The following is a 144,179-nucleotide window of genomic DNA, read 5'->3' as shown; positions in this document are numbered from 1 at the left end:
ATCCGATGCTCCTGGAAGTTGGTTGCAGAATCAGACCCAAAGTTCTCAGTCTTCAGGACCTGTTTTTATAAGGATTTAGCCTCATACAAGTCTATAGGGTTTGATTCGTCATGCTGTTCTCACGTTTGAAGTGATAATTAATCACGGTTTTTACGTTTGAAGTATTAGTCAATCACGCAGATGGCACAGCAATGACGGCTTGTTGTTATTTTGTTCTTTGGCTCTTCGTCCCCTGTCCTTGGGGCGGATTCCGGTGTGCCCTCGGGGTTTTCAGACTATCTCACCCAGCGCATTCTGCAGCCAAATGGTCCTGGGTGGTTGGTTTTTTTATTTAAAGGCTGGCACTTCAGCCCTTTATTATTCATTAAACATCCATCCACAATCATTCTCTATTTTCCTTAACATGTTTTTTATTACATCTACATTTTATTACCTATTTATTTTTTAATATAACCATTCTAAAATCATTGGGACATGACAGACTTCAATAAGTCCATTCATACTATTTGTTACATATGAGAAGAAAACAAGCAAAATAAGATTAAGACAGTGGGGATTGTCTTCCTGAGTTCTGGAGAACGAAGTTGTAATAGTAGTTGTCGTAATGTTATCTTATCACTTTAGAGCAGACTCTTTGTCTCGGGATGTTTTCCTGCAAATAACACAGACCTTGCAAATTGACAATCCTGCTTCAATTAGCACAAACTCAGCAGGCTGAAAGAACAGGCTGGGGGACATATTTCTTTCTAAAAATACAAGCCAAATCCGGTGTCTGTAAATCCCTGGGCCATACTTTCCCCTCATTTTCCCAGTAACCACATAAAATATATTAATCATTATTTTCATTCAACAAGCTTACACATTTGGAAAGCCAAACAATGTTAATGATCCCCAGTCCCCCATGTGCCATGGCCAATGTTTTTAAACCCTGGTGCTTAAAGTTCCCCTAACTCTATGTTTAGGCACCTAAGTAAAAGTGGCCTGATTTTCAGAAGTGCTGAGCATCAGCAAACACCTGAAGCCTTTGAACTGCAGGTGCTTTGACAAACCAGCCCACTTTTATTTGGGTGCCTAAATATGAATTCAAGTGCCCAGGTTTGAAAATGTTGGCCTATTCATATTACTGGTAGTACTCATAGTTTGTACTTTTATACCAAATTTCAACCAAGGATTCCAATGCTAATAAGTGATGGTCACATGAACACCACCCTATACCAGAAACCTACTGACCGCTATACTTACCTACATGCCTCCAGCTTTCATCCAGACCACATCACATGATCCATTGTCTACAGCCAAGCTCTAAGATACAACTGCATTTGCTCCGATCCCTCAGACAGAGACATAGACCTACAGGATCTCTATCAAGCGTTCTTAAAACTACAATACCCACCTGGTGAAGTGAAGAAACAGATTGACAGAGCCAGAAGGGTACCCAGAAGTCACCTTCTACAAGACAGGCCCAACAAAGACAGTAACGGAACGCCACTAGCCGTCACCTACAGCCCCCAACTAAAACCTCTCCAGCGCATCATCAAGGATCTACAATCTTTCTTGAAGGATGATCCCTCACTCTCACAGACCTTTGGAGACAGGCCTGTCCTCGCTTACAGACAACCCCACAACCTGAAGCAAATACTCACCAGCAACTACACACCACACAACAAAAACACCAACCCAGGAACCAAACCCTGCAACAAACCCCAGTGCCAACTCTGTCCACATATCTATTTAAGGGACACCATCATAGGACCTAACCACATCAGCACACCATTAGGGGCTTGTTCACTTGTGTCAGAGTCTACCCTCACTTGAAACTGGGGGGTTTCAAAGTGAGGACCCGCATGTCTTCCCCCACCCCAAAATCCTAGGGTAGGTCTCCCCTTTACTGCCACCATGTCATAGGTCTCACCCCCACTTGGAACTGTTGGGCTCCAATGTGGGGACCTGACTTGGTTTCCCTCTAAACTAAAATTCTAGTTTAGATCTAGTAAGCTGCCACCACTCAATCAGGAAATGTGGATTGAGACACAGTCCTTCCCCAAATCCTAGGGGATTCCAAGAGCCCCAAATCCATGGAGTTTTTACACCCAGGAGAAATAAACCATTCCCCCTGCTTCCTCCCCACTCCCTTTTCCTAGGAGAGATACCGGGATCTAACTACAGAGGGATACCTCCCCCTTCCCTTTCCCTGAGAATCCACCCAAGGAAAGATCAAACAAGTCCTTAATAGAAAAGAATTTATTAAAGAATACAAAGAAAGTAACTTGTCTCTGTAATTCAAGATAGAACAATACAGGGTCTAAACTTATCAATCTCTGGAGAGAATCCCCCCTCCCTTCTTTCTCAGTAAAAGCAATATCAGCAAACAGGAATAAAGAATTTCCTTTAGCAAACACACAATTGCAAATATAGAAAGCAACTCAAAAGACTAATCCGCCTTTCTAATTTAATACTCACTATTAAATAGTAGAAACTACTCCAGGAGAACTTGGAGACATGACTGTTCTTTCTTAGATCCAAAGAGAGCTCTCTCAAAGAACACAGACAAAGGCTTCCCTCCACAGAGATTTGAAAAAATCTTGTCTCTGATTGGTCCTCTGGTCAGGTGGTCATCAGGTACTGCATGTTAACCCTTTACAGGTAAAAGAGACCTTAACCCTGATCTGTTTATTTATGACAACTTGCACATCTACCAATGTGATATATGCCATAATGTGCCAGCAATGCCCCTTTGCCATGTACATTGGCCAAACCAGACAGTCTCTACGCAAAAGAATAAATGGACACAAATCTGACATCAGGAATCATATCATTCAAAAACCAGTAGGAGAACACGTCAATCTCCCTGGTCACTCAATAACAGACCTAAAAGTAGCAATTCTTCAACAAAAAAATTCAAAAACAGACTCCAATGTGAAACTGCAGAACTGGAATTAATTTGCAAATCTAATTTCCTCTATACTAATTTTCCCCTACTGTTACTCACACCTTCTTGTCAACTGTTTGAAATGGACCACTCTCATTACCACTACATACGTTATTTTTCCTCCCTTGGTATCCTGCTGTTAATTGAATTGTCTCATTAGACTGACCTCACACTTGGTAAGGCAACTCCCTTCTTTTCATGTATTTATATCTGCTCCTGTATTTTCCACTCCATGCATCTGATGAAGTGGGTTCTAGCCCAGAAAAGCTTATGCCCAAATGAATTTGTTAGTCTCTAAGGTGCCACAAGGACTTCTCGTTGTTTTTGCTGATACAGACTAACACAGCTACCACTCTGAAAGTTATCATTGTATGAATGGATAAACTGAGACACAAAAACATTCAGTGATTTGCTCAAGGCCATCCAGCAAGTGACTCTGAAAAAGATTTGGGGGTACTGGTGGATAATCAGCTGAACCTGAGCTACCAGTGCAACACTGTGGCCAAAACTGCTAATGTGATCCTTGGATGCATAAGCTGGGGAATCTTGAGTAGGAGCAGAGAGGTGATTTTAACTCTATATTTGGCACTAGTGCAACTGTTGCTGGAAGCCTGTGTCCAGTTCTGATGCTCACAATTCAAGAAGGATATTGATAAATCAGAGAGAGTTCAGAGAAAAGCCATGAGAATGATTAAAGGATTGGAAAACCTATCTTATAGTGACAGACTCAAGGAGCTCCATCTACTCAGCTAACAAAGAGAAGGTTTAAGGATGACTTGATTACAGTCGATAAGTATCTACATGGGGAACAGATGTTTACTACTGGGCTCTTCAATCTAGCAGAGAAAGATCTAACACGAGCCAATGGCTGGAAGTTGAAGCTAGACATTCAGAGAGGAAAACAGTGAGACCAATTAGCCATTAGCACAGTTTACCCAGGGTGGTGGTAGATTCTCCATCATTAGCAACTTTTAAATGAAGATTGGATGTTTTTCTAAATGATCTGCTCTAGGAATTCCTGTGGGCAGTTCTATGGTTTGTGCTGTACAGGAGGTCAGGCTAGATGATCATAGTGGTTCCTTCTGGCCTTAGAATCTATGAATCTAAGTCAGTGGCAGAACCAGGTAAAACTAGATGTCAGTTATGTGTTCTGGCCAAGAGATTCCCTTCCATTCTGGTGTTGGAATTGGTGTTCAATAATATTAGAACACATTTGTCAATCATGACAGTGGGGAGACAGGTCTATCTGCCATATAAAAGAACTAAACTCCTGCCTGAATATGATTTGGAGAGCTTTGGGGGTGATAAAAGTAACTGCCCCTCTGCAGCAGCAGTAGGGATGAGGATGCTGAAGGAACAGGGAATCGTGGTCGCTATTTCTGTCACCTGTCTGCCAGAGGTGATCTGATTTTGAAGCATGCTCTAAAAAGTTGGATTAAGATGCGGTTAATTGTTCAGAAAAAAATCTGATGCATCTCTCATTTCAGCTTGGTCTATCTTGGGAAACTCACCGCAGAAATTTGATATTGCTTTCAGAAATAACAATAAGAAGTAACTGAGGTCAGTATTTATTTTGCTTAGCAGAGATTAGCACAGATTACTTTGAATATAATTTATTTTAGCTAGATTGAGGAGACTGAGAGCTTCTCTTCCTCTATAGGACAGGTTTCAGTCAGGTGGATTCTTCCCAGTGCACCTCAATCTGGGACTTGAAGTTACTATTAGAATGAGAAAAGAACTCAGAATTCAAGGCCTATTCGACGCTTACCCTTTCGGAGGCGCTTGCCAGCCAAGGGGTCAGTCTGCGTGCCTGTTCTGATGGTGGTCTTTATGCTGCAGACCGTTGTCAGAAATGGCGTGCTGGGCACTTACTTAGTATGCAAGTCATGGAAGTGTCACTGCGAAAGTTACAGAACAAGGAATCTGGGCCTCCCGAGTTTTGCCATACTCTTCTCACCTGCATTGCTCTCCTAGTACTTAGACCGGAACACCCAGTCGAAAAGGGAGCTGTAGTAAACACCGCTGGAACCTATCCCACATCCAAACTCCCTGCCGGAGCCTGCACCCCAGCTGCAACTCCTCAACCCCCTGCCTCAGCCCCAAGCCCCCTCCTGTACCCCAACCCCCTCCTCTGCAGCCCCACCCCAGAGCTCGCACCCCCGGCTGGAGCCCTCACCTCCTCCCACACTACGAACCCCAGAGTCCACACCCCCAGCCAGAGTCAACATCCTCCCCTGCATGCCGAACCCCTCAGTCCCATCCTGGAGCCTCTTTCTGCACCCCAACCCCTCATCCCAGCCCCACTCCAGAGCCTGCACCTCCAGCCAGAGTCCTCACCCCGCCTTGCACCCCAATGCCTGCCCCAGCCCAGAGCCCTCTTCTGCACACTGAACCCCTGATTTCTGGCCCCACCCAGAACCTGCACCCCCAGCTCAGAACCCATACCCCCCCTGCACCCCAACCCTCTGCCCCAGTCCGGAGCCCTTTCCTGCACCCCAAACTCCTCAACCCTGACTCCACTCCAGAGCTCGCACTCCCACCCAGAGCCCTCACCCCCCTCCACCACCCCAACCCCAACCCCAACCCCCTGCCCCAGCCCGGTGAAAGTGAGTGAGGGTGGGGGACAGCGAGCGACGGGGGGAGAGGGGCTTGAGCGAGCGGGAGTGGGGTCTTGGAGAAGGGGCAGGGCGGGGCAAGAGTGTTCAATTTTGTGCAATTAGAAAGTTGGCAACCTACTTGTACTCTGGTCTCTCCTGAAAGCATGTTTTAGTAGAAGGTGCTGGGCAAGAAGGTCCTTCCTGGAATATATGTGCCCCTTAGACTGTGCTGTATATTTCAGTTATGTAGACAGGGACATCAATGCTCATTGGCCTTTCTTTAAAGGTCTTTTCCATTTGAACCATGCCAGTGAGAACCCCATAGAGAAGAGCTGGGTTTTCATTCATTCATGCCCGTCACCCCAACCGGGGTATGGGCCGCCAACCACAGATCTCCATAGTCTTCTATCCTGGGCCATTCGCTCTAGCTGGTTCCAGGTATAGCCCATTTTTTTGCTATCAACCTGAAGGTCCAGGTATTTCTTGGGCGGCCTCTTTTCCGCTTGCCTTGGGGGTTCCACTGCAGTGCCTGTCTGGTGATGTTGGTTGGCTGCTTGCGTAGTGTATGTCCTATCCAGCCCCACCTTCTCCTTCTAATTTCTTCCTCTGCTGGGAGTTGACGGGTCCTCTCCAAGAGGTGGATGTTACTGATGGTGTCTGGCCAGCGGATCTGGAGAATCCTTCTGAGGCAGCTATTAATGAAGGTCTGGATCTTCCTGGTGGTTGTTTTGGTTGTCCTCCAGGTTTCAGCTCCATACAGTAAGACTGATTTCACGTTGGAGTTGAATAGTCGAATCTTTATTGCCAAAGACAGCTCTCTGGAGCTCCAGATGTTCTTGAGCTGTAAGAAGGCTGCTCTTGCCTTACCAATCCTTACTTTGATGTCTGCGTCTGTGCCACCCTGATGGTCGATGATGCTACCTAGGTAGGTGAAGGACTGCACTTCTTCCAGGGGGCTTCCATTCAGTGTGACTGGGTCGTTGCTGATGGAATTGATCCTAAGGATCTTGGTCTTGTCCTTGTGGATGTTGAGGCCAACCTGTGATGACGTGGCTGCCACTACGTTGGTCTTCTCTTGCATCTGCTGTTTACTGTGCGAAAGGAGTGCAAGGTCGTCGGCAAAGTCCAGGTCATCAAGCTGGGTCCACAATGACCATTGGATTCCATTCCTACGCTTGTAAGTGGATGTCTTCATAATCCAATCGATGACGAGAAGAAAGAGAAGTGGTGACAACAAGCATCCTTGTCTGACTCGTTCGCACCTGGAAGCTGTTTGTGAGCTGCCCTCCATGGATCACTCTACAGTGTATGCCGTCGTATGAATTCTTGATCAGGTTGACCACCTTTGCTGGGATGCCATAGTGCCGAAGGAGCTTCCAGAGGGTCTCTCGATCCACGCTATCGAATGCTTTCTCATAGTCAACAAAGTTGATGTACAACGAGGAGTTCCACTCCATAGACTGCTCGACTATGATGCGGAGCGTTGCTATCTGGTCCGTGCATGATCTGTTCTGCCGGAAACCTGCCTGTTCATCTCGTAGCTGTGGATCGACGGCATCCTTCATTCTCTCTAAGAGGACTCTGTTGAAGACCTTCCCTGGCACCGACAGGAGTGTGATTCCTCTATAGTTGGCACAGTTGCTGAGGTCTCCTTTCTTGGGGATTTTGATGAGATATCCCTCTTTCCAGTCGGCCGGAATCACTTCTTCTTCCCATATTTTCTCAAAGAGGGGGTACAGCATTTCCACTGAAGCATCCAGGTCTGCTTTCAGGGCCTCTGCTGGGATATCGTCAGGTCCAGCCGCCTTCCTGTTCTTCATCATGGTGATGGCTTTTCTGATCTCGTCTCTGGTTGGTTTATCGCAATTGATTGGGAGGTCCTCATTGGCTGGGTCGATGTCTGGTGGATTTGGTGGTGCTGGTCTGTTCAGGAGTTCCTCAAAGTGCTCCGCCCATCTGTTCATCTGTAGTTCTATTCCTGTTATAGACTTTCCCTGCTTGTCTTTAACGGGACGTTCTGGCTTGCTGAACTTTCCAGACAGTCGCCAGCTGTTTCATGTTACCGCTGTATGCTGCCTGCTCTGCTTCTGCTGCCAGTCCATCCACATAATCTCTCTTATCCTTCCTAATATTCCTCTTCACTGCTCTGTGGGCTTCAGCATACTCTTTTGAGCGTTGGCCTTGCTGCTCTAGTCCTGCTGTTGTTGACTGCTGCCTTCGTCTTCTTTCTGTCTTCTATCTTTGTCAAGGACTCTGCTGTGATCCACTCTTTCTGCTGGTATTTCTTAATTCCAAGCACTTCCTGGCATGCTGACCTAAGTGTGTCTCTCACTTTCTGCCATCTGTTGAGTACACTGTCTTCCTCTTCTTCAGACTGATCCTGTAGTACTGAAAACTTATTCTTCAGCGTCAATCCAAAATCTTCCTTGGTCTTATGGTCCTTCAGAAGGTTGACGTTGTACTTCGCTCTTCTGTCTGACGCGTCTATCCAGTTCTTCTTCAGCTTCAGCTTCAATCTGGCCACCACTAAGTGATGGTCGGACGCCACGTCTGCTCCTCTTCTAACTCTAACGTCCTGCAAGGATCTTCTGAACTTCTTGCTAATGCAGACATGGTCGATCTGGTTTTCTGTCATGCCTGCTGGCGATACCCAGGTACTCTTGTGGATCCGCTTGTGAGGAAAGATGCTGCCTCCTATGACCAGGTTGTTAAGTGCACACAGATCCACAAATCTCTCTCCATTCTCACTCATCTCTCCCAGAGCGTGGGTCCCCATGACTTGTTCGTATCCTGTGTTATCAGGTCCAATTTTGGCATTAAAGTCTCCCATAAGGATGGTAATGTCTTTGTCTGGGAGAGTCTCTAATATTTTCTGGAGTCTGTTGTAAAAGTAGTCTTTGTCCTCCTCTTCACTGTCATTGGTTGACTGAACAACATTCATCTTAATCCTCTTCATTTTAGTTCTGAAGGATGCTGTGATGATCCTGGGACCATGTGCCTCCCAACCAATCAGTGCTCTCTGTGCCTGCTTGGATAACATGAAGCCTACTCCCTGTGTGTGGTGTGCGTCGCTCTCTTCATGTCCTGAATACAGCAACAGCTCTCCTGTCAACAGTCGTCTCTGTCCAGCTTGCGTCCATCTTGTCTCGCTAATGCCTAGTAGGGTCAGGTTGTTGCTCCTCATCTCTGCTGCAACCTGCGCCGTCTTTCCTGACTCGTACATGGTCCTCACGTTCCATGTGCCGATGGTAATCCTCCTGGCTGCAAGAAGGGTGATTGGCTTAGTGGCTTCCTCGCGGCTTTCACCACCCAGCGTCATGCATCTTCGAGTTGAAGACCCTTCTTTTTCCAGGCTAAAAGTCTCTGTTAACTCTATTGTTGGCGTTTCTGTAGCAAGCTGATTTTTACAGGGTGGAGTTGCTAGCCCCACGCCCAACCCTCCTCCTTTACCCTGACTTGGGACAGGCAGATGGCCCCAAAGGACCTCTCTGGTGGAGTTAGCTGGGTTTTACTTTTTGCAAATCCTCATTGTAACCGGCCAGCTCTTAGCCCGGGCTTGGTCTTTGTCTCTTTAAGTCACTTGCCCCTGGGTTACCTCCTAAACCTGCACTCCTGGGAATGCTCACTGTTCCCTATGGGAGCTAAGCTCACTCCCGGGGGCCTTTCTGAGTCTAATTACCTGCGCCTCAGGCCAAGCTACAGGCACTGACAGAGCCGGGGATTAAATTCAGCTGTAGCAGTGCTCTGGTAAATATTTTCAAATGTTGACTCCAGCCTGATGCTGTTGCAGTTCTCAGCTGGGGGTCCGCAGTCCGCTGGGGGGGGGCCTGCAAGCCAATTTCAGGGGGCCCACTGGTCTGAAGACCCAAGCCACTGTGTGCCCCATGGAGAATCGGGGGTCGTGGTGGTGTAGTGGGCTCCAGGAAATTATGAGAATTTAAATCCTGCGGAGAGCAGACATCCAGGTCCCCTCTCAGGGCTGCAGAGTCTGTATGCCCTAAACAAGGTGGGGGGAGGCTAGTCACTGCCTTGAGCTGGGCTCCCAGCAGCCTCTCTTCTTGGGCGAACTTGCCCCCAGTCTGAGGCCAGCCTCACCTGTTTAAGGTCCCCTTCTCCAAGCAGAGCATGCCCTACAAGCGTGCCTAATTGGCTCTACCTGGGTGCGGGACGCTGGTTAGGCTTGCTAGCAGTGGGATGGGGCCATGTCCCATCATGCTCATCCCAAAGAGAAGCTTCTTTGTTTTGTATTTACTCTTTCTGGAGAAGCTCCAGAGCGGGGATCGGAGCCCCTGGAAGAAGAGCAGCATCCCAATTTGGAAAGCCCTGGAATAAAACCCAGAATGTAAACAATCACATCAGGCCAGATCCTGTGTTCAGCAGGAGCTTGGGGTTTGTCCATAACATAGGCTTGGGCCAAAACAATAAGCTTGTGTTTTAAATTACAAAGAAAAGTAAATTTAGGTTTGTCTATTTATTACTAACTAACTGCTCTGCACTGTCCCGCAGATCTGAGAGCAGCTGTAGTATGTTCCAGAGGGCCCACACTTCAATGAGAGTTGGGCCCAAGCTGGAAAGTTAATATCAGATCTGAAGAGACCCTGAATTTCCCACATCTAATTTTGAGGTTAACTTTGGGAACATTTTTGTTAGGAAAAAAACGCCTTCCCAAGCCAAATCATTTGAGGACATCCACCCTTCATTGGCTCCCTTGAATAGTGCACTAAAACACTGTGTCCACGAGCTCCTTTCTCATGGAAAAAGAGTCAGGGCCAGGAGCTGGCACCATTTTTCATCCTCTCCTTGAAAGTGCAGGTTGTTTGGGACTAGGCCTGACTCAGCCACCTCTCTAGTTGCTGTAATTAGCAGGTGAGGAGAGGAGGGATTGTGGGGCAGGACTATTGGGTCTGGTAAGGAGAAGGGCTAAGAGGACAGCTAGTAGCTCCATAGCAAATAAAGCTGGCATGAAGGAGGCCGGTCACAGACTCCTATACCCTGCCTTCGTCATTGAGAAAGAAGGGGCGAGTCAGTGACTTTACATGGCAATACAGGAGGCCAGTGTAAGGAGCAGGGGAGAGGTGTGATGTGCTCATGGTAGCCTGTGCGTCTAAGAGATGCGCTGCAGCATCCTAGACTAGTTCTCAGCTGAAGGCATCACGCCCAGGTCTATCACCCTGCTGTGTAACCCTTCCGCCAGTGGAGTCAGCAGCAACAAGGGCCTGGTTCAATATCAAGGGGTGCCTCTTAACACTACAAGGCAGAACTGGCTCAAGCTCCCACCCAGTAATCTGGGAAAACCAAACCATCACCTCGGGCACCTAGCAGAGGCAGTAATTCCCCATTTGCAAGCACTGAGTCTGTGTATAACAAAAGAAACCTTTTCTTAAAAGGGAAAGGGAATGCAGCATTCATTTGGAAAAACACAACCACACTCAAAAACATGTGACCATAAGCAAACCTGACCCCACAGTACATTGGGCAGCAGCCTTTGCCTCAGTTTCCCATCTTGCAGTGGGAAAAGTCTGACAAACAAAACTTCCTCCCCTGCACCACACTCAGAGTCGGTGGCCCACGGCTAGTGAAGATGCAGAGTTCAGCTGTGCATTCACTGGGTTCACCTCCCACCCTGGGGTGGAGGGCAATCAAACAATACCACTGCAAGTGGTTCACAGCAGCCGCTGTTTCTCTGCTACTGCTCTTCTGACACCACCAGCCGCTGCTGCTCTGCTGCCACTAACCACCACTGCTTGCTGCTTCACCAGCATCACATTCTGAGGTTGCCTCACTTAACCCAGCTCTTAGTGATTTCAGCAGGGAGTAGGGGACCTCACTACCAGTGCAATCTCTGTGTTTTCTTTCACAAGGTCTAAGACTTAGCTCCTAGATCTGCTCAGCATTAATGTCAACTCTACAAATCACCAGCCAGAAACAAGGACTCTCAATTTAATCATCTCTGCCATTAAATGCTGGAGAGGAGCAGCACAAATGATCTCTGTGACATTTTGGGCAAAGTCCTCACTACCCAACACAGCTACCCACTCATCTTTGCTAGGATTTGGCATCCCCACTCCATGCTTAGCAAGTTAGGTTCAGGTTAGGGTCACCCCTCGGTCAGGGCAGGCTAAGCACAGTTCTGCTGCCCTTTACTCATAAAATAAAGATAATTACATTTCATTACTCCTGCATTCGAATACTAGAGTAATTTAGATCATTTTGGCAAAGCAGCTCCATCCTGCTGTGCACCTAGGCAGGGTCGGCATGTCTATGCAAATGTGGTCTGCTCCTGAAATCTTTTCCCCTAGTTCATGCTGTCAGGGCAGAGCTCATTCAGACCCTGCTTACAGCTGTAGTTCTCACAACTGAGCCAGGGCCAACGGAGGAGGGGCAGGCAAAAAAAGTGCTTCAAAGATACCCACAAAGACAAAAGGAAGAAGTGCAATATTACCAAACGCATGGGGATCCCAAGCCCACAACTGACCAAAATGGAAAAGGACCTTGTGGCGAGGATCCCAGTATTTTGAGATCCAATGCAGATACTGGGAAATGGGAAACAGGGAAAGAATGCACCACAACCGACTGAACAATCCAGATTCGCCCCTCCCACCGGGAATGTTTGCCCCAACTGTGACAAGATCTGTGGGTCCTGGATCAGTCTCATTAACCACCTCTGGATCTACCAGTGATAACTGTTTATCATTTTATGGAAGACAATCATCCTTGAATTCTGAGGGATCGCAGCAGTAGTGCGGCTGAGAGGTGATGAAGGCAGACATAACCGAGGCCCGATCCTCATGTATTAACATAGAACTCAGCCTCCTAGCCAACCAGAGATGAGAGAGAGCTTAGTGTCAGAGAAGAAGCAAACAGTACAGAAGTCTGTATACAAGTTCCTGTGTTACTAACCAGGTAACTTTGTTTTTCATTCCTGTGGCTGTTTTCCAGTTCCGACCTTTGTGAATGCCACCCTGGCTTATTAGCAGGAAGATTAACATAAGAATTACAGTTCAGGTAAGCATTCTTACCAGAGCTGGGCTTGAACCAAATGCCCCACTACTAACCCCTAAACTTTGGGTATATCTGAAATCTGGATCCAGATCCAAATAGGCCTGTCTAGTGAGCAGAACCAAAACTGTGCATCTAGACCACCCCACACACCTGCTATCATTGTGATGTGTTTAAAATCCAGATCAGAGTCTGAATTTGGTGGTTAGGGCCTCTAATTCAGTTACTGAGCTTCCAACTCGTAAATACCAAACAGTCATATGAAAACATCAATAACATCTATACTTAATGGGCCAAATCCATACTTGGAGTAACTCCACTGAAGTCAATGACGCTAAACCAGAGATGAATCTGGCCCACTATGACTTGTTTGCCAGCTCAAAGAAGCAATACGTTAACAGATCAAAAATTCTTGACAGTGGAGTATAAAGTTCATAGCCCCATCCTTGCCCATCACTGAGTGGGCTTCTTTGCAGAAAGGTGCCGATCTGTTGACTGTTCTCAAACAGTTTCAGTTTCATTTGCACTGGTTCAGGGGCCCAGCACCTGGCTCTTTAGTGAAATACCATCAGTCATTTTGACAAAATGTCATTTTGCCTAAAAAAAAAATCAAACTTTCAAGTTAAACAGTATCAAAAGTTTTAATATAGGTGAATGTAAATATGTATACACCTAGTGACAAAGAACGTGGGGCCAAACTTACAGGATGGGAGACATTCCTGGGAAGCAGCGACTCGGGAAAAGATTTCAGGGTTACAGTGAATAATCAGCTGAAGATGAGCTCCCAGTGCAATGTGATGGCAAAAGAGCTAATGCAATCCTGGGATGAATAAACAGGAGAGACTTGAATAGGAGTAGAGATGATATTTTACCTCTGTATTTGGCACAGGGTGACTGCAGGGGCGGCTCTAGGTATTTTGCTGCCCCAAGTACGGCAGGCAGGCTGCCTTCGGCGGCTTGCCTGTGGGAGATCCCTGGTCCCGCGGATTTGGCGGCACGCCTGTGGGAGTTCCGCTGAAGCCGCGGGACCAGCGGACCCTCCACAGGCATGCCGCCGAAGGCAACCTGCCTGCCGCCCTCGCGGCGACCAGCAGAGCGCCCCCCACGGCTTGCCGCCTCAAGCACGCACTTGGCGTGCTCATGCCTGGAGCTGCCCCTGGGTGTCTCTTGCTGGAATCCTGTGTCCAGCTCTGGTGCCCACAATTCAAGAAAGATTTTAACTAATTGGCATTCAGAGAAGAGCCACGAAAATGTTTAAAGGCTTAGAAAACCTGCCTAATAGTTATAGACTCAAAGAGCTCTATCTAGGCTTAACAAAGCGACGGTGACTCAATCACAATCTTTATGTACTTGCATAAGGAACATAAAGTTGCAGATAGACTTTCAGATTAGAAATTCAGGCTAGAAATAATGTGCAAACTTTTATCAGTGAGGGTTATTAATCATTGGAATCACTTACCAAGGGCTGTGGTGCATTCTCCGTCACTGGAAATATTTGATTGTAAGATTGTATTGAAACTGAGACTCTTTGTGAACAGTGTAGGGGGTTGACGGGAACATCTGACCTGAAAAATGTTGGTAAAAATGTTTGGAGATTATTGAAGGTCTCATTTTGATACTGTTTAACTTGAAAGTGTGAATTTTGAGTCAAAAATGAAATGAAATGTTTGACTCCCACTTGAATTTTTTTAGAGTTTTGGTTTGTGCACTTTTAGACTTTTTGTCACAGTTTGGGAAGGGGGATTTTTTTTGAAATGTCAAAAATTCTTGCCGACTGGGAAAACTACTTCCTGCTAAGCCCTTGTTGTGTCCCAGGAGAAGGCAGGGTGGAAGAGCTGTATTTGAACTTTGTTACTAAACCAAGCCTCTGGAAGGGGAGGGTTATTATGAAAACACCCTAACAGGGGAAGAAAGGAAACTGAGGCAATAGGGTGTCTGAAGTCAGACTGGGTGAGCACTGCTACAACAATGAAGTAATACCACTTGTCCTATGTTACATGTTGTGATGCATTTCCATAAACAAAAGAAATCCAGACTTCAGACTTCAGATGTAAATAGGAAGAATGGCTCAGAGCATCCTTTCCAGTGCAAATACCAGCAGGGCAAGAAAACTCTCTGAGGATATCCTAGCACAGTTTCCCCAAAATCATTCTAAGGAGTGGGATGTTCCCCCTGCCCAATGAGTAGGGGCCTACCAAATTCACAGTCCATTCTGGTCAATTTCATGGCCATAGGATTTGAAAATTGGTTAATTTCATGTTTTCAGATGTTTAAACCTGAAATTTCATGGTGTTGTAACCGTGGCGGTCCCGACCCAAAAGGGATTTGTGGGGGTGGAAACCTGTTGTAGAGGGGTTATGGGGTTGCCACCCTCATTTCTGTGCTGCCTTCAGAGCTTCCTGTAGCTGCAGGAGGTTCCCAGAGGTGGAGGTAGGTCTGATCTCCCCTGTGTTGCTGGGAGCGCCCCAGCCAGGGACTCCTAGCTGCTAGTCCTGGCTGGGCTGGGGTGGGACAGGACTTGCTCTTCCCCTGCACAGCTGATCTTGTGGGGGTGGGGGGAATCATACCAACCTCCATGTACCTCCCCCTGCTGCAGGGAGCTCTGGGGCTCATTCCCCCACCTCCCAGAGCAGCCATGCAGGGGAAGGACAAGTCCTGTCCTTCCCCAGCCCAGCTGGGACTCAGATCTGGGAGCCCCTGGTTGGGGCACTCCCAGCAGCACAGGGGAGATAAGATTTCACGTGGAAGGGCTTTTTTCACAGTCTGTGACATGTTTTTCACAGCTGTGAAATTGGTAGGGCCCTAAGAATGAGGTACTATGGAATCCTGGGGGATCTGCAGGAGATGTCAGCACCATCCATGTGGAAGCTCTATGCCTTTGCACTGGTTCTGGGACCCTGTGCCTGGCTCTCTAGAAATATGCCTTCACAGTGAAAATACAGGGCCTCACCTGGGTCCATCTGCCCCAGGACTCAAAGAGGAACTCTATGGAAAGGGTAATAGTCTGCGGCTGGCAGGAATCTCCCCTGAACATCTGTGCTGGTGAGTTTTCTGCCACTGGAGTCTGAAATCTCACAGGCTGTTCTCATGAGACTTCTACATGGCCAACCCCTGAACTAACTGTCTACCTCTTTCCCTCAACGTGTCTTTGTTCCCTTTTGAACCCTAGCTAGGTCCAGCCATTGAACTCTAAACCCCCAGTCTGACTGTAATCCGGATCCATACTGGAACACCAATGCCTCTGCAAGAACAGGGAGAGAACAAGGGTGGGGGAGGGAAAACATGCTCATGCTGCAGTCACTTATGTTTGCACTGGAACCGTATAAGCAGACAGGGAAGGCTGGGTGACGCCAGTGAGCTGGAGGCCTGCAGCCAGGATGTGGGAAGGAAGTGTGGTAAGGGACTCTCCAAACCACTCTGTACTATGATGCTGCCTGGGGAGAGGTGGGCTGCACCAGGCAACAGGAAACCAAGCCCTCAGCATAATTATCAAGATTTGCAGCACTCCTTAGTCCCCCTAGCCAAAGGGCTGATACTCCCCACCAGGCTCAGTCCCTCAAGCCTGGTGTAGCTCAGAGAGAGGTGGGGGAAGGGGACAGTTCTGGCAAGTGTTGTGTCTTGCCTGATAAGAGAAAAGCAGTGGACACCTTCAGGCCAGCAATGGATGGGTCTGAACCTCATAGCCTGGAGAGGAAAATTTTCAAAAGCACCTAAGTCCTATTTTCAAAAGGAACTTAGGAGCTGAAAGTCAATGGGAGGTAGGCTCCTAAATCACTTCAGCACCTTTGAAAACTTTACCTTGAACCCAGATTTGAGCCCTTCCAAAGTTTGAGGTGTTCAGATCCAGGGCTTTGGGCTCCTCTTTACATCAAATGCTCACAGCTTAGGTTTGACAGAGAATGCAGCATTCAGTGTGCCCTAAGCCTGATCCAAAACCCACTGGAGTCAGTGGGAGTCTTTCATTTACCCTCTGAGCAACTCCATGAAAGCTCAAGAGTGAAGCTCAGTGTCACCAGAACCTTCCCCCCTCATTTTGGCTCAGTTTGATGAGACCTTTGAACCTATGGGGAGGGATAGCTCAGTGATTTGAGCATTCGTGTGCTAAACCCAGGGTTGTGAGTTCAATCCTTAAGGGAGCCATTTAGGGAACTGGGGTAAAAATCTGTCTGGGGATTTGTCCTGCTTTGAGCAGGGGGTTGGACTAGATGACCTTCTGAGGTCCTTTCCAACCCTATGATTCTATGTAATCTTTTACAAAGGAGAACACTTACATTTACAAATCTTAATTTTTGTTCCAAATGGTGTCCCTTTGATTGAACTAAAGCATAGTACAGTATGAAGTAATAATACAAGAACTGAAAGCAATATTCACAGAATATAATCCATAATTTCATTTGTTAATATATTTCTTTTCTTTTCATTCATGCATTAAAAGCTCAGGATTTCACTTCTATTTAACACCTGTTTAAACACCACTTAACCTCTTGGCACTGCCCAAATTCATCTCCATTAAGAAGAACTGATGCTATTTATGTAACAGTATTTGTCATTCTCTTTTATGTTAAATTGATTCCCTGCTGGGAGATGTCCCTATGGAACTGGTGATCCCAATTAAGCTGAGCATGCTGTATGTATATTATTAACTTCATATCATTTCAGGTGACAGCATTTTTCATAAGCTCTATTGCTATGCCCTCTCCAGGCCATCATCCACTGCACCATAAAACAAGAAGCAGGTTGAGGTAGACAACTTCATTCACAAAAAAAGATTGTGGAAATCCTTGAGAAGGATGGCTACCTTTGTTACTATGGTTGCAGGAATTTCACTGGTGGGGATACTATCATACAAGCCATATGCAAACCAATGAAGATCATCCCAGTTACTCTCGTACCAATCTACAAAGACCAAGCTTTCTTAAACTTTCTGATACGCTCATAACTCCAGATCAGTTGAAAAGAATTGTGCTGCATTTGTTTGATGCTACCCATGTCAAGCCAGTTCTGTTGCAATGTTGGTTTCTCAGTGGAAGTGAATGACCCACAATGTTTACTCAAAATAATCAAAAATATAGATCAGCATTTGAAGCCATTTCAGTGAACAGAAGGAAACAGATAGTTTTGGAGAATCTGACACAGGTGAGGTCATAGAACTTGGAATGTTTGACCGATCTGATTAGGTGTTTTAATTTACTATATTTAATTTTGTGCTGGTGAGATGTGCCCAAAGACAGCCGTGGAGACTGAGGTTCTCCAGTTACAGAAGGAGGGACACAGTTTGGGCAGTGTCCATGCAAATTTCCTCTGTGCACTAGCATGCCTTAGACTAGATATGGACGTAGGAAGGCAGTTCAGCCTCCATGCCCAGTCAACCCATATGTCCTCTGCTGCATCTTCTATGAAGGATGCCAGTTGTGATGGTGGGTTTTGTAATATGGATTTCTGACTTCTGGCAGCTGGATTGAGACTCACTGGTTCATTTCACACAGGTCTCTGGGTTCCTCTTTCACTTCCCTTACAGAGAAAGTATTTTAGAAATGTCTGAGAGTCCTGCAAAAATAGTCCCAGTGCATCTTTTTTAATTCTTCTGTCTGCGAAGCCTGGAGCCAGCTAGTGAGCTCGGACAATTTACAGCGGCTAAGGGTCTGCCTTCATGAGTCCTACAGTCCAAATCTCTGATGGGCAGAGAAAACATATATTACTACAACGTAAATCCCCTCTAAAAATTACCTAAAACAGTTTCTTTAGCTGGCACATACGAATCATGACTATAGAATTCACCATTGTCCCCTCCTTCTCTCTGGCCTTGTCAATTGCAGTCTTGCCTCACTGTATCCATTCAGAATGTTGCTGCAAAGACCATTCTCCTAGCCTGTCACTTTGACCACGTCACCCCCTTGTTGTATCCCTCCACTGGCTCCCCCTTCTCTTTTACATCAACCATAAACCGTGGTGGTTGTCTTCACTTTCGAGGCCTTCTACAACCTCTGCCCTCTCTTTCTATCCTCTCTCCTTTGCTATTGAACTATCAATGCTCACCGCCAATGGGCCCACGATGGCAGACTCCAACGCTCACTTGTTAAATTTCCAGACAAGTACCTTTGTCCTTTCCTCATGCTTGGGAAGTGCCCTCCACTAGGAACAGCCACAAAGCTACATTATCTTCCTTTAGATCTCTCCTTAAAGCCTATCATGCTGGTCAATATTGTTGCGTTGTTCCCTTTTACTCCCCTGGTGGTTGGTCTGTATCCATCTATTGTCTGTCATTTTATACTAAATTGTAAGCCCCATGGGGCAGGGACCATATTTTTGTTGTGTTTATACAGCACATAATATGGTGGAGTCCTGTGCTAGGCACTCCGTAATACAAACAATACATAAGCCCAGGAGAATTCTAAGAAACTTTCACAGCTGCCCAGAAGGACCTGCAAAGCTTGTTTTACCCTGAATCTCTCTTTGACAATGGTATAAAGCTCTCATCCAAGAGGCTATTACCTGTCACGGGTGCAGGAATGATCATGCAATTGTGGGGGTAGGGGTGTGTGCTAAGTTACCTCTTGGAAAATGCTAAGAGTTTGAGGATATTCGAATAAATCTTGGGAATTAATAGTATTTTACAGCACCCAGAAGTGTGCTAGCCACCTTACAGAATGGACCCTGCCCTGCAAAGAGCTTGCAAACTAAAGCTGAGATCCTGCAACTGTACCCATGTAGCTGCAGCTTGATGCACATGCAGCGCCACGCAGACTTCAGTACACACTCACCCTTGGTAAATCCCAAATATGCAGAGTACATGATACTAAACACTCCTTATTGTTCATTCTACAGCACGTTATCTTAGATCCCACGAAGGAGGGCTTCCTTTGATTTATTGTCAGAGGTATGCTGGTGAAGAGTTCAATAATCCTGACTTTCTGTTTTCTCTTTGCAGTCTACTTTATCCTCTGCTTTCAACACAGAGACTGTAAGTGCTTCCGATGTACTATATGGGTCCATCACGATATATACCCAGCACTTCAGAGTCTAGAGGTGAGCTTAGTGTCTCAAATCTGTACATCACATTTGTTTTACAACCCCTATCAGGAGCTCAGATAAATTGAGGACAGGAGGGAAGTGCCACAGTACCTTTTTCTCTAGCAGGAATGTACCTTGGCAACTGAAGTACACAGGGCGAGGGGGGGGGGGCAGGCTCAAACCAGAACTCCCCAGACTTTGGTGTCGCATCCAGATTTCACAGGTTTGAAACACAAAACACACCAAGATCCATGCTACAGTGTGACTATCATTTAGCAAATGGTGCCATTTTTACTGGTTTTGGATATCTTCACACCCTACATCTGCACTCCTGTTAGCCCCGTGGAGCCAATACAGCTACGGGAGCAGGAGCTGGACTGAATTCTAGCTCAGCATTAGAATGGTTCACTAATTTCAAACAGCCAGGTCTTTGCGCGGTGTTACAGCAAGAGGAGAAATAAACCAGTCGGGTTTTCAGGTCCCATGGTGAGCTGGCAGTGCTCTCTTGTGACCTGTTCAATGAACCAGCTGGATCGAGACATTACTGAGGTCCTAAACTCGTGAAGCATTTCTGCCCATACGTAACTGCAAGCCACTGTGAAGATGGCAGTGACCAGGCCAGACAGCCTGTCAGCTGGGGACTGACCATGACCATCAAGAAGAACATTCTGACTTCTCCAGTCTGCCTTTGGGCTTGGAAGGCTTTGAGCAGAGAGTGAGAATTCTCTTCCAAAATAACTAGTTCACATCTAACCTGGAGCAAATCTATTGTTGGATCCTGATGGCAACCTTCATTCACGTCTCCAGAACAAATGACATGAGGCTGAAGGCTCAGCTGAGGGCCCTGGACTTTACAAAGTACAAGGTCCTCTTGGAGGACAGAATTTATGAGCATCTGTACTTCCAGGCCTACCAGCCAATCACAACCTCAGTCTGCATTGCTGCCAAGAAACCCCAAACCTGGCCAGATTTCATGGAGACAGATCTGAAGCATCTGGAAAGGTTTCTTAGGACACTGGAGCAGAGAGAGTCCTGCAGTTCCACCCGATCCAGAAGCAGCTACTCAGAATACGCCGGGTGATCAGGCATACCTTTATTCTGGTTATTACTGAGAAGATGGGTAACAAACCAAGCAGCCAGCGACTGGTTTACTCTAGAGGTTCCACTTCCCCTGGGTTTGTTCATTAGAATTGATACACATTCAGCTTGAAAGTTTATTAATTTAATTATTTAGTCTACATATTTAATGAAAATAAATGAATAACCTGACAGTGCTGACATTGTTATACACAATACACTGTCACAGAGTAACACGTTATAATTTAGAATTTATTTTTCCATGGAGAAAGGAAGCAGACCGGGTTGAGTCAGTGGGGTATCAGGTTTGGTGGGGAAGGGAAGCAGACCGGGTTAGGTCAGTGGGGGTTTGGGTTTGGCTGGGGAGTGCAAGGGGAGCAGACCGGGTTCGGTCACTGGGAGGATCTGATTTGGCTGGGGAGGGGAAGGGAAGCAGACTGGGTTGAGTCAGTGGGGTATCGGGTTAGGTGGGGAAGGGAAGCAGGCCGGGTTTGGTCTCTGGGAGGACCAGGTTTGGCTGGGGAGGGAAGGGGAAGGGAAGCGGACCGGGTTTGGGTGTGGAGTGGGGCGGCAGGCGAGGTAGGATTTAAAGAGCCGTAAGGTGAAATGGGCACTATCCTCTCCAGTCCCTGGCATGTTGCACTTGCAACAGGGGAATGGGAGCGTGTGGCCTGCTTTGCCTTCACAAGTCTGTCCTGCTCTCGCTCCTGCAGGGGAGCGTCGGGGGCAGGCAGGATTGTGAAGGCAGAGAGTGCGTGGCCCTCACGCCACAGCAGGGTAGAAAGCTGGGGTGCAGGGAGGTGGGTTAAAGCGGCTTAGCCGCCTCTCCATGCAAGAGAGCCCGCAGAGCTGCCAGCTGCAGCCTCCCTCCCTTCTCGCCCCAGGGAGTAGAGCCTCTGCCCTGGAAATCCTGCAGCCCGCTCTCCGAGCATGCCATGTGCAAGCCATCCCCACTTGCACCACACTGACAGCACAGCTCAGCCCCAGTGAGGGGGGATCTTACACTTCCCCCCCCACAAGCTGCTCCACTCTCCTTCTGGCTGCTGCTGTGCAATATACAAGACAGAGGAGCTAGTACTATAATAATGTACCTACCAACACAGCAATCTGTACAATTATCGATTCACAATCAAAGGACTTCGCTGGCTTTCTAAATGGCAGGAGTCGGAGAGCAATTCATTGGGAGCGTGATTATTATCACCTCCCTATAGTCTGCAATTTAATCAAAGGACTTCCCTAATCACTGGCTGTCTAAATGGCAGGAGAGCAATTCATTGACTGTGTGGTTCTTATCTACATCCTCCCTACAGTCTGCGACCTGCAGCCTGCGTCTTGATTGCTATCTGGTCCTATTTTTAGGCACCGCTTTTCAGCACCCCCCAAATCTCAGCACCTTAGGCGCCGCCTAGTTTGCCTAGTGCTTGCACCGGCCCTGACGACTACACTTGGAGCTATGGGTGTGATTCACAGCTCACGTAGACACTCTCACGGTAGCGCTCATCGAGCTAGCATGCTAAAAATGGTGTAGCTGCAGTAACATGAGCAGCAGCGAGTGGTGGCACAGGCTAGCTCCCCCAAGTACATACCCACTGGGTACGGGTGGGTTTATGCATGGGCTTGCTACCCTGAGTAATGATCAGTCATGGCCATTAAGGCTGCCATGGCCCTTTTCTGCAAGGATATGGCTGTTAGTTCTGAAGACTTGGCCAGCATCATATCTGGATAGCTACATTCAGCCCGTTTAAACACTGCTGCAGTTTCAGTGGGATACCATCATCTAGGTTTACTTGTGCAGCTGGCTGGAACTGTTGACTTCTTGAGGTCCCTTCCAGCCCCGCATTTCTATAATTCTGTGATTCTTCACTGGAGTCTCAAATCATTGTATAATGTTGCTGTGCTCTGTTAAATAGTCACCGTGCCCTGACGTGGTGTCCAAAGTGGTTCCTGCAGTTTGTGAAACGCACTGGGATCCTTTGGGATGAAAGGAGCTATGTTAACACCAGAGCATTCTAGCTGAGAGGCAGCATGTCTGGGGCTTCTCCCAAGCCCAAGGAAATGGTGTGCAAGCGCTGGCACAAAAGGAAAGGAGCGTTTGGTGATGACCATCCTACATCAGTTCTTCCAAAAGCTGATCTACCACCTGCTAAGTGAGGCTAGGAGTCGCATGGCACCTCTGCTTTTCAGCGCCCATGGCACATGTATCGGTGTTATCCAGCTGGGAAACAAGTTGGTCCTGGATGATCCAAATTCATGGAGGCAGTTACAGGTCACGTCCCCAGATCTAACCATAGGACACATCTGCAGGCAAACTCCAAGAGCATGATCGTCTGGGGAAATGGCTCCTTCTGGTGACGTGCTGATCTACAAACCCGGACCGACATCCTGTAGGCTAGCCCTGCCAACAGGGACTGCGACAGCTTTCAAGAGGTAATCAACACAGTGGAGCTGTGTGAGCCTGCAGAAGTCCCACTGCTGTACAGGTCTCCCTTTTGCATGCTGGCAGATGGGAAACTGCTCTTGGCCTTCCTGCAGGAGAAGAAGAATCAGCTCACGCTGTCCAGTATGGTAGGAATCTTGAAAGGCATCGCTAGCACTGTCAGGACCAGCCACCACAAAAGGGTCCTGCTTTGTAATATCAGTCCAGCTGGCTTCACCGTGTTCACAGAAGTGGGAGGCGAGAACAGAACACTCCAAATCTGGACAAAGCTGTCAAACTTCCACACTGCTGGTTCCCCCAGAGGAGGACAGAGATTACAGAGCCAGTGATTGTCCACATGAACATATCAAGTCCTTACACCTCCCAGTTGCAGGCACCTAAGGTCAATATGCCCATGGTATAGTTGAGTTGGCAAGGGGATGGGAACCAGGAGACTTGAGTTTTACTCTTACCTCTGTCACTGTGTGATCCTTTTTCAAGTCACTTCCTCTCTTTGTGCCTCAGTTTCCTCACTTTACTTTCTGCAAAGTGCTTAGAAATCCATGGAAAAGTGCCATATAAGTGTGAAATACTATTATTGTGGCAGAAACAATTAACCAGACCATTAGGCTAACGTATGATGATGATAAATCCCCCAGAACACCAGCCATAGTGTTGATTTATAGGTGAACTCATATTAATTCATTAGAAATCTGTCCAGTTCTTTATCTCTGGTTGTTAATCTCTGTCTCAATCTTGCTGCACTTCTCACTACTGCTCCTTTACTCTGTATGTGGCTGGCTTCAGGTGTGGTTAATTAATGCTCAGTGCCAGCAAGCAAAGGAAACAGCTGCAGCCGATGCAAACCAAGAACTTCTCACAAGGAAGTGACTCATTAGAAATGACTGATAAACTGGCCATCACGTACAGCTCCCAGCTGAAACCTCTCCAGCACATCATCAATGATCTACAACCTATTCTGGAAAATGATGCCCCGCTCTCACAGGCCTCGGGAGACAGGCCAATCCTCGCTTACAGACATCACCCCAACCTGAAGCAAATACTCACCAGCAACTACACACCACACCACAGAAACACTAATCCAGGAACCAATCCCTGTAACAAACGCTGTTGCCTTCTCTGTCCCCGTATCTACTCTCGCAACACCATCATAGGACCGAGCCACACCAGCCACACCATCAGAGGCTCATTCACCTGCACATCTACCAATGTGATATATGCCATCATGTGCCAGCAATGCCCCTCTGCTATGTACATTGGCCAAACTGGACAGCCTCTACATAAAAGGATAAATGGACACAAATCAGAAATCAGGAATGATAACATACAAAAGCTAGTAGACATTCTCCCTGGACATTCAATAATAGATTGAAAAGTAGCCATTCTTCAATTTAAAAAAACCTTCAAAAACAGACTTCAAAGAGAAGCTGCAGAGCTCCAATTCATTTGCAAACTTAACACCATCAATTTGGGCTTGAATAGGGACTGGGAGTGGCTGACTCGCTACAAAAGCAGTTTTCCCTCTCTTGGTATTGACACCTCCTCATCAGCTATTGGGCGTGGACCAGATCCACCCTGACTGAATTGGCCTTCAACATTGATTCTCCATTTGTATGGTAACTCTCTTCTGTTCATGTGTCAATATATATTTATGCCTGTATCTGTAATTTTCACTCCATGCATCTGAAGAAGTGGGTTTTTTACCCACCAAAACTTATGTCCAAATAAATCTCTTAGTCTTTCAGGTGCCACTGGACTCCTCATTGCTTTTGTTTATACAGACTAACATGGCTACCCCTCTGATCTTTGTTTCTTGATTTCACTGGGAAGTTAGGCCGTGATTTTTGAAAATAGGAGTCTAAAGTTAGACACCTAATTAGGTAGCCTGGAATCTCATTGCAGATTCTGTTGAAGTCATGCATGTTTATGTGCCTATGTGCTGAAAAGCTTGAATTTAGGTTCCCGGTTTTTAAGCTCTTGTCTAAGCCTCTGTGACACTCATTCCCTTATGCTCAAGGACACAGGATAAAAAAGAGGTGTGATCTTCCCCCAGTTAGTGAGGGTTTATACACGCAGTGCTTTGCATCTCTGGACTGAGCAGGATCAAGTTCTTATTGGTCATCTCCAAACGCTGCAGGCAAAGTTAGCAGTGGTGCCAAAAGTGCAGATGTATCAGTGGTTGTGGGAGGATGATTAATGCCCTTGTTCTTCATTAATTTCTGTTTCAATATAGGGGATAGCGAGGGGCCCATCAGCGTATTTCAGTGCTCCTGAATCCCTGACACATCACGTCTTCTCCAGGTTCTCTGGTGCATGGATGGTAGCTGCTAAGTTTTAATGGGTTCTCCTAGATGGTGCACAGACATGCTTTGAGCTCAGCCGCCTGGCCATCTCCAGGTTCACAGGAGAGGCAAATGGCTTTAGAAGGATCAGAACACACAGTGCATCCTCCACCCAATGAAGAGCGAGTTCTTATAGCCAATGGGCGGCTTTCGAGGAACTCTGAACACACGTATGTAAAGTCAGGCCTCTAACATACTGAAAAGCTTAAACCTTGAGTGAGATGTAGATCTTCACACATGAGCACCTTAATAGAACCTCCAGATCTCATTCTGCGGCTGCTCCGAACAGCGTTTTGCCGCCTAAGTGGCCATCTGTCCTTCGCTGCCTGTTTGAACATCCCAACACAGGGGCTGGATGCACTAGGTTTGTAAAATGTGGCCAACGCTTGGAGAAGCTAAGGCTCCAGGGATGCTCAAGTAGGCATACGTACCCAGAGATGAGTGAGAGAGTCTCAGGGCAGGAGAGCTCTATGGGAACTAAGCAGCAAAAGGCAAATGCAGACAGTAGTCAAGTAGTGATTGAAAATCTCTGTCTGGGGAGCTAGTGGCAGAATCCGTGTTACTGGGGCACAAGTGAAAAGATTAGCCAATAACCCGACTATCACTATCTCAGTGAGAATAGTGTCAGAGACCCCTGTACTATCCAGCAGAATATCAGTGCTGTACTGGAAATGTGAACAGCAAGGTGAGGTATAAATGGGGTTTAAGTACAAGTAACAGGATGCAACTGAACATTTCAGTTTGCTGGGAAATATTCTGTGAAGTCTTTAGGTGAAAATGTTACCCTTTGAATAAATCACAGTAACACGTTCGTAGAGTCCTTTATATTTCTGCAGCTTTTCACCTCAAAGGATGCTAAAAGCACACCACATTACAACGTTTTAGTGCATATCTAGGAATTTCTCCCACCACCAGTTAGAGGTAGCAGCTATTTAATCACACCCAGAGATGCTAAGGAGAAAATATGCAGACTAAATTTACTGACACAGAATATCGCCTGGCCTTGCAGCTACAAGATGTCATTTGCAACTGAGCACAACAAACACCTGTCAAACATATTATTTTAAAATTCAACCACTTTTGAGTTACTTTGGAGCAAAAAAGCGTGGACTTAATCTGGCACTTTATTCACATGCAGATGTTGGAGAGTAGGGGAAGCTCTCTGGCCTGCATTATACAGGAGGTCAGACCAGATGATCCCAGTGGTCCCTTCTGGCCATGAAATCTATGAATCCATGCGTTAGCGGGAAGGAAGCGGGGAGTAACAACAACAAGATGTTTTAATACAGACTGTCTTAGAGTGTAGTTCTGGCCATGTTGGTCCCAGGATATTAGAGAGAAAATGTGGATGGTTTACTATGTTCCTTTGGACCAACTTCTGTTTGTGAGAGAGACAAGTTTTCAAGCCAAACAGAGCTTTTCTTCAGGTCTGGGAAAGATACTTGAATGGTCCAATACAATATGTGCTAGCAATTTACACCAAGCAATCTGTTCCACCTAGCATTTAACTATGACTCTCAGAGTACCTTTCCCAAGCCTGAGAAAGAGCTCTGTGTGGCTCAGAAGTTTGTCTCTCTCACCTACAGAACTTGGTCCAATAAAGGATATTACCTCACCCACCTTCTCTCTGTGAGCATGGTTCATACCTGCACTGAGTCAATCAGTTGTAGCAAATGCTGCAGGAACAGCTCACACCCTGCCTGTCATTATCAATTGACAGTTTACTGAAGTCTTTGAGAGAGAGGTGGGTTTTATGGAGGGACTTGAAGGAATCGTATGAAGATTGAGAGAGGATTCTGACCTTGCTCTTGCCAGTGCAACTCCTTGGGCATCAGTGGAGAGATATGTGGTTCTCACTGATGAAAGAGAGAGCAGGGTCAAGCCTGGAGCTCATGAGATAATAGCTGAGACGTGTACAAGCAAATGAAACAAGAGGTTCATGAATAGAGCAGGTCACAAAGTTTCCATTGGAATAGCTCTCCATCCAAAATGGAATCAAAACATTGCACGGAACCATGTTGCTTATGTCAGCACTTTGAATGGAAACCAGTCAGGTCCCTGTGCACAACTGCTCACCCGAGGTGCAGCTACAATGCCCAGTTCCCAGGCTTGCCACTCTCCAGGGTCCTCTTCCTGTGGGTTTCCCTAGACTGCCCCTCTCCTCATATACCCCCCAGGTTCCCCCCAAGTCTCTTTCTCTCAGGACCCAGAAAAGAAATGTTGGGTGGAATAGCCCATCCACTCATTATTTTGGCCACCAATTAGGCCTAATTTCTGATATACCAATTTTGGTCTATTAATTTCTGGTTCCACATCTTCTGTTTTTACCAAGCATGATTTCAACATAGTCCTTGAGTAATGGACCTCATTTAGTCTCTTTGTCTAGTTCTTTTGTACCTGTTTATAATATTTATTATTGAAAAAAGCTTGACCTATTTTGCGAACAAGTTTTATTATTCTAGCATTATTCTATAATGTTTCATATATTTTTTACATTAGAGATCACAATTAGAGCAAATTTGCAGGCCCAGTCATCAGAACATAATGGCAGGAAAAGGAATTTGGCTATGGGGGAGGTTTGGAGACCCTCCTTGCCTGACCCCTCTGCTGTTAAAAGTAGTGTGTGGTTGAGGGTTGCTTTACAGTGAGGCAGCCCTACCTTAGTTCACCCTATGAAGCAAATAACTGTTGCTTATAATACTTGAACCTCAACCCACTGCCGGCACAGCTAATCCCTGAAAGGGAGGTGGGGTCACCATATACACTTCCAGGAAACTGGTGGGAGGACCAGATCTCAGGTTTAAAGCCAACGTTTTTGGGTAACAAGTGTAAGAAGGGAGATGTGACAGCTCTTCCCCATAGGTTCTAAAGAGAGAAATTAGATGGGATGGTGGTCACATGACTCTGTATGGAATTTTGAAGGATTGACTTCCCCGGGCGCCCTTGCTGCAGCTGGGTGATCTCTGTCAAGCTTATCAGCCTGTGGACAGGTTCTTTTATTGTTTTTAATATGTTTTCTGTTCAAAGCTTTCACCTTAAAAATAAATGTCTTTGCCTAGAAAAGGTTGTGTGGTAACTTAAAGCTGCTGGCAATCATGCCGATTATAACCTTTGGAGGGAAAGCCAAAGAGAGACACTGGCCTTTAAGGTAGTCTGGCTTGCTAGGAATACCACTGCGCAGACAGGGAATTGTGCAGCAGGAAAACCACTCGTTAGGAAGAAGAGTGATGTGGATCTCTTCCCGAGAGAGGGGATGGCTGAGGAGCTGAGAGAGAGTGTCCTTGAGCAACCAAGGAAGAATACAAGCACATTTGCCCTGGTCTGTGACACACTTTTGTCAATAACCTTCCATCTCCACCCACAACCCCTTATTCTTGCAATACTGGACATTCCACGACTGCTTCTACTAAAGCAGGGTTTCTCAAACAGGGGTCGCCGCTTCTGTAGGGAAAGCTCCTGGCGGCTGGGCCGGTGTGTTTACCTGCCCCGTCCGCAGGTCCGGCCAATTGCGGCTCCTACTGGCCATGGATCGCTGCTCTGGGCCAATGGGAGCTGTACGTCCCTAGGCTTGCGCCACTTCCAGCAACTCCCGTTGTCCCGGAGCAGCGATCCATGGCCAGTGGGAGCCGCAATTGGCCAGACCTGCACTCCATGCACTTCCGTACTGTAAGTCAGATTGTTGCAGCAATGTCTGGCTATTTATTTCCATATCAATTAAGTTATATTTACAATTGCCAGACTTGCAATAGGTATTTCAAAAGTACTGACTTGGAGATATATCTGCAATTGTCAATGGGTTCCAAGCTAGCTGACTTTTGAAATGCTGAAATGCACAGCAAATTCTTTTAAATATTTTTTCTTCCCATTTGCCTTTGTTTTGTTTTGTTTTATTTTATTTTAAGGAAGAAAAAACGTGGGAATTCCCCAGTGACATGAAACTATTAAGAGAAATTAACATCACACAGTAGGTATGATATAACTTGGCTTGTCTATCTTGACTTGCTTCTGTTTGTCTAGATGGCGGCACTCACCTTCCACCCCAACTTGGCACCTCTTCAATAATAAGTATCATCTTTGATTTCTTATTTAAGTATCCCCCAGCAGCATAGATCATATCTGGAAGAAATAATGCAGGGAAATCACACTGGGGTGACTGAGTTCATCCTCCTAGGGTTCACAGGCAGTCCACAACTACAAACCATCCTCTTTGTGGTGTTTTTGGTTATCTACATTGTCACCCTGGTGGGGAATCTTGGGATGATCGCATTAATCACGGCTGAGTCCCAGCTATACACCCCCATGTACTTTTTCCTTCTCAACTTGTCCTTTATAGATACTGTTTACTCCTCTGTTATTGCCCCCCAGGCTCTGGTGAACTTCTTAGCAGAGTGTAAAGCCATTTCCTTTGCTGGGTGCGCCATGCAATTTTTCTTTCTCTCTCTCTGTGCAAATGCTGAGGTTTTGCTTCTGGCCGTGATGGCATATGATCAATTCATAGCTATATGCAAACCGCTGCTGTATATGATTATCATGTCAGGGAAAGTCTGCGTCCAGCTGGTAGCTGCATCATACTTCTACGCCTGTGCCAATGCCGTTGTGCACACAGGCTCTTTGTTCAGCCTGTCCTTCTGTGGTCCCAACATCATCGATTGCTTTTTCTGTGACATTCCCCCACTCCAGAAGCTCTCCTGCTCCAGCACTCACATGGATAGCAGAGTGCATTTCATCTTTGCTGCTGTAAATGCATTGATTACTGTCCTGATCATCTTCGTCTCCTACATTTATATTATCCTCAACATCTTGAGGATCCGGTCTACGGAAGGCAGGCACAAAGCCTTCTCCACCTGCACCTCCCACTTGATGTCCGTCAGCATATTGTATGGGACTCTGTTCTTTATGTATTTATGGCCCACATCCGGCAACTAATCCGATCAGAACAAAGTGTTGTCTGTGTTCTACACCCTTGTGATCCCCATGCTGAACCCCCTGATCTACAGCCTGAGGAACAAGGAGGTGAAACATGCCCTGAGAAAAGTGATTTACCGGACAATGAATGATTCTTTAGTGGTTGGATGATGATCATAGAATCATAGGACGGGCAGTGACCTCAAGAGGCCATCTAGTCCTGTCAAGGCAGGACTAATTATTATTATTAACATTAAATCCTATTAACATGTTGATTTAATCATCAATAAAGCTGGGGCAGGATCAAGTTTCTACTGCCATTGATGAAGTTTGTACCATTCCCTGTTTCTTTCCTGTGTAATCGACTGGCAAGTGTGTGCTGTCACTGCCATGTCCCTTTCTGCAAGAGGATCTGAGCTGTTACAGCCCCCAGCCATGGAGCTTTACCTCAAGATGTCGAAGCTCATGCTTCTGGTTCTTCAGTTCTCCAGTTCAGTCCCTTGGGAGTCATGCCAGGAGCTGTCACACATGGCAACAAGCCAACTAGAGGGTGGTATGCTCTGTTGTGCACTCAACGAGGGGGTCAGCACATCAAGCTGCTGTACGTGTTATGCGTAGGTAACAGCAGGAGGGTTCCAGGTGTTGGGCTACTCCATGGGCCTCATTTTCCTCTCACTTCCACCAGTTGAAATCAAGTTTTGCCTTTTTTCTGATTTTTTGTTTTGTTTACCAAAATCAATGGGGTTCTGCCCAACGAGGCCTTGGTAATTCCCTGCAAAGTTTGGAATTGATTGTCTGTGGGGCCAACCAATCACACCGTACAAGCTAAAGCTTAGGGGATCTCTTAAGGAACCAGCAGGATTGTCCTGATATGAAAGTGGGGAGAAGGGACAGTTGGGTCCTGCTGCCTTCATCCCCTTCCACTTCCACTCCTCTGTCCCAGACCTCCCCTACCCTTGCAGACTTCATGTTGCCCTATAGTCTGCCCACACAATGGGGAGCAGGGGGGACAAAGGGGCAGGGAGTTCAGGTGGAGGGGTAAAGAACTGGATGGGGGATTTAGGAGAGGGAGGAAGCCTAGTCAGTGGGGTCACTCCACTCTAGGCTTCTGCAGGTCTTGCTCTCTCGGTATAGGTTAGTGATATGCACACACCAACCCTTGAGCATCACCCTGGAGTGTCCAGCCCCTGAACCACCAGACATGCAGAGTTACTAGACCCGGTGTTCCCAAACTGCATCTTACCAATTATACCACACTACACAGCTCCATTTAGTACATCGCATGCACACTTCTTCACACAGAAAGCAAGTATGTTTATTTAACACAGGGATTCAAATGATAACAAGTAGAAATATTAGAAACAAAGTGTTACATATAAAATAAAATCATGACATGCATACTCGAGCCTAAACTTGATTAATAGGACATTGTCCTGTCATAAGAGCAAAAGCCCCAAATCCTTCCAGTCAGGTTTGGCTGTGATCTTCTATTCATGAGACAAGCACACGGTCCTCTTGTCTCCTCAGTGGGAAGATGCAGAGTTTGTCTATTTATCTGCAGTTATAGTCCAAAGCTCCATTGTGTGCACTTGTAGGATAACTCCCGCTGCTTGTCTTTTCCTGTCCAGGACACTCTGCAAGGACTTGATGAACATTTTGCTCAGACTGTAAATGGTGCCCATTGTGAACCATACAATACTCAGTGTACATGTAGATAGACCAATAAACACCTCTTGTCTGAAAGAAACCTGGTTTCACGTTTTCTCACCAGTTCCAAGTCACAGACCTTAAGAACATAATTTTCAGTCTATATACATAACCCCTTACACATTATCGGTACATACATTTTGCAATGATTAAGATGACCAGTGTGACACAGGCTTTCAGTAGAGGCCTGGCATGACACTCTTTGGTGAACTAGTATGTAGATACCAGGAAATCCTAATGCACCCCTGTGTCTTCTGCCAGTTGGCACCAAGAAGTCCCTGGGTCACTCCCCCGCATCTGTGTCCCAGTAACACTCATGCTACTGACTGAGGAGACCCCCAGAGTAGAAGAGACTGGGATAAAGGGGAGCAAGGCTCACGGTGGGGAGGACTGAGTCCCAACCCCCCAGGGTCTCCCATTTACTCTGTAGGGACAGCTCTGCACTGGTGCTGCAGGAGCCCAGGGTGAGAGCTGGGGTGTCCTCTATGGGGCCCATTCACTGCAGGGAGTCAGGGTGTCCACAAGGCACTAAGTGCTGTCCAGAGTATTTATTAACCATCCAGGAGAATGGGGCCAAGGGACATATGGGGATTTGCCAATGATTCTGTTTTTTGGGAGGGGGGCATTGTGGCGAGGCTCTAGGGAAAGATGATTACTGGGTAGTGCGATGGCAGGGGCTATTTGGTGCAGATGAGCATGAGGGGTAGCCCCTGGGGAAAGACACAGAAAAGAGAGTGACACTAAAATATCAGGGACAGAGCTAGCAATAGCCAGAGGGGATGGGAAGAGGGAGGGGTGTTGCCCTGGGGACACTAGAGGGAGCCACTTCCCCATCCAGCCACCATCTCAGGCCAGCAGTTGAGAAAGGACATGGGTAGCGAAAGAGCCATCCCTAGTCATTGTGGTGCCCTACGCAGCCCCCCTGCAGGAGGGGCCTTGCCCCAGGCCTCTGCGGGGTGGGGTATCCCCAGGCCTACCTGGGGGGGCTGCACCCAAGGTCTGTGGAGGCAGGAGCAGGTTTGAGGGGTTGGGGGGAAACCACCCCCCAGCATGAACCAGCAACACAGAGCAGGCTGGGGCCAGATCGTTCCAATTCCCGCTGCTGGGTGAATGCAGGGTAAGCCCAATCCCTGCTGCAGTCCCCTGGGATGTAGCTCAGGGGAAGGGGTGGAGTGGGGACAGGGCTGGGGCAGAGCAGGGGTGGGAACGGGCAGAGCAGGGGTGGGGCAGCTTTCCTGGATGGCTCAGCCAGCCGGGGTATCGGGCTGGCTGCTGGAGCAGCATGCAGCTGCGTTGGGCAGCAGGAAATTTGGAGCAATTTGGTACCCCAAATTTCCTGGTGCCCTACACAGCTGCATATTCTGCGTATGGGTAAGGCCCTGGGTAGGGAGAGCAGAAGGGGTCCTGGGCTGGGGTGACTGCAGAGAGTTTGGGCCAGAAATGCTATTATTGATTATTTTTATCTCTATACATTTCAATCAATGTTTCTATTTTTCTTTTATTTAATCCTCTTATTTCCTCTTTAACCATAGAAAATTTTCCTTCTGGTGCTAAGGTTTAGCTGCATCCCTTGGGGACTGTTCCAGCAACTCAAAAGAGACCTTCTATTAACTGTGATAACTATGGCCAACCCAACATTCCATAATAGATAAAAAGTATCATTTCCCCAATTTTTATCCCATTTCTCACATCCCATTCCCTTAACTTGCTATCAGTCTTTGACACACTCTAAGGGTATGTCTATACTACTCGCCGGATCGATGGGCAGCGATCAATCCAGCGGGGGGCGATTTATCGCGTCTAGTCTAGACACAATAAATCGACCCCCGAGCACTCTCCCATCGACTCCTGTACTCCACCGTCACGAGAGGTGCAGGCAGAGTCAACAGGGGAGCAGCAGCAGTCGACTCACGGCAGTGAAGACACTGCGGTGAGTAGGTCTAAGTACATGGACTTCAGCTACCTTATTCACATAGCTGAAGTTGCATAACTTAGATCAATTTCCCGCCCCCCACCCCGCCAGTGTAGACCAGGCCTGACATAGTAAGTGGCTGAACTTGGGGTCTGGGGAAGGTTTAACATGATCCTGGATGCATAGGCTCCAACTCCGTGGGAGTTGTGGCGGGAGCTTTGGGGAGGGGGTGGAATGGGGATGGGGCAGGGATTGGAAGAGGCAGGGCAGGCGTGGGACCTCGGGGAAGGGGTGGAGTGAGGGCGGGGGTGGGGACAAGCGGGGGGTTGAGCACACACCGGGCAGAGAGGAAGTCGGCGCCTATGCTGAGATGTATAGACAAAGAAGTATCAAGGAGGATTAGGGAGATATTACTTCTGTATATGCCAATGGTGAGATCATTACTGGGATATTGTGTCCGTAGTTTAAAAAAAAAGTGTGTTTGGAAAGTTGGAGAGGTTTCAGAGAAGATCTGCAAGAATGATTCAAGGTTTGAAAAAACCTGCTTTATACTGTGAGACTTGGAGCTCAATGCATTTACTTAACAAAGAGAAGGTTGATCATGATCTAGAACTACTAAGGAAAAAAATAACATATAGGAAAGGCCTCTTGAGTCTAGCAAACAAATGTAGAACAAGATCCAATGTTTGGAAATTTAAGTTGAATTTATTTTTAATTGAAAATAAAATTCAGCTTTTACAGACAGGGTAACTGACCTGGAACAGCTTCCGAAGTGAATTGGTAAATTCATCATTATTTGGGGGCTTTAAATTGCAATTGGATTTCCTTCTAAAATATCTGCTCTTCTTAGTTCAACCACAAATTACTTGGTTTGATAATGAGCTGCTTCTTACCAACTATGGATGAATAATTTCTTCCGCAGCAGGAATTATTGGACGGAATTCTCTGGCCAGGTGTTATGCTGAAAGCCAGACTAGTAGATGATTATTGTGGTTGCTGCTGGCCTTGAAATCTAATAATTTGTTAGGAAGAAACTTCTGTTGTCCCACAATTGTCCATTCGGGGTTCCTTGAACCTTCTTATGGAGTATCTGGTATTGGCCACTCTTGGAGACAGGATAGTAGACTAAATGGTCCTCTCTGCTCTGGTCAAGTGAGGCAGTTCTTATGTTCCTAGCAGTAATTGTACAGCAGCCAGACTGTAATTGTATCATACATTGTCATGTGACATGAAAAGTCAGAAACCTGTCAGTTCCACTTAGAAGTTGTGAAGTGAACATGAGGTTCTGAGACTTAAAAAAAATACAATACAGAATATTTTTAACATGCCATTTTTTAAAATTAAGGAAAGTTTTAAAACATTTCAATATATGTACATTCCATTTCAACAGGCTCTCACCATGTATTTATTTCATGTTAAAGGCTTCTTTTAGGCCCTCCAGTGCCTGTGTTTCAGTTATTTTCCCCCAGTTTCTTGGGAGATCTGCTGGGTTAGCATTATAACTTTTAGCTAACTGGTGATTGAACTTCTGAAAAAAAAAAATTCCAGTAATCAGAAGCCTCAATGCTGGGATCTGGCTGAATGCGCCAGTTGGGGGTAGCAAACGCGAAAATCTTTGTAGGGAAGAAATTTCTCTTTTGTGCCTGATTTTCAGCATGAGTTCTCAGAAACCACTTCAGATAAGCATATATCATAGATAAGTTTTTGTGTATAAAGATCCCTGAAATTGCATAATCCTTGTGGCCGATGCAGAGATGCAAAATGCTACTTGTGGTCACTGCTCCTGCTTCACAGGGGACTTTACATAATGGACACTGCCTCCCACAGCCAAACACTCGCTTAAAGATTACATCCTGGGGTTTTAATGACAGATTGGAGAGTTTGGTGTGAATATCCAAACCACCAAATTGGGATAAGATTTCTTGTTCCAGATCCAGAAGAAAGGTTTGAATATTAGCACAAAACTGGTCTGGTTTTGCTGTGTTTTTAAACTGTATCCCAAGTAAGTTGTTCTTGGAAATGACTAGGTCCTGCTGCAGCGCTTCACAAAAGTTGTTTAAAAATGCTAAGACTGTGGTATTTTTTTTCATTTTTGGAGCTTTCCAGAACTTCCCTCACCTTCTTTACTATTGAAGATAGAATCTTTTTCTCCAACTCTCCCAAACACGTAGTTTCCCTGTAATGATCCATCATATATCTCTGAATCCAGGTTTTGACAAATTCTTCATAGTTTTTAATATATTTCATATAGTTAACAAAGTTCATCTCCTCCAGAAGCTTTTTCTGTACAGTGAACTGGAAGAAGGTCCGGCTGCCGTATTCAGTGGACTCTGCCTTGTTGAGAATGTCATCTACTATCTCTATTCCTAGTCTTTTGTTGATATAAACCACCAAGGCAGGTTTGGGACATTGATCACAGAAATCCCTGGCCCTTGTTTGGTTCTCATCTTTTTTCCAAATACAGGTCAATAAATGTGGAGAAATACTGAGGCTTCAGCTTCTCTAGACGACACTGAGGATCATTTTGTTTGATAAAATCTTCATGCATCTTTTGAAATCTCCAAGCTGCCTCCCCCAAAATATGATGTTTCAGGTCAACTTCAAAGCAAGCAGTAGTGCCAAGTTTTTTAACATCCTCCTGTTACTCCTTGGTAGGTCTGAAACTTCAGAGTCAGGTTAAGATGCAATTAGTCAGAGGAGTGTCAGTGGGGAGCCTCAGCTCTGTAAGTATGCAGGAGATTTGTGGTCTGCAGTGGCAGAGAGTCCTTAATTGTATATCTCTGATGGCCACTCCAGCTACAGACAGTGGGGGGCTAAATCCACAAAGGGACTTAGGCGTTGCAACAATCAGCATTGCAACACAGAATTTTTAGGTGCCCTGCTGTCCACTGGACTCCTCAGCCCTGAGCTAGGTTCCCAGGCTCCCTTTATAATGCATGGGGAGAGTAGACAACTAGGAATGGGATTCACAGAAGCCAGCATGCTGAGCAGGGATCCAAAATGAAATGCTGTTGAAAAGAGTGGGGCCTAAGCCCTGCCCCTCAAAGGTAATTAGATACTTAACTCTGGGCCAGAGAGAGACACCTAGATCAGCTCAGGGTTCTCAGCTGTAAACCCTCTCCTGGAGTTAGGCCCCTAACTAGAACATCTGCTGAGAGCTCCACCCCATTATAGCCAATAGACTGCTGGAGAGTGGGAGATCCAAGTTCAAGTCCCTGCTCCAAATCAGCCAGATTGGGTTTTTGTAAACAGGCCTCCCACATCACAGGCGACTGCCCTAACTGAAAGGCTATTGGGTATTCTGGGATGCACATATTCCATCCAACTCAAAAGATTACCGATCTGGTTGCCCTGGGCTGTGTTTTGTGCAAGGCTTGAGCCGGCAGGCATGCTCTGAGAATGCTCCCGGATCAGGCCCCACAGGCTAGAAAGATGGGGCAATGTCAAACTGAGAATCCCCAGGCTTGGGGCTGCTGCCCCATCTGCAGCTCCTGCCAGGGCCCAGGGCACCTATTTTTAAAATTGTCCAGGGCCTCTGGGCATGGGCTCCATGTGCCCATGTGTTAATCTGCTACTGATTGTGACTTGCAGCTAGGAGCCCCCGGCTGGCGCGCTCCCAGCAGCACCGGAGAAATTGAACCCGCCCCCACTTCTGGGAGCCTCCTCCAGCTGCAACAGTTCTGTGATACTTCACCCCAGTGAGTCTTAGGCCTTGTCTACACTATCAAGTTTTGTCACCAAAAACTGCCTTTTGGCGACAAAACAGTGAGAGCGTACACACTGCAATGGGACTTTTGTCCGGGAAAACACCTGGTTTCAGCAAGAAAAAACTTCCACCCCAAGAGAGATTTTTTTTCTTTCCCCTCCCTTTATTGTTGACAAAGAGTCAGGGTTTGGCTACACTTGCAGGTGTGCAGCGCTGGGAGTTAAAGCTGTCTTTGTACAGCTGTGTAGGGAAAGCGCTGGAGTGTGGCCACACTGACAGCTACCAGCGCTGCAGTGTGGCCGCATTTGCAGCGGTGTTGGGAGTGGTGCATTATGGGCAGCTATTCCACAGAGCACCTCATCCCATTTTGGCACCATTTTGGCGCCATGGGTTGTGGGAAGGGGGCGGAGAGTAATTCTGCTTCCTGTCCCAACGCCCTGTGATGCATCGCTTCACATCCCAGCAATCCCTGTTTTTCCGTCCACGTTTGGCGCCATCTTGACTCTCTCAATGGTTACTGTGCAGCGCGATTTCTGTGGAAAATGGAGCCTGAACTGCTGAGGAGTATGCTGACGAGTCTCGCCAGCACATCACATTTGGCAGTTGAGCTATTCCTTAAGATACAAAGTGATGAGGAGTCTGACGATGATAGCGAGTCGCCTGATGCGTATGACACTAAATTGCTTCTGGCGTTCACGGAAATGCTCAGCACCATGGAACGCCACTTTTGGGCTCGGGAAACAAGCACTGAGTGGTGGGATCAAATTGTCATTGAAGTCTGGGATGACGAGCAGTGGCTGCAGAACTTTTGGATGAGAAAAGCCACTTTCATGGGACTGTGTGCTGAGCTTGCCCCCACTCTGCAGCACAAGGACACGAGATTGAGAGCTGCCCTGACAGTGGAGAAGTGGGTGGCTATTGCAATCTGGAAGCTGGCAACTCCAGACAGCTACTGATCGGTCGGGAACCAGTTTGGAGTGGGAAAGTCGACCGTTGGAATCGTGTTGATGCAAGTTTGCAGGGCCATTAATCGCATCCTGCTAAGAAGAACCGTGACTCTGGGGAATGTGCAGGACATTGTGGATGGCTTTGCACAAATGGGTTTTCCTAACTGTGGAGGGGCGATAGATGGGACGCATATTCCTGTTCTGGCACCACTCCACCTAGCATCTGAGTACGTTAATCGAAAGGGGTATTTCTCCATGGTTCTCCAGGAGCTTGTGGATCACTGTGGGCATTTCATTGACATTAACACAGGCTGGCCTGGAAAGGTGCATGATGCACGCATCTTTCGGAACACTGGCCTGTTCAGGAAGCTGCAGGCAGGGCCTTTTTTCCCAGACTGGAAGATCACAGTAGGGGACGTTGAAATGCCCATTGTGATCCTTGGAGACCCTGCTTACCCGTTAATGCCGTGGATCATGAAACCGTATACAGGTGTGAAAGTTACTGGTGGCCCCCCTTAATAGCTTACAAGCGGCCAGTAGGGGGAAGCAGAAGCCTCGCGTACACAGTAACCTGAACTTTTGAACTATCTTTTCTCTTCTGCCTCAAAGCAGAGAAATCTTGCTCCAAGCCAGTTTTCAATGACCAGATAATGGTTTCACGGGGTCTGGCAACCACCAATGAAGTGTTAACATGGCATGGTCTTTGTCTGAAAGTGTATAAAAAGTTTGTGAAACTTGTGTGCAGCAGAGTTCTTTGTACCTGAGTAAAAGGCTCTCCTTTTTTCTGCAGAATAAAGCAATCTTTCCTTATCCCTGTCAGGCTGTTATTGGCTCTCAGCTAGACGGACCCGATATTTCGGTAACACAGGAAAGCTTGACAGGAGCAAGGACCGGTTCAACTACAGGCTGAGCTGGTGCTGAATGACTGTGGAGTGTGCTTTTGGCCGTTTAAAGGGGCGCTGGCGATCTCTGTATGGGAAGCTAGACTTGGGGGAGAGCAGCATCCCTGCGGTTATATCCGCATGCTGTACCCTCCATAATATTTGTGAAGGGAAGGGTGAACGATTCAGTCAGGCATGGACCTCCGAGGTTCAACGCCTGGAGGCTGAATTTGCACAGCCACAGAGCAGGGCTACTAGAGAGGCCCAGCACAGGGCTGCAAGGATTAGGGATGACTTGAGGGAGGAATTTGAAGCTGAAAACCAACAGTAATGTTTGGTGCCTTGCACGGGAGTGAAGTGCTGTGGTTACAATGTTAGTAGGAATCTGTTTTTCCTAAGCTGATTTGCAGTGCCTGTTTCTTTCCTGGGCTAAGGTATCTTTGACTTTCTGCAATAATAAAGACTGTTTTCAAAGCCAAGAATTCATTTATTGAAAAGAAAATAACTTTATTGACAGACACACAACATTTTGGGAACCTAAAAGGGCAGGGGGGTGGGGTGGGGAACTGTGCAGTCACAGGCTTGAATACGTCCTGTCTGGAGTGCTGTGCAATGACTGCTGCACTTCAGGATGCCTATACTGCATGGTGATGGGGGTTGAGTGCAGAGGGTAAGGGTCGTAGTTCTCAGGGCTGGTTGGTGAACGTACAGGTGTTGGAGGCAGTTGGTGGAGGTAAGAACCTGGATGCTGGGGAAGGGGGTTTTGAGCAGACATTGGGGCACAAGGGAAAGAGCTTTGGGACGGGGGGCATGGTAGTGCTCTGTCTGCATGGCTACGAGCTCCTGGATAGAGTCCGCTTGGCGTGCCAGGATGCTTATCAGCTGCTTTGTGCTTTTCTTCCTGGCCGCTGCGTTTTTCTGTCGGATCCTGCTTTCCCTTTCCCTCCAGTCCTGCATTTTTTTATTCTCTCTGGCAGAGTGATCCATAACTACTTGCAGCAGGTCTTCTTTGCTTTTTTGCGGCTTCTTCTGGAGGTTTTGAAGTCTTTGAGCTGTTGATAACACGGGCAGCCGAGAACTCAAGGTTGCTTGTGGAAAGGCAAAAAAGGCAACACTTAACAGAGGCAGCATTGTTTATATCTCAGACAGTTATTCCCACACAGTGAAGGAGTAACATTCTTCACAATAGCATAATTTTCCCATACCAAAGAGAGCGCACATAACCCACAGGAGCCCCAAAATGGTGAGTAAGGGGGACTGATTGCTTCAGGGCTGTACTGAGGTTTCTGTGCATTGGGGAAAGCAAACAGCTGCAGGGGGCACCTACACTGAACACTCTCCCAACATTTTCTACAGGAGTTGATCCTGGAAGATATCTCGCTGCTGCGGGTCACCTGGGAAGAGCGGGAGGGTCTTCTACAGCAATGCGGATTCCGCCCTGGCCCCTATGCAGCTTGCCTGTGTGCAGCAACGGTCCTCCCACCCCTTGTGGCACAGTGGCGCGGACGCGTTAGCCTGACTGGGACAAGGACCACGGTGGCTCTCCCAATAAACTTGCACAAGCGCATTGCCCACGCTGTGACTGAAACTTTTGAAGAGATTACCGAGGCCGATTACCGTGACGTGATAGACCACATCAATGCGCTATTCCACATCTAGGCATGCATGCATGCAGAACTCTCCCTCCTCTCCCGAAAAATTTCCATCCTGAAAATAAAAAGCTGCTTACCGGGAACCCGCTCCTCTGTTTGTCCTCCACCAAGTACCGGCTGCTGCGACTGGCTACCTTCATAGAATCATAGAATCATAGAACTTAAGATCAGAAGGGACCATTATGATCATCTAGTCTGACCTCCCACAAGATGCAGGCCACAAAAGCTGACCCACCCACTCCTGAAATAATTCTCTCCCTTGACTCAGCTGTTGAAGTCCCCAAATCCTGATTTAAAGACTTCAAGTAGCAGATAATCCTCCAGCAAGCGACCCCTGCCCCATGCTGCGGAGGAAGGCGAAAAACCTCCAGGGCCACTGCCAATCTACCCTGGAGGAAAATTCCTTCCCGACCCCAAATATGGCAATCAGCTGAACCCCGAGCATGCGGGCAAGACTCTCCAGCCAGACACTCAGGAAAAAGACTTTCAATATCCCAACATTGACCCTTGGTACTAATTACCAGTGGTCGCACGTTATTGACCTATTGACTAAATCACGTTATCCTATCAAACCATTCTCTCCATAAACTTATCAAGCTTAATCTTAAAGCCAGAGAGGTACTTCGCCCCCACTGTTTCCCTCGGTAGGCTGTTCCAGAATTTCACTCCCCTGATGGTTAGAAACCTTCGTCTAATTTCAAGCCTAAACTTCCCGACTACCAATTTATATCCATTTGTTCTCGTGTCCCCATTAGTACTGAGCTGAAATAATTCCTCTCCCTCCCTGGTATTTATCCCTCTGATATATTTAAAGAGAGCAATCATATCTCCTCTCAACCTTCTTTTGGTTAAGGAAAACAAACCGAGCTCCTCAAGTCTCCTTTCATACGACAGGCTTTCCATTCCTCGGATCATTCTAGTGGCCCTTCTTTGTACCCATTCCAGTTTGAATTCATCCTTCTTAAACATGGGAGACCAAAACTGCACACAGTACTCCAAATGAGGTCTCACCAACGCCTTGTATAACGGGACTAGCACCTCCTTATCTCTACTAGAAATACCTCGCCTAATGCATCCCAAGACCGCATTAGCTTTTTTAACGGCCACATCACATTGCCGACTCATAGTCATCCTGCGATCAACCAGGACTCTGAGGTCCTTCTCCTCTTCCGTTACTTCCAACTGGTGCGACCCCAGCTTATAACTAAAATTCCTGTTAGTCATCCCTAAATGCGTAACCTTACACTTATTACTATTGAATTTCATCCTATTACTAATACTCCAGTTTACAAGGTCATCCAAATCTCCCTGGAGGATATCCCGATCCTTCTCTGAACTGGCAATACCTCCCAACTTCGTGTCATCCGCAAACTTTATCAGCCCACTCCTACTTTTGGTTCCGAGGTCAGTGATAAATAGACTGAATAAGATCGGACCCAAAACCGAACCTTGAGGAACTCCACTTGTAACCTCCCTCCCACCCGACAGATCACCTTTCAATACGACCCACTGCAGTCTCCCCTTTAACCAGTTCCTTATCCACCTCTGGATTTTCATTTCGATCCCTATCTTTTCCAATTTAACCAGTAATTCTTCATGCGGTACCGTATCAAACGCCTTACTGAAATCAAGATATATTAGATCCACCGCATTTCCCTTGTCTAAAAACTCTGTTACTTTCTCAAAGAAGGAGATCAGGTTGGTTTGGCACGATCTACCTTTCGTAAAACCATGTTGTAATTTGTCCCAATTGCCATTGACCTCAAGGTCCGTAACTACTCTCTCCTTTAATATTTTTTCCATGACTTTACATACTACAGATATTAAACTAACAGGCCTGTAGTTACCCGGGTCACTTTTTTCCCCCTTCTTGAAAATAGGAACTATATTAGCTAATCTCCAGTCAAACGGTACAACCCCCAAGTTTAGAGATTCGTTAAAAATTATCGCTAACGGGCTTGCAATTTCACTCGCCAATTCCTTTAATATTCTAGGATGAAGATTATCCGGGCTGCCGGATTTACTACCGTTAAGCTGTTCAAGTTTGGCTTCTACCTCGGATACTGTAATTTCCAACCCCGCACCTTCATTCCCATCAGCCACTCTGCCACTATTCCTAAGCCCTTCATTAGCCTCATTAAAGACCGAGGCAAAATATTCGTTTAGATATTGTGCCATGCCTAGCTTATCCTTAATCTCCACTCCGTTTACAGTTTTAAGCGGTCCCACTTCTTCTTTCTTGGTTTTCTTCCTATTTATATGGCTAAAAAACCTTTTACTATTGGTTTTAATTCCCTTACAAGGTCCATCTCTACCCAGCTTTTGGCCTTTCTCACTGCATCCCTACCTTCCTCCTGGCTTGAGAAGAGCTCCTGGCTGCATGCCTCCTGGGACTCTGGGGTGTCTCCCCCCACCCCAGTACCCTCACTCTTGGTTTCCTCCTCCCTCCCCTCCTCCTCCCCCCTCTGCTCTGAAGTGTCCATCGTGGTCCTCGGATTGGTGGTGGGGTCACCCCCAAGTATCGTGTCCAGCTCTTAGTAAAAACGGCAGGTCGTGGGGGCAGCGCCGGAGTGGCGGTTTCCCTCGCAGGCTTTGCAATAGGCACTCCGCAGCTCCTTCATTTTAACTCTGCACTGCAGCGCGTCCCGGTCATGGCCCCTTTCCAGCATGGCCCTTGATATCTGCCCATAGGTATCTTAATTCCTATGGCTGGAGCGCAGCTGGGACTGCACAGCTTCCTCCTCCCAAACACTGATGAGGTCCAGCAACTCGCCATTGCTCCATGCTGGGGCTCGTTTGGCGCGTGGAGGCATGGTCACCTGGAAAGATTCACTGATTGCACTCCACACCTGGCTGAGCAAACAGGAAGGGGATTTTTAAAATTCTCGGGGCATTTAAAGGGCAGGTCACCTGAGCAGAGTGGCTGAACAGGCATTCTGGGATACCTCCAAACACCTCTGGAGGCCAATAACAGCGTTTTTGGTGGCCACACTAGCGGAGCAGCGCTGCATCACCAACGCTGCAGTCGTTATTCCCCAGGCCGAGGTGGAGTACAGCTAGCGCTGTAGCCAGGGAGATACAGCGCTGTATGTGCCTTGCAAGTGTGGACGGTGAGTGAGTTGCAGCACTGTAAAGCCACCACCAGCGCTGCAACTCTCCAGTGTAGCCAAGCCCTCAGTGTGGACACTGCGGTTTGTTTTGCGGATAGAACTGGCTTCCGCCAGTATCCCACAATGCCTGTCCTGATGGCTTTGCTCAGTGTTTTGATCTCTGCTACCCTGCAGGCATGCACCCCTCCCCTTTCAAAGCTCCAGGAAGTATCTGACAGCTGAGTGTGCTGCTCCCTTTGAGGAACAAAGAGGAAATTGTTGGAATGCTCCTGTTCTGCCAGGCACTAGGAACACAGCAGCAGGCAGACTGCTGCCACTGGGCTGGGGGGGATGGCAGGACTGGATTTATAATGGTGCCAAAGGTGCCATGGTGCCAGACCCAGGCACAGCAGCAGGGGCAGCTCCAGGCCCCAGCACGCTAAGCGTGTGCTTCAGGCAGCAAGCCGCAGGGGGCGCTCTGCCGGAGCCGCGAGGGTGGCAGGCAGGCTGCCTTCCGCGGCTTGTCTGAGGAGGATCCGCTGGTCCCGCGGCTTCGGTGGACCTCCCGCAGACGTTCCTGAGGGAGGTCTGCCGAAGCCACGGGACCAGCGGACCCTCCGCAGGCAAACCGCCGGAGGCAGCCTGCCTGTCGTGCTTGGGGCGGCAAAATCCCTAGAGCTGCCCCTGCACAGCAGGGGCCCCCTCGGCCGGGCACTCCACTTCTGCTACAGCCCAGTGGCCGTAGTGCTGGCTCTCCTCTCCAGCCCCCTCCCCGGATGACCCGGCCCCTGGGCTTCTCCCCCTGCCCACTCCCACCCACTCGCTCCTCTTATCAGATGGCCGGCTAAGGGCTCCTTTCGTCTCCACCCCACATGGGCCGGTGACGGACGGTCTGCCGCTTTGGGCTCCCCTGGGCTCAGGAAGCCCGAAGCCAGGGACTGTTAACCTGCCGCCCGGAGTAAAGTGGAGCAGAGATGATGGAGTTCCTGCTTGCCGCTCAGCTGCTCTGCAGCAGAGGAAGGGTGAGGGGCTAGGACCAGGGAGAAGGTAGGTACTCACTCTATGTGGATAGGGGTGTGTGGAGGGGTCCTGTTTACCTCCTCCCCAGCTCTGCTGTGCTTTCAGTTTACCCACAGCCTCTCCCTTGCTCCCGGGACCAACCCTAGCTCCCGCCCACTGTGCTTTTGCCCCCTGGCCCCTGCCTTGCTCCAGCTGGGGACCAATCCTCCCCCCCCACCATGCCCTGCTGTGCCCTTGCCCCTTGCCCAGAGGTGGATTTACCTAAAACACAGGGACGGGACCCCCCAACGACAGGTGGCTCCAGGGCTGGGCAGCATCGGGGCAGAAGCTTGGTCCTGACAGCTCTTGGGGCTCCTGCTTCAGGCTCCACCCACCCCTAGTGGCAGCCGAGCTCCCCCTCCCCGAGTACGCCACGTCCCCGATCCTCCCCCACCCTCCCAGCACTTCCCCTGCCACCAAACTGCTGTTTGCCAGCGCTCAGGATGCTCTGGGAGGGAGGGGGAGGAGCGGGGCTGCAGCGCACTTGAGGGTGGGGACTTGGGGAAGGGGTGGGCTGGGGGCAGGGCACAGGTGGAGCAGGGGTGGGGAAGGGGTTTTGGGAAAGGGATGCAATCCGAGCAGGGTGGAGCAGAGGCGGGGCCCCCGCACTCACCCTACACATACCCTCCAGCCTCCCAACCCCAGCCCCGACTTCTGCACCCCCTTCACACACACCCATCCCCCTGCCCTCTCTGACTCCTGCACCCCCCCCACTCAGTCCTGATTCCTGCACCCCCTGATACAGCCCATGCCCTCCCTGACTCCTGCACCCTCTCACACACCCCCCAGACCTGACTCCTGCACCCCTGACACAGCCCCTGCCCTCCCTGACTCCTGCATCCCAACCTCCTGACCTCCCAGACTCCTGCACCCACCTCACACAACCCCAGCCCTGACTCCTGCACCTTCCCACATTCCCACCCCCTCCCTGAGCATGAAACAGGAGCTGCCCCACGTAACCGCTCCACACCCAACCCCCTTCCCCAGCTCTGAGCCCCATCCCACATCCTAACTCCTGGCCAGACCCTGCACTCCAACCCCCAGCCTGCTCCTGTACCCTAACTCCCTTCCAGACCCTGCACCCCCAGCCCTGAGCCCCATCCCACATCCTAACTCCTGGCCAGACCCCACACCCTGATGTTTTTTTACATTGTTTTTAATAAGCGCTCTTATCCAAAGCACTTTACAATAGTTATCTAACTTTACAAACAGTATCTGGAAAGATCATTACGTGATCAGGTGAGACCCTCACCAATTTTCAAGTGGTCTGTGGAAAAAATAAGTTAGACTACAAAAAAATCAAGGTACTTCAATTTATTTTCATTTTCTTCCTATTTCTTATAGGAGGACAATAAAGAACAAAAGAATGAACAACAGGGGCCAGGGGTTGGAGGGAGAGAGAGAGAAGAGAGAATGTTCTTTTTCTTGGCTGGGTCCCAAGGGGGGACCCAAAAATGAAGCTGCGCACAGGGCCCCACTAACTCTAAATCAGCCACTGTCCTACCATATGAAAAAGCTATAAAAGATGGGGAGTGACATCATAAGGGTTCTTCACTCCCCACCCAAGAAGAGTCCTGGAAACACCCAAGGACTGGGGGAAGTGCAGGACCCAGGCTAAAGGGATTTCTAGCCTGTGTATGAAACATCTGGGGGATTCCAAGCTGTAAAGCAAGTGCAGCTTGCCCCTTAAGGATCTGCAGCCTCCTTGTATCATCTCTCAGGGTGAGAATCTGCTAATGCATATCCAGTATATTTAGTATAATAAGTTTAGTTTGTGTGTTTAGTTTATTTGCTAGGTAATCAGCTTTGACCTGTTTGCTATCCCTTATAATCACTTAACATCTTTTGTGGTTAATAAACTTGTTTTTGCTTTATTTAAACGAGTGAGTTGCCAGAGTGAACTAATCTTAGCTCAGGGGCAAAAGGCTTTTGCGTATTCCTCTCCACATTGAGGGAAGGGGAGAATTTTATGAGCTTATGTTGTACAGTTCCCTGTGCAGTGCAAGGCAGTAAAATTTTGGGTTTATACTCCAGAGGGGGTGCATGCCTGAGGTGATGGGAGTTGTCCTAACTGTAGCCTTCCTATACAGGGGCTGGTCAGAGAGCCTGAATGGAACTGCAGCTGGATGTGTCCCTACCTGTAGGTATGCTGGGGAAAGTGCAGGCTGGAGGGCTTTGCAGCTGGTCACAGGAGTTCAGTGTGAGAGGAAGCCCAGTGTGGTGGGTCAGGGGGCTCAGTGGTACCCCAGTTCCAGGGGGCATCCTGGAAGAGGGAAGCTGTCACACTGGGTTGGGCCAGCATTATCTGGTACACAACTGTAGTAACATATTAAGGAGGAGATAGTACCTTCAGCATTTTCTTTTTCTGAGAACACAGTGCCTCCTAAATTCTTGGGTTCGTTCTCCATACTTGAAGATCCTAGAAAGGAAACCACATTAAAACCTTCTCAGATCCTTAAAGACTTTGTTGATGTTCCTGTATTCTTAATAGTTATATAATCTCCTTTCAAAATGATGAAGATGCCCCAAGAAGCTTTTTCTACAGTAAAAATAAAGCCAGTGACAATTCAAACACTGTGCAGAAAATGCTAACCACAGGGAACAGGAAGGCAAAATGCGGTTTGTTGTTATGTAGTGTAGATTGAATGTTCTAATTCTGTAGAGAGGTTCCAGAATTGTTCATTGGGTTTTCTTTCTGACCTGTGAGACCAGAAATTAACTTGATTTCTACCTTTTCTTTTGTGAAGGTGTCACACGGTATTACATTTTAATTGTGGATGTTGATGTTTTAATTTTGGTCTTTGCACTCATAGTTACTCTTTATTAGGCCTGGTAAGTTAAGTGCAGTTAGAAGAAAGTCTCAGATCTGTAACCATGCAAGGGATTTACATTCATGGCCAACTCAGACATAGGGTCCTTAATTGGATTTCTCTGAAGGCTGTTCCAACCATGAGCAGACTATATGAGGAGGGCGTGACTAGAGACCTGAGCATTCTGCAGCAGATATTACAGTTCTGTGTAATATCCCTAGCGAGTCTTACTCACTCCATTCTGCACTCTCTGAGCTAATCTCACTAATCAGAGGTGGAGGGCTTCAGTCAGATGAATCTGTAGATGGCCCAGGAAGTGCTTGTACTTGCCTTGAGAATAGCCATATGGAAAGCTCTACCAAAGGACAGAGTATGAGGGGAAACAAGCTACTCATGTCTTATTTCCACAGCCCATACTCTCATTCTGCCCCTTTTCCCCATCCATTGGTGAGTACTGCTGCTCTCTTTTCCCTCCACCATTCCCCTGGTGGTTCACCTTCTGTTCCCTCCTCCAGCTCTTCTCTGGTGTCTCCCTTAGAGCCCTGAGAAATAACTAGGAGAAACAGGATTAAATTTAAGGAAAGACAAGAGTAGGCGCAATATCAAGAAAAACTTCCTGACAGTGAGCCCTATGAGGCCGTGGAATCATCTTCCTAGGGGGAAGGTTGGGAGCCCCATCACCTGGGTTATAGAAAATTGGGACTGGATAAACACTTGGCGGACAGACAGTATGTAAACATCCTAGGCTTTTGCAAGTCTCCCTGCCAGAAAAATCCCCACCTGTTCCTGGCTGTTTTTGGTCTTTGTCATGGTTTCATTTTGTTTCTCTGTTTGAACTGTTGCTAGATGCTAACCTAATCTTTGTAACAAACGAATTGGCTGCTGGTTAAATCTTCCCTTGGGCCTTGTCTCTACTAGGAAAATTAAAACCGTAGATCAGCACCAATACAGGGCAACTGGTTTTAACAACAGCAAGGGATGTTTTTTCAGTTCGCAGTCTGGTAGCGAGCAGTGTGTTGTGACAGAAGCAGAGCCTTTGATGAAAGCTGAGCCCTGATTAGGGGGTGAAGCATCCCTTATTAGGGAGCCTAGAAAGGCAGCCATGCAACCAGCCAGTGGCACACGAGCAGCAACACAGAAGCCAGAAAACAGAGCTGACAACAGGGAAGTTTGAGAGGTAGTTTGCGGGAAGGTATGTGTGTGTTGTTGTTGTTTTGAAAGGTGCTTATAGAAGCAGCCATGGTAGTGACCCAAGGAATGGAAGAGACAATTAAGATGAGTGATGTGGAAGCTGCAGGATGTATATCATTCTGAAGAGGGTACCTGAAAGCTGCTTCCTTTTTATGCCTGCTAGATTTGATGGAAGAGCTGATCCGAGGTTTGTATATGCTGTTAGAAGCCATGGCTGAGTTTCAAAAAGGATTTGAGCAGATGATGGAAGGAAGGTGAGAGGAAACTGAAGAGAAAACTCAAGACTCGATGCAAGCTAAACTGAAGAACTGTGAGGGTAGGCTGCTGGATGAGGAGAGTGGCCAGTGGAAGCATGTGACTATGAAAACAAGGCAGAGGAAAAGACCGGCTAGTGAACAAGAAATAGAGCTGAGGAACAGGTTTGCTGAGCTGGATATAGGGGAGAGTCAGGCAGTAACAGAAGATGGGTGGGCAAGGAGAAAGAGAAGAGTAGGTAGGCACCCACAAGAAGAGGAGAAGAGTCAATGGAGGTAGCCAGAATTCAGAGCCCCAGGAGGAAAGAGGATGACTTGCCAAAGATTACAAGTGAGAACAAGGCAGGGAGACTTGCAGCCAGAGGGAACACAAGGGGGAAGGCTGGAGAATTGAACCAACACCAGGAAGAGGCAGGTCTACATGACTGAGAACTTCCTACTGTAACCCTTCTGCCGGGCCGAAACGATAGCAGCAAGGGCCGGGTTCAATACATAGGGGTCCCTTCCCCACAACATAATGCAAAACCAGCTCGAGCCCCCACCCAGTGACCTGGGAAAATCTTACACACACCCCGGGGCGCCTCGAGGAGGCAATATTTCCCTTCTCGCAAGCGCAGAGTCTTGGTGTAGCAGAAAAGGTTTAATACATGATAAACAACAAGCATTAAATTGGGAAAATACCTCAGCTAGAGTTCATAGGTCAAACCGTGAGCAAAGACCCACCCCAGCAAATTGGGCCATGTCCTTCTCTCGGGGCCCTTGAGTCCAGCAACCCCCAAATCACCCACAGTCCCAAAAGTCCCACAATCCAAAAGTCTCTGTCCTGGGTCAGTGCAGCCCCAGAGTTCAAGAGTCTCTCTGCAGAGGTCCCCCTCCCCAGCCTGGGTAGAAAGGGGCACCTTACGTGGTTTCGGGGCCAACTGCCCTGCCTCTTCGTGGGGTTCTGCTTCCACTAGTCGTCCCCGCAAACAGCTCAGCTCCGCTTGCTCTGTGGGCTGCTCCGCTCTGCCAGCTGCTCTGGTCCACCAGCTGTCCTGTGAGCCACTCCAGCCGTCCTCACGAGCTGCTTGGCTCCACTCACCCAGTGGCTGCACAAACTGCTCCACTCTGTTCTGCCAGCTGCTCTGCTCCACGGTATTGCTTCAGGCTCCCCCAGTCATTAGCACAGTACTCAGTGCTCTCAGCTCAGCAAGTCCAGCTCCTCAGTGATTTCAGCTCTTAGTGATTCCAGCTCATAGTAGGGGAGCCCCAGTGCCAGTGAGTTCAGCTCAGTAACCTCTATCTAGATTCTCAAGGGAATCAAAAATTAACTCTGACATTCCACAGTGGAGAGAAGCATAGGTGGAACTGGTGCTTCTGGCTCACTCAAGAAGCCTACACCACCCAGTACAGATATCTGTCCACAGTCTCTCTCTTTCAATGGGTTTTGGAACCCATGTGCCCCATCTAGCAAGCGCTATCCAGCTGACAATGAAACCCCCCATCACAAGACAATTTTGTAGTTCCCCATTTACCCAATCAGGGTGACAACATTTCATTCCTCCTGCCCCAATAACAATGAAATTGGGGCTCCCACAGCTGTGAAAATAACCATCCCATGCTGCTTTGCGGTATGCTAAGTGGGGTGGGAGTGCCCATGCAAATAACTGAAATGCTAATGCGAATACTTGAAACTTCCACTCTGCACTCCCCATAATCTACCATCAGATGTCAGGGTAGAGCTCATCCTGACTCTGCTTACACTACTAAGAAGAATAGACAGGCCTGTCACTGGAGTTGATCCAGAGAACTGAAGGCTGTGCTGTTTGATGGGAGCTAAGATATGGGATGTGGACCCGAGGCTGAAGTGGATTCTAATCAGAACAGGAAAGAATCCATAAAAACATAAGAACATAAGAACGGCCGTACTGGGTCAGACCAAAGGTCCATCTAGCCCAGTATCCTGTCTTCTGACAGTGGCCATTGCCAGGTGCCCCAGAGGGAATGAACAGAACAGGGAATCATCCAGTGATCCATCTCCGTCACCTATTCCCAGCCTCTGGCAAACAGACGCTAGGGACACCATCCCTGCCCATCCTGGCTAATGGCCATTGATGGAGCTGTCCTCCATGAATTTGTCTAGTTCTTTTTTGAACCCTGTTATGGTCTTGGCCTTCACAACATACTCTGGAAAGCAGTTCCACAGGGTGACTGTGTGTTGTGTGAAGAAATACTTCCTTTTATTTGTTTTAAACCTGCTGCCTATTAATTTAATTTGGTGACCCCAGTTCTTGTGTTTTGAGAAGGAGTAAACAACACTTCCTTATCTACTTTCTCTACACCAGTCATGATTTTATAGACCTCAATCATATCCCCCCTTTTCCAATCTGAAAAGTCCCAGTCTTATTAATCTCTCCTCATAAAGATTATGGCTATTCTCTCTCTCTCTCTCTCTCTCTCTCTCTCTCTCTCTTTTTAAATAAAACAGAAAGAGATTTGACTTACCATGACCAGAAGGTTGTAAATCCTGATCGATGCCAGGAAAGAGGATTTCTAAACACTCCAGAAATTGCTGGCAGGTTGACTCCCCTTTTTTTTGTATGCGAATTAACAACTTCCTGATTTTCATCACTATGTCCTCTTTTTGATAGAAGCTGTTGTACTCCTCCTCTGTGATGATGGACTGGGCAAGTAACTCATCCAAGATGTTATCAGGCTTTCTTTGAATAATTTGTATCAGCTCTTTGCATTTGATGCATAGAATCCTGTATTTGTCACCAGTGGCCATTATCACTGAATCACAGGATCTGCAGAGGTTTGCTGTTAAAGGACAGAAGACATAGGATTTGTGAAGCTGCTAGAGACAGCTTCAGTTTAGCGAGTAACACTCTAGGAAAGTGCCTTGTCTGTTATCATGAGATTGGCCATTTAAACAATTTGAGAGATGGACCCACCAGGCTCCCCTCTTTCCTGTTGAAAATGGAATAGTTCTGTAATAACTACTGGAAATTAGCTATAGCAATGCACTGGGGGTCAGGAAAACTGGGTGTTTCCCATGGGGTTGAGACAGGGCCAACTCCAATAATGCTGCCAAAAGTGAACTGCAGCTCTGCATCATTCACACCTTCCTGCCTCACTGTTTCAAAACTGCTGTGGCTCTGTCCCTCCTTTTACCCGTCTTTTTACCCGTGTTTTGCTAGTTTGAGTTACGTTAGTTGCATAACACAAGTTGATATAGCTTTGATATACTTACCACGGGGTTCACACTGCACTGGGTCAACAGAAGACGCTCTCCTGTAGACTCCCCTTACTCATCTCGTTCTGGTGGAGTCAATGCCGAACTGATAGTCTGTTGATCCAGTGGGTCTTCACTAGACCTGCTAAATTGTCCCCCGGTGGATTTATCACCGCAGCATTGATCCACCCCGTAGGGGAGACAAGCCCTATGTGTGCAGAGAAGCCTTTGAAGGATTTGGTTGTCCTATTCTGACACCCTTTGGGGAAAAATGGGCCCTCAATTTTGTCTCTATTGCTCTCCTCAAGGAGTCCTTCACATCCTTGTTCCTCAAGCTGTAGATGAGGGGGTTCAGCATGGGGATCACCATTGTGTAGAACACGGAGGCCATTTTGTCTGTGTCCAACGAGTAGTTGGCACTGGGTCATAAATACATGAAGAGAATTGTACCATGGAACATGGAGACAGCCGTCAGGTGGGAGGTGCAGGTGTAGAAGGCTTTGCGTCTGCCCTTGGTGGAGCGGATCCGCAGCATAGTCACAATAATTAAGATGTATGAGATGAGGCTGGTCACAATGGTGATCACCTCAATCAGACTGCCAAAGAGGAAAACAAGTAGCTGATTGATAGAGGTGCCAGAAAAGGAGAGCGTTAGAAGTGAGTTGATATCACAGAAAAAATGATTCAGCATATTGGAGTCGCAATAGGGTAATTTCACTTATTAGTGTAGCCCCACAGACTCAATGGAATGCCTCGCATGAATAACATTAAGGAATATGTTCAATTTTGTGGGACTGGTGCCTTAGACAGTAGTAGAATCCGTGGATCTCCATTATACCTGGGAGCAATAACATGGTTAGAAGGAATGCATAGTTTGCATCACACTCTCTGGTTATTGGTTGACAGTTTCTCACCGAAATACACCTCCATGTTTTTAAATCATTGGCTACCAGGTAGTACACATTATGCACATACTTTCATTGAGAAAATATTTCAAAAATGGAGCTTCCAAATTTATCCCTTCTGGACACTACAGCCATGCTGACTAAATCCTGTAGCTTCTTGCTCTTTGGCTGCTGAAAAATTACCACACCTACACTTCTAATGATCAGACTAAAAATGTGTAGTCAGGGGTGAATATTTGTGAGAAAATTAACAACAGTGAACATATTTTTAGAAACATATATTCATAATGATAAGAAAAATATTCTATGTATAGATTGATCTTTTAACCTGTCTTTATAGAGATAAGAAACTGCCTGTAAACCTGTTTCATTGTATGTCAATATCCTCAATGAACCTCTTTCCTCACCCCATATCACAATAGTGATTGCCAAATCATATAATTGTTAATTGTACTTAGCTCATGTTGCACATTCCAGTTTGTGAAATTATCGGGATGGCTTGGTTCTCATTCATAACACCCTGGCAATGTAAAAGGTAGTGAATGTTTAGTGTGATCATTAGGTATGTATGTGTGGTATGTTTTTTGTGGCCAAAGATCAAGAAAAAGTGTGTGTGTGTGTGTGTGTGTACATATTCATACACATGCCGTACATACACACACGTGTCATTTATTTCTTTACCCACTCTTTGGTTTTGGCCAAATAGCATGTCAGTCGGTCAGCATTCAGACTAATATTACAAATAAGTGGGCTGTAGTCCACAAAACCTTATGCTCAAATAAATTTGTTAGTCTCTAAGGTGCCACAAGTACTCCTGTTCTTTTTGCGGATACAGACTAACACGGCTGCTACTCTGAAACAAATAAAATGATTATTCAACTTCAAAGGCAGCTTGCTTAACATGCAGTTCTAGATAGAAGATAGAAAGGAAGAAGGACTTTTCATCAAATGCATCCAAGCAAAGAACAATAGGTCATTTAGGGCTGGATCCTGCATGGATCTGAGCATTGTTCCCTCTGTCCAGCAGAACATTTAAGCAGGTGCATAACTTTTCACAGAATCAAAGAAATGTAGGACCTGAAGAGGTCATCTAGTCCATCCCCCAGTGCTTCTAAACCTTTCATCATTTTTATTGCTTTCCTCTGTGCTGTCTCCAATCTATCTCCATTTTTCCTGAAGTGGAGCACCCAGAATTTTAAGCATGTTGATTTCAATGGGGCTTCTTACATTCTTAAAGTTGCTTAAAGTTAAGCATGTGCTTATATGTTTCTTTGGATTGGGGCTAATGTGCTCAGTACCTTGCTGGTCTGAGCTCTTCTTCTGGATGAGCTGAGAAGTTGGGAAATGTCTGTAGCTCCTAGGAATGCTGTTAAGAAGAAACTGGAGGGATCTGACAGCTTTATATGGCATAGTGTATGGATGTGGATGCTTAAGGGATACGAACCATCATGTTTCAGGACTAAAACGAATCTCTAACTACTAGAGATCAGGGCAAGATGAGGGAAGGGCTGATTATTCCACACTTGCCTATTGAAGGTTATTAAACCTTCTTTTGCAACGTCTGGTACTAGCCACTATCAGAGACAAGAGACTAGATGGAGCTCAGGTCTGATCCAATCTGGCAATTTCTGTGTGTTTAATCAGTGTTTCATAAAAATGCTTCTGCAGACCAAATTCCTTCTAAAGAGAGAATCTGAACCAGAGGTCAGCTAGTTACATTAGAGCAAATTTCTACTAAGCTATTTCCTACCCCACTTTTAAAGGAAGTGCGGGATTGATGGCCATAAATTTTTAATGCTAAAAGAGCTCTCCTGCCTGTTCACAGATCTCAGATCCTAAAAAAATAAATCTATCTATCTATCTATCTATCTATCTATCTATCTATCTATCTATCTATGTGCAAGCGAAAAGTGCTCTCAGAAGAGGCTGTAGAATTCCCCTCTATATAATTCAAGGAAAGATGGAGTTAAAAACATCAGAGAAAAGACTAATGTAAACAAATTCTACATAATGCTCAGTATAGCATCTGAGCTGACCATATCAATGAAAGCCCATTCTATTCACAGAAATGATTTATTTTCATTGGACTGAGCCTTTGTAGACATTGTCTCTGCTCGGCAAAGGAGTGATGTTCTACAAAGTGTTAATGAACATGCACTCCAAGGTTCCGTGCTCAACACAACCAAACCTCCACATGGCACTCAGAGAAAGAGCTGAGCCTTACACTGTGCCTTGAAAACTCAGATTTTGAACGCGTGGAAATGACCTTCAGGATTAGAAGACTCCCCCGTGAGAATGTTCGACCATCATTCCTCACTTATTTAATCTTGGCCCCATTGAAGTCTATGGCAAAATTCCCATTAGTTTCAATGGCCCAGGATTTCCTCCTAGGTGTAATATCCCCTGCGATTTAGTGGACAGCTGCATTTGGCAGTAGCTGTGCTTCGGCTGAGTTTCTCATGGTAGAGGTCCACTCCAACAGTCACCCAAGGTATGGACTATAAGAGACAATTCATGTGAAAGACTCAGAACAATCTCCGGACTGTTCCCACATGGCTGCATTATAGATTCAAATGATCAACAAGTTGCCTTCTGCAAATTTCTGCCTTGGGCAAGATGACCTGAAAAGAGCTATTTCCTGATGTAACTAACAAAAGGAGATTTCAATTCTATTGTAATGGAAATAATGTTCACTCCTACCTTCTGAGAGATGTCATCTTTCTTGATTTCAAAGTATAGGATGGAGGTATGTTCATGTTTGGCATAGCATCATTTGGGAGAGGATCCCTGTAGCACCTTTGAGCTCTGATCATCAAGACAAGCAAGGGCAGACTCATTAAAATACAGCGTATGTCTCTAGGGGACAGGGGATAATCACATGCAGATGCATTATCGTTAAAAGTTTTGCAAAGGTTTTTGCCACTGGGAGGATATGGGCTCTGTGGCTGACGTAGAACCCATCCCTTGCCTCCCCAACCCAGCACCTGCTATAGGAGGCAGGTTGGAGCAATCCAGCAGAAGGACAGGGTGTGGCCAGACTGCACTATTTTGTGGTTATACTGTGCTGGTGTAGTTGCCCTGAGTAGGTTTAACATCATTCTCATCATTGATTCCCAAGTTAGGAAATACCAGAATGAGCATTACCTATGCAACATTAATTCTGCAATATATGAGGCAGGGATCCTATACACAACAGACTCCTTCAATACACAGCCCCAGAGCAGAAAATCCAGTTGTCAAAGGTAGCTGTTGCCATGGCAGCCAGGGTGCTAATCATTCTCCAAAAGTATGAAAATGAACCGCAAGGAGGGAGAGCTGAGTGGTGGGTTATCTCTGATGTCACAATGCAACTGCTCAGGCAACACCAGTGGGCAGCAAATGTGTGGAGTGTATGTGTGTTGGGGGGGGGCAGGATTTACCAGTGTTCCTGTTTTCACAAATTTCCTAAAGAAGCCAACAACATAACTATACAGAATGCACATTAATGATGATTCCACACACATGATAGTCACTGAAATTTGATTCAAATCCCTCATGGCGTGTTTATAAACAAGGGTTCCAAAAAAGGAGAGATCTTGTAAAATAGAAAATGTTGATGCTCTGGTGTATTTGTGGTTGTATTAAAATTGAATACTGTGACTTTAAAGTTTGGGCATGGTTCCTGGACGTGCTTGCATGCTAGGGAGCTCACTCAGTAGGGCAGCACACAATCGGGGCTTAGCAGCAGTCAGTCAGAAGATACCCAGTGAGTTGTGCCTCTCTGTTATAGGCAGTAGCCTACGATCTCTCCCTCTGATTTTTGGGTTCTTACGTGTTATTGTTCTGGCTCCTAAGAAACAAATTAGCGAGACATTGCGAACGTCCAACAAGAGTATTTTATATTTTCTCTAACTTGTCTGCTTGTGTGCCACAAAACATAAAAGGCACAATCTCATAAAAATAAACTTATGAAGCCAAATGTCCTTTTGAAACAAAAAAATGGAAGTATTTCATTCTGATAACGTTGATCTTATTGAAGCACTTCACTTTTCCTTTCCCTTTCACAGGGAGGATCCTAAATTAGGTTTCCCTAAATCCATGATTGGAATAGTAAAGCAAAGCCTCACTAGAAGCCAAGCAGCTTGGAAAGAATGGGATGATCACAATACAATAAAACCCTGCTTATCTGATCCTCTATTATCCGCTTCTGCGTATTAACCCAACAACCAGCGCACACAGGTACAGAAGTGAGCAATATCTGCTATGTATCAGAGGGGTAGCCGTGTTAGTCTGGATCTGTAAAAGCAGCAAAGAATCCTGTGGCACTTTATAGACTAACAGACGTTTTGCAGCATGAGCTCTTGTGGGTGAATATCTGCTATGGTCACTAGATGGTGCTGCAGCCTCGCACTTTCCCATTCTTCTGATTATCCAAAGTTTTGGTTAACCAATCTGGCCCTGGTCCCAATTCGATGGGATAAATGGGGTTCTGCTCTCTTTGTGAGCCATCATTTGATGCAGGTGATCTGCTGCTGGTGTTACTCCTCGTGGAAAAGTACAAATTACAAAACTGATGGGAGGGGCCTTCTGAAGTGGTAGGGAGGGGTCACGCTGTTACCTGCAATGTAAACGGGCCCCACAGCAGAGCTGCACCTCGGACTGTGCATATAAACAGGCTAAAAGTGCATCACAATAGTGAAGCCATTGTCAAGATGATATTCTGTGCAGAGGATTGTAAGACAGCCCCTGTTACTGATCTGAGGCCTGAATGCCATTGAGAGCATTGAAGTGTGTGAAGAGGTCACCGTCACTGAAAAGACAGAAGTTATGGCTGTGCTGCAAAGTCACAGGCCTGACTCACAAAAGTTACCTAAGATGAACACTGTGGGATTACAACCTGCACCCAGCAAAGCATCCCACAGAACTGGTACATTGTAGCAGCAAGGTCATAATGAGATGGCAAGCCTGCTGGATAGGGAACAATTAAAAAGTCAAACAGTCTTTGGGTTGAGGAGGTTGTTTTGCTGATGTTTACAGGGAGCTCCTCCCCAGTGTGGGGGGCAGAATGGGAGAAAGCACGAAGGGGCCTGTTTGAAGATTTAACAAGGGAGTGATGGAGGCTAGCATCATGGGCCATGTAACTGCGAACACTGTGTGGCCTTAGACCAGGGGTGGGCAAACTGCCCCATCAGCAGGCACCACCCTGGAAGCTCTCATTGGCTGTGGTTCCTAGCCAATGGGAGCTGCAGGGGCGGTGCTTGGGGCACGGGCAGTGTGTGGAGCCTCCTGGCTTTCCCTATGCATAGATGCCAGATTGGGAATGTGCCGCTGCTTCTGGGAGCCACACGGAGACATGGCACTCATGTTTTTGTCGCTCTTATCTGGACTCTCTGCAATTTGTCCACATCTTTCCTGAAAAGTGGTGCCCAGAACTGGACACAATACTCCAGTTGAGGCCTAATCAGCGCGGAGTAGAGCAGAAGAATTACTTCTTGTGTCTTGTATCAGAGGGGTAGCCGTGTTAGTCTGGTTCTGTAGAAGCAGCAAAGAATCCTGTGGCACCTTATAGACTAACAGAAGTTTTGCAGCATGAGCTTTCGTGGGTGAATACCCACTTCTTCGGATGCAAGCTGTTTTGCTGCTTCTTGTGTCTTGCTTACAACACTCCTTCTCTTACCTCCATATTACAAGTGGCAAACAGAGGCAAAGGGAGACTAAACCCAGGTTTTTTAAAGGTATTTAGGCCACATAAATCCCATTGATTTCAATGGGAATTAGGAACTGAAATCCCTTTAATTTGCTCAAGGTCACAAAGGAAGTCTGCAGTGGAGGCAGAATTTAAATTCAGCCCCCTCAAGTCTTAGGCGATTGCGATAACCTCTGGACCATCCTTCCTTTCTCTTGTGTCTGTCTAATGATGTGTTTCTGTCTATCTAATCCCAGACGTAACCATGCCTCTGTTTATCTAGCCCCATAGAAAAACATCCGTCTGTCTAGTGTCTACCTGGCTGTCCCCAAACAGAACCACCTGTCTGACTATCTATCTATAAAAACACCTCTCCATGTACACCTCCCTTCATTTAATTGTACAGCGATTTTAGGTGGGAGCTGTAGGAACTGAGATAATAGCAGTGGCAAACGGAAATAATTACAGTCTGAGTATCTCCTCTTTATATCATCTTCTATGTTAACCAACATAGTTCAAAAGGTAGTGGAACAAGCAGGGGGAGATGCCTATAGTGCAGAAATCACATATCAGTGCATAAAGGAGAAGCTCTAACACAGTTACTGGACACTGTTTTTCAAGGGAAATGGCGCCTTCCTTCATTATCTGCCTCAAATTCCATTTCCATATTGTTTTCTCCTGTAAATCACATGATGATAGAAATTTCTGCATAATGACTTAAGGAGTGATAACTAGCTCATATCTGCACTTCAGTACTGATCAGGAAAAACAGTCCCCATATTTACATACAGAGAGGAATAATTTTCTGGTGTATTGTCCTCCTCAGAGCATCCTTCACCTCCTTGTTCCTCAGGCTGTAGATCAGGGGGTTCAGCAGGGGGATCACAAGGGTATCGGACACGGCCACCATTTTCTCCCATTCCACTGAGCTGCCAGACGAGGGTCATAAATATGTAAAGATCAGGGTCCCATATAAGAAGGAAACAACAGTCAGGTGGGAGGTGCAGGTGGAGAAGGCTTTATGCCTTCCTGCTGTGGAGCAGATCCTCAGGATGGCAAAGATGATGTAAGTGTAGAAGATGACGATGATGAGAATGGTGCCTATTGTTTCTATGGCTGCAAAGAGGAAATGCACTCGCTTATTGATGCAAAAGTCAGAGCAGGCAATTTCTTGGAGTGGGCAAATATCACAGAAGAAATGATCGAGGACATTGGAGTGGCCGAAGGACAGACTGAATTCAGTACACGTATGCACAGTGGCATTGGCACAGGCACACAGGTAAGAGCCAGCCACCAGCTGGAAGCAGACTCTCTTGGACATGATGACATTATAAAGCAATGGGTTGCAGATGGCCACAAAGCGATTGTAGGCCGTCACAGCCAGGAGGCAAAGCTCATCGGCACAGAAGGAGAAGAGAAAAAACTGAACCACACACCCAGAGAAATAAATGTCTTTACTCTTCACTAGGGAACTGAGCATCACCTTGGGGGCAATCACAGAGGAGGAGACAACATCTAAGAGTGACAAGTTGCTGAGGAAAAAGAACATGGAGCTGTGGAGTTGGGAGTCAACGCTAATCAGCACAATCATCCAGACATTTCCCACCAGCGTGCAGAAATAAATGGCAAAGAAGAACACAAAGAGGATGTTTTGCAGCTTTAGAATGTCAGTTATTCCCCGGAAAATGAAGCCAGTCACTCTGGTGCAGTTTCTGGGAGCCATTTCTCCTGTCACTGCGCTCTGTGTCAAAGAAGAGGCAGAGGAGGCGATAGAAGCAATGGGTACCACACAAATAAATCTAATGTACAGTGGAGACTCGTGTTATCTCTTAAGAGATGCCGAAACAACAGAAATTCAATTTAGTCATAGATTCCAAAGCCCAAAGGAACCATTTTAATTATCTAGACCAGTGGGTTTTTTTCTCATTTGCGGATGAATCAAAAATTTTGAATGGAGGTCGAAATTGTAGACATAACCTGTGCACCTATCCCCTTGGAATTTTTTGAGCTTTTATGAATAAAACCCCAAATCCAAACTATTTTGGCACTGGTATATTTTGGCTGAAATCTGAGGTATTTTGGTTTTTAAATGGAGCAACTGGGAGATGTAGTCGAACCAACAAGACTGGCCTATAAAGGAGAATGGAAGCATGAGGAACTTCAGCTAGACAGATCAACATGTGACCTACTCAGTGTTGAAGGTGTTTCAGAACAGGTCAGAGAAACACCCATCGGGATGTTTACTTGATGTTACTTCGTCTTGCCCCAGCATGGGGAGCCTGACTTGACTACATGAGGTCCCTTCCACCCTACATTGCTAGGACTCCTGAATAACAAGATTTGTATTTATTATTATTATTTTATTTTATTTTTTTGTAAAAATGCTGACATTTCCATGGAAAAGTTCAATGAAAAAGAGATTTGTTTGTTTTGTAAGAGGAGGGCAATTTTCATCTATTTCCTAGGAATGTAGTGTTCCCACTCACTGTAGGAGGGTCTGATCCAAAACAGATTGATGCCAAGGGGAGTTTTTGGGTCAGGCTATTTGTTAAAATCAGATTTAATCATCTTTCCAGCTAGCAGAGTGAGAAGCAAGGCAAGGTAACACTCAGTGTATTTGAACCTTCTGCACTCCCTAAAGGAGGATATCTTCAAGGCAAATAGATTAGTAAAATTCACAACTAATTATAAATTTATATGAACTCAAAGAGGAAAAAACACTTCCTCTTTTATTGAACTATTCAGTATGAGATTTTGAATGCACTGAAATCACGAAATTGAAAACAGGGTCTAAAATCCCAAGATGTTTGTGACAGCTTTACCTGCCTTTAGCTGATTAGTAGAAACAACATCTATAACAAAATGGCATGACCAGTACACTGGCCAACTCAGCCAATGCAAAATACAGCCAAACCCACCCAACCATCTCTCTACTTGGGCTCCTACCTGAAATCTCTTTAAAGATAAAGTTATGGAGCCAGATCCTGAGCTGGTATAAACTGGAATAGCTGGTGGACTTTTCATTCGAGCACTTTAATACTTTGAGTTCATTTTTGGTTAAAGTCTTGCAACTAAAAAATAAAAACATGGTGAACAATATATTTGCATGAATAGTCAGTCATTTCCCTGAGATATGCTTCTTTTGCACAAACTGGTCTTCTTTGGCTGCTTTTTATTATAGCTCCTAAGTTTTTTTCAGATTTGCCCATCTATGGTTATGAACAAGGTCACCAATAACAAAGTTTCTCCATGAGACAAAGAAACACCAAAGCTAGGAATCAAAATTTCCATATGGAAATGGAAGCATAAAGTCGCACTCATCTGGAAGCCCTCTTTCCTAGTAATGTGGCTACTTTGGTACTTGATTTCAATGTGAAAAATTAAAATGCACGTGCACACACACACACATACACACACGCACACATGTTTCAATTGTCCTGTTTGGACTAATCACATTTCACCATAATAGGAACCCATCAGAAAACATCAAGAGAAAAAAAACATTGTATTAAACAGACTATTGAAAAATAAAGGATTTTTCCACAAAATGTAATATTAATATATTATTATATATGTTATCATTTCCAGGTTTCAGAACTGATCCTAAAACATCATCAACTCTTACCTTGTTATAGCAACACAATATCCAGAACACTTCCAAATGCCGTGTTCCCTCTTAACTGTGATGTAATGTGGGATAGAAAATAAATTAATTCAAGAATCGTTTTCAGGTAGAAAGAGCCAAAATTGCTAGTAAATTAAAATATCTAACCTCTAAGTGAATCACACTAATACTGTAGCTATTTAGAGAAACTGACCTGAAAGACAATGGCAGAGAAAAAGAATTACTTTAAAAAGAAGGAGGTGAGCATTTTGGAATTTCCAAAGTCTGCTTGCTTCAAAGCAATTGACAATTGCAAATGGTTTTTTTTCCAAGTCAGCATTTTAGAAATGCAATGCAAAGTTGGCAATTGAAAATATAACTTTCTTATTATGAAACTAAAAGGCCAGATGTCACCACAGCCACCTGATCTATGGCAGGGAGGTGCTTGGAGTGGTAGATTTAAGCCTCATATTAGCACTCTATCACCTTATCATAATTAAACCAGGAGCTATGCTATTTATAATAAGTCAATTAAAACCACAAACTAGGAATAAACTCTGATTAAGTTCAATGAACAGCATTCTTGTTGAAATCAATAAAATTATGTTCACAATCGTTCACTGTATATTAACTGAGGAGATATGAATGAAGAGCAAAGTTAAGCAAAGGGAGCTGAATTAAAACTATGGGTGAGACCCTCATGCCTGCTCTGGCTCCTTACACAGCCTAAAACTGGAGTTCTGCATGGGGAAGCAGAGGCAGCAAGTGAGTTTGGAAAAGCTTCCACTTCAAAAGGAAAGGACCCTAATGAATACTAAGTAAAGCATCTCTCTCTCTCACTGCATGTGAGCACGGCAGAATCTTATCATCCTTTACAACCTACGGCTACAAATCTCTGTAATTTACCATGAGTGAGTGGAGACAGTGGGAGGACCAGCCTGTCCTTCTCAGAAGATATTTCTTTAGCAGAGTCATAAAGCAGCTTCCTAGAGAATACCCACTGATCTCCACCTAAAGGGCCACAATGAATTGCAGGTCAAACAGCATCAAGAAAGATGGTCCCCTTGGAAGCTAGGTGGGTCCAGATGTTTCTGTTCCTTTTCCTGCTTCAAACTAAGAAGAAAACTCAACTATGCAAGAAAGATTTCATTCCATTATTGGTGTGTATCCACCCCAAACCCATGAGACCTTCCATGGGGGCAGAGAATGGTGCACTGGGGAAGCCCATTCCTTACTGTAACTGTCTTTTTTCACAATCTTCTCTCTCCAGGGCTGTCGACTGGGAATATTTCACCAGCACAAAACCCACTCTGGGAAATTTTAAATGAAAATGTTTGATATTCAAATAAATGAAGCACATTTTTAGAGAAAAAAAAGAAAAACCCTCCATTAAACAAGATTCTGTGAAACCAAGGGGTAATTTTAAACAGACTATTTTCATCTTCATATGCACAGCATATGAAATCTTTTAACTCAGTACAGCACAATGGACCAGACACTCAGTTGGTATAAATCACCGTAGCTCTGCTGATGCTGATGGATCCGTGACAACTGACGCCAGGTGATGATCTATCCTGATATTCCCAAACTCTGACATGCAGCGTTCAGGATAGTTTAGGCAGTTGGTCCCATTTCACTGCAAGTTATTTTGTGAGAGAAAATGAAGACAACATTTTGGGGTCAAAAGCATCAGTACTTTGAGAACAGAAAAACAATCTTTTCTCTTGGTAGACAGAATGGATTTTGGAGCTTTCCTCGGGTATTATAACTGAAAGAAAAATAGACCACTCACTTTAGTCTTTGCCCCGTAATGTTAAAACTTGTTGCAAGAGAAAGATCTCTCTTTCTTGAACTCAAATGGATTGTGTAATTGGAGGTGGGGTTTATTTGTTCTGCCAACATGAGAGGACAGAATTCATAGAATACCAGAGTTGGAAGGGACCTCAAGGGGTCATCTAATCCAACCCCCTGCTCAAAGCAGGAAGAAACCCCAGACAGAATTTTACCCCAGTTTCTTAGATGGCCTCCTCAAGGATTGAGCTCACAACTCTGGGTTTAGGAGGCCCATGCTCAAACCACTGGCCTATCCCTCCTCAGAGTGCTAAAACTCAGGTCAGGCACAGGTGGGGTGTGTGTGTTTTTAAAATACCAGTTGCATCTCCCAGCAGCAGGAGGTAGTTAGACACCAATATATGGTCTTCAAATATTGTTCAAGTTCTTAGACATGTTGATGCTTCTCTTTGTCTTTCCCTCTGTTTTATGCAGTTCATATATCTGACAATCCCCCCTAGCAAGAAGCACGTCCAATCACAAATACACTTAGCAAGGCAAGATTTTAATCAATATCTGCCAGGATTACAGCTCTGAATATGGTTTCTTTCAGAGCAGCAGTACACAGCCAAAGGGCAATGAGCATTCTGCTGCTCAGCGCTGAGAGAGAAGGAAACATTAGAAACAGCAGCATGAGAGGGTCCAGGACTCCAGTAAAAGGTCAGGAAATGCAGCTGCACATGCCCGTCCAATTCAGAGCTTGATTGAGCGCTGTCAAGGACCCTCAGTAAAGAGCCTGTCATGCCACATGCCATTTAGCTGAGCCCTGGCGGGATCCTTATCAGGCAGGATAACGAGGGCGATGCTGCAGCTGGGAACAGTGAAGATCCTGCCAATGTCCCTAAAGGCCAGGATGTGACCTCAGATTATATCAGGAGGACCAGTTTGGAGACGATATCAGCGAAAACTCTGGAAAGGAGGATGTGCCTGGCCAGAGACTGGAAGTCCAGGACTGGAGTCCTGTTGGTTAGAAACCAACAGGACTCCACTGGCCATCACATACAGTCCCCAGCTAAAACCCCTACAACGCATCATCAGGAATCTACAACCCATCCTGGAGAATGATCCCACACTTTCACAGGCCTTGGGTGGCAGGCCAGTCCTCACCCACAGACAACCTGCCAACCTGAAGCATATTCTCACCAGTAACTGCACACCACCATAGTAACTCTAGCTCAGGAACCAACCCATGCAACAAACCTCGATGCCAACTCTGCCCACATATCTACATCAGCGACACCATCACAGGATCTAACCAGATCAGCCACACCATCACCGGTTCATTCACCTGCACGTCCACCAATGTAATATATGCCATCATATGCCAGCAATGCCCCTCTGCTATGTACATCGGCCAAACTGGACAGTCTCTAAGGAAAAGGATAAAAGGACACAAATCAGATATTAGGAATGGCAATATACAAAAACCTGTAGGAGAACACTTCAACCTCCCTGGCCACACAATAGTAGATCGTAAGGTGGCCATCCTGCAGCAAAAACTTCAGGACCAGACTTCAAAGAGAAACTGCTGAGCTCCAGTTCATCTGCAAATTTGACACCATCAGCTCAGGATTAAACAAAGACTGTGAATGGCTTGCCAACTACAGAACCAGTTTCTCCTCTCTTGGTTTTCACTCAACTGCTAGAACAGGGCCTCATCCTCCCTGATTGAACTAACCTCGTTATCTCTAGCTTGCTTCTTGCTTGCATATATAAACCTGCCCCTGGAAATTTCCACCACTTGCATCCGAAGAAGTGGGTATTCACCCACGAAAGCTCATGCTGCAAAACGTCTGTTAGTCTATAAGGTGCCACAGGATTCTTTGTTGCTTTTGAAGTCCAGGTAGTTACTGCAACTCTCTAACCCCTCACTCCCATGGTTTTCTAGAGAAATTGTACTTTCAACACTGAGGATTTTGTAGGTTATGACCAAATAATTTACTCTCCTTGATATTATGCCATGCATTGCTGTGTGTATGTCTGTGGAGTAGTGAAGACACCACAACATCTGCATGGCCTCCTCTACCTTCCCTTCCCCTCCCATCCACCAGCCTCTGCTGGGCACAATCCAAAGTGGATGCAGGGCACTGGGGGGAAAGGTTTCTGAAAAGCCAGCTTTGCTGTTTATCCAAGAGTTCAGAGTATGGGCTGTACGGCTTGTGCTGAAGCCCATGGTCTTTAGCAAGTTCACAACTAGAAATCAGTGCCCCTCTGTCCATTTCTCCGCAGGCAGGCAAGTGGGGATAGAGGGGTTCAAACACCGCTTGGATCAATGCTCTCCATCCTAGCTCAGGCTTTGGTTGGTTTCCTTCATTTCCCCCCAGTCCAGGTAGCTTATTCTGGGAAGTTTCTCAGGCAGCATGAATTCTCAGTGGCCTTTCAGGAGAACTGGGAGTGCAAACGTGCTAGGACCTCCATAATAGCCAGGTCCCTACCAAATTCAGGGCTCACTTTGACTAATTTAAAAACCCTCTGGCCTTGAAATTGACCAATGTCACCATTTCAGATGTTTCCACCTGACATTTCATGGTATTGTAACCATGGGGGTCCCGACCAAACTGGGAGAATGGGGGAGTTCAGAGGTTGTTGTAGGGGGGTCACAGCATTGCCACCCTCACTTCTGTGCCGCCTTCAGACCTGGGCTCCAAGGGCAGCAGCCAGCAACCTTTCTGAAGCCAGAGGAGGTTCCCAGATGTGCAGGTGGGTTCCTGTTGTTGGGAGCACCTCAGCTCCTACCTACTACTTGGGAGCACCTGGACTCCTACCATTTTCGGGGCATCCAGAGAAATGGACCCCTGAGCCCCAGAAGGAACTGCAAGGGAAGCCCTGAGCCCCCGCTGCAGATGCCGGGCAGAAGCCCCAAGCTCAGGCACCCAGAGCGCCGGCAGGAGTGGAGAGGGGCATGAAAGTCCTGAGCCCAGTGCCCCAGCACTGGCTGACCCCACAGGAGGCCAGAGCTCTGAGTCTGGGCACCCAGAGACGTGACTGGAGCAGAAGCTGCCAAGGCCAAAGCCCTGAGCCCAACGCCGGGCTGATGCAGTGCATTCACTTCTGCAATGCCTCTGCAGGTGCGTCTGATATCCCCACGGAGAGGAAGTCCTGTCACCAGACCGGCAGAGAAACAGCTAGGAGGCCCCTACTGGGTTCTCCTGGCTGTGGGGATCCCAGCAGGATGGGGAGATCGGATTTCACCGGGCAGGGCTAATTCAATCTAGCCAAAAAAGGCACAACAAGAACCAACAGCTGTCAGTTGAAGCCAGAGAAATTCAAATGAGACATAAGGCACACATTTTTGACAGTGAGAGAGATTAGCCACTGGAACAAATTACCCAGGGAAGAGGTGGAGTCTCTGTTTCCTGGTGTCCTACCATCACAACTGCCTGTCATTCTGGAAGGTGCCCTTTAGTGAATTACAAGAAATTGGGCTTAATATTGTTACCGGCTCAAAGAGCCCAAGGCGGAGCAACAGCGGGGTTCGTTGCCCGGTGTGCGTCGCACTAATTATCACACCAGGGTAGAGAAACAAAACCAGGTTTATTTGTGCACAAAGAAAGGTGCCAGGGAGAAAAGCATTCTCAAATCCTGCACCCCCGCTCACAGGCGGGGTCCCAACATTTATACCCCCCTTGTTTGTGTAAGCCTTTTGTTCAGTTTTCCCCCTCACCTCTCCCTTCCCAGCAACAGCTACATTAGGCATTACATTTCAGCGTGTTAGAAAAGGTTCTCATGCACAAGCTTATCTGTGGCCTTCACAGAACAAACGCATACAGATTTTCCTTCCCCCTCTTCCCCTCCTCCCCGCCGCTTCTGCTGTTTCAAACTCCTACATTTGCAAGCGGAGATTGCTGACAGCTACACATTTTGCTTACAGTCTGTTAGCATCTTAGGCTGGTTAAAGTTCACAGCATGTAAGAACTTTGGTTCACTTCAGGCCCAAAGTCACAACTTTGGTTTACTCAGGCCTAGTGGCACCAACAATTCCCCCCTTTGAGAATACTCAACAAACTTTTGGCGAGTTTTCTCAAACTTTAAAAACAAAAAACAATGAAGCTTTACAGATATATGTACAACTGCTCTTTTGAGCTTAGTTACCCCCAACCCAGGAATGAATGCATGGACAAAAGAGTGGAATGTTCATTTAACAACTAAGGGATTGGGACACTGACTATAAATCAGGTAGGTATACCAAGTGGTTTAGTTTCCCAGATGTCTTGGTGAATAATTTAGTCCCATAAGCATGCTCCCCATGGACCCAGCAGGATTCGGTATGTGGGAACCACACCCACCCTAACCGGTCCATATGCTTGGAAGGAGCACTGTGAATGTCCCCACTTCCATCCAGAAAGTGTCCAAGTATGTCTTCATGACCACAGATCAGATGGTACTCCTGATGCATCTGTAAGGGCAGTGGGCCAAGTCTGGTCTAGATCCCACTGCAATACCTTCCCGGCCTCAGTGATATGCAATACCATCTCTGTCAGTAACTTCTGGGTCATAGAACTAAGGGCTGAAATGACATGTAACTCACCAACTCCAGCTTGTACTTAAAATAGCTGAGTTTCAAGAATAAGGCTAGTAGCCTTTTCTAGTTGGCCCAATTTCTTATCATGTTCTTGGCTTTTAAGATATTGGCCCTAGCCCACAGGGATCTGCTCAATTCTCTTTCTTTCCAGAGGAAATAACCCAGGGCCTCTGTTGTGCTAATCTAATGGCATCCCCTTGTGAGCAATCTGGGTATGTAGAAGTGATTTGAAAACTGGATAAGGGCAATGTCATTACATACTGAAGGATTTATCCAAAACACAGGGCACAGCCTGTAGATTAAACCCCAAAAGTCAATTAATACCACATTCCCAATCATGGGTCCCATAAATTTCTTCCTGCCAGTGTACAATTCTTTGTTTCTTCACCAGGGTCAGTTCTCAATGTCCTTTTAGTCAGGAATTCCTGGACTTTGGCAATGTCAGTGGAGTGAGTGTTTCTTATTTTTTCCCAAAACAATTGTGGTTTAGCATCCTACAGGGGAGAGGTTTCCAGCACATATCACCCTGTAATGGCTTTGCTTTTTCTAGAAAAGTCTAAAGGCACAGTTGGTCTGTCAGTGGACAAGGGAGAGGTTGTCCAGAAGCTGTCCAGAAGCACAGTAGAACTAGAAGAAAGAATAGGCTAATCATCAATAGGAAAATTCTTCTGATGTGGAGGGGTCTTTTTGCAGTGAGAATCCTGGGTCCAAGCAGTCAGTCTTTGGCACTTCACAGCAGTGTTGGTAGACAGCAGGACTTGGAAAGGGCCTTTCCAGCGTGGAGCCAAGGCAGTCTTTCGTTGATGGATCTTTATGTAGACCCAGTCTTCTGGTTCCAAGGAGTGGGCAGGGCTGCTAGGATCTTTGGGTTGTTTCTTCTTTACCTGTGAGAAAAAAAAACCTAACACATTGCATTAGTGTCTTTGCAGATTTTACAAATTTTATAGTTGCATGGGCAAATTTAAGTTCCCCCTTTTTCTGGTTTTTAGCCAAGTAATGGTTCTTATACTTATTATTAGTGCCAAAGGAAGGGCATCTGGCCACTTTAAGTTTGTCTCAGCACAAAGCTTGGCCAGTTCATTTTTAGCATGTTAACTATTCTTTTTTTTCTTCAGTTAACTCATTCTTTTTCCTTTTCCCATTTTTTTCTTTAACCTATAAAGGAAACTTTTACTTATACACCTTTTGTTAACAATGAACACATAGACAGTACATTAGTCTTATTTAATGTATGCCACATATACCCTTTCACTAAAATAACCTTATTACAGAGCTTTAGAACAACAGGCCAGGACAAGCACACCCACTTTGATGAGTTCACTCAATACAACCTCTAGTACAATAGCTTTCACCATCCCCAGCCCTCTGGCTAGAAGTCTGAGGTAGCCAGAAGGATCCCATGTACAATATGGGGAGTGGGTTAACTTTCCATGTCCTTGCTTTTAAAGACTGTTAGTATGAAAATTTTAATAACAATTCTCAATTAAAAGATTTGGCTAATAAAGTTTCTTTCTCTTACTTAGGAAAATGTATTAGACTTTAGTATATCACATTTTTCTGATATATCCAAACACTTTGTATTCTAAATTGAACAAAACAAGTATCTGCATTTCAATTTAACACTGCCACTTGATTTTAAATTAGACCATTCCATAAAAATATTAATCACAACAATTTTGGCAACGAGACAAAACACCACAAGACAGAACATAGAACACAAAGCATAATTGTTACTCTGTCAGTAAATGCATGATATTGTTGAATGCTGTTCAGCTGGCATTAGTTTTCTTTGATTATCTGAAAGACAAAGCAAAAGTCTATCCCTTCTGGGCAGTCAATTATTACTTAAAATATACAAATACTCTTGTTAATTCAGGAGAATTACCCCATATTTTCTTTGCCTGAATTTACAAACATTTGAAAGACACCAAAAACTTTTCTCTTTAGCATTTTTACAAAGTACAACTGCTGTTCCCTCCAGCAACTAAAGAGTTAACTTTTCACTTTCCCTTAAAAATCACATGCTCTTCCCTTAAATCACTTGCTTTTTCCTTCAGCAGCCACTTACCAATTCAAATCACCATTTCAAATATCCTCCTGAGTATTTGAAATTTCCATGCTTATACTCACTTACTCCTTCTTTCCACTGCACCCTCAAAAGTTTCCAACCTGTTTTCCCATCTCTCTGTTGCCTGCCTGCCTGGGCCCGATCCTGCTTTTCTCGCTGAATCGTCCCTATCCTGGACACAAACTTATTCCATTACCAGTTTAGCTAGGAGGGTGGGCTTCACAACTAGCCCCCACCCTTCTGGTCTTTTCCCTAAAACATTTTATTCCCAAAACTACTCAAGTCCTCCCTAGTAACGCTTGCCACCTGGCAAAAATACACGGCCATTGGGTAAAGGCCATTTACTTAACACACCATCCAAACTCCTTTGGGGGTCTACCCAGAGACCCACCCATTTGTCTGCTGACACTTAAACAGAAAATAAAATTACACAGAGAGCAGAGAAAATTACAGTCTAAGCCAGATTTTTCCACTTCTAGTACATTGTCCGTCACGGGGGGCGGGGGGGGGCGGGACAGAATTATCTCAATACAACCCCAGAGCTTCATCGCACACATGGCTTCCACCCTGAGGAATTACGAACGAGAAGTTCAGTTCCGCCCACACCCCCAACGCCCAAATAAACAGCAGAAAAACCAACAGTAACCGGTTAAACAGAACAGAGCTAAAACTAGATAGTGCACCAAAACCAGATAGTGTCTCCTTATTCTATTAGGGCTCACCTTTAACCATACAATCCTTATCATATAATACCAAACAATACCAAACACAGCAAACATAAAATAACAAGGGTAAAACAGATGGTGTAAATTCTACAGGGCTCCCCAATTCTCTATTGCTCACCAAACTGTGACAAATTTCTGTTACCAATTATCCCTTATGTCAGGTGATCAAACTGACATTGCAGGATTGGGGGGGGGGGGTAGATAGAGAAATCACACCATATATCCAAATTTTAAAGCTTCATTAAAAATAATAAAACAACAATGGAGAGTATTGGGAACACTCCCACATCACTCAGGAAAAAATATGAATGCCCCAAGCCTTAAGCCACTTTAATACTTACACATATCCAGACTGGCATGTCTGTGTATAATGTTCAGAGAAGGCAAATAGGTGGACGGGAGATTATCCTGTATACAGCTTGTCCAGCATTTCCAACATGCTTCCACTCTTGGGATGGCTGTTCTTTTACACCCTGGAATCTCCTGCGGCGTCTCTTTCAGAGATTCCAGTTCAGGTCAGCTGCCTGTCCGGCTTCAGGGTTGCAAAAACTGTTGGATCTCACTGAACCGTTAAGCTTTGCAAATGCAATCTCAGTTCTGTAATTTATACTGTTTTTTTGGTTTGCTTTTGTCTCTGTTTTCCACAACCAGCTGGGGCTGAAAGCATAGTTACTTAGCATAGTTTGTATAGGCTCTTGACCTTGTACGCAGAGCAGCTCTCTCTTTATCTCTGGGGTTAGCCGAGTTTCAAATTAACCCGTTCCTAGACAAATTGCTCACACTGTGTCAGAGGCTTTTCTTTGTGATTAAAAGCTCCTCTGAGATATATGATCTTATCTAGATTGAAGATACCTTCTAATGGGCACTGTTTAGATGGATTTTCACACATGTGAAGATTCCAATTCTCTAAATACCTGCAGGTTTTAGGACCATAATGTACGTACATGTACTATGCTGGGGTACCCTTAGGGGATGAGGTAGAATTTTTAGACTGTCCCTTTACCCACTTTCCACTTACACACACAGAGAGGGTACCCTGTCCGCACTAGCAGCTCATAAACTAAGAATCTCTCCCTACAGAACATTCACACAGGGGAGACTAACGAGGATGACTGACTTTCCTACATCCCCTTTCAGCAAAGAGCGTCGGCTAGTCTCTGAGAGACACAGCGCCGTATACTCTAATTGCATCCAATGAGATGATCAGACTGTCAGTAGCCCACACGGAAAGGAAGGGGGGGAGGGAAGATGGGTTCACACATTCCTAGACCCAGGCAGCTTCCTCGCCGGACGATGCCAGGCTGAGTCAGCCCACCGTGGGTCGGATCTCCTAAAGATCCACTAGTTACTGGGCTTGCGTTAGACTACTCCTGATCATTAGCAATCGCTTCACAGGGCAATCTGGGCGTCTTCCAGCAACGAACACTCACACAGGTATACACACACACACACCAAGGCCATTGTTTCCTATTACCACGATGCATCTTATCTTGCTGCACAGTCAATAAATTCAAATGGCATGAGCCCAGCAGAGACAGATATTCCCACGGACAGTTCTCCTCCCAGTGCAGCTCTGGGGCATATGATGAGGGATTTTTACAAGAGCTCTACATACAAACAGCTTCAGAAGCTACCCATTCGCTGACAAAACAGAAATAATTGAAGGATCATGTTGTAATTAAGTGATCCTTCCGGTGGCCACCTTTTCTGGCTCTCTAACTGATACTGAGGCCAGTCTACTGTACAAAATCTTTTCAGTTCACTTTTAGTCATTGGATCTGATTCAAACACTCTCCAATTCATCAGAATGCATTCTAAGGGTGTACACCATACACTGCCTGTACTCTGTTCCTGCCCCATACCATGGGCTTGCCCTTGAGCCACTATAGGACGCTCTCTTGTCTAGTGGGAATTACAACGGCTGGGCGTCCCCAGCCTCAGGCAAAAGTCCACACCACTGGACTGTTCCTACCTTACCACAGGACCGGTTCCTCACCGTCGCCCGCAGCTGCTTCTCCACTATCTGAGTGTGTTGCACCATTGTGTCCTCCAAGGTCAGCCTGACGCGTCTCTGCCAAGGCCCCCGGTAAAGGCACCGGTGCGCGCTGGGCATTGGCTGTGACCTTCGTCCACTGGCCATTGGAGGAGTCCGGGCAAGGCACAATTTTGCCTCGAGCCCACCCAGGGACGCCAAAACTGTTGCCGGCTCAAAGAGCCCAAGGCGGAGCAACAGCGGGGTTCGTTGCCCGGTGTGCGTCGCACTAATTATCACACCATGGTGGAGAAGCAAAACCAGGTTTATTTGTGCACAAAGAAAGGTGCCAGGGAGAAAAGCATTCTCAAATCCTGCACCCCCGCTCACAGGCGGGGTCCCAACATTTATACCCCCCTTGTTTGTGTGAGCCTTTTGTTCGGTTTTCCCCCTCACCCCTCCCTTCCCAGCAACAGCTACATTAGGCATTACATTTCAGCGTGTTAGAAAAGGTTCTCATGCACAAGCTTATCTGTGGCCTTCACAGAACAAACGCATACAGATTTTCCTTCCCCCTCTTCCCCTCCTCCCCGCCGCTTCTGCTGTTTCAAACTCCTACATTTGCAAGCGGAGATTGCTGACAGCTACACATTTTGCTTACAGTCTGTTAGCATCTTAGGCTGGTTAAAGTTCACAGCATGTAAGAACTTTGGTTCACTTCAGGCCCAAAGTCACAACTTTGGTTTACTCAGGCCTAGTGGCACCAACAATTTGATGCAAAGTGTGTGAAATGTCACAGCCTGTGAAATAGAGGCCAGATTAGGAGACTGAATTGTTTCATAACCTCTATGAAAAGCTCAGTGTGGTGAGGAACAGACTCTGCTGTTTTACTGGATAGCCTGCTTGCTCCCCAGAATCAATAATGAGCAAGTGGGGTGATCCGGGGTGCAGCTCAAACATCCAGCTGGGCTTGCCAGGGGCAGATGTCAGGCCTGCAAGGGAAAGGTGGGTGTGACAGTGACTTCACAAAGGCCTTTGGCAGGAACTCTTGGGCAAAGATGATGAGGCATTTGTGACCTCACAGAGCTCCCTTGACAACAGCCAGGCAGGACAGGGATGCAGGGCAGGGGGAACCTTGGAAAGCCCTGTAGCCTTGCTGCAGCAAGCCTCCAGCTCGCGGTCTCTCGCTGAGGACCAAGAGACAGTTGGTGTGGAGGAGAGTCAGTGGGATCGTTTTTCATTTCTGTGTGGATTTTTTTAAAGAAATCGTCATCTGTGTAGAAGGTAAGAAAAAATATAGGCTCTAAGTACAAGATAGGAGACTCTATCCTAGCAGATTCAAAGGCATCACCACCCTCCTAGTGAAAAAGTTTTTCCTAATATCCAAGCCTTCCACACTGCAACTTGAGATCATTGCTCCTTGTTCTGTCATCAGCCAGCTCTAAGAATTTCATGAGAATCAAGCTTCCATTAGGAAAATAATTCAAAAATGCAAATACAAAAAATGTTGAGTGAAATCAATCCACCCTGATCTGTTGTGTCTGGGGGTGTGGGCCTTGGGGGCCAGACTGAGATCCTCATTGGCTAGCAACACTCAGGAAGCCAGTAACAAATTCCAGTCCTGTTACTGTCCAAGCCTCCATAATCCAAGGAACACCTGAGGGCTGCGGGAGACAAAGGGGTGCTGAGAATGTCTAACTCATGATTGAAAATACAGAGATGTGTTATTGGCTTTGGTTGGGGGACAAGTAGCAAATCAGTCGGGATTCTTGCCCCAAACAACAATCACCCATTGTCCTTTAGAGCACAAAGGCTCTAACACTCCTGACTTGCTCAGATCTCTCTCTGCTAGGACTTAAAGAATTTTCTCCATCCCCCATGATACAGAGGGAAAGAGAAAAGAAGTGCCCTCTCTTTGGTCACACATCAAGGTCATGCCAGAGCTAGAAAGAGAAGCATAAGAAACAAGTTGTATCAAAAAGTTTTGCATTTCAAACTAACTGATTTCTTAAACAAAGGCAATTTGATGTGTGGTTAGTGAACTAAAATGATACATTCTTGTCTCCATGTGTTTCTAGATTGATGAATCAGTAGATCTATCCCCTCACACCTAGTTTTTATCCATATATTGAGGGAGGAAAACAAGTTTGCCTGTTTTGTGAATTCCCAATGGTTTTCTTGAATTTCAACAAACTAGTTGATTGAACTGAACTATTTGAATAAACTGAAATGAAGACAATATTTTCTGCATCTTTCAAGGAAGCTACTGCTGTCCAAAGCTGGGTTAGCATTTCAGCTAACTTTGCTTCCAGGGCCTTAGCTATCACATCAGTGGTACGATTGTCTGAAAAACTTGGCAGTGAACATATTCCACTTAATGTTATTTTTCTCTTCTATTTCATAGAATCATAGAATCATAGAATTCAAGATCAGAAGGGACCATTATGATCATCTAGTCTGACCTCCTGCAAGATGCAGGCCACATAAGCCGATCCACCCACTCCTTAGCAAGTGACCCCTGCCCCATGCTTCGGAGGAAGGCGAAAAACCTCCAGGGCCATTGCCAATCTTCCCTGGAGGAAAATTCCTTCCCGACCCCAAATATGGCGGTCAGCTGAACCCCGAGCATGCGGGCAAGACTCTCCAGCCAAACCCTCTGGAAAAGGTTATATCATACCAGGCACATAATTGACCTATTGACTAAGCCCGTTATCCTATCATACCATCCCCTCCATAAACTTATCTAGCTTAATCTTAAAGTCATGGAGGTCCTTCGCCCCCACTGTTTCCCTCGGTAGACTGTTCCAGTATTGCACTCCCCTGATGGTTAGAAACCTTCGTCTAATTTCAAGCCTGAATTTCCTGACTGACAGTTTATATCCGTTCGTCCTCGTGTCCACATTAGCACTGAGCTGAAATAATTCTTCTCCTTCCCTGGTATTTATTCCTCTGATATATTTAAAGAGTGTAATCATATCTCCTCTTATCCTTCTTTTGGTTAAGGAAAACAAACCAGCTCCACAAGTCTCCTTTCATACGAAAGGCCTTCCATTCCTCGGATCATTCTAGTGGCCCTTCTTTGTACCCGTTCTAGTTTGAATTCATCCTTCTTAAACATGGGAGACCAAAACTGCACACAATACTCCAAATGAGGTCTCACCAACACCTTATATAACGGGACTAGCACCTCCTTATCCCTACTAGAAATACCTCGCCTAATGCAACCCAAGACCACATTAGCTTTTTACGCCACATCACATTGCCTACTCATAGTCATCTTGCGATCAACCAGGACTCCTAGGTCCTTCTCCTCCTCCGTTACTTCCAACTGGTGCGTCCCAGCTTATAACTAAAGTTCTTGTTAGACATCCCTAAATGCATAACCTTACACTTCTCACTATTGAATTTCATCCTGTTACTAATACTCCAGTTTACAAGGTCATCTAAATCTTCCTGGAGAATATCCCGATCCTCTTCCGAATTGACAATACCCCCCAACTTGGTGTCATCCGCAAACTTTATCAGCCCACTCCTACTCTTGGTTCCCAGGTCAGCAATAAATAGATTGAATAAAATCGGACCCAAAACCGAGCCTTGAGGAACTCCACTGGTAACCCCCCTCCAACCGGACAGTTCCCCCTTCAATACTACCCTCTGCAGTCTCCCCTTTAACCAGCTCCTTATCCACCTCTGGATTTTCATTTCGATTCCCATCTTTTCCAATTTAACCAGTAATTCTTCATGCGGTACCGTATCAAACGCCTTACTGAAATCCAGATATATGAGATCCACCGCATTTCCCTTGTCTAAAAAATCTGTTACTCTCTCAAAGAAGGAGATCAAGTTGGTTTGGCACGATCTACCTTTCGTAAATCCATGCTGTAATCTATCCCAGTTGCCATCGGCCTCATGCTCCGGAACCACTCTCTCTTTTAAGATTTTTTCCATGACTTTGCATACTACAGATGTTAGACTAACAGGCCTATAATTCCCCGGGTCACTTTTTTTCCCCTTCTTGAATATAGGAACTACATTAGCTAATCTCCAGTCTGTCGGTACAATCCCTGAATTTAGGGATTTATTAAAGATTATCACTAACGGGATAGCAATATCCCTCGCCAATTCCCTTAATATTCTAGGATGAAGATTATCCGGGCCCCCCGATTTACTTCCGTTAAGCTGTTCCAGTTTGGCTTCTACCTCAGATACCGTAATGTCTACCCCCATATCTTCATTCCCATCAGTCCCTCTATCACTATTCCTTAGCCCTTCATTAGCCTCATTAAAGACCGAGGCAAAGTATTCGTTCAGATATTGTGCCATTCCAAGATTATCCCTAATCTCCACTCCATTTAAAGTTTTAAGCGGTCCCACTTCTTCTTTCTTGGTTTTCTTCCTATTTATATGGCTAAAAACCGTTTGCTATTGGTTTTAATCCCTTCGCTAGGTCCATCTCCACTCGTCGCTTTGCCTTTCTCACAGCTTCCCTGCACCCTCTTACATCAATAAGGTAGGTTTCCCTGCTGATCCCTCCAATTTTCCACTCATGGTAAGCTTTCTGCTTTTTCTTAATGAGCCCTCTAAGACTCTTGCTCATCCAGCTCGGTCTAAAACTGCTACCTACGAGCCGTTTCCCGCTTCTCGGGATACATGCCTCTGACAACTCCTGCAACTTCAACTTGAAGTAACCCCAGGCGTCATCTGCCCTTAGATCCCTAAATATGTTAGCCCAGTCCACTTCCCTAACTAGTCGCCTTAATTTAGTAAAATTAGCCCTTTTGAAATCATACACCCTAGTCTCAGATGCACTATTGATTATCCTCCCATTTATTTGGAAACGAATTAGCTCATGATCACTCGAGCCAAGGTTGTCCCCTACAACAATGTCCTCAACAAGGTCCTCGTTACTCACCAAAATCAAATCTAAAATGGCATCCCCCCTCGTCGGTTCAGCAACCACTTGATGAAGGAATTCATTAGCTATCACGTCTAGGAAAAGCTGAGCCCTATTATTATTACTAGCATTTGTTTCCCAATCTATATCCGGGAAGTTAAAGTCCCCCATGATCAAGCAGTTCCTATTAGTGTTTACCTCCTTAAAAACATTAAAGAGCTCTCTATCCATCTCTAAGCTAGATCCCGGCGGTCTATAGCACACCCCAATCACTATCCTGGATGAGGCTCTGGTAGTTTTCTTCCCCAATGTGACCATTGCCCAAACAGACTCCGTATTGTCCATTGCAGTGCTAGTTATCTCATTACATTTTACCTCATTATTGATATACAGTGCTACTCCCCCACCTTTACCTTTGCATCGGTCTTTCCTAAACAGCACATACCCTTCCATACCTGTACTCCAGTCACGGCTACCGTTCCACCATGTTTCTGTTATTCCTACGATATCCGGTTTCAATTCCCGGACCAGGAGCTCCAGTTCCTCCATTTTGTTACCTAAGCTTCTCGCATTGGTGAACAAACATCCTAATTTTTCCTATTGGGCTCCTCTCACTCTTTTCACCCAACTTGGTAGGGACACAGTACTTCCAGTATGACTTGTAGATCTAGAATCCGTCCCCCCCCTCTTCCTTACACGTAACCGCCCCCCTCTGGCTATATCTGTTGTTATCTTGTTGTCCTCACTCCCAATGTGAAAATTTGGTGTGGAGAGCACTAGGACGTCTCCCCCCAGTGTCTAGTTTAAAGCTCTTTTAATCAGATGAGCCAGCCTCCCTCCTAGAAGTCTACTTCCTTCCCTACTTAGGTGGAGCCCATCCCTTGAGAACAGTTGTCTGTCCCCAAAAGCCTCCCAGTGCCCATACATCCCAAAGCCCTCCTTGTAACACCACTCCCTCAGCCAACTATTAATCATCACGATCCTCTCACCCCTTTGGCGCCCTTCCCTAGGGACAGGTAGAATCCCACTGAAGATCACCTGAGCCTCAATTTCCTTGAGCGTCTTACCCAACCTGGCATAGTCTCCCTTGATCCTCTCTAGCGAGAATCTAGCCGTGTCATTCGTTCCCACATGAAGGATGATCAAAGGGTTCTTACCCGCTCCTCTTAGGATCCTTTTCAACCTCAGGTCCACATCCCGTATTTTAGCACCCGGTAGACAGCACACCCTTCTGTTCTCCGGATCGGCCCTGGTCACAGGCCTGTCCAACCTTCGCAGTATGGAATCCCCAATCACGTAGACCTGCCTTCGCCTGGGGACAGCACGGTCCTCTAACCTATCCCCCGTTCCCCCTGGTTGCAAGCTCCTTCCATTCCTATCATCCCTTGTGGTTCCCCTTAAGCCATCCTGTATCCTCCCTGGGCCCAAACTTGGTGCTACTTCCATCGACTCCTCCCCTTTTTCTATGGGACTGGCCGCTCGCCTCTTTTTCTTTGGCCTCTCACTGTCAGCTACCACTTGCTGTACCCCTTCCTCATTCTCCAAACCTTCAAACCTGTTCCTTAGCTCAATTTCCCCCTCACTGGCTCTCCTTTTCCTTGGCCTGCTTCTCACGGTCACGTGCTTCCACCGCCCATCTTCCTCCTCTGGTGGTCCCCCTTCCTTGGCCTCAGCCCCTGCTCCCCCCTGTGCCCCTGGGCGTTCCCCTTCAGTTACTGCTTGCCATTGCTCCATCAGCATTTCAAACCCCCTTCTATTCTCTATCAGGGTTTCCACCTGCAGCTCTAGGCCCTGGATCTTTTCCTCCAGCAGCTCTATTAGGCGACACTTCATGCATATATAGTACTGTTCTGGGTCCCCCGCTAGGACCAGGTACATACCACAGCTGCTGCATGCTCTCATCCTCGGTGTGTCCTCTGCTGCTTGGCTCATGGCTGCTGGCTGCTGCTGTCTTGGCTCCGCTTGGTGTTCTTCCCTGGGGGGCGCAGGGCCTCCCCTTCCACCTCCCCCTGCCAACTCCCACGCTAACTCCCCTGTTTGCTGCCTCCTGTGCCGCTGCTCGCAGCTGTGCCGCTGCCTGGCTGGGCGGCCGCTTTTATAGGCCCCTCCTAGCCTGGCTCCTCCCCCTACTCAGGGCTCAGCCAATCCTGGCTCAGCTGCCCCTTCAGCAGCCTGCCCCTCTGGGCCTCTACAGCGAGATACAAACACTACACAAACAGACGCAAAGACACTCACCTGCTCCTCCAATGGCAACTCCCACGCTAACTCCCCTGTTGGCAGCCCTGTTGGCTGCCTCCTGTGCCGCTGCTCGCAGCTGTGCCGCTGCCTGGCTGGGCGGCCGCTTTTATAGGCCCCTCCTAGCCTGGCTCCTCCCCCTACTCAGGGCTCAGCCAATCCTGGCTCAGCTGCCCCTTCAGCAGCCTGCCCCTCTGGGCCTCTACAGCGAGATACAAACACTACACAAACAGACGCAAAGACACTCACCTGCTCCTCCAATGGCAACTCCCACGCTAACTCCCCTGTTGGCAGCCCTGTTGGCTGCCTTCTGTGCCGCTGCTCGCAGCTGTGCCGCTGCCTGGCTGGGCGGCCGCTAATAATTTAAATTATTTAAAAGATTGTCATAAATTTTGCCCTTATCAGAGATTGTCAATTTCAAATGTAATTATCACAGTGAGGGAGACTAGCCACTGGAACAAATTACCCAAAGGAGAGGTGGCGTCTCTGTTTCCTGGTGTCCTACCATCATTACTGGTTGGGAAGGTGCCTTTTAGTGAATTACAAGCAATTGGGCTTAATAGGGTGCTAAGAGTGTGAAATTTCATAGCCCGTGAAATAGAGGCCACATTAGGAGACTGAATTGTTTCACAACCGATGCCTCTATGAGAACTCAGTATGGGGTTCAGATCAGACTCTGCTGTTTTACTGGGTAGCCTGGTTGCTCCCCAGAATCAATAATGAGCAAGTGGAGTGATCCAGGGTGCAGCTCAAACATCCAACTGGGCTGGCCAGGGGCAGACATCAGGCCTGCCAGGGAAAGGTGGGTGTGGCAGTGACTTCACAAAGGCCTTTGGCAGGAACTCAGACTATTGGGCAAACATGATGAGGTGTCTGTGACCTCACAGAGCTCCCTTGACAACAACCAGGCAGGACAGGGATGCAGGGCAGGGGGAACCTTGGAGAGCCCTGTAGCCTTGCTGCAGCAAGCGTCCATCTCGTGGTCTCTCGGTGAGGTCCAAGAGACAGTTGGTGTGGAGGAGATTCAGTGGGATCATTTTTCATTTCTGTGTGGATTTTTTTAAAGAAATCGTCATCTGTGTAGAAGGTAAGAAATAATATAGGCTCTAAGTACAAGATAGGGGACTCTATCCTAGCAGATTCAAAGGCATCACCACCCTCCTAGTGAAAAAGTTTTTCCTAATATCCAAGCTTACTGTTGCCGGCTCAAAGAGCCCGAGGCGGAGCAACAGTGGTTCGTTGCCCGGTGTGCGTCGCACTAATTATCACACCAGGGTGGAGAAGCAAAACCAGGTTTATTTGAGCCCAAATATGGTGCCAGGGAGAAAAGCATTCTCAAATCCTACACACCCGCGCGCAGGCGGGATCTCAGCATTTATACCCCCCTTGTTTGTGTAAGCCTTTTGTTCGGTTTTCCCCCTCACTCCTCCCTTCCCAGCAGCAGCTACATTAGGCATTACATTTCAGCGTGTTAGAAAAGGTCTCATCCACAAGCTTATCTCTGGCCTTCACAGAACAAACGCATACAGATTTTCCTTCCCCCTCTCCCCCTCCTCCCCGCCGCTTCTGCTGTTTCAAACTCCTACATTTGCAAGCGGAGATTGCTGACAGCTACACATTTTGCTTGCAGTCTGTTAGCATCTTAGGCTGGTTAAAGTTCACAGCATGTAAGAACTTTGGTTCACTTCAGGCCCAAAGTCACAACTTTGGTTTACTCAGGCCTAGTGGCACCAACAATTCCCCCCTTTGAGAATACTCAACAAACTTTTGGCGAGTTTTCTCAAACTTTAAAAACAAAAAAACAATGAAGCTTTACAGATATATGTACAACTGCTCTTTTGAGCTTAGTTACCCCCAACCCAGGAATGAATGCATGGACAAAAGAGTGGAATGTTCATTTAACAACTAAGGGATTGGGACACTGACTATAAATCAGGTAGGTATACCAAGTGGTTTAATTTTTCCAGATGTCTCGGTGAATAATTCAGTTCCATATGCATGCTCCCCATGGACCCAGCAGGATTCGGTATGTGGGAGCCCACACCCACCCTAACCGGTCCATATGCTTGGAAGGAGCACTCTGAATGTCCCCTCTTCCATCCAGAAAGTGTCCAAGTATGTCTCCATGACCACAGATCAGATGGTACTCCTGATGCATCTGTAAGGGCAGTGGGCCAAGTCTGGTCTAGATCCCACTGCAATACCTTCCCAGCCTCAGTGATATTCAATACCATCTCTGTCAGTAACTTCTGGGTCATAGAACTAAGGGCTGAAATGACATGTAACTCACCAACTCCAGCCTGTACTTAAGATAGCTGAGTTTCAAGAATAAGGCTAGTAGCCTTTTCTAGTTGGCCCAATTTCTTATTATGTTCTTGTCTTTTAAGATATTGGCCCTAGTCCACAGGGATCTGCTCAATTCTCTTTCTTTCCAGAGGAAATAACCCAGGCCCTCTGTTGTGCTAATCTAATGGCAGCCCCTTGTGAGCAATCTGGGTATGTAGAAGTGATTTGAAAACTGGATAAGGGCAATGTCATTTAAAATCCAATTAGGGAGGGCAATACATACTGAAGGATTTATCCAAAACACAGGGCACAGCCTGTAGATTAAACCCCAAAATTCAATTAATACCACATTCCCAATCATGGGTCCCATAAATTTCTTCCTTGCCAGTGTACAATTCTTTGTTTCTTCACCAGGGTCAGTTCTCAATGTCCTTTTAGTCAGGAATTCCTGGACTTTGGCAATGTCAGTGGAGTGAGTGTTTTTTTCTTCTTTCCCAAAACAATTGTAGTTTAGCATCCTACAGGGGAGAGGTTTCCAGCACATATCACCCTGTAATGGCTTTGCTTTTTCTAGAAAAGTCTAAAGGCACAGTTGGTCTGTCAGTGGACAAGGGAGAGGTTGTCCAGAAGCTGTCCAGAAGCACAGTAGAACTAGAAGAAAGAATAGGCTAATCATCAATAGGAAAATTCTTCTGATGTGGAGGGGTCTTTTTGCAGTGAGAATCCTGGGTCCAAGCAGTCAGTCTTTGGCACTTCACAGCAGTGTTGGTAGACAGCAGGACTTGGAAAGGGCCTTTCCAGCGTGGAGCCAAGGCAGTCTTTCGTTGATGGATCTTTATGTAGACCCAGTCTTCTGGTTCCAAGGAGTGGGCAGGGCTGCTAGGATCTTTGGGTTGTTTCTTCTTTACCTGTGAGAAAAAAACCTAACACATTGCATTAGTGTCTTTGCAGATTTTACAAATTTTATAGTTGCATGGGCAAATTTAAGTCCCCCCTTTTTCTGGTTTTTAGCCAAGTAATGGTTCTTATACTTATTAGTGCCAAAGGAAGGGCATCTGGCCACTTTAAGTCTGTCTCCGCACAAATCTTGGCCAGTTCATTTTTAGCATGTTAACTATTCTTTTTTTTTCTCAGTTAATTTATTCTTTTTCCTTTTCCCATTTTTTTCTTTAACCTATAAAGGAAACTTTTACTTATACACCTTTTGTTAACAATAAACACATACACAGTACATTAGTTTTATTTAACATATGCCACATATACCCTTTCACTAAAATAACCTTATTACAGAGCTTTAGAACAACAAGCCAGGACAAGCACACCCACTTTGATGAGTTCATTCAATATAACCTCTAGTCCAATAGCTTTCCACCATCCCCAGCCCTCTGGCTAGAAGTCTGAGGTAGCCAGAAGGATCCCATGTCCAATATGGGGAGTGGGTTAACTTTCCATGTCCTTGCTTTCAAAGACTGTTAGTATGCAAATTTTAATAACCATTCTAAATTAAAAGATTTGGCTAATGAAGTTTCTTTCTCTTACTTAGGAAAATGTATTAGACTTTAGTATATCACATTTTTCTGATATATCCAAACACTTTGTATTCTAAATTGAACAAAACAAGTATCTGCATTTCAATTTAACACTGCCACTTGATTTTAAATTAGACCATTCCATAAAAATATTAAACACAACAATTCTGGCCACTTGAGACAAACACCACAAGACAGAACATAGAACACAAAACATAATTGTTACTCTGTCAGTAAATGCATGATATGTTGAATGCTGTTCAGCTGGCATTAGTTTTCTTTGATTATCTGAAAGACAAAACAAAAGTCTACCCCTTCTGGGCAGTCAATCATTACTTAAAATATACAAATACTCTTGTTAATTCAGGAGAATTACCCCATATTTTCTTTGCCTGAATTTATTTACAAACATTTCAAAGACACCAAAAACTTTTCTCTTTAGCATTTTTACAAAGTTCAACTGCTGTTCCCTCCAGCAACTAAAGAGTTAACTTTTCACTTTCCCTTAAAAATCACTTGCTCTTCCCTTAAATCACTTGCTTTTCCCTTCAGCAGCCACTTACCAATTCAAATCACCATTCCAAATATCCTCCTGAGTATTTGAAATTTCCATGCTTATACTCACTTACTCCTTCTTTCCACTGCACCCTCAAAAGTTTCCAACCTGTTTTCTCATCTCTCTGTTGCCTGCCTGCCTGGGCCCGATCCTGCTTTTCTCGCTGAATCGTTCCTATCCTGGACACAAACTTATTCCACTACCAGTTTAGCTAGGAGGGTGGGCTTCACAACTAGCCCCCACCCTTCTGGTCTTTTCCCTAAAACATTTTACTCCCAAAACTACTCAAGTCCTCCCTAGTAAGGCTTGCCACCTGGCAAAAATACATGGCCATTGGGTAAAGGCCATTTACTTAACACACAATCCAAACTCCTAAAGGGGGTCTACCCAGAGACCCACCCATTTGTCTGCTGACACTTAAACAGAAAAGAAAATTACACAGAGAGCAGAGAAAATTACAGTCTAAGCCAGATTTTTCCACTTCTAGTACATTGTCCGTCACGGGGGGGTGGGACAGAATTATCTCAATACAACCTCAGAGCTTCATCACACACATGGCTTCCACCCTGAGGAATTACGAACGAGAAGTTCAGTTCCGCCCACACACCTAACGCCCAAATAAACAGAGCAGAAAAACAACAGTAACCGGTTAAACCGAACAGAGCTAAAACTAGATAGTGCACCAAAACCAGATAGTGTTTCCTTATTCTATTAGGGCTCACCTTTAATCATACAATCCTTATCATATAATACCAAACAATACCAAACACAGCAAACATAAAATAACAAGGGTAAAACAGATAGATGGTGTAAATTCTGCAGGGCTCCCCCATTCTCTATTGCTCACCAAACTGTGACAAATTTCTGTTACCAATTATCCCTTATGTCAGGTGATCAAACTGACATTGCAGGATGGGGGGGTGGGGTAGAGAAATCACACCATATATCCAAATTTTAAAGCTTCATTAAAAATAATAAAACAACAATGGAGAGTATTGGGAACACTCCCACATCACTCAGGAAAAATATGAATGCTCCAAGCCTTAAGCCACTTTAATACTTACACATATCCAGACTGGCATGTCTGTGTATAATGTTCAGAGAAGGGAAATAGGTGGACGGGAGATTATCCTGTATACAGCTTGTCCAGAATTTCCAACATGCTTCCACTCTTGGGATGGCTGTTCTTTTACACCCTCGACTCTCCTGCAGCGTCTCTTTCAGAGATTCCAGTTCAGGTCAGCTGCCTGTGGCTTTTCCAGTGTCACCGAGCCATACCAGCTACAGGGTTGCAGAAGCACACTGTTGGATCTCACTGAACCGTTAAGCTTTGCAAATGCAATCTCAGCTTTGTAATTTGTACTGCCCTTGGTTTGCCTCTCTTTATTTTCCACAACCAGCTGGGGCTGAAAGCAGTTTTACTTAGCATAGTCTGTGTGCTGTTTCTTGACCTTGAACATAAAGCAGCTCTCTCTTTATCTCTGGGGTTAGCCGAGTTTCAAATTAACCCGTTCCTAGACAAATTGCTCACACTGTGTCAGAGGCTTTTCTTTGTGATTAAAAGCTCCTCTGAGATATATGATCTTATCTAGATTGAAGATACCTTCTAATGGGCACTGTTTAGATGGATTTTTACACATGTGAAGATTCCAATTCTCTAAATACCTGCAGGTTTTAGGACTATAATGTACGTACATGTACTATGCTGGGGTACCCTTAGGGGGTGAGGTAGAATTTTTAGACTGTCTCTTACCCATTTTCCACTTACACACACAGAGAGGGTACCCTGTCCGCGCTAGCGGCTCATAAACTAAGAATCTTTCCCTACAGAACATTCACACAGGGGAGACTAACGAGGATGACTGACTCTCCTACACCCCATTTCAGCAAAGAGCATCGGCTAGTCTCTGGGAGACACAGCGCCGTATACTCTAATTGCATCCAATGAGATGATCAGACTGTCAGTAGCCCACACGGAAAGGAAGGGGGGGAGGGAAGATGGGTTCACACATTCCTAGACCCAGGCAGCTTCCTCGCCGGACAATGCCAGGCTGAGTCAGCCCACCGTGGGTCGGATCTCCTAAAGATCACTAGTTACTGGGCTTGCGTTAGACTACTCCTGATCATTAGCAATCGCTTCACAGGGCAATCTGGGCGTCTTCCAGTAACGAACACTCACACAGGTATACACACACACACACACACACACCAAGGCCATTGTTTCCTATTGCCACGATGCATCTTATCTTGCTGCACAGTCAATAAATTCAAATGGCATGAGCCCAGCAGAGACAGACATTCCCACGGACAGTTCTCCTCCCAGTGCAGCTCTGGGGCATATGATGAGGGATTTTTTTACAAGAGCACTACATACAAACAGCTTCAGAAGCTACCCATTCGCTGACAAAACAGAAGTAATTGAAGGATCATGTTGTAATTAAGTGATCCTTCTGGTGGCCACCTTTCCTGGCTCTCTAACTGATACTGAGGCCAGTCTACTGTATAAAATCTTTTCAGTTTACTTTTAGTCAATGGATCTGATTCAAACACTCTCCAATTCATCAGAATGCATTCTAAGGGTGTACACCATACACTGCCTGTACTCTGTTCCTGCCCCATACCATCGGCTTGCCCTTGACCCACTATAGGACGCTCTCTCGTCTAGTGGGAATTACAACGGCTGGGTGTCCCCAGCCTCAGGCAAAAGTCCACACCACTGGACTGTTCCTACCTTATCCACAGGACCTGTTCCTCACCGTCGCCCGCAGCTGCTTCTCCACTATCTGAGTGCGTTGCACCGTTGTGTCCTCCAAGGTCAGCCTGACGCGTCTCTGCCAAGGCCCCCGGTAAAGGCACCGGTGCGCGCTGGGCATTGGCTGTGACCATCGTCCACCGGCCATTGGAGGAGTCCGGGCAAGGCACAATTTTGCCTCGAGCCCACCCAGGGACGCCAAAACTGTTGCCGGCTCAAAGAGCCCGATGCGGAGCAACAGTGGTTCGTTGCCCGGTGTGCATCGCACTAATTATCACACCAGGGTGGAGAACCAAAACCAGGTTTATTTGAGCCCAAATATGGTGCCCGGGAGAAAAGCATTCTCAAATCCTGCACACCAGCGCGCAGGCGGGATCCCAGCATTTATACCCCCCTTGTTTGTGTAAGCCTTTTGTTCGGTTTTCCCCCTCACCCCTCCCTTCCCAGCAGCAGCTACATTAGGCATTACATTTCAGCGTGTTAGAAAAGGTCTCATCCACAAGCTTATCTCTGGCCTTCACAGAACAAACGCATACAGATTTTCCTTCCCCCTCTCCCCCTCCTCCCCGCCGCTTCTGCTGTTTCAAACTCCTACATTTGCAAGCGGAGATTGCTGACAGCTACACATTTTGCTTGCAGTCTGTTAGCATCTTAGGCTGGTTAAAGTTCACAGCATGTAAGAACTTTGGTTCACTTCAGGCCCAAAGTCACAACTTTGGTTTACTCAGGCCTAGTGGCACCAACACTTCCACACTGCAACTTGAGATCATTGCTCCTTGTTCTGTCATCAGCCAGCTCTAAGAATTTCATGAGAATCAATCTTTCATTAGGAAAATAATTCAAAAATGCAAATACAAAAAACGTTGAGTGAAATCAATCCACCCTGATCTGTTGTATCTGGGGGTGTGGGCCTTGGGGGCCAGACTGAGACTCTCATTGGCTGGTAACACTCAGGAAGCCAGTAACAAATTCCAGTCCTGTTACCGTCCAAGCCTCCATAATCCAAGGAACACCTGAGGGCTGCGGGAGACATGGGGTGCTGAGAAGGTCTAACTCATGATTTGTCCTTTAGAGCACAATTACTTAGAGAATTTTCTCCATCCCCCATGATACAGAGGGAAAGAGAAAAGAAGGGTGCTAAGAGTGTGAAATTTCATAGCCCATGAAATAGAGGCCACATTAGGAGACTGAATTGTTTCACAACCAATGCCTCTATGAAAAACTCAGTGTGGGGTGCGGAACAGACTCTGCTGTTTTACCGGGTGGCCTGGTTGCTCCCCAGAATCAATAATGAGCAAGTGGGGTGATCCAGGGTGCAGCTCAAACATCCAGCTGGGCTGGCCAGCGGCAGACATCAGGCCTGCCAGGGAAAGGTGGGTGTGGCAGTGACTTCACAAAGGCCTTTGGCAGGAACTCAGCCCATTGAGCAAAGACAATGAGGCATCTGTGACCTCACAGAGCTCCCTTGACAACAACCAGGCAGGACAGGGATGCGGGGCAGGGAGAACCTCGGAGAGCCCTGTAGCCTTGCTGCAGCAAGCCTCCCTCTTCACTTTACCAGATAAAGGTTATGAGCAGACAATGGCTGGAAGTTGAAGCTAGACCAATACACATTGGAAATAAGGCGAGGAGCATTTTTAACATCAGCGTTCACTGAGGGTTGTGCTGGATTTTCCACAACTGGCCTATTTTAAAATCAAGATTGGGTGTTTTACTAAAAAATCTGCTCTAATTCCTATGGGAATTATTTTGAGGGACATTCTATGGCCGAAGTGAAACAGAAAGTCAGATGACAGTGGTTTCTTCTGGGCTTGGAATTTATGAATCTGTGACTTGCTGGGGGCGTGTGGAATTTGACTATTTTGCTTCCCTCTTCCTCTTTCCCTCTTGTCCCTTCTTCTCAATTGGAAAACAGGCCACCAGAAAAGCCTGATTTCCACCCTGTGCCCCTTACATTAGTGCTGTAAGCTGAAGGGCATTGTGACTTTAGAGTGAATTCAGCCAGTCAGTGCTAACTCTCCACAGGTGATTTGCATAAGTCAGTAAATGAACCTGCAGGTTTCCGTGGGAGTGATGCCCAAGGCATACTTCTTTACCTCAGTTTGTTTGAAATGAAAAAAAAATGTTCTTTTTGTTCTTATGTATCCTGTAAAACCAGCAAGTCAACATGTTTTAATGGATACCTATTCATAGAATCATAGAAGACTAGGGCTGGAACAGACCTCAGGAGATCATCTAGTCCACCCCCCTGCTCAAAGCAGGACCAACCCCAACTTAATCATCCCAGCCAGGGCTTTGCCAAGATGACCTTTAAAAACTTGTAAAGATGGAGATTCCACCACCTCCCTAGGTAACCCATTCCAGTGCTTCACCACCCTCCTAGTGAAATAGTGTTTCCTAATATCCAACCTGAGCCTTCCACAATGCAACTTGAGACCATTGCTCCGTGTTCTGTCATCGGCCACTTCTAAGAATTTCATGAGAATCAATCTTTCATTAGGAAAATAACTCAAAAATACAAATACAAAACATTTGCAATGAAATCAATCCACCCTGATCTGTAGTGTCTGGAGGTGTGGGCCTCTGAGGCTAGACTGAGACCCTCATTGGCTAGAACCACCCAGTGAGCCAGTAACAAATTCCAGTCCTGTTACTGTCCAAGCCTCTGTAATCCAAGGAACACCTGAGGGCTGCGGGAGACAGAGGAGTGCTGACTCATGATTGCCAACACAGAGATGTGTTATTGGCTTTGGATGGGGGAGAAAGAGCAAATCCGTCAGTCACTACAACAGGTCACACTTGGAGCCAGAGAGACTGGAAATAGAGTCCTGCTGGCACTTCCCAGCTCTGGAAGGGAGTGTTCCTCTAGTGGCATTGTATTGTTTTCACAGCCACTTTCGATCTCCTGGCTTCTATCCCTTGCCCTGCTGGCAGGGCATTATGCGGCACCCTTTGCAGGCCACCTGGGTGCAGGAGATCGAGGAGGAGGTAAAGGAAAGACCAACCCCGAGCATCTGCCATCCAGCTTCATCCCATCTAGAGCAAGTAAGTGGATTTCTCCAGAGCCATCCCCAGTGTGGCAGGAATATCCCACCAATAGGGCTCCCAGCCGTCCCTTGTCAGGGTTTGTTCCCCAGGTTGAGGGTTCCTGTGCCGTGGGGTTGGATGTGTCGGGAGGAGAAATTGCCTCAGCAGAGGGGAGGTGGGCACAGGAGCAGGCAGGCCCGTTAATGAGAGGCTGCTTTGAAGCCAGACTCATGGCTGCTCCCCACTCAGTTCCAGGATAGAGTGGCTGAAGCGGATGCTCAGGAGGAAGGCTGGGCAGGTGGCTCCAGAGCCAGCAGGAAGCGGCAGCCGGCCTTCCCAGGAGGAGAGCGGCCCCTCTGTCCCCGCGGGTGGGGAAGAGGCTTGTGGCCAGGGTAAAGAGAGGAGCTCCCTGGCATTCTGGAGGAGGAGGAAGACACCAGCTCCCATAGCTGACCCTGAGGCACCTTCTGGGCCCAAATGGAGGTGGTCCCGGGTACAGCTATGGAGGAGGGAACCAGGAGAGGGCAGGAGCCAGGCAAGGCAGCTCTGGGGCTTCCTTCACAGGAAGCCAAGGAGCCAGGAGCTGTGTCCCAGGGCCCAGCAGGAGCCATCCACTACCCTGGCCACCGAGAAGCCTCCTGCCAGCCCCACCCAGGCCACCGAGGAGCCCCCCGCCAACCCGACCCTGGCAACTGCGGAGCCTCCTTCCAGCCCAGAGCAGGAGTTGAGCGACTGTTGGACAAACACCAGCAGCTCCGCCTACTCCCGAGGGGCCAGCAGCTCCTCTGTGGGGTCTGGCAGCCCAGAGTTGAAAGGCTCCCTCTTTGGAGGTGAGGGGAGACCCAGGGGAAATGGAGGAGGACTGGGACGGTGGGGGACTAGTAACACCCTGTGCCCATCGGCTCGCCAAGGCACCGGGACTGACCCATGTGAGCCCCACTAACACCAGTGGGGGTGGCACAGCCACGCCCCATGGCAGGGGATGCTGGGCAGAGTCGGGGAGCTCCAGTCTCCCCTGATCATGTTGTGGGGGGGGGCTGACTGCCACAGGACCCTGAGGCTGATGGGGCTGAGGGCGTCTCTGGGAGGGACAGGGTGGGGCCCTTGCTGCCATGGGGTTCCTTACAGAGAAAGGGAAAACATGGAGTCTTCTCTGTCCACTGCATTCCCCCAGCAGCAGAAGGGATTAAACTTTCTCCTTCCCTCCCTGGTGCAGAGACCCCCAGTGCCCAGGTGTCGTGGGTTGAGGAGGAGGAGGAGGAGGATTTGTCCCCCAACACGGTGATCCAGCAGCACCTCCAGGGCAAAGCTGAGGTACAAAAATTCCTCAGCTGCGCTGCCACCAAATCTGTCCTGCTCCTTGTTCCATCCCCACCCAGGCAGGGGGGTCTTGTACCAGAGAATCCCTCGCCCCCAATGGGGGGACACATCTCCTCTGTTATCTGGCACTGCAAAGTGGGGACATTTGTCCCACACAGGCCAAGATTTCCGCTCCCCACAGACACTGTCCAAGTTACAATCCCATGTCTGTGCAGGGTGACACTGGTTTCGTGAAGGGCGCGGCTATCCCTGTCCAACCCCATAGAGGTCCTGAGCCCTGGAGCTGGTTTGGGTTGGGCGGGGAGGTCTCTATGTAACAGGCTCTCGCTCTCTCCCCCTACCCCACTCCTAGCTGGTGAAGGACAGGGCCAAACATCTCAGCTTCCTTCACACTGTGCCAAGTCTGTGCTTCTCGGCACAGAAGCAGGGGCGAGACACCCTGGAGCCCCACATCTGCAAAGCGGCCCTTGTGGAGAGCATTGCAGTGAGTGGGACCCTGTGCCTGGCCCCTGGGGCGAGGGAACCAGACATGGGAGGAAGCGTTAGTGGGGCCGGAGGGGAAAGCAGCGGACAGGGATTCCTGGGGCTGAGGAGCAGGGAAGGGGATAATTGTGACACTGATTGGGAGCTGGCAGTGGGGGAATTGTAAGCCCAGAGGGGAGGGGAGGGAGGAGTTGGGTAGAAGAGAGGGAAGGAAGTTTGATGGATGGGAGGAATGTGGAGGCCCAGTTGTGGGCAGTGGTGACACTGGCTGTTTCTGCAGAGCACTTTGGATTCATGCAAAGAATAAACTCCACGCAGCTGCTGTCTGTGCCCCCGGTCTGAGATCAGTACATCAGCCCCTCCGGAGGACAGGGCTAGAGGTGGGGCTGCCGCACTGGAGGAGCTGCTGGCGTGAAGCTGCCCTGCGGTCCCATGTTCTGCTCCTTTCGCTGCTGCGATCTCCAGGAGAGCCCAGGGGTTTATGGCTCTCCTGTCCCAGGAACTGCAGCACAAAAGGAGCAGAACACCACACCAGCAGCTCCTCTGATGCAGCTGTACCGCCCCTAGCCTCACCCCCACCCACCTCTGCAGCACTGTCTTCCGGCAGGGCTGTTGTACAGACCCCAGATAGGACTCAGGAGATGCAGCTGCATGGAGCCGCTGGGGCGGGAAAGCAGCGCTAGAGGCGCTGCTGGCGTGGGGCTCGGTTGCCAGCGTGTCTGAAAAAAATATTCTCTGCTGTCAGAGGGAGCTGATTTGAAGCTCTTCTGCTGGCAATTCCCAAAGCAAGTATGACTGTGAACTGGCCATTGTTCCAGAGAGCAAGCCCCCCCTCTTCTCTTAGCAGCCCACACAGAAGCTGTGCCATGGTCACCCACTGGGAGTGCTCCCCCACCCCAGGTAACATGGGAGGGATCACAGGGAGGGGAGGGGGAGAGTGCGGGGCCATAGAATCATAGAACATTAGAGTTGGAAGGGACCTCAGGAGGTCATCTAGTCCAACCCCCTGCTCAAAGCAGGACCAATTCCCAACTAAATCATCCCAACCAGGGCTTTGTCAAGCCTCATCTTAAAAACCTCTAAGGAAGGAGATTCCACCACCTCCCTAGGTAACCCATTCCAGTGCTTCACCACTCTCTGAGTGAAAAAGATTTTCCTAATATCCAACCTAAACCTCCCCCTCTGCAACTTGAGACCATTACTCCTTGTTCTGTCATCAGGTACCACTGAGAACAGTCTAGATCCATCCTCTTTGGAACCCCCTTTCAGGTAGTTGAAAGCAGCTATCAAATCCCCAGGGGCGGCTCTAGAAATTACACCAGTCCCGCGGCCGGGGCAGAAGTGTCTGCGGCGGGTGCGCTGGTCCCGGCTCCAGTGGAGCATCTGCAGGCATGCCTGCGGGAGCTCTGTCCGAGCCGCGGGACCAGCACACCCGCCGCAGTCATGCCTGTGGGAGCTCAAGCGGAGCCGCGGGAAGAGGGGACCCTCCGCAGTCATGCCTGCGGCAGGTCCGCTCCTCCCTGGGCTCCGGTGGACCTCCCGCAGGCATGACTGCGGAAGGTCCGCCGGAGCCAAATGCCGCCCTGCCGAGACAATGCCGCCCCACGCGCCTGCTTGGCACGCTGGGGTCTGGAGCCGGCCCTGCAAATCCCCCCTCATTCTTCTCTTCTGCAGACTAAACAATCTCAGTTCCCTCAGCCTCTCCTCATAAGTTATGTGCTCCAGCCCCCTAATCATTTTTGTTGCCCTCCGTTGGACTCTTTCCAATTTTTCCACATCCTTCTTATAGTGTGGGGCCCAAAACTGGACACAGTACTCCAGATGAGGCCTCACCAATGTCAAATAGAGGGGAATGATCACGTCCCTCGATCTGCTGGCAGTGCCCCTACTTATACAGCCCAAAATGCTGTTAGCCTTTTTGGCAACAAGAGCACACTGTTGACTCATATCCAGCTTCTCGTCCACTGTAACCCCTGGGTCCTTTTCTGCAGAACTGCTTCCTAGCCATTCGGTCCCTAGTCTGTAACAGTGAATGGGATTCTTCTGTCCTAAGTGCAGGACTCTGCACTTGTCTTTGTTGAACCTCATCAGGTTTCTTTTGGCCCAGTCCTCTAATTTGTCTAGGTCCCTCTGTATCCTATCCCTACCCTCCAGCGTATCTACCACTCCTCCAAGTTTAGTGTCATCTGCAAACTTGCTGAGAGTGCAGTCCACACCATCCTCCAGATCATTAACGAAAATATTGAACAAAACCGGCCCCGGGACCAACCCTTGGGGCACTCTGCTTGAAACCGGCTGCCAACTAGACATGGAGCCATTGATCACTACCCGTTGAGCCCGACGATCTAGCCAGCTTTCTATCCACCTTATAGTCCATTCATTCAGCCCATACTTCTTTAACTTGCTCGCAAGAATACTGTGGGAGTTCATATCAAAAGCTTTGCTAGTCAAGGAATAACACATCCACTGCTTTCCCCTCATCCACAGACCCAGTTATCTCCTCATAGAAGGCAATTAGGTTAGTCAGGCATGACTTGCCCTTGGTGAATCCATGCTGGGTCCCAGGGTGGGGGCAGGGTCATGGGGATCCGTGCCCCTTTAGCTGGTGCAGCGTGCAGTAAGACCTGAATTCTACTTGCACCACTGTTTAAAAAATAAACAAATACTCCTAGTGGGAGGGATGAGACCCAGAAGGGGAGATTTTCAGTGGAGAAAATCAACAAGGGGTGGAAGAGTGGAGGAGAGAGTCTGGAAGAGAGGATGAGAAACAGAAGGGCAGAAACATTAATTAGAAGAGAAACAGCCACAGACATAGAGAGAGAGAAGAGAAGAAAAAACATGGACGACTGATAAAGTGCAGAATTAAAGACACACTACGTTACAATTTATAACATATAAAAACTAGGTTTAAAACATTATATAGGTTGCAGAGTCAAGCACACACAAAGTGATTACATAGAAGACAGCTACATTAAATGAACATTATCTGGAAACGCCAGATTTAGTTGTCTGTGCAACCTTAATTCAGCCCCCTAGTGCATGTGCATTATGATAGTCTTTATTTACATGATCACATACTATTTCTTCCACCTGATTCTTGGCTCCATCAGTACAAAGGATGGACTCACAAGGAGGCCAAATTCAATTGCATGGGCAGCTGTAAATTAGCATTTCCTAACTGTAGAGGCTTGACTTTCCCCAACCTAAATGGTCTTTTAGTGAAGCTTTTTTGTATGGAACCATTTGCGTGTCCCTCCTTTGAGCTCATGGTGCCCCATGGCTGGACATTGGCAGACTGAGGGTATGTCTACACAACATCTAGAAACCCGCAGCTGGCCTGTGCCAGCCAACTCCGGCGATTGGGGCTCGGGCTGCAGGGCTGTTTCATTGCTGTTTAGACTTTAGGGCTTGGGCTGGAGCCCAGGCTTTTAGACTCTCCCACCTCACAGTGTCCTAGAGCCAGGGCTCCAGCCCAAGCCTAGACATCTACACAGCAATGAAACAGCCCCGCAGCCCGAGCACTGGCCAGCCATGGGTTTTCCTTTGTTGTGCAGACATAACCTAAGAGGTAAGTGTGAGTATGCGGACTGCCCCGAGGTTCCGGTGCATGATTGTTAGCAATTTAACGGAACAAAATTTGGCCCAATGGCAAGTAGTTCAGCTACAAACACATACTGGGATGGCATATTTGACACATATTTTATCAACAGTCTTAACTTTCTAAAATGCAGGAAATTTGAACCATTTTTTCCAAAATTTCCCAAGGGAAGGCCCTTAAAGCCAAACACTTTTTATATTCTTGGGCTCCTCACAGTTTCCTCCAGCCTCCCCTGGTTTAGCTGGCTGACTGTGGGCTGAGAAGAGATACTAAGCAGCTATTGTGGCTGAGAAGGAAACACAAAACAAGAGGGTTGCTGGCAAGCTGTGGGGGGTGACAGTGGGCCCTCCTAGGGCAGCTAGAGCTGTGGAGACCACAGGTGAGGATGGCCAGGATCTGCACTAGAAGGCTTGAGTCATATTTAGTGCCATGCTAGGGACGAGGCAAAGAACTGTGATGGGCACTGATTTGCAGTTCAGGGGCCAGATTCCCCATTCCTCCAGAGCCGGGCTTGTTGCAAAAAAGGTGGGTGGGTGAAGGGTGGCCCTAGGCCAACTCTCACAGCTACCAGGCCAATGGGGTACGGGACATAAGCAAGTGCACTGCACTCTGGCCATTCTCATCTAGTGGCTATTCCATTGGAGGGGCTGTTGCAGCTGGGTGTAAGTTAGAGCAACCCTGAGGCTGCCCTGCCTTATACCAGAGGTGGTGTAGAGCTGTGTTGCTGCTTTACAGCCCTCCCCACCACCAAGGAAACACTCTTATGCACGAAGAGTTCCTGGGAGGCCATTTCTGCTGGGGGTAGAGCCCTTTTAGGCAGCTGCAGTGGTGTAAAGGTACCTTGATGGACAAGAAACTCTGACCACAGTGGGGCAGAATGAGTGCAGCCAAAGCCCTCTGGGGATAACTATCAGTGTAGCAGGGGAAAAAGCCAGTAGTTGAGCCTGGTATAAAATCTTCATAAGACAGGAAGATTTAACACAAAGAGCTGAGAGCATGAAGCCATTTGTTAATCTCTGTACACTACTGGCAGTGGCTGACTGTCACATCTGCCTGTAAACCCTGTGTTAATTGACCTGAGTCCAAGTCCACATAAGATTCATGATTAGTGTTTCCTCATCACTGAGATCAAGTAGATGATACCTGGGGGAAAGAACCCTCCTGGGGCCTACATTTCATGCTGCCAATAAAGCTTTGACCTGGTCATTGTCCCTTGCTGGGTCATTGTCCACTATTGCGTCCAGAAACTTTGTGTGGTTCACTTCCCTCATTCCACCCCAGCAGTTGCCTCTTTAATCATCAAACTCAAACACTTCGGGCAAAGTCGGGGGTTAGTATCTGAATTGGTTTTATTATTACACTTTTTGTGCTTAGTCACAGTCGCGCACACAGAGGAATCTAAGCCACAGGAAATAAAGAAAACCATTTGGAAAGAAGCATTGGTGTTATCCCTCACAAGTGACAGAAAATAAAATGGAATCCTTCCAAGCTTAATTATAACCTAACTTGGGTGCTTGAAACATTTAAAAAAATGGATCCCTGTCCCCTAAGGCTAGTTTAAAGGTCATTGTCCGCCGAGATGCCTACAAAACACTTGACAGTCGCTAGGCAGCTAGTGTGCTGCAACTGCTGCCTATCATGCTGACCAACGTTGCCTCATTGTTGCCTTGTGCTCACCCAGTTGGCTCTTGTCTTATACCGAGACTGTAACCTCTTTGTTAGATTTCACCAAGCCAGTAACAAATGTGTGCTCCTGGACTACTATATTAGTCTCACCATGGAGCCACAGACAGTCACCTTAGGGGACTCCAGCCAAGCTTGCCATCCAGACAAACTGGACTTAATGATATTGGTCACAGAAACCAAATATCACATTGTACCAGCCAGTCACTTATCCCAGGTCAAGGTATATTTCAGATCTCACCAAAAACAATGCTGCAGTCAATGCTTTAGTAAACTAAACTAAAGATTTATTAGATAAGAAAAGAGTTTTTAAAGCATGTAAAATACATTACAGGTGAATCAGAGTTTGTAAATCCAGTATAATGGCAAAGATGTAGTAATCTGTTAGTTTTCCATAAGTCTCTCAGGGCTTCCCAAATTGGCTCTGAGGATTGTGTTTGGTATGCCTCCTGACTACATCCAGATAGATCAGAGATGCAGAACTTCTTCCAAGATTCCTTCTTATCGTTGAAAACAGTCTGACATATTTTTGGCACAGCGTGGCTCCATAGACTTCACAATGTTGATCACTCGATGACCCTTGCTTTGAAGTTAACATTCTACTTCCTATGCATACACAAGTAATTCAGTTACAGTGATTTATGTAATGCAATTGCCGGCCATTCAGATGATTGTATATATTAAACAAATTCTCATCCAAATGCTAGCACAGCTTTTGATCTAGGGTTATCTAATCATAGGGCATACATAATACATACAGAATCAACAAGTTACAGACAATAGCACCACCATTAGCTTTTCACTAGTTTTCAAGAATTTAGGGCAAATGCCATGTACATGTAATGTGATAACATCGGCTCTTTGTTCTATTCTGACAGGTGAATGGGCCTGTGCCTTTGATTTGAGCTGGCTCCTGGGTAGGCAGAGTCATATTCTGGAATTAATTTTTTTTAAAGAAATTTCTCAAGAACTTTTCCTCCCAGAAGGTAATTTTGCCTTTGGAATTCTCTGCTCCAGGTGGCTGACAGATTCCACCATACTGGAATCCAACAAGAAAAGGACTGACAGTTACTTGGATCTCAGTGGGAACGTAAATGGTATTTGATCCCTCCCTGTAGGATACAGATGGATGAATCAGGTTGGGTTAAACGAGAACAACCACTACACCCCATTCCCAGCCAGAATTTAGTTCATCCCTTGAGTTGGACACTTTAAGCTTTGGACAGTGCTCGTGATGCTGCAGCACCCTTTTCCCCACGGCTCCTGGAAGGGAGAAAATCTGAAGATGCTTCTCCTACAGCCTCTTACCAGTTTACTTCTCCCATTTCTTACCTGCCATGGCAGGTCTGCTTCAGATAAAGGGAGACAGTGGGACTCCTATCTGCCCCCGGCACTGGGGATGTGAAAGGTCTGTTGTCCCCATCTGCTGATTCCAGGGTGCTGATAGCCAGACACACTCTTTGCCCTCTTCTGACAGCTATTCCACTCTGGGGACAATGCCTGCAGGCAACTTGGCACCTTGACAAAGCCTCTTCTGCAAGAGCCCCCTGCTCTGCTTCCTTCATACGTAACAGGCAATTGCTCCTCCGGACTGAGGACACCACCAAGAACTCCTTGCTCCCCATTCATGCCACCACTTTGTCTTGCACAGACCTGATCCTACGTGAGCAGGGGGGCCTAGAAATTTGGCAGCATTGGTAGCTGTGGCAAGTTCCCCCAATCCATGTCCTAGAGGTGGTTGAAATATGGAGTGTGGGCTTCAGGCAGGAGTGGGAATTTCATGCAAACTTTGTTGATTTTTTTCTCATTTTTGAGAGAAAGTTTGAAATTTTGATAAATTTTAATTAAAAAAAAAGAATCAAGATTTTAAAAATGTCATCCAGTTCTACCTTGGCTTCAGAGACTCTGCCACCTAAAGCCTCACGGGTATTCAGCACCGTCCTTCAGGAGGGACCCTACTCACTCACATATAGGAAGACAACAATGAACAAACCTTTTCCCCAGCTTCCAGCAGTGCTCAGGTGCAAGGTAATGCAGTTCAATAGACGTCTCAGCATTCAATACTTCAGATAACACTATCATCAGCAAGAAACAGAGAGGCTTAGTGACAGGACACTAATACAAACATACTGCAAGGCCAAAAGCTTGGCAAGATAGAAACTCCATTTGCCAGTGCCAGTGACTTGGTGGAATTTAACTAAATGGATACAGATGACCCAGAAAACAACTTGGATGACCCAGAATAGGGGCTGCAAAAAAACAAACAAAAAACGCCACGCAACCTTTACTCATCGTGCATTAGCAAGATCTATAAATCATGAACTTCCAAGACCTCCAAATGGGGGAGTGGAGCAGTAAATACTAGGATCCCAGTATATGAAGTGCATTGGGAATCTATAGAATAAAAAGCATTATAAGATAATCATTTGTACTGCAGTAGGCCCTAAAGGCCCCAATTGAGACATGCTAGGCACTGGACATACACCTAGTAAGAGACTAAGTTCTTTGGGGCAGGCACGCTCTAACAAATGCAACAGACAAGGAAATAGATCAGGGGTTTGAGCATTGGCCTGTTAAACCCAGGGTTGTGAGTTTGCTCCCTGAGGAGACCACTTAGGGATCTGGGCAGGGGCGGCTCCAGGCCCCAGCATGCCAAGTGCGTGCTTGGGGTGGCAAGCCGTGGGGGGTGCTCTGCTGGCGCTGCAAGGGCGTGCCTGCAGGAGGTCCACCGAAGCCGCGGGACCAGCGGACCCTCCGAAGCCAGCCTGCCTGCCATGCTTGGGGCGGCAAAATGTCTAGAGCCGCTCCTGGATCTCTGGGGCAAAATCAGTACTTGGTCCTGCTAGTGAAGGCAGGGGGCTGGACTTGATAACCCTTTAGGGTTCCTTCCAGTTCTATGAGATAGGAAATATGTCCCACAGAATGGGAACAGAGGCACAGAAGGATTAAGTGGCATTCCAAGACATGCAGGTTGCTTTGTGGCAGAACCAATAATTGTATGCAGATCTTCCCAGGCCAATGATTCACCACAGCTAATGGATAAATTTTATTTTGCTTTTTATTGCTACCGTCAAACAAGTTGGACAGGCCTTCACCAAAAACCATGGTGGCCATTTAAAAAAATTAACCCAACGAACATGAATTGTATGTTCCTTGTCAGGCTTTATGACTTCAGTGAATCATAGGTAGCGTGCCCCTGGAAAGAGAACAGGTTAAGAACTTGAGGCAGGATTTAGACAGCTCTAAGAATATAGCATGTGACATCATTCTCCTGATTCCTGCCAGGAACACGAGAAGCTCTTGCGATGTGACCCAGGCTTGCCGGGGTCAGCTGACTTGGGCTTGTGGGGCTCAGACTACATGGCTATCAAACTGCAGTGTAAATGTTCAGGCCCAAGCCCAGGCCCATGGGCGTTTTATTGCAGTGTAGACATAACTTTATACGCACACTAATCTATGGAAACAATTTGGAGCCATATAATTTCTCTGAACAGTAATCTAAATTTATTGTCAATAAGAAAAAAACGTATCAAGAAATATAAGAAAGAAAGCAGAGAAATAAATAAATGTCTAAATCTAAAACAGTTTATATGGGCCCTATTACTGAGCATCTCCCAGCCTTTAACATATGTGTTCTCACCACCACCCCTGTGATATAGGGATTATCCTTATTTTACAGATGGAAAACTGAGGGAGAGAGCGAGTCCAAGTGATTTCCTGATGGTCACAGAAGTCTGTGGCAGAACAGAACTGAACCAAAGCTAGACTAGTACCCCAACCACTGGCCCAGCTTTCCTGGAAAGTCACAAGAATCCCAGTATGTCAGGTCAGTACAAGTTGTCTTCAAGCTCCGAAGTATTGTCTTCAGTCTTTGGGGAGGGCATGGGTTGTGACACAAAAACCTTTTAACCACATACGTTTTCTCCCACTCACCCCCAAGGCAGTAAGTGTGCAGTTATGTACCTATCACATTTCCCAAATCTAGATTGTTACTTTGTATTCAATTAAAATATATATTTAAATGATCTAAGACACAGATAAAACTATAAAAAGCTGCAACATTTGGAAGGAAGAGGAAGCTGCAGAAAGGTAACAGTGAGCCCCAAGATAGAGCAAGAGGTTTTTGTGAGCGGTGTAGCATGGGGTGACGGGGCAGAGATGCCTGTAAGTGGCCTTTCTGTTTAGGAAAAGGGGACTTTGCAGTGATTAACGAGGCATGTCTGAGGCCTATCCAGCAGCTATGAGAGTAATGTAACTATTAGCCAGAGCCATCTGAACTGCTAAACAGCTTTCACTGCCTGAACTAGCTTGACCTGTGGTGAATCAGCATGAACTGATAAACACCAGGAGGGAGAGCCCTCAACCAAAGGTTTGCAGGAAACAAATACAGACTGATTAAAAAGAGATAATGACTGAAAATAGAGAACAGACTTTAGTGAACTAAACACAACGGTCACATGATTAATAAGAGCTGTCTAAATCAGTCACCTAGTTATAAAGTTATATAAATTAAGCTGAGTGGAATCAGACAGTTTTCTGTTTTATACGTATATTGATTTATAAAGGCAGGCAGTCACTCTGCAGGGGCCCATCCTCCACTCTGGATGCTCTTAAATCTGTTGTCCCAATCTAATATAAATGTAATTGTAGCTTATAACCCCATGATGTTCCCAATAGAACTCTGAAAAAATGATACAAATTACTCCTTTCCACCATCCCCAAACAGTCTTCTCCTCAAATTCCTGCTAGAAAAACTGGGCCTTGCAGCATGTCTTGAAAGTTAAAGAAAGGCTCTGGGGGGGTCCAAATCCCAGGGCTAATGGGGCCTCAGAGATGCCAGCCACGCTGTCCCATAGAATCACAGAAATGCAAGGCTGGAAGGGCCGTGGAGGGGTCTTCAAGTCCAGCGCTGTGCACTGAGGCAGGCCAGGTGACCTGTCAGGGATGGTCTAGGTGTTTGTCTAACTCATTCTTAAAATACTCTGGGGATGGGGATTCCACAACCTCCCTCAGAAGCCAATTCCAGATCTTAACTATCCTTGTAGTTACAAAGATTTTCCTAATACCTGAACTAAATCGCCCTTGCTGCATATTTAGCCCATTATTTCTTGTCCTACCTTCAGTGGACGTAGGAACAATTGGTGCCTGTCCTCTTTATAACAGCCCTTAACATATTTGAAGACAGTTGTCAGATCCCCAGTTAGTCTCCAAAGCTATATGTAAGTGGGGGAATGGTCCCGCTATTGTGGGGAACTTTCCTGGCTTCTTTACCCCAGTGAAGTGGGCTAGCGAAAGGATCCGAGTCCTCACTCCCACTTCTTTTACCCAGAGGCCTCCCGGCCCTTGAGGACTCCCCTTCCACTCTCCTGTCTGGCAGAGTCCTCGTAACCCCAACAAGGCTGGGCCCAGGATTCCTGGGGGGCTCAACCCCCAACCCTGCTGTGGTCACCCAGGACAGGGGCTAGGGTGTCCCCACTCCGGGGTACTCTCTCTGCACTGGGCACCTCCCTGACCCACTGATCATTTCATACAATTTAAAGCAAATACAAGTTGTTTAATTAACAATTAATTTTTAAAAAAGAATAAGGAAAAATGGGAAAGGTTAAAGGAAAACACATCACCCCGCTCTGTGGCAGGGAACATCACAAACAGTGTCTCTGGGATGTCAGGGCTGTTCACAGTCTGTTCCTTGTAGGTCCCAGGCCTCCTTCTCAGGCCCTGGCTGTGCTGCAGGGATGCTGCGGGTTGGACACTTGCTCTGGCGGTGGTCACAGGCTCTCAGGCTCTAGGTGGCAGGACCCTTCTTCCGCGCGTTGCCTCCACCCTGTCAGGGTTACGATCCCCCTCCAGGTCCGGCCTGCAGAGCCTCTTAGCTGAGGCGTCTCACTGTGCTGGGCCCACTGCTCTCCCCAGCTGCTCACCATACCCGGCTCCGGACTGCTCCAGCTCCAGCTCCACACTGCCTCAGCACAGCTGCTGCTGCTGCTCTGCCGTCAGCTCCCTGGGTTTCTTCTCTGGCTCTGGTTGCTGCAGCTCTGCTCCCAGGGCAGGTCTGCTTTGCAGGCTGCTTCTGTGACTCTGCTCCCAGCTCTGACCTGCTTCCTGGGCTGTTTGTCTGGCCCCTTTGACTCTGGTTGCTGCGGATCTGCTTCCAGCAGCTCAGCTTGGGCCCCTGCTCTCTCCTTAGCTCGGCCCCACTCCATCTGACTCAGGCAATTCTGGCTCACACGGCGGATGGGACCCCCCTGGCCTCCTGACTCCCTGATTAGCCTGCCTTCCCTGTCAATCAGACTGATCTGGAGCATTGGCCTCTCCGCATTGTTCCTGGGGGCTGTTAGTCTCAGGCCCCTGATTTCCCACCGACCCTTCCTCATTTAGTGCTGGGAGCTAGCCAACCAAAACACCCCCGTTGAATGTTAGTAAGGGGGCGACAGTCCCCTTACATATACATGCCCAGTTTTCCTAACCTGTCCTCACAGGTCAGGTTTCAAAAGCGTTTTTGCAGCACTTCTCTGGACTCTCTCATTCATGCAGAGTACTGAAGTACTGGGTGCCACATTTTAAGAAGGATGTGGACAAATCAGAAAGTTTTTCAGCTCAAGAGCCTCCACTGATCTCAACTAGGAAGTGTGGCTCCCAGATAACTAGGCCTTAAACCATCCAGGGCTTTGATGAGCAAAACCAGCACCTTGATTTCCATTTAGCCCAGATTCTGAAGCACTGGTGTAATATCCTTTTGGGGCTGGTTTGGAAAGGGAATACATAAAGGAATAAAGACAGGAAAGGCAAACACAGTAAATATACAAATAAAGGTTCACAGGAGTTCATTCCTAGCTTGATAATGTCAGGTAACCTTTGCTTCTCAGGAGTTAATCTTGTTTATCTCAATGAACTGAGAACTGCTATTTGCCATTTGCCTGTGCCCCTTTTTTGCACTGTATTCTGGATTCTGAAACACAAAATAAATTCTGTGCCAGAACCCAGAATATAACCTCTGGGTTCTAACAACAACTGTTTTCCTGGTGGTTTGTCTCTCTGCCTTCTTTTCTTTTCAGCATGGAGAAAGATGTTTGGAAATGGGAAGCTGCCACCAGGCCCTGTCACTCTTCCCATCCTAGGGAACCTGCTGCACCTGACTACTAAGAACTTGCCCCCAAAGTATAGAGAAGATAAGCCGTAAGAGTCCTTCTTAGTTATTTTGTCGTAGGTGGGCATAAAATTGAGTCTGATGCAAGTAGAACTGAGACATTTCCAGTGTTCGCACAGTGGCAATCCCGGATAGTCCAGCTCATCGTATTTCAGGCTTTAAAAAAAACAAAACGGTTTTCACAAACATCCTTCATCTTGACTAAATAAACTGTTAATGCTAATATAATATTTGTATTACAAAAACAAATGAGGAGTCCGGTGGCACCTTAAAGACTAACAGATTATTTTGGGCATAAGCTTTCATGGGTAAAAAACCCACGTCTTCAGATGCATAGAGTGAAAATTACAGATACAGGCATAAATATACTGGCACATGAAGAGAAGGGAGTTACTAACATGGCTACCCCCTGATATTTTATATTTTATTCATGTTTAGCCCAGAATACACCCTCTTAGCTTTGCTCCAGAGTCTAAGACCTTATCTACACACAAAGTTACACTGATTTACCTAGAAGTGGACTTTTCTTTTTAAACTGATTTAAGCTGGTGGAAAACCTGGAAGATAGAGCTCTATGGAGGGCCTGGGCCCAATTCCCTGTTGTATTCAAGCTGCTTTACACCCCCCGGAGTAGCATCAAGGGGGCCATAAAGGCAGCATGAACCCTTTGCATTGCCACAAGGCTGTTAAGCACCCTTAGTAGTGAGTCAGGCACCTAATGTCTGTGTGCACCCAGCAGTCCTCAGTAAAGGATCCCTTTTGTGTTTATTAGCCATCAACAGGTTTAGGCTTGAAATTAGATGAAAGTTTCTAGCCATCAGAGGAGTGAAGTTCTGGAACAGCCTCCCAAGGGGACCAGTGGGGGCAAAAAAACCCCTAACTGGCTTCAAGACTGAGCTTGATAAGTTTATGGAGGAGATGGTACGATTGGACTGCTACAGTGGCATGTAGCCAATCTGTGACTGCTAGCAGCAAATATCTCCAATGGGAGGACTCTGAAGTATTACAGAGAATTCTTTCCCGGCTGGTGAGTCTTGCCTACATGCTTAGGGTTTAACTGATCATCATATTTGGGGTCAGGAAGGAATTTTCCCCTGGTGAGATTGGCAGAGACCCTGGGTTTTTTTTGCCTTCATCTGCAGTGTGGGGCACAGGTCACTTGCAGGTTTAAACTAGTGTAAATGGTGGATTCTCTGTAACTTGAAGTCTTTAAACCATGATGTGAGGCCTTCAGTAACTCAGCCAGAGGCCAGGGGTCTATTACAGAATTAGGTGGGTGAGGTTCTGTGGTCTGCGATGTGCAGGAGGTCAAACTAGATGATCATAATGGTCCCTTCTGGCCTTAAAGTCTATGGCCTGGTCTACACTAAGGGGGGGGGGGGGTCGAACTAAGGTACGCGACTTCAGCTACGCAAATAGCGTAGCTGAAGTCGAAGTACCTTAGTTCGGGCTACTCACCCGTCCAGACGCCGCGGGAACGAAGTCCACGGCTCCCCCGTTGACTCCGCCACCGCCTTTCGTGGTGGTGGAGTTCTGGAGTCGACGGGAGCGCGTCCGGAGTTCGAATTATCGCGTCTAGATTAGATGCGATAGTTTGAACTCCGAGAAGTCGAACACCGCCCGTCGACCCGGCAGGTAAGTGTAGACCTACCCTATGAGTCTTATTACACTTGAGCCTTGTCTTTTCTTCACAGCAAGGAACACTGCACTTCCTAGCTCCTACATCAATAACAATAGTAACAGTTCTGCCAACCCTAGTGGGTCCTCAGCAACACCTATACGAATTCCTTCTTCTTCTAGTTGTGCCTTGTGCAACCCCAGTGCTGTCCATGGAAAAGCACAAGTCACTCCATGTAGCTCAGTAGACAAATCTTGTTCATAATGTTATTTGGAACAGACTGTCACTTAGGGTACATCTACACTACAGACCCTACAACTGCAGCTAAGTTGCTGTAGCAGAGACCCTGGGTATGTCTTAATTGCTTTGTAAACCTGGGTCTGTGGGACCCAGACATGTGGACCTGGTGTTTCTACACCCACACTTGAGTGTCCACATTAGTAAACCTGGGCTTCCACCACTAGGCTCAGGGTCTCTCAGCCATGCTAACATGTCCCTACTGAGCTCCGCAGACCTTACGACTCAGGACTTATGGCTTGACCTGTGTCAGCAACTCCAGTCAGAGTAACTGAGAACCTTCTGGTGTTCAGTCCTTTTGCAAATCAGGTCTCTTATTTATGTGCCTGAATGGTGCACCAGTACTGGGGCTCCCCTACTACAAGCTGAAATCACTAAAAGAGCTAAATTTACTGAGCTGAGTGCTGTGTTAACTAGTGGGGGAGCCTGAAGATATATCACTAAGCGGCTGGCAGAGCAGAGCAGTTTGCAGGATGGTTGGAGCGGCCCACAGAACAGTGAGTGGAGCGGAGCTGAGCAGGTTGTGGGATGGCTGGAGAAGCCCACGGAAGAGCAAGCGGAGCAGAGCGGTTTGCGGGTAAGGCTGGAGGAGCAGAGCGGCTGGTGGAGTGGAGCCATTCATGGTGAAGGCTGCAGCAGAACTCCACGGAGAGGCAGGGCAGTCAGCCTCGGACCGTGTAAGGTGCCCCTTAACACCCTGTGTGCCCCTCCATTGCCACCCAGGCTGGGGGGGTAAAACTCTGCAGATAAACTTTTGAACTCTGGGGTGGCACTGACCAGGGACAGAGACTTTTGGGTTGTTGGACTTTGGGGTGATTGGACTTAAGACCCTAAGGGGAAAAGGACACTGCCAAAACTTACTTGGTGGGTCTTTTGCTCATGGTTTATGTTATGAATCCTGTTTGTGGTGTTTCCCCAATATGATGCCACATTGTTTCCCTCCTTTATTAAAAGGATTTTGCTACACTCAGACTCTGTGCTTGCGAGAGGGGAAGTATTGCCTCCTAGATGCATTCGGGGTGGGGGTGGTATGTAATTGTCCCAGGTCACTGGGTGGGGGCTTGAGCCGGTTTTGTATTGCGTCATTGAAACGGAACCCCTGGATACTGAACCCGGCCCTTGTTGCTGCCAACTCAGAAGGGCAGAAGGGTTACACTTGGACAGAGAGAGGAGCTATTGTGGGGTGCAGAACCACTTCAAACTGGCTGGTTGGTTGATTTTTTTTGGGAGATCTGAAATTGTTTTGGGTGCATGTCAGACTTTTTTTGGAGGGCTACTGGAGATATATTTCTGGATTCTAGATATATCTAATTGCTAGCCCCAGCCCCATCATTTATTCTAAAAGCAGCAAAGAGTCCTGTGGCACCTTATAGACTAACAGACGTATTGTAGCATGAGCTTTCGTGGGTGAATACCCACTTCATCGGATGCATGAGACAAAGTGGGTATTCACCCTCGAAAGCTCATGCTCCAATACATCTGTTAGGGCTTGGCTACACTTACAAGTTGCAGCGCTGGGAGTTACAGCGCTGGTCATGCAGCTGTGTAGGGCCAGCGCTGGAGTGTGGCCACACTGACAGCTACCAGCGCTGCAGTGTGGCCACACTTGCAGCACTTTCCAGCACTGTATTGAGAGGTGCATTGTGGGCAGCTATCCCACAGAGCACCTCATCCCATTTTGGCGCTGAGTATTGTGGGAAGGGGAAGGAAGTGTGTGGGTCATTCCGCTTCCTGTGCCAATGCCCCGTGGTGCATCGCTTCACATCCCAGCATTCAGTCTTTCCGGCAACATTTGGCGCCATTGTGAGTGTCTTTCTGTTTTACTCTCTGTGTGTGAATCGCGATTTCTGTGGGAAATGGAGCCCAAGCTGCTGAGGACTGTGCTGATGAGTGTCGCCAGCACAACACGTTTGGCAGTCGAGCTATTCCTTCAGCTCAAAGGGACAGTGAGGAGTCCGACGATGATATCGATATGGATTTGCCTTCCGCGTGTGACACTACAGTGCTTGTGGCATTCACGGAAATGCTCAGCACCGTTGAACGCCGCTTTTGGGCTCGGGAAACAAGCACTGACTGGTGGGATCACATCGTCATGGAAGTCTGGGATGACGAGCAGTGGCTACAGAACTTTCGTATGAGAAAAGCCACTTTCATGTGTGCTGAGCTCGCCCCCACTCTGCGGCGCAAGGACACAAGATTGAGAGCTGCCCTGACGGTGGAAAAGCGGGTGGCTATTGCAATCTGGAAGCTGGCAACTCCAGACAGCTACCGGTCGGTCGGGAACCAGTTTGGAGTGGGAAAGTCAACCGTTGGAATCGTGTTGATGCAAGTTTGCAAGGCAATTAATCGCATCCTGCTAAGAAAGACCGTGACTCTGGGGAACATGCAGGACATTGTGGATGGCTTTGCACAAATGGGTTTCCCTAACTGTGGAGGGGCGCTAGATGGGACGCATATTCCTATTCTGCCCCCCCCCCCCACCTGGCATCAGAGTACGTTAATCATAAGGGGTATTTCTCTATGGTTCTCCAGGCGCTTGTGGATCACCGTGGGCGTTTCATTGACATTTACACAGGCTGGCCTGGAAAGGTGCATGATGTACGCATCTTTCGGAACAGTGGCCTGTTCAGGAAGATGCAGGCAGGGCCTTTTTTCCCAGACAGGAAGATCACAGTAGGGGACGTCGAAATGCCCATTGTGATCCTTGGAGACCCCGCTTACCCGTTACTGCCTTGGCTCATGAAACCCTATACAGGGAAGCTTGACAGGAGCAAGGACTGGTTCAACTACAGGCTGAGCCGGTGCCAAATGACTGTGGAGTGTGCTTTTGGCCGTTTAAAAGTGCGCTGGAGATCCTTGTATGGGAAGCTAGACTTGGGGGAAAGCAGCATCCCCGCGGTTATATCCGCTTGCTGTACCCTCCATAATATTTGTGAAGGGAAGGGTGAAACATTCAGTCAGGCATGGACCACCAAGGTTCAAGTCCTGGAGGCTGAATATGCACAGCCAGAGAGCAGGGCTAATAGAGAGACCCAGCACAGGGCTTCAAGGATTAGGGATGCCTTGAGGGAAGAATTTGAGGCTGAAAGCCAACAGTAATGTTTGCTGCCTTGCATGGGAGTGAAGTGGAGTTTTTACACTGTTATTCTATTATCCCTAAAATGATTTGCAGTGCCTGTTTCTTTACTGGGCTAAGGTATCTTTCACTATCTACTATAATAAAGACTGTTTTTAAAGCCAAGAATTGTTTTATTGAAAAGAAAAAAAACTTCCTTGACAAACAGACAGACACACACAAAATTTCATGAACACAAGAGGGCAGGGGTGTGGGTTGGTGAACTGCACAGTCACAAGTTTGCATATGTCCTGTCTGGAGTGCTGTGCAATGAATCCTGCACTTCAGGGTGCATAAACTGCATGGTGATGGGGGTTGAGTGCAGAGGGTAAGGGTTGTAGTTATCAGGGCTGGTTGGTGAACGTACAGGTGTTGGAGGCAGCTGGTGGTGGTAAGAACCTGGATGCTGGGGAAGGGGGGTTTGAGCTGACATTGGGGCACAAGGCAAAAAGCTTTGGGATGGGGGGGGAGGGGGAGTAGCACGGTAGTGCTCTGCTTGCATGGCAACAAGTGATTCGATAGAGTCCGCTTGGCGCGACAGGATGCTTAGCAGCTGCTCTGTGCTTTTCCTCTTGGCCACTGCATTTCTCTTGCGGATCCTGCTTTCCTTTTCTCTCCACTCCTGCAAGTTTTTACTCTCTCTAGCAGAGTGAGCAATAACAGTTTTTAGCATGTATTCCTTGCTCTTTCGTGGATTTTTCCTCAAATTCTGCAGTTTCTGTGCTGTAGTACATCTGGTCAGTCCAGCAGTCAAGGTCACTTTAGAAAGGCAGAAATGACAACATTTAACAGGGTAGCATTGTTTTCATTATCTCATCCAGACAATAATTCCCACACACTGAAGGAGTTCTTAGTCCTCACTTTAGCATTCTTTTACCACATTCATAACACAACAGAAGACACGAAATGGTGAGTGAGGGGTGCTGCATAGAGGGAGAAGTGGGGCTTGAGCGATAAAGGGGTGCTGGTTGCTTCGGGGAAGTGCACCGAACAGCTGCAGTGATAGAGGGGTTGAGTGAAGATGCAGCTGCAGGGGTGATCTTCACTATCTCCCTATCTGTATCACTATCTTCACTAAAGAGTCTCCCAACATTTTTCACAGGAGTTACTCCTGGAAGATATCTCCCTGCTGCGGGTCACTAGGGAAGAGCGGGAGGCTCTTCTACAGCAATGTGGATTCCGCCCTGGACCCTATGCAGCTTGCCTGTGTTCAGCAATGGTCCCCCCACCCCTCACGGCACAGTGGCGCGGACGCGTTAGCCTGACTGGGACAAGGACCACTGTGGCTCTGCCTATAAACCTGCGCAGGCATATTGCCCACGCTCTGGCTGAAACTTTTGAGGAGATTACTGCAGCCGATTATCGCGACATGATAGACCACATCAATGGGCTATTCCACATCTAGGCTGGCATGCATGCAGCCCTAACCCCCCTTCCTCTCCAGAAACATTTCCACCCAGAAAATAAAAGCCGCTTACCGGTAACCCGCTGCTCTGCTTGTCCTTCTGCAACTGCTGGCTGCTGCGATTGGGTACTTTCATCCTGGCTTGAGAAGAGCTCCTGGCTGCATGCCTCCTGGGAGTCTGGGGTGTCTTCCCCCATCCCAGTAGCTTCACTCACGTTTTCCTCCCTCCCCCGCCGCCTCCGCCTCCGCCTCCACCTCCTCCTCCTCCTGTCCACCACCCTGCTCAGAAGTGTCCATCGTGGTCCTGGGATTGGCAGTGGGGTCACCCCCAAGTATCTCATCCATCTCCCTGTAAAAACGGCAGGTCGTGGGGGCAGCTCCAGATCGGCGATTGCGCTCGCGGGCTTTGTAATAGGCACTCCGCAGCTCTTTAACTTTAACCCTGAATTGTAGTGCGTCCCGATCATGGCCCCTATCCAGCATGGACCTTGATACCTGCTCAAAGATATCGTAATTCCTACGGCTGGAGCGCAGCTGGGACTGCACAGCTTCCTCCCCCCAAACACTAATGAGGTCCTGCAATTCGCCAGTGCTCCATGCTGGGGCTCGTTTGCTGTGTGGAGGCATGGTCACCTGTAAAGATTAACTGATTGCACTCCACACACACCTGGCTGCAGCAAACAGGAAGGATGATGAGCAGAGTGGCTGAACAGGAATTCTGGGATAACTCCTTATTCCCTGGAGGACAATTAAAGCGCTGGTGAGTGTCCACACCTGATGAGCAGCGCTGGATCACCAGCGCTGCATTCCTTATACCCCAACCCGAATGAGTTTTCAGCCAGCGCTGCAACCAGGGACTTGCAGCACTGGTTGTGCCCTGCAAGTGTGGACGGGGTGTAATTGCAGCGCTGGAAAGCCTCCACCAGCGCTGCAACTTGTAAGTGTAGCCAAGCCCTTAGTCTATAAGGTGCCACAGGACTCTTTGCTGCTTTTACAGATCCTGACTAACACGCCTACCCCTCTGATACTTGACAGTTATTCTAAGTATATGCTGCCGAAAATACCCACAATTCCTTCTCATGGTCCTCACTAGACTAATCAGAACCCACAATGAACAAAGGGTTATTTTTAATATTATTTCACTTGGGGCCCTCAGGTTCTTAAAGGTCTTTAGCAAATACAGCAGAACCTCAAAGTTACAAACATCTTGGGAATGGAGGTTGCTGGTAACTCTGAAACGTTCGTAACTCTGAACAGAACTTTATGGTTGTTCTTTCCTTTTATTTGGCAGTTTACATTTAACACAGCACTGTACTGTAGTTGCTTCTTTGGGGGGGTGGGGGGGTGGAGGGTCTCTGCTGCTGCCTGATTACATTGGAACTTTTGGTTCCAAATGAGGTGTGTGGTCAGTTCATAATGCTGGTGTTCGAAACTCTGAGGTTCTACTCTATGGGAACATGATGTCCTTTTCATAGAGAGTCATTTATCTGACCAAGGTGTTTCCCTGCCGACTGTTTATAAAAATAAAATACTCAGAACATCTTAAATGCAAAACTCGAATGCAATAGGTCTCAGCAGGAGACTGACCACTCTACCTTCCAAAAGTTTGCCACCAGATGGCATTGCTATCATCTACTTTAATGAGATCATGTCCCAGGCAGGAACCAGCAGATATCCTCCCACATCTTAATCCTTCTCAGTAACTTGACATCATCCCACACTATCTTTGTTAGCAGTGTTGTCACTGTGTTGGTCCCAGGATATTAGAGACACAAGGCGGGTGAGGTAAATAAATAATAGAAGGTAAAAGATAATGAGACAGTAAACGATATTACCTCACCTACCTTGTCTCTACTTTTTTATATGTCACAGGTTGGGCGCTGTAACTAATAGAATAAAAACCAAAGTTATTTTTTTCATGTACATCACCTCGCGATGATTTATACTGCTCCACAAAACACTTAGCTCAGAGTTAGTTTAATCAGAGGCATTCTTTATCAATGCAACTGGTAAAAATCAAGGAACTTACCAGTTGCAACATTCACATCCACACCCAGAAAAATTCAAATACTTTAACTCCCAAGAAACAGAACAACAGAATAGGATCATGCAACAGGCATGCAGTATTGTATATAAAACCGAAAGGAAGACACTGTTCTTGCCCCAAGGAATTTACAATACAATGGCCAGGCCCCTTGGCCTCATTCATGTGAACAGTGACAGTGGCTCTACTCCAGTGAATAAGCTGCACAGACCATAGCTCTAAAAGGACAGACCACACAAAACAGGTACCAAAAATTGCGGCCTGTGCCCACACCCACAGGTCGAACAATAACCACCTTTTTCAAGGGAAGCCCGGCCTGCTAATTCCCTGCAATATTTTGCAGCAACAACTTCAGCACGATATGTAAACTAAACTGTTCACAGTCATTCTCCAATTCTCACCTGTTTTTTTAAAAAAAGATGGCGACACTGAGCAGTGCTCCAAAGCCCTGCAGAAATGCTCATGTAACCGCCAGATTTAGGTGGGTTTGAACAAGTTGCCATGCCATGGCGCCCCTGAGTGAACACAGGGCAGTCCTGCAACCCAGGTCTATTTCCCCTTCAAGGAGCTCCTGAGATAAACTCCACACAGGCTTTTTTCCTCTGTTAATGCCCTTCTCCCAGGGTCTAATTTAGTGGCAGAAAACAAAAAACTCAGTCGCCGGGCTTCTCATCTCTCCCCAGTCTGCTCTCTGCAGGAATTCCCTGCAGTCTCAGCCCCAGGAATCTCTGCTGGAGCCTACTCACTATTAGTAGCCTCTGACCCCCTCAACAACCACCCACCCCTTCCTGCTGCTCTTTGTAGGGGACTCAGGGGACCCCTGCTCAGGTGTGCTTCCTTAGTAATCAGGGTTCACTGGCCGCAGGCCTCTAGCCCGCAAGGGGCAAGCCAGCCCGTCGAAGTGGGCTACATATTGCTGAGAAAATAAGACTTTTTTTTTGCTCATCGGGTTAAATTCCTGTAGGTTTAAACAGGGCTGGCTCTAGGCACCAGTGGCCCAAACATGTGCTTGGAGCGGCACTTCTCAAGGGGCGGCATTCCAGTCTTTGGGGCGACATCTTTGCTTCAGCAGCGGCAAAAAAACCAAGAGCCGGACCTGGGTTTAAAGCCAACAATCACAAGGCTGTCCCATGCATTTCCGCAGAACAGCCAGCTGGTGTTTTATGTTGATGACTTGGTGAGAAGCACATTAGACTTATTCCTCATGGGAATGGGAGACAACCAGCCCCACCCTGAAATATGGACTCCTGATCCTCCTGAAATACCCAGGGACTGAAGGTTAACACACACACACATACACACGCAGTCTGGCACACACACCTAATTGTGAGTGTTGTGGAGATGTGGGTATTGCATAGTGCAAGGGATCATCTCCAGAGCAGTGTTCAAGGGGAAGGGATGTGTGTGCTTGTGCAAGAGAAGCTTGCAGTGGCACTACCTGAGCTGCTCTTGTTCTGTAGATAACAGGTACCTTCACATTGTAGGTCTGGCAGATGGGCACCTTCACTTCAAATCTTTGGATTTAATCAGCTTGTAGGTGTCAGGGTCATGAAAGGGTCTGAATCAAAGCTCTGCCGATGCTGGAGGCTATTTAAATTGCAGCAAATTCTCACCTCATGGGCTTCCTTCAATCTCAAATTGATGTTTGGCTTTGAGGAAGGTGCTTTACGACTCTCTTGCTTTGCAGTTTATGTGCACGGCAATGACATCACATTGTGCTCTATTCTGTAATATAACCAGTGTGACAAAGTCCCTCTTCTACCTTGGGGGTCCTGCGCTTCTTGGCGGATTTGCTCACCTCAGTGATCTTCCTCTCTGGTGGAACCCACAGTCTGGATCAACTCCTCCTGTGTCTGATCAGGAGTTGGGAGGTTTGGGGGGAACCTGGGCCCACCCTCTACTCCGGGTTCCAGCCCAGGGCCCTGTGGAATGCAGCTGTCTATAGTGCCTCTTATAACAGCTGCATGACAGCTACAATTCCCTGGGCTACTTCCCCATGGCCTCCTCCAAACACCTTCTTTATCCTCACCACAGGTCCTTCCTCCTAGTGTCTGATAATGCTTGATTGTATGATAATTCCTCAATCCTCCAGCAGCACACCCTCTCAGTCTCAGCTCCTTGTGCCTCTTGCTCCCAGCTCCTCTCACACACTTCTCTCCTCTGGCTCCTCCTGCTTGACTGGAGTGAGCTCCCCTTTTTATACCAGGTGCCCTGATTAGCCTGCCCTGATTGGCTGCAGGTGCTCCAATCAATGTAGCTCTCTCCGGTGCCTTCTAGAAAGTTCTTAATTGGCCCCAGGTGCCCTGATTAGCCTGCCCTGATTGGCTGCAGGTGCTCCAATCAATGTAGCTCTCTCCGGTGCCTTCTAGAAAGTTCTTAATTGGCCCCAGGTGCCTTAATTACCCTGGAGCAACTGCCATTTTGGTTCCCATGGTACTAGGGATTTGCTTAGCCTGGGGCTAACATACCTGTTCCTGAGTACTTTCCTGTAGCCATCCAGCCTTGCTCCATCACACCAGGCATGAGTCATTTCACTGCCCCGTAATTGCATTATTGGCACTTTGTTCTAGGTATCATAGATAGTTGCTTCTATAACATAAAATTAGCCAGGTTTGTACTATTGCCTGTCTTAATCTGCCTAAGCAGATATTTTGCAGACAAAGTGGCAAAAATGTGGGCAATTTGCTTGGAAGCATGTTTTTTTACAAATTGTCTTAAATATCATTCATTTAATGACAGAGAAAATTCATTAAGAGGTTGACCGTGTGATTGGCCAAATGCAAATTCCCTGCATAGCAAAGCAAAGCCAAATACCTTGCATGGACACCATGGTACATGAGATTGAGGTTCATCTCTGTTGCCCCCCTGAACATTCCACGTGCTGCAGTGAGAAACACCCAGTTCAGACAATACGTTATCCCCAAGGTCAGCTCTTCTTATTCTGGTAGTACCTAGGCACCTGTCATGGGTCAGGGCCCCATTGTGCTAGGTGCTGTACAATCATATAACAAAGAGAAGCAGCTGGCTGAGAAGGATTTACAATCTGAATGTCTACACTAGAGAGTCAATGTGGGCATAGCTATACTAGCAGAGTTCCTGATGGAGACACAGCGTATACTGACTGAAGGAATTCTTCTGCCACCAGAGTTGTATCTACACTGCACGAGATTAGCTAAACCAGCATAGTTGCATCTGCACAGGAAGTTTCGCCGACATCACTGTGCCAACTAGGTGTCGGAGAAAAACTCAGTTCTCGCTTTTTGTTTGGGTGCAGCAAAATCAAATACTTTATTATTTCTCCAGTAATTACAATGGAGGGAGAGAGTGCCATAGGACACAGGGTCGCCCCAGTCCTGGACAGGTCTCTCAACTGGTAAACAATTACAGCAAGCCTTTATACCTTTGTTACAGACAATTTCTAGCAATAATACAGACGGTAAAAAGCAACAAATACATTTTGTTTATACATAAGCCTTTCTGCTATCTTATTTGTCTCACTACTAGAAAAAGACGCCAGCCTGCATATTTGCAAAGTCGTAATAACTTTTTACACAGTTCGTTCGTCTGTCCCACACTATCTTTGCTTCTACAAGTCTCACGTCATTAGGGTTACAGCTAGGCTAACTCTTGCTAACTGACTGACATGCATTAAAATCCCCTTCAAATCCTTATTAATTCTTTCCCTGCTTCCACATAGGGCATGTGATTTTTTCACATCTGGCCGACATAGCTATACCAGCAAAATTTTATAGCGTAGACAAGTCTCAATCTCACTGGGTGGGAAGGGGACCCCCCCCACACACTCACACACAGCAGCCCAGCCACGGCAGGTAGCATGGGAGGGCAGGGGGACTCCCCCACAGCAGCCCAGCCATGGTGGGTGGCAAAGGACCCTGCAACAGCCCAGCCATGGCTGGGCGGGGACAGAGGGACCCCCCCCCCCACAGCAGCCCAGTCATGGCATGTGGCAGGAGCTCCCCACCAATAGCCCAGCCATGGTGGGCAGTGGGGGAGGGCAGAGAGATCCCCCCGCAATAACCCAGCCACAGCTAGTGATCCCATCCAGCAGCCCAGCCATGGCAGGTGGCAGGGGGACCCCCTGCAGCAGCTCTGTCACAGTGGGTGGTGGGGGAGGGCAGGGGCACCCCACAGCAGCCTAGCTGCTGGACCCTCCTCCCTCCCCATTCTGTCAAGGATATTTTTAGTGAAAATCACGGACAGGTCATGGACTTCTGTGAATTTTTGTTGATTGCCCATGACCTGTCCATGATTTTTATTAAAAATATTTGAGCTTTAGTTATCAGTGGTTCACATTCAAACTGGAAGGGCATATCCAGTGGGGTCCAATTCTGTTCAATATCTTCATCAATGATTTAGATAATGGCATAGAGAGTACTTATAAAGTTTGCTGATGATGCCAAGCTGGGAGGGGTTGCGAGTGCTTTGGAGGATAGGATTATAATTCAAAATGACCCGGTGTGACGCAGTAGGGAGTGGGGCAGATTGACCTGGCAATGTTGTTTAGTTTTACTGGAACTGTCTGCATGGGGGATGGGAGAGCAGGGGATGACTTTAGGTAAGGGACAATACCTGAGCCTGTAACCTGAGCCAGAAGGAGGTGTAGTAAGAGGAGGCCCTAAGATATAAACCTTGGTATCAGAGGCCCGATATGAGGCCTGAGGCCTGAACTAAAGTAATGGTCAAGACTTTGCTAACATAAAGCAAAGTTAAGCTGTGAGCCAGAGGCAGGCCCTGCTCACAGAAGCTGGCAAGGAAAGGGCTGATGCTGCAAGAAGATACGTACCTAAAAGGTAATGAACACTAGATATCAGAACATTCACATACTTGCACATTCCACACAGATAACAAAGAACAGGCTGGCCCATCCCAATGACAGGGGCAAAAGGGTAAAATGATGGATAGAGTTGTTTTGATCGAACCAACATGTACAAGGTGAGAGGCGGCACCTTACTACGTAGAGAGGTTGAACCTTGCTGTGTAGAGGGGTTGCACCTCAATACGTCAGGTGTGATGTGTAACTTGTTTGCATCTGTGTATAAGAATGCATCCCTGGGAGGGTGGCTTTGTCCGGCCAAGGGAGCAGTGGAAAGTCCCGCCACTGACTGAGCCGGGTCCATTGCCAAGAGGCACTCTGTCGTAGTATGCCCGGTAGACTAAGTAATCTACGGGGACCCTGCAAGGGTGTCCAAGATCACAATAAACCTATTCGACGTGCCTTCGTACCTTACTAGACTCTGTGGTTATTGGGGGTTCTCTTAGGGTCTGCTGTGTCAGCTATCTGCGCAGAGCTGGGGCAGCACACAGAGGGAACACACACACGCAGCCGAGTAATATCAACATTGAAGAAAGCAGAGCACCATACCAGTAGCACTCTGACAACACACTTCTGGCAACAGGAGGGTGGGGCCAGGTGACACCTTGGCCTGGGAAACTGGACAAAGGGAGAGGAGGAGCCGGGGGGAGGGGAGTGAGTCAGCTGGAGGGGGTTTTGTTTTCAGTTTAAGCTGGCTGGGAAGAAGCAAGGAACTCCACGTCTATGGTCTAAGCTCCCTGCCCCAGAGGTACCTGGCTGAGTGGTCCTGGCTGTACCTTCAAGCCCTGCTTGGGACCGTGTTCCTGTCATCTAATAAAACTTCTGCTTTACTGGGTGGCTGAGAGTCACAGTGAATCACAGGAAGCTGGGGGTGCAGGGCCTGGTCTCCCCCACACTCCATGACACCTGGACAAACTGGTGAAATGGTCTGAAGCAAACATGATGAAATTCAATAAGGACAAATGCAAAGTACTCCACTTAGGAAGGAACAATCTGCATACATACAAAATGGGAAATGACTGCCTAGGAAAGAGTACAGTGGAAAAGGATGTGGGGATCATAGTGGATCACAAGCTAAATATGAGCCAACAGTGTAACAGTGCAAAAAAAGCAAACAACATTCTGGGATGTATTAGCAGGAGTGTCGTAAGCAAGACACGAGAAGTAATTCTTCTGCTCTACGCTGCGCTGATTAGGCCGCAACTGGAGTTTTGTGTCCAGTTCTGGGCGCCACATTTCAGGAAAGTTGTGGACAAACTGAAGTAAGTCCAGAGATGGGCCAGAGAAGAGCAACAACAATGATTAAAGGTCTAGAAAACATGACTTATGAGGAAAGATTGAAAAAAATTGGGTTTGTTTAGCCTGGAGAAGAGAAGACTAAGGGGGGACATGATAATAGTTTTCAAGTACATGAAAGGTTGTTACAAGGAGGAGGGAGAAAAATTGTTCTCTTTAACCTCTGAGGATAGGACAAGAAGCAATGGGGTCCTGCAAAGGTAAGTTGCTCAGGTTTTGGCTTCAGCCCCAGATGGCAGGACTTCAGATTTCTGCCCTGGGTCCCAGCGAGTCTAACACTGGCCCTGCTTGGTGGCCACCTTGATGCCTGCTCATGGCCCCCTAGAGGGCCACGGACCTCTGTTTGAGAACCACTAACCTATCAGAAAATAGCCTGTGCATACAGAAATAGATAGAGAGATGTTTTTTATTTAGACGGTTATATTTAGTTAAGTATAGTTAGTAGTAAGTTATAGTGTGTGTATTTGAATCTTTTTTTTTTTTAGTATATATATTCTTCATATATTTAATGTGTAAGCAGGGTCTGAATGAATTCTTCCCTGACAGCGAGCTGGAAGGGGGAGAGACTTAAGGAGCAAACTGTATTTACATGACCATATCTAGTCTGCTCAGATATTCAGTAGATAGAGTGGCGTTGTTCAAAGTAATCAACTTTGGCTGGCATTGGTTTACAAATTACTTTGGTACTGAATGCAATGGAAGTAAAATGCTGTTACAAATGTTATTATTGTATGAATAAAGGGGAGCAGAATTGTGCTTAACCTGTCCCAAATGAGTGGGTCACCCTCAGCTGAAAGAACCTCGTTAAGCCAAGGGTTCAAGTAAAAGGGTGGGGATAGGTGCCCCAGCCAGCAAATGTGGACTCTCCCCAAGGGTCTGTGGTCTAGGTTTAACTTGTTTCTCCTCATTGTTCAAAGACAGAGCTAAATAGGCTTCATTTAGGAGCCACTTTGTTATTTTAAAAACAGCAAAGAGTCTTGTGGCATCTTATAGACTAACAGACATATTGGAGCATGAGCTTTCATGGGTGAATACCCACTTTGTCAGAGGCATGTTATTTTAAATGCTCAATTAGAGCTGAAATCAGCTGCAGTGGGACTATGTATCTGCCCAGCCTGCTAAGAGCTAAAAATCATGAACAGACTGACCTGCAAAGGTCACAGCCAAGATGAAAGTGACAGACAGGTCAGTGGGAGCAGCAGGCAGCCAGCAGGAGCAGCAAGCCAGCAGAGTGACAAGCTGGCAGCCAGGGCAAACACTCAGATAGCAGAGCAAGCAAGGTGGCTTCTTCCCTGGGTGGGAGGTGAACTCACAGAGATGTACCTCTGAACCCTGGGTCCTCACTGACCAAGGACAACCCACTGTGAGTGGGGTCTGGTGAGGGAGCAGAAATGGGTACAGTAAAGGAACTTTTGGTTGTAGGATTCAAGAACATGAGGCAGAAGGCACTGCTCCACACACTCTGGGGTGAGTGTCCTGCTTACAGTTTTATGTTTATGAATCCTGCTTGTGACACTTTCCCTAATTAATGTTGGGTGACTTCTCTCCTTTCATTAAAAGTTTCTTTTCTACACCCAGACTCTGTGCTTATGAGTAGGGAAGTATTGCCTCTCAGAGGCACCCAGGAATGATGTGTAATTTTTCTAGGTTACTGGGTGGGGACTCAAACCAATTTTGTGTTGTATTGTTGAAAAGAAACCCCTAGATATTGAACTTGGCCCTGGTTACTGCTGGCTCCACCTGGCAGAAGGATTAAAACATTATTCTAAGTAGGTGGAATTCAGTTCTCTTTGTTCCGGTTTAAAAAGAATCCCTGTTATATTATTCTTTTTTACAACCAGTTCTACTATCTTGCCTATCATTAAACAACCTTTTATCACAGTGTAACCCCCTCCTCCCAGTTCTCGCCTGCTGAGTAAATTATACCACCTCTGTGATGGACCATTACTAAATCTTGGTCAGTGGTCTGGGGATAGGGTGCCCCTTGGATGTATTTCAAACTATAATGAGAAACCTACTCAGAGGTCAGTTTACACAAGGTGGGGGTGTTGGTGTCAGCACCCCCTGTACTGGGAGGAGCAGGCACAAGCTAAGGGGCATGAGCTGTTGAGTGGGGGCAGCAGGGGCTCTTGGGGAGAGAATGAGGGGTTAATTGAGGCAGGAGGGGCTCTTGGGAAAGCAGAAGTTGAAATGTGGAGTTAGGCTTGGGCCAGGGACTGAATTTAGAGAGTTGAGGTGCTGGAGGGGGCAGGCCCAGGCTATAGGGGTTGATTGGGGTGGCTAACAGGAAGCAGAACAATAGGGGAGACTCCCCCAGACCCCACTCACCTCCAGGCTTCCCTGGGCCAGTTTTAGGGCAGGTGAACAAAGTGGTTGCCCTGGGCACCAATTTATGGGGGTGGCAGCATCATACCTCTGTGCTGTTCATCTGTTTTCCCCCCCAACTACCACAGCTGCTCTGAGTAGGGTTACCAGACATCCCGATTTCATTGGGACTGTCCTGATATTAGTCCACACCCTCTGTGTGTATGTAAGAGGGGTTCTTTCCTTGCATTAATCTTGTCAAAAGGGGTCCACTTTATGAATCATCTCCCTCCAAGGTGCTCTGTTCAGTGCCATATCCTCTATTACACCACATGCTAACATGTCTTCCTTTAGGACATCCCATTACTTCTTCTTGGGTCAGCTTCCTCTCTTTTCCCTTCAATCGTGATCTCTTGGACTGTCTTACCCACATAGTTGTCAGGACAAACCCATCTGAGCCTGAACTCTCTCATTTTTTCATTCATAGATGTTACTTTGAGCATGTCTAACATACATATTCCTCAGGTGGTCTTTCTCACTTAGACCACTCGTCCAGCTCAACATTTACATTTCGGGGAAATGGATCTTTTGCTCATGTTTTGTCTTTGTTGCCCAACACTCACTGCCGTACAGTAAAAGTCGATGAACCAGTTTTATAGACCTTCTCTTTTAATCTTACTGGTAACTTCCAATTGCATATGATGCCCCTTATCTCTCTCCATTTGAGTTCTATATGTCATAAAACTGGGTTAAATAGTGACATTAAATAAATACTAGCAGCTGAAAGTCTGTGCTGTCGCACAGGTATAATTTCTAATGTCAAGTGTGCAAAAAAGCCAAAAAAGTCTGAGAACTTAAAAACTGCACTGTATCAGGCTGCACATCCAAATGATGACTGAAAGTAGAGATACTCTAATCATCAAGAGCTCTCAGCCATGCTTGTAGCTGTTTCCTTCACTTCACACTGACTCTACAGACATTCTTGGATTGGATGTGATGTTTGGGGTTATTGTGTATGCTGGTTGTGCTGCTGTGTTGATTTGTGTGTGGTTGTGTTGTGTTGGGAGAGCTGTGTGGATTTTCACAGGGGGCATCTGGGCCTATGGGTGTGGCAGCTGGTCCATGTAATCCACCCTCTATGCAGTCTTCCTCATACAACCAATGAATTTGTTGCATGCAAGTTAGCTGTAGAATAAAGTTGGCGACTGGTTGAGTTTCTCTGGACATCACAATGGTCTAGGACTCTTGGCAGGGCCTAAATACGTGCCTTACTGTACCTGTGGGAGTAATTCATCAATTCAAAATGGCTGAGAACTTAAAAACTGGATAGTAACAAACTACAAAACCTAATGATTATTCCACTGGGTGATATTCTGAACAAAAGGAGCTCAGCCATGCTTGTAATCACTTCCCTCCCTTCCCACTGACTCAGCAGACATTTTAGGTTTCAGAGTGACACACAGAATGACATTCTTGGAATCTTATTTTATAGAAAGAATCTGTATGAAAAGTAAAAGATTAATCCTACTGAATTTATCTGAATCTGCCTGGGTAAAGTGGGGAGTGGGAATGCCAGTTCAGTCCCCTGCCACATAAACTCTCCCCACCAAAGCAGAAGGTCATTGTCGCAATTCACTATCATTGGCTGAACAGACCTAAAATGCTGGACATTGTTACTAGCTCCTTGTGAACAGAGCAGCCTTTACAGCTGTCAAGGAAGCTTTCACGTTTGTCAGCTACACCACAAATGAACTGAAAACAAACCCAGCTTATGTTGAGAATAGATTCACTCCTGAGCCCATTTGAGAACACTGCAGGATTATTGTACATGCCATACTGTTATTTAACTGTACAGTTAAATAACAGTACAGTTATTTTATGGTATAACACTTAATTTTGTTAAATCCTATTTACTTAAAAAGTTGACTAATTTTTCTGCATTTCATGGCAATTAGTTAATTTCTGTCACTGTATTAAGGAGTTCAAGATCACAGACAATCAAATTAATCACCTCAGGAAATGGAGGTGACTTTTCAAGGTATTTACCGAGGAATAACAATGAGCTGGTAGGACATTGGGGTATTTGGGGTTAAAGTCATTGGAGTTATATCAATATCCTTGTGGTCAATAAGAGACTTCAAGGTAAAGTTCTGCAAAATCGTTGTCAGTAGCAAAAATAGCTGCATCCGAGCCAGAGCCTCTCCCATGCAACTCCGTTTCCCTGCAATGGAAAAGGAATATTGAAGAGTTGCTGGAGATCTTTCTTTGCAGCATTTTACATGCTGTTTCTATGGATGGAGGATAATGGAAGTCACTCCGAGTTCAGGATGGTAGGAAAGCATTTGAGGCTTAAGAAGACATTCCAAAAAATTTTAAGGTTTGAGTTCCATATCTAAAGTGGTCTTTTTAAATCCAGTTTGGGGAAAGAGTTGGGAATATGTGGGTTTTGAGGAATAGCTTATGCGCTTCCCAAGTTAGCTAATAAGTGTTAAGGGGGAAGTAATGTGGTGGCTATTGAGTAACAAGTAAGGAAGTGCAGGCAGGATCATGAATAGGTGGATGAAGGAATAATTGATCATAGATTCATTTACACCAGACAGACACCAGAAAAGCATGAAGTTGCCAAGCAGAGCAAAGAGAGGAGTATGTGGAGTGCATCCGAAAAGTCACGTCAGATAGCTAGTAGGAAGTAACACGGTTTAAAGACTAATAGATATTTTACTAGCGTGAGAGACTCTGCTTCATGGACCACCTGAAAACCCTCTGCAGACAGTGTGAGCCAGCAGAATCATCGAGGCAAAGCTAGAAGACAGTCTGGGATCTGAAATAAACATGGATAACTTTACCTATAGAAAAAGGCATGAAGAAGTCACTCTTCTTGAAGGCACCATTTTCATCCAAGAAATGCCCGGGGTTAAATTGCTCTGGGTTTGGAAATTCCTTGCTGTCATATAGGACTGACTGCAGTACAGGGAATATAGTGGTGCCCTAAATTAGTAAACATATAAACAGAGTTAAAGTGGATACTATCCAAAGCAGAGAAACCTTCAAAATTCAGAGCTGGACAGTAGGACCCATCTTGATTTTTCTTTATTTTCTTGCAGTTCCTGAACTTCATGTTTTCAACCAGAAGTAGAAATATTAAAATTCCATGGTTAGAACTAATCCCACTGAAGTCCCATCCACAGGGAAATCCTCTTCAGAGAGGTTGTTCCTATCTGATCACTATCCTGAATTCAACATCTAATAGTTTGGGGAGAGTTTGGCTAAGATCCAGAAGTTTCACTTGCACCTCTGAGCTGATGCTCTGAAGCATTTGAGGTTTCCTGGTCAAGATACTGTATTCATCACACCAACAGTTTCCCCATAATTCATAATTAAGCTAAAAGCCCCATGCAATTTTACAGTGAAACTCAGTCAGCAGCCCCTGAGTATGGTGAGTTCTGGTACATTTTAAGAGCTCAACAGGTGCAGAGTTTGGTGGAGATTAGAACTGGGAAAAAATTATCCACCAGAAATGCAGTTTCAGATGATCCAAAACTATTTTCAAATTTGACCCAATTAGTTTTATCTGGGAAAAAGTTATTCACTTCAGAAAACACATATGAGCTGGGGTGTGTGTCTCCTTATTACTTCTAGGCCAGAGGCTAAGGTACTTGGCATGTGAGAGATGCAAGTTGGAATCCCCAATTTGGAGCAGCAATTTGAACTCAGATCTTCCTCGCATCCAAAATGAGAATTTTAACCGCCAAGCTCTCAGATATTCCAGGACAGGCTCCTTTCAATCTGTCCTTATGAAGCTGTTCCACTTTTTATTAATATTTAAATATCCACTGAGCCAGTGAGAATGACTCTATAGCCTGGTGAGAAAGACACTAATCTGGAAGGCAGGAGCTGTGGATTCAAATCCTTTCTCTGAATCACGCAGAGGGAAGATTTCAATCCATATTTCTTACCTCCCAGGTTTTCGGCCTAATGAAAATACAAAGTGGAACAGCTTGACCAGGAGGACTTGAGAACAGAATAACCTAAATGCTGGTGATTAGGGCACTCAGCTGGGAGGGGGAAGAACTGCGCTTGAGTCCCTGCTTCACTGAATATTTAAGTATTGATACAAAACAGAATAGCTTCAGCAAGAGAGATTGAGGACTCACCCCAGCATAGTCTATAGCCTGGTGCTTAGGCTGTTCACTGGGGAAATCTGAGTTCAAGTCCTGGCTCCAGAGTGGAGGTACAAATCCCTAACCTGCAGACTATGAAAGTCTGTTCAGCTTCATACAGGGGCTTGGAATGTTTCAATATAATTGGTACATTCCTGGCAATTATTTAAAACTCCCACCACAAAAAACTGGCCAAACTATTTCTATTGTGAACAACTCAAAATTAAAAAGAGAAACAGGCAGAAGAACTGGCCCTTTCACAGAAACACCGAGAACTGACCTTGGGGATAATGTATTCTCAGAAACAAGTGTCTCTAGTCACAGCACGTGGGATACCAAGAGGGGCAAGAGAGATGAATCTCTGCGTCTCATGGACCACAGCATCTGTGTAGGGCATCTGGCTTCAGTCTGCCATACAGGGTCTTCGGCCGATCACACGGTCAATCTCTTCATGAACCTTCTCTGTCATCAAATTAATGAGATTTAACAACAAGACTAAAAACAGAATTCCCATAGATTTGCCCAAAAGTCTGTCGCTTTGCCCGCAAAACAAGTCTTAGCAGATGGACATTGGGAATATAACAAAACAGGTGAGATTTTGTGTTACAGAAACTACTGTACTTCGCAGCTATGACAAAGGGCCAACAATGTAATTACAGGGCAGTGATATTGTTCATACCTGGTTCTGTTACTAACTAGAGCACAATGTAAAATTATCACCAATGCATCTAAATATCTACCAAGCAAGAGACTCCCAAAGCAACTCCCCCCTTCCCCGCCCCCTGGCCATTTGCTAATATGAAGTTGGAATTAGCACTGTATACAGCTGTTTTTTTAGCACTGGCAGAGCTTTGATTTAAGCCCTTACACGATCCTGTCCTCTACAGGCCATTAACTCCAAAGCCAAAACAACTTTGCCTTCATTCAGGGAGAAAGGGCCCATTTGACAGCCCCGGAATGTGAAAGCATCTGTTACCCACAGAACAGACACAGCCTGGTCAGTGGCAGGGCAGGCTTCTCTTTTACAAACACTGCAATTAAACACCCATGGCTGGCCATGTCAGCTGACTCAGGCTCGCAGAACTCAGGCTACGGGGCTGTTTAGAGGTTGAGGCTCAGGCTGGAGCCAAGGCTCAGGGACCCCAGGAAGAGGGAGGGTCCCAGAGCCCGGGCTCCAGTCCAAGCCAAAACATCTACACAGCAGTTAAACAGTCCCGTAGCCCAACCTCTATGAGCCAGACACAGCTGACTCAGGCCAGCCACGGATGTTTAATTGTATTGTAGACATACACATGTACTTCCCTTATCAGAGAACCTGAACACTGATCCGGATTTGAGAGAGGAATTCAATCACAACAGCCACATTTAGCCTTTGGATCCTTTCCTCAGATGGCCAATAAGGGGACAAGTAATGCCCACTGTACTGCTGTTTTTTGGATGAGAACTTCAGCCTGCAGGGAACTGAAGTAAGAAAGTCCCCCAACACATCTTCAACTCACTTCACATGAACCAAAGAACATCCACCACATGGCAGTCATGCAGGTCATTGACAACCCAGGCCAGATGTGATCTGGTGATTTAATGGGGGAGGCTCTGCTTACATTCACTGATCTATAGAGCCAGGCACTCCTCACATCTCCCCAAGATTTAACATTTTGTGTGTGTGTGTCACCGTTACCTTCGATTTCTGGGTATTTCATAAGAAGCTTGAGTCCATGTTTCAGGGTGTCACTAGTTGTCCCTGTTCCAGCAAAGAATAAGTCTAATGTTCTTCTTAACAAGCTCTCAGTGGTAAATTCTGACTGGCTGTTATGTTGCTCCTGCAAAAAGGTTTGGTACAGATGGTTGATAATTGATTGTAAAAGCATCAGCTCTATTGTCACAAGCCAAAGAAGTCTCATTTTCTACCCAAAATGTGACCCACCTGGCACCGCTTTACAAATCCTACAGAAATGGGCTATAGTCCTGGAGATTACAGCAGCATTATTGCAGTGCTTTGGGCCATTTCTGTTCACTAAGGTGCTTTTACATGAGTGAGGTGAATATTATATATTATATTATAATTTCCTTGTCTCCCTTTAGGAGCTTCTGAAAAGCCACATACTCTGTTGTTCCTTTACAAATAAATAGCATTGATATGTATAACCCACTCCCCAGTAAAGGGGAAGGGCTGCGGCTATCACCTACCTGTTTTACTTTGATGAGGAAAGCATCGATGAAGTCTCGAGGGCAGCTGGGCTCCAGGGACTCTCTGTGCATCTCCACTCTCTCCAGAACAAACTTTCTGAACTCCTCAAAGTGTTTAAAGATTCTCTGGTGAGGCCCAGGGATGTAATACATGAGAGTCGGGAAAAAATTGTACAGCTGTAAAGATTGAAAGAAAAATACATCTTGGTTTTCCTGGGCAGAGAAGCTTCCTTCATAATATTTACTCAAATGACTTAACTACAGCAGCACAGACTCTTCTGTGACAACTTATTTTCTAAATGGATTCTGAAGAACTTTGAAAACTTTACCAACTCCCATTACCCAATGCATATATATTCCACACAAAAACTTCAGGGACATTCAGTTACATTAGCTAAAAGACTCTATTATTTTCAAAATAAAACCATCCACAATAGACACATCCTGTTCTTGAAAAATCACACTGAAGTGCACTATCTTAACTCTGAACACAGATTTTCTTGGCAAGTGGTAGCACATTATAGATTTTCAAAAGGAAATTTACTTTAGTCGTGCTGAGGTTGAATTTAAGAGACTCACATTCTCTGCCAATGTAACACCATTGATTTTGAATGAGTTATGCCAGCAGACAGTTTGGCCCTTCATTTGGTACATTTAGTGAGGTTTTCAGGAAGGGGGCATGGAGGTAAGTGGCTGTGAGCTGGAAGTGAAAAGGAGTTTATTATGGAGGTGAGGAATATGATCACATTCACTATCATGTTGCTTATGTGATAAGGCATGTGACATGTGATTGGTGTGGATGTTAACATTTTAACTTGGCAACTTCCTTGATTTTTACCGATAATGTTGACAGTGAATATCCTTAAGCAAATTTAATTCTGAGCTAATGACGTGTTTTGTGTGGGAATTTAAACAATACTTAGAAACAAGTTTGAGACTGGGTTTAATAGTAGCTGCAGCCTAACGAGGAGACCATTATGGGAATGTGAAATAATGCTTGTTTATGGAAAATTAATAGTTAAAGAAAGAAATTACTGTACCCTCCCCCAATATAAAGGAGAAGAATAGACTAAACCCCTGAACATGCCTCTGTCCAGGGAGAGCGCTGGATCTTTCTACTTTCCATTATGAGATTTATTAAAGTCACAAATTTCTCATCTTCATAGTCAAACCGGTCCCCAAAGACAATGGAGCAGATGACATTGGAGACGGCATGGGTGAGGAAGAGGGTGGGGTCAAAGGGCCGTCCTGGAGCAAAACTAAACTATAAAGAGTCAGTCTGAATTCAGTGTCTTGACCCTTAGCATCAAAGTCACTGGCAGCACGGGGATGTTGTGGATCTCCAACCACAGGGAAAGACTCAAGGTAGGGCTGACAGCAGTATTTCCTGGGGAGGGTGGGTAAGGCTTGGCCCAATCCCCCACTCTTACTTCTCAAATGCTAAATTAAACACTTGCCACTTTTTTTCTTGGCAATCAGTTTTCACTCTGTCTGCTCTGCTTCTCTTTGCCTGGCACACTCTGATCTGAGTGATACCTGCCTGTCTGACTTGGGGTCTATTTCACAGTAAGGATCCCAATGCTTTCACAACAGGATCCTGCTCAGAGGGCTCTGCAAGATGTTTCCTGCATGTCTGCAAGAATGGCATCCATATAGTCCCCTGCTTAGCAGATCCATCACACTTCCTTCCTCCATTTTTTATTTTTCATGTCTATTTCAGATGTATGCTGCTTGCAGTACAGAACAGTCCTTCCTATCTGTTACTATTAGCATACACACAATAAAGCCCCAATCTTGGGATCTGTACTCACTACTGGAATATAAATAGCAATAATTAGTGGGTCACTTATAAAGCATTGTCCATTTACATGGTGGTTTCCAATAATTCCTGTGGGAGCCCATCATTATAGAATGTAGGTGCCAAATTTGTATCAGACGTGTAGCACAGATGAAAATGAGAATAAGCAACTCTAGGCATGGATGTCTCATTAACGCAGGAGACTGAAGATAAATGGATCCACTCTTACCTGGTTCACTGTCTTAGCTTCTGCCAACTCTAGACAAACCTTTTCCATTTGCTCACTGGCCATAGATCAGTGAGTAGAAAACATGGGTGTGAGCAGAGTCAGGATGAGCTCTACTCTGACATCTGATGGTGAATTATGGAAAAGAATTTCAGGGGCTGATCTTGTTTGCATAGGCACACCCACACCGCCTAGCACGAGTCCACAGCAGCCCAAAATGGTCACTTTGACAGCTGTGGGATCCCCAATTTCTCTGTTATTAGGGCAGGAGGAATAACGTGTTGTTACCCTGATTATGTGAATGAAGGACTATGAAATTGTTTTATGACAGAGGGTCTCACCATCAACTATGTAGCACTTGCGAGACAAGGGACATGGGTTCCAAAACCCAGTGAACTGAGAGAGATGGGGGACTGGTATGTGTGCCTGATGATATGTTGCCCCCTCCCTTCCCAGAACACCAATTGCACCTCTTCCTCCTCTCTCCACTGTTGAAGAACAGATCTAATTTTGATTCCATTAGGAGTCCATCTAGAGGCTGCTGAGCTGAATTCACTTTGGGCCAATGGTGCACCAGCACTGGGGCTCCCCTACTACAAGCTGAAATCACTAAAAGAGCTAAACTTACTGAGCTGAGTGCTGTGTTAACTAGTGGGGGAGCCTGAAGCTCTATTGCTAAGCAGCTGGCAGAGCAGAGCAGTTTTCAGCACGGCTGGAGCACCACGCAGAACAGAGAGCGGAGCTGAGTGGTTTGTGGGACGGTTGGAGCGGTCCACAGAACAGTGAGCAGAGCGGAGCTGAGTGGTTTGTGGGGATGGCTGGAGGGTCTTTTGCTCCTGGTTTATGTTATGAATCCTGTTTGTGGTGTTTCCCCAATATGATGCCACATTGTTTCCCTCCTTTATTAAAAGGATTTTGCTACACTCAGACTCTGTGCTTGCGAGCGGGGAAGTATTGCCTCCTAGAGGCACCCGGGGTGGTGGTATGTAGTTGTCCCAGGTCACTGGGTCGGGGCTCCAGCTGGTTTTGTATTGCGTCATTGAAACAGAACCCCTGGATACTGAACCTGGCTCTTGTTGCTGCCAACTCAGAGGGGCAGAAGGGTTACATGGGGAACAATAGCCAGAAAAGGTCATTTTTAGACCTTTGCCTACAAACATTTATATTATATTAACATAATTAGTTATATCTGCAGCTAAAGGTTTTAGTTAGATGTTTGAACCAATATCATTATCTGAGCCACTGCTCAATATTTAATATCATGTAAAGCAGAAAGACTTTAACTGACTCTTCAATTCTAATTTCCAACCGAGATAATGTTGATCCTCACTGTGAGTGTTTTTGAATCTTTCCACCAGGAAATGGGCTTCCTCCAGGATTCGCTCTTCAGAGCTCTTTTTCCCCATCCCAAAATCCCTCAAGGTGGTGAGGGTAAATTGGCGTAGCTGCTTCCACGGCTTCCCACTGCCCATAGAAACACCTGAAAAAGGGAAGAGAAGGGGAAACAGGAGGGAGGGGCCAGACTTTCAAACCCACCCAAACATTGTTTATTCAAAGTTTCATAGGAACATAAGATTGGAAAGAACCTTCTAGGTCACTGAGTCCCGTCCCCTGCTATATCAGTCAACCCTGTCATATAATCCTGTTCATAAACTTTTAAGTTTATGACCTTGAACTCAAATTTTATTTGTATCTGTTTTCTGCTTGGGAGACTGTTACACGGTCATCACTCAGTACTTTATCTTTTTGATATGTTTATTTACCACAATATCCTACATATTAAACTCATTGCAGTTTCAGAGCAATTCTGAGGAAGAAAAATAATTCAATTCATTACTGTAATGAGGTGCAGCTGGGCCCCTCTAGCTTCTGCTCCTGCTGCACCCACAAACCAGCCAGAGACCTCTGCCTTGGTGTAATCACGGGTGCTCTTTATTTACAGTTTACTTTCCCACCACCTTGTAGCTACAAACAGCTTCAGTCTTGCAGCCAGCAGCGATGAGTTCCCCTTCCCTCTATTCTCTGGCTCCTCCCCTTCTCTTCTCCCATTGGCTTCCTTCCTGCCAGCCTTTATGTAGCCCCTAGCTAACGAGGCCAGCCAGGCCTTGGCTTACTCAGCCAGTTCCACTTCCCCTTTCTTGACTGGAGTGGATATGACAGAGGCCTGGCTCAGCGTTTCTTAGCCAGCACCCTGCCACAATTAACATGTCCAATACCTGTAGTTTGTTCTCTAACAGAGCTTGGCCCAACACAGCAATGAGAATTCTTCCAGTCACAGTAATTAGAGCAAAGTATATGTACTGGCACAAACTAAAAATTAGAAGTAAACTGGGAAACACATTAGTTTGCCAAATTGTAACCATTTGGGCTAAAAAATTTCTGTCTGTGTGCCTCAGGTTGAACGTTTTTTGAATATTTCAGTCAAAGTGTTCATTTCCACGAACAAGGTTAGGGAAAAATATGTTGTTCTGCCCATGTTAAAAAATGCTGGGACCTTTTCTTTGAGAAACTCTAACTACCATTTGTCAGAGCTGGGATTTGAAATTTGGCTGGGGCTGGCTTGTGTGTCAATGTGTGATTTTGCCATCCCCATGAAAATCTACCCAAATGTCACTAAGTTATAAGCCCTTGAAAAATCACATTTCACACATTGTCAGTAGAGACTTAGGGTATGTCTACACTATGAAATTAGTGTAACCCCCAAGTAGATGACAGATTCTTGGGACTATATCTGCTGACAGCTCAGGGAGAGGCACTGTCCCTGGTAGGGAGAGTCTGCCCGGCAACCAATAGGGAGTGACAGGCCCTCCCAGGGAGAAGCCATTTTGTAGTGAGTCTGGGGCCAGCCAGGGGAAGGGCAGGACTGGCTGTGTGGGGAGCTGGTGAGTCCCAGGCCTGCAGGCAGGGTTCCCCGTGAGAACAGGCCTCTAGGGACCTGAGAGCAGATCCATCAGCTGGGTTTTTCCTTCATCACTGATGATTCCCAATTGGTAGCGTTTGCTGGGAAATTTCCCCAGCCAGGCTGGGTTCGCCCTCCAGCTCCCTAGGGGAGCCCAGTCCCCACATGGTCAGCTCTGCTCTGGCTGCTAGTCCAGGGAAGCTGCCTGCAGAGTGTGTGACTGGAGGATGGGCTCGGAGGCTACATTTGGATGTTAGTGTAGATGTATAACCTACACCTTGAGCCCTGCACCCCTTTGGGGTGAGGGGAAATCCTGGGACCTGAGCAGTCACGATGGTGCACTCTGGGATAGCTCACGAAGGCCAATACTGTCGAATTGCATCAACACTACCCTGAATTCGACATGGCAATGTCAATTTCAGCGCTAATCCCCTCGTCGGGGAGGAGTACAGAAATCGATTTTAAGAGCCCTTTAAATCGAAAAAAAGGGCTTAGTCGTGTGGACGGGTGCAGGGTTAAATTGATCTAACGCTGCTAAATTTGACCTAAATTCGTAGTGTAGACCAGGGCTTAGTGTTTAGCGGCTAAAATCTCCAAAGATACTGTCATCACTGGACATACACCAGCACCACTCAGCTCCTAGTGCTGGTCCACAAATAAAGATGACAACCTACTACTGTTAATGGTTACTCTATTAGCTCAAGTGGCAGAGGTCTGTGCAATGGATCTAAAGGTTCCAGCGGCATCAGCGTAACATATTATAAAAGTGGCATCCCAGCCTAGGGGTGGTAGGAGAGAGAGATGTAGCCCTTGGGAGGTGCCAGAATGATGGTTACTGGTGATGATGAGGGAGGGGCTAGTGATGATGGCTAACATTTCAGGTTATTCTGCAAGGGATGGTGTGAATTCCATAGTATCTATATCTCCGTTACTGAGTTGGGGTGTTTGTGACAGGGCTAAATGTATTAATAAACAATATTTGTAAATATAAAAGAGTTCCTATTGTGTGAGTGTTGCAACTGTGCACATCAGGGTTCCCTACTGTATAATAAGTTTTATAATTCTGGGCCTGATCTTGGGGGCAAGAACCTGGCAACCCTCAAAATGATAACTGGGAATTCTGAAGTAATCTATATAATTAATACATAATCTAAAACTCAGGCAACAAACTGAAACAATAACAAAAATAATGCTCCACCCCTCCTGGGACGTACCTAGTCTAGTGAGGACAGGCAGTGGCATGGCTACAATGGCACAAGTGGTGCAGTTGCCAATGCCCAGAAGTTTATGGGGGCTCAATCAGATGGAGCAGTGCTCCAGCACATCACCTGGAGCATGGGGTTGGATGGAGGAGCATCTGGGCCAGCTCTGAGTGGCAATGCGACTGGGCATTCAGGTTTGGACTGGCTGCCCTTTGTCATGACAGAGGAGTAGCCAGCCGAAATCTAAGGGGTGATGCAACCGCACTCATCACTCCAGTTGGACTCAGGCCACATAAGTGTGGAGTGGGAGATGGGCACCACTGGGCAGCCAGGATTGGGAGGAGCAGCCCTAGCCTGGGATGGCAGTGGAGCGCTGAACTGCGGGGGCACCAGTGAGTGGCCAGGAAGATCTCCAGGGCAGTAGGTGATGGGCTGGAGGGCCAGTTGTTGAGGTGTTATAGGGCGAGTGGGGAGCAACAGTGAGCTGCAGGGTGAGGGATTGAGGGCAAGTGGGGTGAGTCGTGAGAGGTGTGGGGGGAAATAGGGGATTTGGAGGGTGATGAGGTGAGTTGTAGGCTGGGATGTTGCCGGGGAGGGAGGAAGATTGTGGGCTATGGCCTGTGATTGGAAAAAGGGGCCTCCTAATCTACTCTTGGACCAGGGCCCTCTGGGGCCATGTTACACCACTGAGCAGGGGAAGAAGGGGGTTGGCATCTCCAGCTCCGGTCTCCTGGCTGTATTCTGGCCCTTCTGTTGTGTGATGGCCTAGTCACTGCCTCTCACTCACCTGTTATGACCCATTCATGTCAGGGAGCAAGTGGAGTAACAGGGAATGGAACCAATCTTTGCTACTGTTCTAAATGAAACTCCAGCTGCTTCCCCTTTTATTGTCTCAGTTGTGCTCCCCACATACAGAGAATATCAATGCTATATGCTGATGTTACTGGAAATTTACCTTTTTTGTCGGGCAACCTTTCAAATATTGGCATACGTCCTCTGTCACTGAACTCGTCCCCTTGATCAATCAATGCTTCCTTCACAGCCTCCTGGCCATACAGCACCACAACCCGCTCTGAGCCCAAATATATTGTGAAAATCGGGCCGTACTTTTCATTGAGTTGTCAAAGTTAACACACAAAACCAGCACGTTTTAACATAAATCCACTTAATTAAGAATAAGAATGTGAGTAGATCAAATTACAAATTAATGAAAGAGCTCATATGTGGCTAAGATAATACTACTCAGAGTTTACTATTCTGACTTGGGAACTGCCTGACTTATGCTTCAGTTTCTAATCTTGATGTTTTGTTAACGCTGTGTTTTTCCTAGAGGGAAAGAGTGAGTGTGAAAGAAGGATCATTCTATCTGTGTTATATAATTATCTCATCCTGCTAGCAGTTGGAATTAATACAGGTCCTTTCATTTGTGAGCTCTAGCAATTTGCATTATTTAAGTAATGACGATTCAGTTCTACTCTGAAAAATGACTGTGTACAAATGACACTTCTAACACCACAGAACTCCTGCCTCCATTTATTCATAGTAACATCTGCTGACTTTATAATGACAAGACAGTTTTTTCCTTATTCCTGTCAGCCCTGCAGAGGCAGAGAGAGAGAGTGGAGTGAGAGTCTGTTTCCCCTTTTACATTACCAATAGACTTACTGCCTAATTTCCAATCCATTACACCTGTGCAAATCAACCACAATGGGGTTACATATCTCTAACTCTTTATGGTAGGATTTGATGAGAATGAGGGTGAACAGATGTAGCTGGGGGCAGAGTTTCTCCTGTTTAACTTTTATTATTTGTGATGGTGAGCCAGAAGGAAAGAAACCAACTTGGCAGTCAGATCCCAGGCTGTGGATTGCCATTTGCATGTGAGATGATGATATTTGAGATGATAATTATAGTGAAACAATAGCATGGAGCAGAACAAAGCCATTTTTTCAAAGCTGACCTGCAGTTGACACCTTACCATCCCCTTGTGAAGCAGGCAAATATCATTACAGCAATTTTACAGATGGGGAAATTGAGGCAGAGAGCGCTTAGGTGACTTACTTGGATGCACCCATGGGCTACATCTGCACTTGGGGCTACGGGTTTGATTCCCAACTTGAGCAGACCTACTCATGCCAGCTCTCATTGAGCTAGCCCACTAAGAACTGTAGCATAGCCCCAGTAGCACAGAGAGTGGCATGGCTAGCTGCCCCGAGTATATACCCAAGGGGTACAAGTTGGTTTATGCTTAGGGTGGCTAGCCCATGCTTCCGCAGCTATTACTATTTTTAGCACACTAGCTTGACAGCATAAGTCTGTCCATGTGAGCTGGGAATCAGACCCCAAGCTCCAAGTGTAGCCGGAGCCAGAGTCTGTTGCAGAGGTAGGAATAAAAACCAGGTCTGACTGCCCTTTCTCAACAGAACCCACTAGACCACTCCCCCCACAGTGTGATTGTCTGTACAGCTTGCCGTGAACTGGGCAGATATATTCTGGATTACCTGTGATTTAGACACCTATATTAAAAGGCATAGGTTAACATGAACAGTTTATATCTAGCATTCAAGATTAATTATTTTTGTGGGTGGAAATTAAGACGGAACTATGAGGAGTTGAGTGACATGGGATTGGCACTGTATAAACGCCAGACATTTCATGGAGTTCTGCTTGAGCTAGGCTCTGCTTAACCTCCACCTACAACCAAACAATAGATGAGAAACAAATACTTTTACCTCACGCACTGATTGGGGCAAGTTCTTCACATTCAGCTGCAGTGCATTTCCTATGATGGGAAAAGCAACAGGGCCAGGTGGCAGCTTCCCACTTCCAGACATCTTTTTCCATGCTGAAAGGAAAAGAAGGCAAGAGATGCACACTGCCAGGAAAATAGTTGTTGCTCCCAGAGGCTCCATTACAGAGTGTAGCAATTATTCTGGGTTCTAGCAGGGAGTTTACTGGTATTTCAGAATCCACATTTTATATATTGTGTGGTGGAACAAAGCATGCAAGCCAATAGCCTCTCTGTTCCGCTTGGTAAACTAGATTAGTCATTGTCCAGCAAAAGAAAGCTGATATCAAACTAGGAATGAGCTCCTTTGAACCTTTATTTGTATATCATGTGTGTTTGCCCGTCCAGCCTTTGTTCCCCATGTATTTGTCCAGAGAGGATAAAAGTTAATCATAAAGTGAATCTCTCTAAAGCTGTCCAGACTTCCATGGACTTCTCCAGTTTTGATAAATATTGCATGGAGGCATGCTGTTAGCTGAAATATTACATACTTAAACTGACAAAAAACTTGGTTAACACATAGTTAAGGCTGTCCCAAAGTATATTGTTGTAGGCTATGTAATATGTAGCATGTATATTTTAGATGTCGGAAAGTATGAAAAGATACCAACTTGTCTGGCAAGTAAAGAGAACAGCCAGGTGAAAAGCTGAGCTAGCAACCTGATCAGGTGACCATCCGCATCAGAAAAAAACTGAGTTAGCAAACTAATCATAGTGTTAGGCAAGAAAGTGGTTACAAATATATAGTGAATAGCTTTGTAGCAATGTATGTAAGAGTAGCACCTGGAAATGGGGATGCACTTGCGTTTAATCCTCTGCTATACCCTATTTCATGGACTGGTCACTCACTGAAGCAGCAAATAAATGACATACTTTCTTCAGCTCAAGAGTTGGTCTACACACCTGTGCGGGCTGGATAGTGGGGGAAAAAACCAATGAATAATTGTGTCCTTCTAGAACACTGAGTTCAGTGAAACTTAAACTTCTCGAAAACCAGGCACTGAAGGGTTAAGGTATTTTAAATGCAAACTTGTGAAAACCAGGCAATTTAGAGTTAAGGTATCATCCACACAATGGTAACTCCCTCCCTGGGGCTGGGAATCATCTGTATTCACTCCAGCTGCATTCACTGAGGTGAGGCTAACTTTATAGAATGGTGGAAGAGTTAGTTGGAGCAGCTAGCCAGAGCAGTGATTGTGGTATGAAGTGAATGGAGGGGGGCGTGCAAGTCCCACATGGGTGTGATCAAAGCAAAGCAGTGCATGTGTACCTTGAGAGTGGCAATATGCCTCATGTTAGCACTGCCTTGTGTAGACTGTGGCCATGTCTCCACTACAAAGTTTTGCCAATGTGAGTTACATTGGTGTACAGCTGCGGGATTTAGTACATTGATTATGCATGTGCGTACTTGGCTTCCTGTGTCAGCACCGTGCATACTAGCCAAGAGTGCTTGTGCCAATGCACAGGGTGATGAACTATAGGTAGGTCTCCCACTAAGCAACCTGCCACTGTTCAGTGCACTGTTGTTTGGGTAGTTTTGGCAATGCATGGTGGGGCATAAACAAGAGGTAAGGCTGCCATCCCTAGAAAAGTACCTCCAGGGAAGTGTCATCAAGATCTCTCATGAAGATTCAAGGGACATCCCTGTGTACGTAAAGAAACTGCTCCACGTGCCCCCCCTCCCACCTCCACATAGGGAAATGAAACACAGATAACTCTACTGCTATTTGTTGTTTGTCTGCCTCTTCTAGTATGAATCAATTAATGAAAATTTGAAAGCTGTGTCCTGATAAATTGGGGGAGTCATAACTGCCATGGGAAATTTATTTACAAACTTACCCAGGGTTCCTTCCCCTGCTTTGAGCTTGTCCTTGCTCGACTGCTGGGATTGGCTGGACTACGGTGAAGTAAAAAACAGATCTTGGCTCGCAGCACAGCTGGAACCCCTCCCAGGTTGCCTGTCCCCATTCCTTGTAGGCTTTCTGCTTTCTTTTAATCGCCTGTTTGAGATGCTTCCTCATCCAGCTTGTTCTGGAGCCCTTCACTCCGAATTTTTTCCCCTTGCTTGGGTTGCAGGCTTCAGATAGTTTCTGTAACGTTTACTTAAAGTAACTCCAAGCCTTCTCCACATTCAAATCCTTGAGTTCTTCAGTCCAATCCACTTCCCTAACTAATTCTCTTAAGTTTTTAAAGTTAGCTCTTTTGAAATCCAGGGCCCTAGTTGCAGATCAATTTTTGTTTTTCCATCCATTTGGTTTAAGCTGAATTAGTTCATGATCACTAGAACCAAGGTTATCCCCTACAAACAGTTGTTCCATGAGGTCCTCACTACCCCATAATACCAAATCTAAATTGGCATCATGTCTTGTTGGTTCAGTGACTATTTGGTGAATGAATCTGCACCTACCAGCTTGGTCCCAGCCCTGGAACATATATTACAAAACTACATAAATATGTAAATATATAGAAGTGTTGAGGTGAGTTGGAAAATTAATGAGGAGCAACTTTATTAACACTGTGCTTAGTTCAAATTCCATGAACAAGCAGGGGACGGAGAACTCTAGTTCAGTCTGAAGCCACAGAAACTCTGCCTATCAAAGTAGGATATCAAGCCAAAAGCATTACATCATCACAATTTATTCTCATTGGCTGGTCAGAGAACAAGGGCTGGACACTGTTACTAACTCACTGTCAATAAAGCCTTACAGCTGCCTAAAGAAGTTTCCACAATTGTCAGCTACACCACAAATGAATTGAAAACATACCCAGCTTCTCTTCACACCTGAGCCTGTCTGAGAACAGTACACGATTATTCTACATGGCTTTTTAAGTCAACTGTATGGTTATTTTTTGATATGACACATAATTTTGTTAAATCCAAGTTACATAAAAAACTAGTAATTGATCTGTCATTTTGAAGACAATGAGTTCATTTTCTGTCACTGTGGCAATGCGTTCAGTATCAAAGACAATCAGATTAACGCACAGCACTGGTCTAAGGTATTGAGGTGATTTTTCATTGTCTTTATCGAGGAAGAACACAGAGCTGATATGATTTTGGTGCATTTGACATGAAGCTTGACTTGGGAGTTATATCAATGTCTTTGGGGCAACAACAGGTTTCAAGGTAAGGTTCTGCAAAATCATTGTCAGTACCAAAACGAGCTCCAACAATCAATTGGTAAGTACCTAGAAGATAATAGGGTTATGAGGAATAGCCAGCATGGATTTGTCAAGAGCAAATCATGCCAAACCAACCAGATTTCCTTCTTTAACAGGGTTACTGACCTAGAGAACAGAAGGGAAGCAGTAGATGTGATATATCTTTGTTTTAATATGACTTTTGACACAGACCCACATGACATTCTCATTAGCGAACTAGGGAAATGTGGTCAAGATTAAATTACTATAAGGTGGTGTAGTGGGGTGGCCACCCCACTCCCTGAGAGAAGGGCTGGAACAGGCCTTTGAGGCTGCACAGACCAGCAGCCAATCAACAAAGGCCTGTGGAGAGCCAATCCAGGGAGGAGGACTGGCCCCTGAGCTAGGGAGCTAGCACCTTGGACAGAGCAGTGCTGGGCAGGCATGGAGGGAGCAGAGGAGAGCTCCGGCCCAGTTACCTGCCAGGATACAGCCCCCACTAAGAAGGGCCGAGAAGGTGCAAAGGGCCAAAGGGGAAGTGGGCTAGGGATGATAGTCTAACAAGGGGAGAGAAGGAGGGCAGGGAGGCTGCTGCTAGAGGTTCCCTGGGTTGGGACCCAAAGTAGCGGGTGGGCCTGGGTCCCCCCCTTCCCCTGTGTACTGCACGTGGCTGCGGAGGAGCGTGGCCTGATACAGGCTGTAGCTGGCCCCTGAGGCAAAGGGGCTAGAATTTGAGGCTGCAGTCAGCCACTAGAGCAGGTGCAGATGGAAGACTGCTGATAACTCCCCCTCCCCCCCAAAGGGGGTGAGACTGGAGTAGTGGGCACTGCCGGAGGGCAGTGTCCTGAAGCAGATGCCGCCGAGCGGGGAACAACATGGGTCCCAAAGCAGCAGAGCAGACAATGGGCAAGATATCACGTGCAGAGGGTGCTCCATGACTGGACAGATCTAATTCCTGGACCAACCAGCGAGAGGCGCCAGTGGTGGTGAGTCTTGACCCCATCACAGGTGGGTTCAGAAATGGTTGAAAAGAATGTACTCAGAGAGTAACTATCAATGGTTTGCTTTCAGACTGTGAGGGTGTGTATATAATGGAAGGGCCTTTCTTGTGTCCAGTAGTAGTCAATATTTTCATTAATGACATGGATAATGGACTGAAGAATATGCTTATAATATATGGACATTATAATGCACAACTATAAAATGGGGAATAGCTAGCTAAGCAGTAGTACTGCTGAAAAGCATCCTGGGAGTTATAGTGGTTCACAAATTGAATATCAGTCAACCATGTGATGCAGCTGCAAAAAAGGCTAATAACATTCTGGGGTGTACTAACAGGAGTGTTCTATGTAAGACACGGAGGTAATTATCCCACTCTGCTCAGCACTGGTGAGGTCTCAGCTGAAGTACCCTGTCCAGTTCTGGGCCCCACGCTTTAGGAAAGATGTGGATAAATTAGAGAGAATGCTGAAGAGAGCAACAAAAATGATCAAAGGTTTAGAAAACCTGACTGCTGAGCAGGGCCGGCTCCAAGCACCAGCTGAGCAAGCTGGTGCTTGGGGCAGCAGATTCCAAGGGGCCGCATTCCCGCAGGGTTTTTTTCCCCCTTCGCCACTCCAGTCGCCCTGTAGGGGGCAGCAGCACGGAGGAGGGGAGCGCCCTGCTGGGAGCGGTGCCAGGTCTGTAGCAAGCCCTTCCCTTCGCCGCTCCGGCTGGTCCACAAGTTTATTTTTTGTTTGTTTTTTGCTTGGGGCAACAAAAAAGCCAGAGCCGGCCCTGCCGCTGAGGAAAAGTTAACAAAACTGAGCATGTTTAGTCTTGATAAAAGAAGATTGAGGGGGGACCTGATAACAGTCTTCAAATATGTGAAGGGCTGTTATAAAAAGAATGGGGAACAATTGTTTTCCTTGTCCACTGAAGGTAGGACAAGAAGTAATGGGCTTAATTTGGAGCAATGGAGATTTAGGTTATATATTAAGAAAACTTTTTTAACAATATGGATAGTCAAACTGTGGAACAGGCTTCCAAGGGAGGTTGTGGAATCCCCATCACTGGAGGGTTTTAAGAACATGCTGGACAAATATCTGTCATGGATGGTCTAGATTTACATGGTCCTGCATCAGTGGTGGGGGTGGGGGCTGGATATGATGACCTGTCAAGGTCCCTTCCAACCCTGCTTTATTAGGATATCTCTCCAGATGTCTATGCAGTTGGTTTTGTGTTACTATATGTTTGGTATTCCCTTCAATTTTAGTGTTGTCTGCACATTTGATGATGGATTAATTTATACCCAACAGACACCACATAAAGCAAGACACAAAGTTGCCAGGCAGAGCGAAGAGAAGGGAGTGTGTAGTTAGTCAAAAAACTCACTTCAGACGAGCAGGAAGTGACACTCTTTAAAGACTGGTAGATGCTTTGCTAGCACGAGAGATTCTGCTTCATAGGCCACCTGAAAACAATATGCACTAAACAGTCTGAGCGCCACTAGGAAGTTCAAGGCAAAGCCAGAAGACAGTCTAGGATCTGAAATAAAAATGGCTTATTTTACCTGCAGAAAAAGGCATGAAGAAATCACTCTTCTTAAAGGCATCATTTTTGTCCAAGAACTGTCCCGGGTTAAATTGCTCTGGGTTTGGAAATTCCCTGCCACCATATAGAACTGACTTCAGTGCAGGGAATATCGTGGTGCCCTGAATTAGCTAATGCAGAAGAAAAGAGTTAAAGTGGATACTATCCAAAAGAGAGAAGCCTTCAAAATTCACTGAGCTGGACAGTGGAATCCATCTTTGTTTTTCTTCATTTCCATGCATCCCTTGTGATAGACCCAGGCCAGTTGGGTACAGCAGAATAGCAGAAGGCAGATATACTGGCCACTGGATTAACAGTTTTCTGTTCCCTGACTGACCAGAGCAGGGGCTGCTCCAGGCTAATGCGAACACCTGATTCTAACCTGCAAAGAGTCAGGTTAGGCCATTAAGTTAATGTGACCACCTGACTCTAATTAAGGCCCTGCTGATACTATAAAAAGGGCTCACTCCGGTCAGGCAGAGGAAAGCCAGGGAGCCAGAGGAAAGGAAGTGCGGCTGAAGGGCTGGTTACTGAAGATACCCTCAAACCATCGTTAAGGGAGCCCTAAGGTAAGGGTGAAGAAGGGAGGAGTAGGAGATCTGTGGTGAAGTGGCCCAGGGAAATGTAGCAACTCTAGCAGTGAAAGGTTGGCTGCCAACAGCTGCTACCATTAGGGTCCCTGGGCCGGAACCCGGAGTAGAGGGCGGGCCCGGGTTCCCCCCAACCCACCACTACAGGAACATCTCCTGGGAGGGGAAGTCAGGCCCCTGTCAG

At 46.6% G+C, this 144,179-nt stretch overlaps 1 protein-coding gene and 3 pseudogenes across 12 annotated transcripts; 2 read left to right on the top strand and 2 right to left on the bottom strand.

The window, feature by feature from the left end:
* The first annotated feature begins 29,520 nt into the window (after window positions 1–29,520).
* On the top strand, window positions 29,521–40,964 carry LOC120409519 (annotated as a pseudogene).
* An 11,963-nt stretch (window positions 40,965–52,927) lies between these two features.
* LOC120409518 lies at window positions 52,928–61,012 on the bottom strand (annotated as a pseudogene).
* A 14,155-nt stretch (window positions 61,013–75,167) lies between these two features.
* LOC120368798 lies at window positions 75,168–125,098 on the top strand. Of its 12 annotated transcripts, none has more exons than XR_005582790.1 (5): window positions 75,168–75,294; window positions 91,154–91,307; window positions 91,539–92,119; window positions 102,053–102,199; window positions 105,429–105,743. XR_005582790.1 is itself a non-coding variant. In XM_039481348.1 (3 exons), the coding sequence occupies exons 1-2, from the start codon at window positions 91,564–91,566 to the stop codon at window positions 102,136–102,138; spliced, it is 642 nt and encodes a 213-aa protein (XP_039337282.1). In that variant the 5' UTR covers window positions 91,318–91,563; the 3' UTR covers window positions 102,139–102,199; window positions 105,429–105,743. The 12 variants fall into 12 exon arrangements, 1 of the variants encoding a protein (XP_039337282.1); XR_005582789.1 differs by lacking the exon at window positions 75,168–75,294 and adding an exon at window positions 82,088–82,226; XR_005582792.1 differs by lacking the exons at window positions 75,168–75,294; window positions 91,154–91,307; window positions 91,539–92,119 and adding exons at window positions 99,961–100,401; window positions 124,412–124,471; window positions 125,030–125,077 and having other exon boundaries at window positions 105,429–105,549.
* LOC120368797 lies at window positions 124,476–137,926 on the bottom strand (annotated as a pseudogene).
* Between the last annotated feature and the right edge of the window lie 6,253 nt (window positions 137,927–144,179).

The sequence above is a fragment of the Mauremys reevesii genome, linkage group 7 (genome assembly GCF_016161935.1).
Source record: "Mauremys reevesii isolate NIE-2019 linkage group 7, ASM1616193v1, whole genome shotgun sequence".
NCBI lineage: Eukaryota > Metazoa > Chordata > Testudines > Geoemydidae > Mauremys > Mauremys reevesii.
This window is presented reverse-complemented; position numbering and strand designations above follow the sequence as displayed.

What these genes read in the sequence shown, in the direction of transcription:
- LOC120368798 (XM_039481348.1), top strand. Translation starts at nt 91,564, where the DNA reads ATGCTCAGGAGGAAGGCTGGGCAGGTGGCTCCAGAGCCAGCAGGAAGC. An exon ending in GAAAGGCTCCCTCTTTGGAG is followed by an intron (nt 92,120 to 102,052) that starts GTGAGGGGAGAC and finishes CTTATTTTACAG; the next exon opens with ATGGAAAACTGAGGGAGAGA.